This window comes from Zootoca vivipara, chromosome 6 (genome assembly GCF_963506605.1).
Source record: "Zootoca vivipara chromosome 6, rZooViv1.1, whole genome shotgun sequence".
NCBI classification, from domain to species: domain Eukaryota; kingdom Metazoa; phylum Chordata; class Lepidosauria; order Squamata; family Lacertidae; genus Zootoca; species Zootoca vivipara.
In genome coordinates, this window is record NC_083281.1 from 26362913 (window position 1) to 26507091 (window position 144179).

Consider the following 144179-nt stretch of genomic DNA (forward strand, 5'->3'; position numbering starts at 1 on the left):
ATGGGGGGGGGCTCATGAATTATGTATCTTTGGGGACCGAAAAACAACAACCACAGTGATCATCTGTTTGTCATTCCATTAACTTGTCACTTTTCTTTGCTTTTTTTTATCTGAAGGGACTTCGAAGCAAGAGATCTCCTGTAAGTATATCATCTTTTTCATGACTTGCTGCATTTTCCTTTTATTTGCAATATACACAATGCCAGAGATGAGCTGGAAGGTCTAGCATTTAGACCTACTTTCAAGGTCATGCAGTTCTTCCTCTCTCACATCTTTAGGGTTGATGTCTGGCAGCAGGAAGCCTTCTGTACCCCTGGAAGCTCTGGACTCCCTTAAGAGCCTTGGTTATCAACTGTATCCATGTTTAACTCAGCAACACTTTAATAGTAGGATAGAAATGGGGGATCCATGGCTGCCCAGATGTTGTTGGACTCCAAATCCCATCAGCCCTGCCAGCATAGTCAATGGTCAGGGATGATGGGAGCTGTAATCCAACACCATTTGGAGAGCTACTGATTCCCCATCCCTGCAGTAGTGGACCTTCACCCACCAGTCAAAGACCAGGGCTTTAAGGTCACATGGATTTGGTGAACTAAATTTCACTCAGCCACAGATACGGCTGCATTCTGTCATGTTTTTATTTCATGTTTTGCAATGTCTATGTACAGAGGGGTGCATTGCTGCCGCCACAGCCAGCATGTTCTGCAACAGCATCATGAAATTAAGCAATTTTCAATCTACTAATTTTCACTCACTGGTGCAAATCTCTGGCTTATTTCTCCTTTTATGGTCCTAGGGTCCTCCCTAGAGATGGATGGATGTGCAAATGTGGGTTTCCCTCTGTTTTCCATTTAACAACTTTAAATTCACTTCTACTCACTTCTGCTGCAATCTGGGCTGGGCGATGGGAACCTCATGAAAATTCATCAGTGTTTGAGTGTGAATTCTATGAAGGCTTTTGCATTGGTTCAAGAAGTGCAGATTAGGAACTTTCTCATGAAAATGCAACCAATAGTGTATTTCTCCTCCATCCCTAGTCCTGACTTTCTTTGTGGTCTTGAGTACTGACTTGCCCCATGGATTCTAGTTTCCAGTTCATAGCTCACTTCAGTTTTTATGCTCAAAACCCAGGCCTGACTCTTGCCCGGTTCAGTGACTCTGCCCTTTCCCAAGTTGCTTCCCTGATGAATGGACTGTCTCCCTGTTGTTACCTTCCTCTCCTATTAGTTCAAATTGCTCCTCAAAATGCACATTGTCTGTGGAGTGCTTGACACAGCCCCATGGTCCAAATCCCCCATTAACAGAACCTTCATGATACAACAAATTACAATAAATAGCAATGGTTATGCCCATGGTGGTGTAGTTACGTGATGTAAAATACGAGCAATAATCAACTGCATTATTCTACTTTCTAGGTTGCTCCTTACAAAACGGTGAGTGCTGCTGATAATTTTGAATTGTCAATATTACATAATACATAGGATCACCTGGTACTGAGGACAATAGCTTCAGCTATGCATAGGAAACGGAGGTGGTGCTGCAGAAACCTGTTAAAGGGCAGGCAACTGCAAGAAGGAAGCAGCTGGAGGGAATGATTCATGGTTTCAGTTGCCTCTATCCTAAAAGCAGTGCTTTTTATGGGGGGATGCAGAACATTTTGTGAATCTAAGTTTGGCCTCATTGAGGGTCAGCATTTCAATATGAGTAGGAAAATGAGAGTACCCCTAAACATTTTTTAAGGAAAAAAAACACTTGTACAGAGTATAGGAAACAAGCAAGACCTATTTGAGTTTTTAATACCGTATTGCAAAGATGATCTAATAGGCATTACTGAAACCTGGTGGGATGAGACTCATGACTGGAATGTAGAATTTGAGGGTTATATCCTATCCATTGCATGAGCAGAGTTTGTGTAGTCACAATATATCAATGCATGAGCAGCATCTGGTTGAAGACTGCATCCATCCCTCCAAACCAACCTCTACCATCCATGGCGGGTGGGGAAAAATGTATATTTGCTATATTGTATATGTTATCCCTGTAGAAATGCTATAACATACAACACAAATGTACATAGCTGTCACATTCTCCCTTTTTTAAAAGGGAAATTCCCTTATGTTGAATAGGCTTCCACGTGAGAAAAGGGAAAACTTGACAGCTATGCAAATGTAACAGATTTACTTTGATACTTTGGAGGTTTGGGTATTGCTCAGGGCCTTGGAATGGAGTGGAATGAAATGATGGTGGTTCTCCGCCCCTGTTGGTGAGTAATACTGGTGGGCTGAAACCTTTTCTCCAATTTCCCGACATTTTTCTTGCCCTGCAGAAGAGTCTTCAGCCTTACTGATTGAGAATTTTATGGCAAAAGAAAATTAGGAGAAAAATTCAGCACAACACACACTAATGAGTAAGACTGTTTTCTGAAATCTGTTTGTGTGTGAGAGAAAAACCCTTGAACTAAATAGGGCTTATTTCTGAGCAGGCCTGGTTAGGTATATACTTGATTTCTATCCTGTAGCACTGTTTGCATTCCATTGCAGTTTGTCTTGCACCCAAGCAAACAATATTATTCTCACCATAACAAAAATTCAATTACAGCAGTGAATTTTGTTTTTCAGTGGCATCTATTTGGAGAGCTTCTCCTTGTGTGCAGACTGTTACTATGTGAACTTCCTCTTCTTCTTCTTCTTCTTGGCTTTTTGTGGGACCCAAGTGGCGCTGTGGGTTAAACCACTGAGCCTAGGGCTTGCTGATCAGAAGGTCGGCGGTTCGAATCCCTGTGACGGGGTGAGCTCCCGTTGCTTGGTCCCAGCTCCTGCCAACCTAGCAGTTCGAAAGCACGTCAAAAATGCAAGTAGATAAATAGGAACCGCTACAGCGGGAAGGTAAACGGCGTTTCCATGTGCTGCTCTGGTTTGCCAGAAGTGGCTTTGTCATGCTGGCCACATGACCTGGAAGCTATACGCCGGCTCCCTCGGCCAATAATGCGAGATGAGCGCGCAACCCCAGAGTCGGTCACGACTGGACCTAATGGTCAGGGGTCCCTTTACCTTTACCTTAACACACACAAACAGAGAGAGTGAGAGAAATGAAATGTGACTGTGGCTTTAACATCAGGAGTAGTTTGTCCTGGAGCATCATTATAACAGGTGAAGGGTGAGTAGCAATGGCTGCAAAATTCATAGAATCATTGAGTTGGAAGAGACCACAAGGGCCATCCAGTCCAACCCCCTGCCAAGCAGGAAGCACCATCAAGGCATTCTTGACATATGCCTGTCAAGCCTCTGCTTAAAGACCTCAAAAGAAGGAGACTCCACCACACTCCTTGGTAGCAAATTCCACTGCTGAACAGCTCTTACTGTCAGGAAGTTCTTCCTAATGTTTAGGTGGAATCTTCTTTCTTGTAGTTTGAATCCATTGCTCCGTGTCCGCTTCTCTGGAGCAGCAGAAAACAATCTTTCTCCCTCCTCCATATGACATCCTTTCATATATTTGAACATGGCTATCATATCACCCCTTAACCTTCTCTTCTCCAGGCTAAACATACCCAGCTCCCTAAGCCGTTCCTCATAAGGCATTGTTTCCAGGCCTTTGACCATTTTGGTTGCCCTCCTCTGGACATGTTCCAGTTCGTCAGTATCCTTCTTGAACTGTGGTGCCCAGAACTGGACACAATACTCCAGGTGAGGTCTGACCAGAGCAGAATACAGTGGTACTATTACTTCCCTAGATCTAGGTGCTATACTCCTATTGATGCAGCCCGGAATTGCATTGGCTTTTTTAGCTGCTGCATCACACTGCTGACTCATGTCAAGTTTGTGGTCTACCAAGACTCCTAGATCCTTTTCACATGTACTGCTCTCAAGCCAGGTGTCACCCATCCTGTATTTGTGCCTTTCATTTTTTCTGCCCAAGTGTAGTACCTTACATTTCTCCTTGTTAAAATTCATCTCGTTTGCTTTGGCCCAGTCGTCTAATCTGTTAAGGTCATTTTGAAGTGTAATCCTGTCCTCTGGGGTATTAGCCACCACTCCCAATTTGGTGTCGTCTGCAAACCAGTCAAGACTGGTCTGCAGACCAAATTCAGACCAGTCAAGACTGTAGAAATGGCCAGGTCAGTAGGACGTCCTGTCAATGATGCCTTCTAAATATTGAAGAAATTTGACATAAGCGAGACCTATATAGAACAGGCAGCAAGTCCACATTTGCCAGTGAAAAATAACTGAAATATTCACTATATTTATCATGTTTTTGTTCTTAAAACACGATTGACTAACTTATTTCTTTATCTCCTTTAGGGCGTTACTGGCGGAAATGTGAGTATTGGAAATCCTCAATGTAATGCCTTAATGATTCACAACATCCTTCACTGGGGAGGGGGCTTGTTTTTTATTGCAAGATTTTTCTGATTAGTTAATTGAAGTGTCCCTCAATACTGGCTGAGCTGGTCCCTGCCACAATACTGCTGTGTGATTGAAATGGCTAAGGCATGTGTCATTTGCATCGGGGCTGAAGTCCTCGATGGCGGTGGCTGCATCACATGGCGGTCGTCGGAGGTGGTCAGCCCCGTCCAGCCTGCTGCCCTAGGGCGTATCCAGCACGGGGCAGGAGGGGGCAGCTGCCCCCCCAGAAGCAAAAAAAAAAGAGGACGCGGTGAGGGAGAGGAGGGGAGACAGCGCATCACCCTCCTGCTGGAGCTCGCCCGTGCTGCCTCCCCACAGCCTTCGCTCATTCAGCTCATTCTGCTGCTGCTCTTCCTAGAGCAAACACAGAGGGGAGAATGGAGAACTAGAATTGGAAGCGCTGGGGTGTGGATTAAAGCACTGTAAAACACCACACCCACTCTCATGTAACCCTCAGCTCAACAACCTCATAGAATCATAGAGTTGGAAGAGACCACAAGGGCCATCCAGTCCAACCCCCTGCCAAGCAGGAAACACCATCAAAGCATTCTTGACATATGCCCATCACCTCGACCTGAACCCCCCCCCCCAAAGGGGGTAGATCACTGCCAGTTTTTAACTCTGAGTAGATCGTAGTCTCTTGGAAGTTGGCCACCCCTGCTATAAAGAGTCTGCATGTAGCTTCATTGGAAGCGATGGTATGTTGGCTTTGGCAACAGATATTTTTTATGTTATGTATTACGGTTTTTAGTTTCTTTGCTGTCTCACCAATAGAAAAACCTGGGTGGTCACTTTTTATCTTTGGGCAATGCTCAGAACAAAACAGGAAGAAAGCAGATGGTGGACTTTTGGGGAAATTGGAGTCCTTTTACTTCTTCTTCTCCCCTTTAGGAGGAATATAACTTTCCATCTCCCTCTCATAATGAACTTTGTCACTGTTTGCCACGTTGTCACGGTCCGGTCGGCGGGCGGTTGAAGCCCTGGCTGAGGATGTCAGGACCAGAGGCAAGATGGTGGTGTAGAAGCAGGAACAGGTGCAGGACTGAGGGTCCAGCAGCAGGCAGTTGCAGGGTCAAGGAGCCGGGCGGAGGCGAAGGTCCAAGGGTCGAGGATCAAGGCGTCGGCAAGGCAAGGGTCCAGGGAGCAGGGAGCAAGAGGCCAGATGCAACCAGGCAGGGATAGCGTTGCTGTGGCAAAGAGCTGAAGGGAAATGCTGAGCTTTTATCCCTCCCAGCTCCTGCCACCAGGTGCAGTAAGTTATCAAGTGGCCTCACCTGAGTGGCCACTCCTTGCTTCTCCAGCACAAGCTTAGGCAGGCCCCAGTCCTGCAAAGCACTACAGGCCCCAGAGCCTGACTCCTGCCCATACTCCTGACAGTACTCCCCCCCCATAGGGAAATGGGGTTCCACCCCCGGTCATGGCCCAGGCTTATCTGGGAACTTCTGATGGAAGGCCCAAACCTTGGCGGGCGCGTGCACGAAGTCAGCTGGTTCCCAAGATCGCTCCTCCAGCCCATAGCCCACCCAGTCAATTAGGTATTGGAGCTTCCCACGGAGCCACCTCGAGTCCAGGATCTGGGCAACCTCAAACGCTTCATGGCCGTCGACCTGGACCGGTGGTGGTGGTGGGGTAATGTGGCCCGGAAAGTGGTCCGTGTGGCAAGGTTTCAGCAGGGATACGTGGAACACGGGGTGGTTCTTCAGAGAGGGGGGAAGCTCCAACTTGTAGGCGACGGGGTTGACCTGCTGCAGGATGGTGAAAGGTCCCTGGTACTTGTAGTCCAGCTTAGCCGAGGGACGTTTCGTGCGGTGGTGTTCCAAGGACAGCCAGACCTTGTCTCTGACCTGGAACGCAGGCCCTTGCTGTCACCTCCAATCTGCTTGCGCCTTGTAGTCTGCCTTGGCTCTCTCTAGGTGCTGTACCAGGTCGGTTTGTGTCTCCTGGATGTGGGAGACCCGATCATTGGCGGAAGGCACGAGAGAAGCTGCGGGGGTGCAGGGATGACTGCGTGGATGGTACCCAAAGTTGGCGTAGAAAGGGCTCTGCCCTGTGGAGGCATGGCAGGAGTTGCTATAGGCAAACTCAGCCAGTGGAAGTAGGTCCAACCAGTCGTCCTGATGGTAGCTCAGGAAGCAGCGGAGATATTGCTCCAAGACTTGATTAACCCTTTCTATCTGACCGTCTGTCTGAGGGTGGTACGCAGAAGAGAGGCGTCTCTCGATACCCAGCCCCTTGAGGAAGGCTGCCCAGAACCGGGGGCCTCTGTCGGAGATCACTGCGTCCGGCAGCCCATGTAGCCGAAACACATGTTCAAGGAACAAGTGGGCCGTCTGTGGGGCAGTGGGAAGGGTTCGAGTCGGGATGAAATGTGCCATCTTGGTGAGCGAATCCACCACTACCAGAATGACCGAATGTCCTTTGGATGCAGGGAGGTCCACGATGAAGTCCATGGAAAGCGTCGACCATGGCCTGTGGGGGGTGGGTAACGGCTGAAGAAGCCCCAGAGGCCTCTGCTGTGGAACCTTGATCCGGGCACAAGTCTCACAGGACCGTACATACCGTTTAATATCTGCCCAAACCCCTGGCCACCAGAACGCACGAGTCAATAACCGCAGAGTCTTCGCGTATCCCCCATGTCCAGCAGTCCGCGCGTCATGACACTGTTCCAAAACCTGAGTCCGGAGTGGCCCCTCCGGAATGTAGAGCCGACCGCAATGGTACACACACCCATCCCGAACCTCAAGCGGCGCACCACCCCCGGTCCTGAAGGTACTGGGCCGGCATCCAACCAGTCTTTGGTGAACGGGTTCTGACAGCTCGCCAGACGAACCTGCGCCTGAAAGTCCTGCTCCCAGGTTCCGTGGACGAGGACGAGGTTTGGCCACAGCAAACTGTCACGGTCCAGTCGGCGGGCGGTTGAAGCCCTGGCTGAGGACGTCAGGACCAGAGGCAGGATGGTGGTGTAGAAGCAGGAACAGGTGCAGGGCTGAGGGTCCAGCAGCAGGCAGTTGCAGGGTCAAGGAGCTGGGCGGGGGTCGAGGATCAAGGCGTCGGCAAGGCAAGGGTCCAGGGAGCAGGGAGCAAGAGGGCAGATGCAACCAGGCAGGGATAGTGTTGCTGTGGCAAAGAGCTGAAGGGAAATGCTGAGCTTTTATCCCTCCCAGCTCCTGCCACCAGGTGCAGTGAGTTATCAAGTGGCCTCACCTGAGTGGCCACTCCTTGCTTCTCCAGCACAAGCTGAGGCAGGCCCCAGTCCTGCAAAGCACTACAGGCCCCAGAGCCTGACTCCTGCCCATACTCCTGACACATGTCTTCAAACTTGCCCTTTTGTTTTGCTGACATTGTCCGTCATTCAGACGATTGGGTTGCCTTTTGCAGGGCAGAAGAGTCCGGACCTTGGTGTATTCGGCTTGCTAGGCTTATAGGAATCCGGATGTATGAAAGGGGTCGGTCTCGCTGTGGGCAGGATTCCTGTATTGCCAGGGGGGTTGGAATAGATGACCCTGGGGGTCCCTTGCAGTCCAGCTCTACAGAATTTCTGTGAGGGGTTCAAGTGGAAGGAGCGGCTGTAGATAGTTTCTGTGCTTCAGGCTGCTATCCTATACAGGCTTACCTAGGCATAGATTGATTTCTTAAGATGGGTGTGTGAAAATTATTATGGACAAAGTATAATTATGTAGCGCCTGTATTGTAGGCTCAGCTTATAAATATGTGTAAATAAGCAATACATCATAAAGACACCACTGTCTCCACTGTGGAAATATGAACCCTGGGTAAGTGCCTGGGCCCCTGGAATCTCACTGTTGTGGATATTGGGGTGGCATGGAACAATATTAAAACTTGCAGTTTGCCCCCCCCCCCCTCCATTCCCTCAATACTTTTCATAGAATCACAGTACTCCAGGTGAGGTCTGACCAGAGCAGAATACAGTGGTATTATTACTTCCCTTGATCTAGATACTATACTCCTATTAATGCAGCCCAAAATGGGATAAGGCAAAAGATGGGATAAGGCAAAAGCAGGCAACCTTTAATTTATTTCTGTACAGCAGGCTTTGCTAAGCGGATTCCCCTCTGTGTGCTTTGGACTACAACTCCCATCTGCCTCTGGCAGCACAATTGTGGTCCAAAGCACGTGGAAGGTGCCAGGCTGGCGAAGGATGCTGTTCATTCATAATATGAGTGCCCATGTGTGTATGGGACATGCCTTGTCCTTGCTCTTGTGTAACCACAGCTGGTCCTCAGCAGGCTCATTGAGAATGTCCCTTTTTACAGCTGCTTGCCCTGACCTTTCTCTGATCCACTTTATTATTTCCCTGGATTTCTCACCTTTTCGTGTCATTAGACAGGAGTCAGTTTCACCTGGGCTCCGTAGCCCCACCCACGTCCCCACTTTGTGGCACCTCCCCTCCAGTGCCTTGGCCCCGCCCCTTGCCCCTCCCCTCCCATGCCTTGGGCCCCCCTCTGCCCCCCCAGTTTTGATCCTGGGTACGCCCCTGTGCTGCCCCCCGCCCAGCCTGCCGCCTGGGGCGACACCCCCCCACCGCCACCATCTTAATACACCACTGGACATGGCCCTTACCCTTGCAAAAACAAATACGTAAACAAAAGTATTGTTTGAAGGCCTTTTACATTCTACAAAAACAGAAAAACCTGTTAAGTATCTTATTTTTGATCACCTAGTTAGTGAATCCTGGGTCTAAAAAAGGGATCCCCAAACTGCGGCCCTCCAGATGTTTTGACCTACAACTCCCATGATCCCTATCTAACAGGACCAGTGGTCAGGGATGATGGGGATTGTAGTCCAAAACATCTGGAGGGCCGAAGTTTGGGGATGCCTGGTCTAAAAAAAGGTTGAAGATACCTCATCTAGATTATGAATGCCAAGGCAGAACTTTCTCTGTTATGGCCTTTCATGGCACAAAGTACACTAATACTCCTGACAAAGAGATGTTTAAGCAAGATTTTCTATACCCCCACAAAGGTATTAAAGGGCATTAAAACTAAGGAAACACTGCTTAAAAGAAATGTTGATTGTCTAAAAGTTGATTTCCTCCTTTCTATTTCAGGGTGGTGGTTTACTAGGCGTGAGTATTGCATATTACTTTTAAATGGATCCTCATTGTGGGTCAACAGAGGAGGAGAGGCATAGCCATTCTCTGCATACCATGATCAGATTTTTTGTTTTTTTTTTAAAGAGAGTCTGAATTATACATCAGATGTAATCTGCCTGTATGGTCACAGATGGAAGTTTGACATTGGCTTCAAAGTTTTGCATGCAGTTACAGTGATGTCTAGGTTTACACCAGATGAAGTATAAAAAGGGCCACAAAGAATAACAGATTACATCATCTGGGGCTTCTGTAGTTGTCTCTCCAGCAACAGGCTTCCATTTGAAGAGTCCAGGCACTGATGCTTTCTGAATAGTGAAGTGATTCAATGTAGGCAAGACTTATGTAGAAGAGGCAGTAAAGCCCTATTAAAAGGGGCCCCTGACCATCAGGTCCAGTCGTGTCCGACTCTGGGGTTGCGGCGCTCATCTCGCTCTATAGGCCGAGGGAGCCGGCGTTTGTCCACAGACAGCTTCCGGGTCATGTGGCCAGCATGACAAAGCTGCTTCTGGCGAACCAGAGCAGCGCACGGAAACACCGTTTACCTTCCCGCCGGAGCGGTCCCTATTTATCTACTTGCACTTTGATGCACCTTCGAACTGCTAGGTGGGCAGGAGCTGGGACCGAACAACGGGAGCTCACCCTGTTGCAGGGATTCGAACCGCCGACCTTCTGATCAGCAAGCCCTAGACTCTGTGGTTTAACCCACAGTGCCACCTGGGTCCCACAACAAGCCCTATTACTTTGCATAAAAACAAAAAAACTATTATGAATGTTATATTTGGTCACTTAGTTAAGTAGTGTCCCTCAGTTCGTAGATGCTTTTTAATGTAACTGAAGTGATCCACCGAGCCATACTAGGGTTCCATTCAAGTTGAGGGTAATTAATTGCCGTGTGAGTAGTAGAAATCAAGCACTCCAGACAGGCTTTGAAGTGTTAAACTATTCCATAAGTTGTGTCTGAGACCTTATTTAGGACTTCTTGGTGGAAATGTGCGGCCCTCCAGATGTTTTGACCTACAACTCCCATGATCCCTATCTAACAGGACCAGTGGTCAGGGATGATGGGGATTGTAGTCTAAAACATCTGGAGGGCCGAAGTTTGGGGATGCCTGGTCTAAAAAAAGGTTGAAGATACCTGATCTAGATTATGAATGTCAATGCAGCACTTTCTCTGTTATGGCCTTTCATGACACAAAGTACACTAATACTCCATGACAAAGAGATGTTTAAGCAAGATTTTCTATACTCCCACAAAGGTATTAAAGGGCATTAAAACTAAGGAAACACTGCTTAAAAGAAATGTTGATTGTCTAAAAGTTGATTTCCTTCTTTCTATTTCAGGGTGGTTTACTAGGCGTGAGTATTGCATATTACTTTTAAATGGAACCTCATTACTTATCATTGTGGGTCAACAGGGGAGGAGAGGCATAGCCATTCTCTGCATACCATGATCAGACTTCTGGTTGTTTTTAAAGAGAATCTGAATTATACATCAAATTTAATCTGCCTGCATGGTCACAGATGGAAGTTTGACATTGGCTTCAAAGTTTTGCATGCAGTTACAGTGATATCTAGGTTTACACCAGTATAAAAAGGGCCACAAAAAATAACAGATTGCATCATCTGGGGCTTCTGTAGTTGTTTCTCCAGCAACAGGCTTCCATTTGAAGAGTCCAGGCACTGATGCTTTCTAAATAGTGAAGTGATTCAATGTAGCATGACTTATGTAGAAGAGACAGTAAAGCCCTATTACTTTGCATAAAAACAAAAAAAAACTATTATGAATGTTATATTTGGTCACTTAGTTAAGAAGTGTCCCTCAGTTCGTAGATGCTTTTTAATGTAACTGAAGTGATCCACTGAGCCATACTAGGGTTCCATTCAAGTTGAGGGTAATTAATTGCCGTGTGAGTAGTAGAAAGCATGCCTCTCCAAACAGACTTTGAAGTGTTAAACTATTCATAATTTTTTTTCTGAGACCTTATTTAGGGCCTTCTTGTAGGAAATGTGAGTATTGGAAATCCTTTGCAATGCCTTAACGATCCACAGCATCCTTCACTGGGGGAGTTGGCCTTGTCTTTCCTTCAAGATTTTGCCAATCAGATCATTGAAGTGTCCCTTAGTGGAAATATTGATTTCCTCCTTTCTATCTCATAGTAATGGTTTACTAAGTGTGAGCATTTTATATTACTTTTAATTAGAGAGGGAGAAATTGTTAGCATAAATCCTCTGCATGGCACAAATGCTGCATGTGGATGAATGTTTACTTTATAAAACTGCTGTACTTTCCCACACAGGAGCTCAAGCTGTAACCTGATCTCCTGTCATGTGATGTTCTTTGTTCTGTTTCTACTTTCACTTTCTTCTGAACTGGAGAGTGATGGCTGAACACACACTCTCTGAATAAACGTAGATTAGCACCTACGATTGTTTGCTGTCTTCTTTACCGAAGCCAGTGGCAATAGTAAGAATATTGGTGATTTACACCCCAATATTCTAACAGTGGTAGCAGAGGATGGTTGAGCTCTGGTTCTGATCTTCGGACCTCTGAAAAGCGTAAACTGACAAGGAGGCCTCAATCTGCAGCAGCTGATCCAGAGGAATTTCGCCTGCTTGGGAGTCACCGGTTCCTGCCTTCCAGGGGAGGAAGTGCACGGACGTCTGCGTTCCTTATCACTGGAGCAGTGGGTAACCGGGACTGATTTATAGCGGCAATAAAACCTCTAAAGCGGCAGCTTAATTGCAGATGCCTGCCGAAAGCCTAAGTTGCAGCTTCTTTGTACTTTGAAGTCAGAAGCTAGCAGCACGCTTACAGAAGCAAGATGGCTAAGGCTGGGGATTCAGATCAAACACTCAAGAGCCTGTGTCCCCTGTTAAATGACTCAAATTACGCAACGTGGAGTGTTAAAATGGAATGTGTTCTTATCCGGCAAGGACTTATTGAGTTGATTCAGAACGCACCGCCCGTTTTGCCAGGCCAAAGGTGGTTGAATCGCAACGCACAGGCAAGGGCAACAATAGTTCTGCATTTGGACCCATCACAGCTGGTTCATATTCGGAACTTAGACTATGCTTATGATGTTTGGACTCATCTTCGGGACGAGCACCTGAGGTTGCACGCCGGATCAACAACATTATTCTTTCAGAGATTAATTAATTTGCGTCTGAAGGAGGGAGGAGATCTGAGAGCCCATTTGCATCAGATGCGTCAACTACGCCAGGAGCTAGTTGACAGAAACGTCAATTTGGATGACAACATTTATTGCTTTACAGTGCTAAATAGCCTTCCCAAGTCCTATAATGCTATTGCAGCCCAGCTGGGGGCTCAAGACCCTCAGCAAATGACTGCAGCAGGAATTTATGCTTCATTGCTTAATGAGGAGGACAGGACCCGCGCACAGGCAGAGGCCAACGGGGAGCGCTACTCACCCTCACCTGGTGCATCTGCAGAGACTGCACAAGCCCTTAAAACTGTGGTCAGATGCCAGTTATGCAATATTCCTGGGCACACAGCCAAGACATGCAGACGACCCCAGAAGGACTCAGGAAGTCAACAACAGGCTTCTAGGCCTAAGGGGCGAGGCAGCGGCGGTAGCGGCAGCAGCAGCGGCGGCGGCAGCAGCAAGGGCCCTACAGCACGCAAAATGCTTGTAATGCTCACTCAGCTTGATGACCAAGACGACGACGGGTCTTATCTGATCATAGATTCGGGATCTTCGCACCATCTGGTGAACGACAAGAGACTGTTCCAGACTTTCGAGAAGCTGGACTCCATCGTGTCACAGGCAGATGGCAATTCCTTGAAATCCATTGGAAAGGGAACTATTTTTCTGAAATCTCTAAATTTGAGTATCAGTAATGTGTATCTTGTTCCAGAGCTGAAGCAAAACCTTTTCAGTGTTTCTCAAATTGATGAAAAGGGGTTTGAGCTGTGTTTTCACAGGGGCACCTGTGTGATTTCTCACAATGGAGAAGTTCTTTTAAAGGGACACAGAGACAAAGATAACCTTTTCAGGCTGTCTTATGATAAAAGTGATGCATGTTTTACTGTTGTTGATGATTGTTTGACAGGTCCAGAGGAGCCTAAGCAGACACAGAAGCAACCAACCAAGAAAGGCCTAACACGTTGTTTCCAAATTGTTTCTGCAGGTGTATTTGGTCCTATGCCAGAGTCCCTTGGCAAGGCAAAATTTTATCTTCTGATAACTGACCACTTCTCTAAGTATACGTGGTTTTATCCTCTGCAAAAGCCTCAGCAGGCTCTTGTGAAATTTTCTGAATTTCATGCTAAGGTTGAACTGAAACATGGTTGTAAAATTGAATGTTTGTTAACCAATGACATTCCTCTTTTTACTTCACAGGAAGTAAAAGTATTTGATGACAAAGGCATTCACCACAAGTTTGCCAAAACCCAGGCAGCTTGGGACAAAAACTTATGTGTTAAGGTTAACACTGAGTTAGAAGCAGGCATGCAGGCGCAACTGCTGAGTTCAGGATTGTCTGAACAACTGTGGGCTGAAAGCATCTCATTTTTCCTTTACCAGTGGCTCAGACAGGTTCCTAAAGGACAGAAGTGTTCTCCTTATGAGATTCTGTTCCAACATAAGCCTGATGTGAGCAACACTAAGGTTTTTGGAACCAAAATGTGGGTGGCTTCGCTTGAGGGCAAGCCAGTCCAAGGCATTCTATTGGGTTTTGAGGAAGGTCAATACAGAGTTATGTTGTCTTCTTCCAATGAGGTGATTCTTACTCGAGAGGTAGAACACACTCCTACGCCACAAGAAACAAATGTTCTTGATGAATTTCCCATAGGTGCCAATGATTTTGATGATTCCTACACTGACACAAGTGGTAGTGAAGATGAATCATTTGCTGAAGGCTCTACCCCGAGTAGCTCTGACACAGGGGAGACAGTCATACACAAAGGAACTCATGCTGTTTTTAACAGACCTTCATCAGATGATGAAAAAGTGCTAGAAGCACTTGACCCACTGTTTACCATTGGTAAGAGTTCTCCCAAAAGTCCTGAGGGGGAGAATCTCAGTAAACAGGATTTGCACCTCTCACACAGGTCTGAGAGGATTAGAAGAGGACCCAAGAGGTATTCTCAGGAGTTTGCCAACACAGCAATTGCAAATTTAGCTGTGCTTAGAACTCCAAAACAGGCAGCAGTTACACAGGCTAAGCCACAACAACAGGTTGTCAAACGCAACACTGTTTCTGTCAACAGAGCAACTGCTCTGGTCCCCTGGAAGCCAAAGCTGGTCAATCCAGTCTCAAAGAGTTCCACAGCAGGAAAGTCCTACTTTGTTTATGACAACTGTCTGTTCACTTCTCTTAATGATGCTCTCACATTTGTATCTTTTTCCATTTCAGGATTCAGGGGAGATGTTAGCATAAATCCTCTGCATGGCACAAATGCTGCATGTGGATGAATGTTTACTTTATAAAACTGCTGTACTTTCCCACACAGGAGCTCAAGCTGTAACCTGATCTCCTGTCATGTGATGTTCTTTGTTCTGTTTCTACTTTCACTTTCTTCTGAACTGGAGAGTGATGGCTGAACACACACTCTCTGAATAAACGTAGATTAGCACCTACGATTGTTTGCTGTCTTCTTTACCGAAGCCAGTGGCAATAGTAAGAATATTGGTGATTTACACCCCAATATTCTAACAGAAATACCTCCAACCTTTGAAGGTATTTAACACACACAAACAGAGAGAGTGAGAGAAATGAAATGTGATTGTGGCTTTAACATAAGGAGTAGTTTGTCCTGGGGCATCATCATAACAGGTGAAGGGTGAGTAGCAATGGCTGCAAAATTCAGACCAGTCAAGACTGTAGAAGTGCCCAGGTCAGTAGGACGTCCTGTCACTGATGCCTTCTAAATATTGAAGAAATTTGACATGAGCGAGACCTATATAGAACAGGCAGCAAGTCTACATTTGCCAGTGAAAAAGAACAGAAATATTCACTATATTTATCATGTTCATGTTCCTAAAACACTATTGACTAACTTATTTCTTTATATCCTTTAGGGCCTTACTGGCGGAATTGTGAGTATTGGAATTCCTCAATGTAATGCCTTAATGATTCACAACATCCTTCACTGGGGGAGGGGGCTTGTTTTTTATTGCAAGATTTTTCTGATTAGTTCATTGAAGTGTCCCTCAATATTGGCTGAGCTGGTCCCTGCCACAATACTGCTGTGTGATTGAAATGGCTAAGACATGTGTCATTTGCATCGGGGCTTAAGTCCTCGATGGCGGCGGCCGCGTCGCATGGTGGCCGTCAGAGGTGGTCAGTCCCGTCCAGCCTGCTGCCCCCCCGCCCAGCCTGCCACCCAGGGCGACACCCCCCCACCGCCACCATCTTAATACACCACTGGACATGGCCCTTACCCTTGTAAAAACAAATACGTAAACAAAAGTATTGTTTGAAGGCCTTTTACATTCTACAAAAACAGAAAAACCTGTTAAGTATCTTATTTTTGAGTCCTGGGTTAGTGAGTCCTGGGTCTAAAACAGGCATCCCCAAACTGCGGCCCTCCAGATGTTTTGACCTACAACTCCCATGATCCATAGCTAACAGGACCAGTGGTCAGGGATGATGGGGATTGTAGTCCAAAACATCTGGAGGGCCGAAGTTTGGGGATGCCTGGTCTAAAAAAAGGTTGAAGATACCTGATCTAGATTATGAATGCCAACGCAGCACTTTCTCTGTTATGGCCTTTCATGACACAAAGTACACTAATACTCCTGACAAAGAGATGTTTAAGCAAGATTTTCTATACAATGTTTAATTGTTTTATTTCATTTTTTCTGTTGTAAGCAGCCCAGAGTGGCTGGGGAAACCCAGCCAGATGGGTGGGGTATAAATAAATAAATAAATAAATAAATAATAATTCCCACAAAGGTATTAAAGGGCATTAAAACTAAGGAAACACTGCTTAAAAGAGATGTTGATTGTCTAAAAGTTGATTTCCTCCTTTCTATTTCAGGGTGGTTTACTAGGCGTGAGTATTGCATATTACTTTTAAATGGAACCTCATTACTTATCATTGTGGGTCAACAGGGGAGGAGAGGCATAGCCATTCTCTGCATACCATGATCAGACTTCTGGTTGTTTTTAAAGAGAGTCTGAATTATACATCAGATGTAAACTGCCTGCATGGTCACAGATGGAAGTTTGACATTGGCTTCAAAGTTTTGCATGCAGTTACAGCAGGCATCCCCAAACTTCGGCCCTCCAGATGTTTTGGACTACAATTCCCATTTTCCCCGACCACTGGTCCTGTTAGCTAGGGATCATGGGAGTTGTAGGCCAAAACATCTGGAGGGCCGCAGTTTGGGGATGCCTGAGTTACAGTGATGTCTAGGTTTACACCAGATGAAGTATCAAAAGGGCCACAAAGAATAACAGATTACATCATCTGGGGCTTCTGTAGTTGTCTCTCCAGCAACAGGCTTCCATTTGAAGAGTCCAGTCACTGATGCTTTCTAAATAGTGAAGTGATTCAATGTAGCATGACTTATGTAGAAGAGACAGTAAAGCCCTATTACTTTGCATAAAAACAAAAAAACTATTATGGATGTTATATTTGGTCACTTAGTTAAGAAGTGTCCCTCAGTTTGTAGATGCTTTTTAATGTAACTGAAGTGATCCACTGAGTCATACAAGGGATCCATTCACGTCGAGGGTAATTAATTGCTGTGTGAGTAGTAGAAATCAAGCCTCTCCAAACAGACTTTGAAGTGTTAAACTATTAATAAATTTTGTCTGAGACCTTATTTAGGGCCTTCTTGTAGGAAATGTGAGTATTGGAAATCCTTTGCAATGCCTTAACGATCCACAGCATCCTTCACTGGGGGAGTTGGCCTTGTCTTTCCTTCAAGATTTTGCCAATCAGATCATTGAAGTGTCCCTTAGTGGAAATATTGATTTCCTCCTTTCTATCTCATAGTAATGGTTTACTAAGTGTGAGCATTTTATATTACTTTTAATTAGAGAGGGAGAAATACCTTCAATCTTTGAAGGTGTTTAACACACACAAAGAGAGAGATTAAATGTGACTGTGGCTTTAACATAAGGAGTAGTTTGTCCTGGAGCAGCAACTTAACAGGTGAAGGGTGAGTAGCAATGGCTGCAAAATGCAGAGCAGTTGCATTGGTAGAAGTTGAAAAGTTGCTTTGAGAATTGCTGTTCTAATGAAACATGAAGACTCCTTGGCTGCAAAGCTCTGTCATCAGGTCCAACAAGGTTCAACAGCTCTAGGAATTATTTGGTAGGTTTATCAGGCTTCTAAGTTATGCATGATGTTACAGTGAAGCCTAGGTTTACACCCAATAAAGGACCTTGTATACAGCCTACTTTCTCCCTTGCATACTCATAGTAGCAGGGACGTACCCAGGATCAAAACTAGGGGGGTGGGGCAAGCCATGGTTCAGGAGGCTGGCTGCTCCAAGTCAGTTCCCCTTTGGCCTGATGCAGTGGTGAACTTTCCACCTAGGTGGCGGCAGAGCCCCCTTCTTGCAGCGTCCTCCCCGCATTGGCACCCAGGGCCGTCTTAAGCATATCTGGCAATCCCTCCGGCGCCCACCCTTTCCCAGAGTTGTTGACCTTTTTTAAGGGAGCTGACACCATGCTTACACTCAATCTCAGGGTTGTGGTTCCAAGCCCCATGTTGGGCAAAAGATTCCTGCATTGGAGGGGGTTGGAGTAGATGACCCTGGTGGTTCCCTTCCAACTCTGTGAATGGTTCTGTTATTCTGTTGTATCTGAAGGCCTGTTCACAGGGAAGATGGAGCAAACTTGTTTTGTGAGAGATGCTTGTGTTGTGATTCCTGCACTGGAGGGGGTTGGTCTATAGGACCCTTGGGGGTCCCTTCCAACCATCAAGTTCTGTGATACTATGATTAAAATATTCAGCAAAGGTGTGCAGAAGAGAGACAGATACATATTATTTCCATCTGAAAAGTTGGTATTGAGGCAAATGTGAAGAATAACCAACAGAAACAAAACCATGGTGTGTGCATTTTTATAACAAAATAAATCTACATTAGAGTTGCTGTTTTAGTTGCAGGATACACCCCCCTTTGTGGTTTTGAGTGATCTATATCCATACCTTTGAATTGATAAACATGTCTTAAGTTTGCTTCAGAAAATTAAGAATTCACAGCTCCCCAAACCCATTTGGGAAATTTCTTGATATTGATGTTTATGTAATCACGAGGCGCAGTTTAGATACATTCTGGGGGAGGGGGATTTGTTATCCAATTTCTCTATCTTCTTACTTTAGTTTCCCAGGGCTTTGTTTATTTATTCTTAAAGCAATCAAAAACAGCAACTGTTTTTTGCTGTACAAATTTGATAAAAAGATGATCTACATGCAGCACTCTTCTCTGGTGCTCAGTGATGGAGGGGAGAAACACATGTTCACAAGGGGGGGGGGACACTTCTCAGTTAGCTCATAATGTCCCCTGCTGTTCAATTGGGATTGTAAAGGGTATGCCTTAATGAAGGCAGGTGAGAAGGTGAAAAAAAACTAATGAGCGTGTTCCTTCTGCATTGAAAGATCACTTAGGAGCTGCAAGAACTTTTGTGTTAGCAGAATGCACAAATTAGGTCTGAAATCATCACACACACACCCCAAGATCACAAAGGCCTGACACTTGGTGCAGCAGAGTCCCTCTCTCTCCCTCATAACCAATTTTGCACCTTGTGTCTTTTTTCTTTTCTTTTTCCTCAAGGTTTGAATTTATGGTGATCTAGTGAAAAGGGACCCAATTTTATTGTCCCCCTTTTTTTTGCTTAGTGCATAAGGAATGTGGGCTAGTGCATAAGGAATGTTGACTAGCCAGTAGCCTGTGCAGTTTTTAAACTCCTGGAACAGTCCCCAGGGTGAGTCACACCATTTAAGATAGAGCTTAAGATACGTTAAAAAGCAGTTTAATTGGCTTTGGCTACAGTGCAGAAGTTTCTGTTCTTAAAGACGAACTAAGTTTTTATTTTGGTATGAGCTTTCGTGTGCATGCACACTTCTTCAGATGAAGAAATCCCTCTGAAACCCTGGTTGCTAGGCGACGAGAACGATAAGCAATTGACAGGCAATTGACCTGCAGGCTCAGACAATGATAACTATTAAGAGCAATTTAGGTGGCTGGGCAAAAGGACAACAGAGCAGGCAAGATAAAGTCACAATAAAGCTAACTACTGTACTTGCCCCAACGAGCTAGGCTGACCTTCACTGGCCGAAGATGGGGGGGGGGGAAGCTCCACTCCCACAAAGACAACTAAAATAAAGTAAAATAAAACAGCCGTGCAGCCGGGACACGCTTCCCTCAGCCACACACACGCCCCCCAAAGATATGTTATTAATCCCAACAGAGGCAAAGACGGGGAGTGAGGAGTAAGGGGGGAGGAGCCAAGCAGCAGCAGGAAGGGGGAAAATGCTCCCAGATGCAGGAAGGGAAAAACGCTCAGCCACGCTCCCAGATGCACCCCTCCCCACCAAAAGCCTTTGCTAAACTGTAAAGCAGTTAAAAGGCAGAACATGCCCAATTAGGAAGTAATCAGCAAAGAAAAAAGCCTCCTCCGAAACAAGACACACACCCCCCGCAGGTACAAGCCCTGATCCCCTAACGTTACCACTCCCAGGGAGAAGGAACCTATTCCGCTTCTGTGGACAAGCCAGGAAAAGCCGAAAGGGGCGAGCCCAAGGTAGTCACCTGAGTGAAGGAGGACTGGAGGCAATAAGGAAGGATGGTTTAGGGCTGCTGCCAGCTGTTTGAATGCAACTAGCCCCCGCCCCCGAGCCAGCCCTATTGGCTGGGTACAGTAGGCAGGGCGTGGCAGCTGGGACGGCTAAGGCAAGGAGCCGATAGCCCCCTTGCCGACGCAGGGAACCGGCTCCCGCTCACAACTCCTCCCCTTTGAGAGGCTTTGCCGGAGAGACAGCCAGGGAGAGAGCGGGGAGGAGGACGGGGAGCCGCTTTTGCCACACTTATTTTTTGCTTCTGGGGGGGCGTGGCCCCCCTCTAGGGAGGGGCAGCGGCCCCTCCCTGCCACAGGCTGGGTACGCCCTTGCATAGTAGTAGCATGGTTGCAATCCTTGAAGGCACTTAAAACACACACAGTAAGTGTGAGTATTTTATATTACTTTAAATTAGGAAGAGGGAAATATCTTCCATCTTTGAAAGTATTTAACACAGAGAAACAGAGAGAGATTAAATGTGACTGTGGCTTTAACATAAGGTGTAGTTTGTCCAGGAACAGCAACATAACAGGTGAAGGGTGAGTAGCAATGGCTGCAAAATTCAAACCAGTCAAAACTGTAGAAGTTGCCAGGTTAGTAGGACGTTCAGTCAACAATGCCTTCTAAACACTAAAGAAATTTGACATGAGTGAAACCTATATACAACAGGCAGCAAGTCCACATTTGCCAGTGTGAAATAATCAAAATGTTCACTATATTTATCATGTTCTTAAAACATGATGGACTAACTTATTTCGTTATCTTCTTTGGGGCCCTCTTGGCGGAAGTGTGAGTATTGGAGATCCTTCCTTGCTCTTCCACTTCCTTGCTCTTAATCTTGGTGCTTCAGAGACAAATGATCGAAGTGATATGCTATTTGATACATATTTTTGATAGATTGTTAACTGTGCCTATATTATGGATAACAATGAGACAGTTTTCAGTATAATGCGAGCAGATACTGCTGCCTCCAGGAACTGCAGTTTGCAGGACAGCCTGGGGAGACAGAAATCTAGATTTCTAGGGGGAATTGTGGACTCTTCAATTTCACCTTAATGTACTAAGTGCACATCAATGGGAACTCAGGTTTCTTCCCTGTACAGGTAACTCACAACTTTACTTGTGCACATTCAGCTTTACACACTTTGTTGAAAAGTAAATAAATAAGGGGGTGGGCAGCAGTGCCTCAGGTGCAGGCTACTTAAATGGGCATTGGCAGGTACAAGGGAAGCCCACCGTCGGCTCCGCCCCCTGGAACAGCCCAAGTCCCAGCCTGCATCCCCATAACCCTAATGTATGTTGACAGTTGGCTGTAATATAGAGATTTGAACAGAAACAGAAGCAAATAAAATGTGTTTCTCCTGTAATATTTATTTCTATTCACATCCCATTACTGAGTATAACAATCTCATCTTTTCTGTATTTTATTTGAATATATTTGATGATAATATATATGAAAAACTAAAAAGCAAAAAACTAAAAAAACCCACTCTTGTTTCCCTTTGTAAAATTCAGCTTTACTTACTTGGCAAAATGTAAATAAATAAGGGGTGGAGGGGTTGTTGTTTTGGGGGGGGGGGACTTTGGCAACCCCACTTTGGGAGAGTGTTTGGAGGTGGCAGGGAGAATGTGTTTTGACTATACACGATTATAGCTTTATACGTTGTCCATGGAACATAACCCTCATGTATGTTGACAGTTGGCTGTAATATAGAGATTTGAACAGAAACAGAAGCAAATAAAATGTGTTTCTCCTATAATATACTCAGTAATGGGATGTGAATAGAAATAATTAACAATCTGATCTTTTCTGTATTTTCTTTGAATATATTTGATGATAAAATATATGAAAAAAAAACTAAAAACAACAACCCACTATTGTTTCCCTTTGTAAAACAACAACAACAGAGGAAGAAGAGATCTCCAGTAAGTATCGAATCCTCATTGTGACTTTTCAATTGAAATGTTTATTTATTTATTTTGTAACATTTAGTTGTGTGGTAGTTTCCTGCTTGATTCTGGGAATCAGAAACTAACTGAAAAAGCACCTGAATCGGTAGAATCTATTCTGGGCCCAGTCATTATACTGTTCTTTGGGGAGGTGTTTTTGGGGGGCAGTGGGGTCCTGTCCTTTAGGAATTTTTTTATACTGGAACAAATCAATATTTTGAATGGAGGCTGGGAATAAATTCTAGTTATTTCCTGAAAGAGACCTTTCAAATGTTATGTCCCTCTCCTATCCCTTTGTCCCTGTGAGTTGGTTTTGTCTGGTATCCTCTCCTTTGGGAAAATGAGGATCTGAGAAAAACCAGAAGGGACATATTTGACCATCCCCAGTCGGATGGCAACTGTGAAGCACATCTAACTGAAGCACTTGGGATCCAACCTAAAATAGGTGCCTCAGGATGGCTAAGAAGTAATGTAAGAAGAATAGTCATTGAAACCAAGAAAGCATACAAAGCAACACCCCTGCAAACCACCAGCAATGACAGGCATGGGAGAAATATCACTTGTCTAATACTGAAATGTACACTTAAACTTTGTTGGGTTTAGCTGATGCCCAAGAGATGGAACTCTTCCTTGAGTGAGTTCCATAACCTGAGCAGAGCCACCAAAAAGGCCCTATCATCCATGCTCACCATACATACCACAGTGGGTGATGGGTATTCACATTTATTCCTGTGTGCTCCACCCCAAATAAGACCACTCAGTACAGGGCCTGAACTCTTTCTCTCTTGATATGCTTGTGGGGAGAGTTGATCTCCTTGGCATCCTCTTTTTCTTCAGTTCAGAACATTGTTGTAGTGGAAGTGAAAATCCAGAAGGTTTGTTTTTAAGAAAAATTAGGGGAGCAGGATCTGGCTGGCAAATAGTATACCCAAATGAACACCCCAATGATTTTTCTGAAAAAGGTTTTCAGATTTTCCGCATTATACCCCACCTCCACTATTTCCTTCTCTTTGCAATTTGGTCGGCCTCCTCTCCTTTGTTACGGAATTCCTCTGTAAAGAAAAATGACTAATATGGAGGCAGCTGTGAAGCACATGAGACTGAATCAGTTCAGGTCGCTTTTCCTCCCTCTTCCGATGTTTCCTTGATGAAAAGGGGAACCCATATCTGAGGACCTAAATATGTGTTACATGACATTTCAACATGTTAAGCCGTTAAGAGAACATGACAGACTAACAAGTTGAATTTCCTTTTCAATTTAGCTTCTGGGAGAAGCTGTTAAGGTGAGTATTGAGAAATCTTCATGCCCTATGATTTGTAGTGGGAGGGAGAAGGTCTTCTGTTGCTCATAGGATGATCCCACTGAGGGGAAAATTCACTACACTGTAATGTTTTCCATTTGTGAAAGGCAGGCATTATAACTCAATGATGTTTGAATTCCAAACCAAGGAATTATAAAACTTAGGCTCATTAATAACTGATATCATCCTCCTGGTTGGCAACCAGTATAGCAGAATGTCCATGCAATTTCATGAAAATATTTTCAAATTTTTACATGATTTACTTTCTTCTTCCTTTTACAATTTTTTTTACAAATTTTCCAGTATTACTTTGTCTTTGCACATTGAACTGTTTACTGTTTTTTATCTAATCTTCTAACCCTAATGGAAAAGGAGAGTAAATTCCACACCAAATTTATAAGCCTGGTTATTAGAGAGGCCTTCCTTCCATACTGTATGTAGTTTACTATAGAAGGAACCTTTGTTTGGCTGAGTTATCTCTTCTCTTCATAGTAGTGTTCAATCCTTGTGTGGTTAGAGTCAGTCTACATTTCCAGAAATAATATATTGGAAAGTTTGGTACAAAAAAAAACAAGCTTGACCACATTTTTCTTAGAGGTTCTGGTATCTCTTTGGATCTTATTATGCAGTTTCTGAAAATATGGGGAAATGCTCCCTTTTTAATGCTGAGGTCTCCTACTTCAGACACTTCAGTGATGGTTGAGGTGTTAAGTAAAGACTAGATAATAAATTAAATTTTAGGCTGATTTTAAATTGCTTTATTGAAACCCCCCCCCCCCAGTCCTGGGCTCTATTTACATGTCCTTTTGGGGGGCAGCTCATCCCCTTCTCTTCAGAAACTTGTTCTACTGGAGATACAAATCTAGGGTTTTAAATAAAGGTGTTTTTTTAAGGAAAGGTCTGTAAGTAGGAGCTGGCAGGTAACTAGTATAGCTAAACCTCCAGGCAGTTTCATGAAAACACTTTCAAATTTTTCATCTTATGCCCCATCTCCACTAATACTTTATCTTTGCATGTTGGACAGTCAACTCTCCATCTCCTATTCTAACCCTAATGGAAGAGGAGAGTAAATTTCACACCAAATTTATAAGCCTGGTTATTAGAGAGGCCTTCCTTCCATAACTCAGGAAATAAAATTGGCTAAAATGAATGCAGCTGCTCAGCATGTGAGAGTGAATCAGTTTCCTTTGGTTTCCCTGCAAATTCTCATTTTCCTACATGAAGTGGGAAAATCTCTGACTGAGGATAAGACTATGTTGTGTGGCATACTTGTGACTGGATCTCCCACAATGCCATTTGCTAATCAGTCCAATTTGTTGTTCAATTTAGAATCTTGGTGTTTCTGAATTAGTGGATGTGAGTATTGTGGAACTTTTATGTATTTATTGTATGCAATTTTTGTATGCAATACAATAAATTCTTATTGTATGGTCGGCAGTGAAGGTGGGAAAGAGGGAGGGCTTTTGTGCCTCAAAATATAATATCACTGCCAGGGGATAAAATGACGAACAATCTGTTCTCCAGTTCAAAGTAGCTTACTATAGAAGGAACCTTTCTTTGACTGAATTCCTGCTTGAGAATATGAGGGTGAAACTATGTGTTAGGTGGCATACCTGGGACTGGATATTTCACCGTACCATTGGCGGAATTGTATGGAATTACCCAGGAAAGGAGATTGGCTAAAATGAAGACATGCGAGACTGCCTTTAGATCCGTTTGCTTATTTATTGTGATCTTTCCCTCAGGAAAAGATCCTGCCTGAGGATGAAACTATGTGCCATGCACCATTTCAGTGTCTCTATCTCCCACCATGCCATTTTCCACTGTAGGCTTTGAAACATCAAATATCCATATAGCTTCATTTCATGCTATGATATGATCCTCCATATGTGCAAGAACTAGAAAGAGGGGAAAAAACAGGAGGCCCCTGCAAGTCTCCCTTCTTCAATTTCTGTATCCGTAAACTGGACTTTGGCAAGAATACCTTTACATAGAGTTCTGTGTACTCGTGGCTCTTCTGAAAAGACAATTGTCCTCTGTAAAGTAGCACAAATTATAAGGTGTCCAAATAACATGAATGTCTCATAAATTCGATTTACTTTTCTATTTAGAATCTTGATGTGGAAGAAACGTTGAAAGTGAGTATTGTGAAACCTTTGTGTGATTACTATATGGTCTGTAGTAGTAATATGGGAGGAAGGGAGGGAAGGAAGGAGGACTTTCCAAGCAAGGTCATACAAATATTCCCAATTTTTACATGTATGCCCCTTTTCCACTATTACTTTGTCTTTGCAAGTTGGACAGTCTGCTCTCCTTTATCTGCTCTTCTAACCTTAATGAATGGGAGAGTGAACTCCACACCAAATTTATCAGCCTGGCTGTTAGAGAGGGACACTCCTTTCCAGAAGGTATGGAATAATTCAAGAAAGGAAATTGGCAAAAATGAAGGCAACTGTACAACGCATGAGACTGAATCAGTTTCCGTTGGTTTGCCTTTATATTCTGATCTTTGCGACATGAAATGGTAGAATTCCTGCTTGAGAATGAAACTATGTGTTAGGTGACATACCTGGGACTGGATACAGTGGTACATCGACTTACGAATGACTCGAAAACTGATTTTTTTCGACTTACGAATGGGGGTAATGGCCGCACGCTCACGAATGTCTCGATGTCTGAAAGGAAACCACGGCGGTTTTAGAAAATGATTTTTTGAGTTACGGATTTTTAGATAGGTTTGCTTCGACTTACATATTTTTCCGTTTACAATGCATTCTTATGGGAAATCGCGCTTCCAATGGCGTTTTTCAACTCGGAACGGATTAAATTCGTAAGTCAAGGCACCACTGTATTTCACCATACCATTTGCTAATCAGTTTGATTTGCTTTTCTGTTTAGGGTCTTGATGTGAATGCAGCCATGAATGTATTGTGATTCTTGAGTGTGTTCCCTATATGATGTATAGCAGAAAAGTGGAAGGGAGATGGGGAGGAAAGGAAAAGTTATTCTCTGTCACAATATATAACTTCAGCCAGGGAAGAATTCACAGAGCTAAAATGCTTGCCATTTCCAAAGCTATGGATTTATTTTTTAAGCATTCAGATCTAATCTGCTGCCCCTTGCAGGTCTCCTGTCTTACATTTCTGTTTCCTTAAATGCTGGACCTTGGCCAGATATGAATGTCTAGTAAATTCAATTTCCTTTTGTTTTTTAAAAAATAATTTTTATTGAATTTTACATACAGAGAAAAAAGAAAAAAAGAGAAAAAAGAAAAATAAAAAAAATCAAAAAGAAAATACAAAAAACTAAAAACTAAAAATGACAATGCTATCACATCTTATTTCTTCGAACTTCTTCACTTCCCCTTCTTACAGTCCTTATTAATAATTAACTCTTACCACTTCCAAATCTTAACTAGACATCATAGACTTACATCTTATCTCCCATTTCATAACCTTATTCTTAAATAATTCTTATTCATTTTATATAGAAGAGTGAAGGAAAATAGAGAGAGAAAAAAACCCAAAATAAAAATAAAAAGACATAATACATAATCATATTTTCTAATTTCTAATCAAAACATTTCGGACTTCCTCATTTCCCCTTCTTGAGTTCCTTATTAGTCACTAATTATTGCAGTTTCCAAATCTAAGATTACCTTCTTCCTTCCAATTTACAACTTCTTTTGAATCATTTACCCTTCATACTTCTCTTTACCTTTATTACCCAATATTCTCTACCCTTTTACCCAAAAATATTCATAATTATTTTTCAAAATCTTTCCCCCCTTTTTTATTCCCGCCCTCAAAACTAAATCTATCCCTTTTCCTTTGAATCAATGTCTCCAGAGATTTCAGCCAGCTCCTTGATGCATTCCGAGTTCAAACCGTGTTTTATCCACCTAAAAAAATCTTCTCAGTTCCTCCTTACCCCACTTATGCTCTGTCCCAATCTAAATTTTGCTCAACCCTTTCCCTCCCCTGCTGTATTCCCAACATCTTATCTTCAATCTCATTCTCTTTCTGCCCCCCACCTGCTTCCTTCTCCCCCTCTCTCACTGGGGTAACAACCTTTTTGTTTTTCCCCTTTTGGGGGGGCTTTTGGATCGAGTCCCTTCCCTGTTCCACCCCTCCCACCGGTGAAACAGTGATTTCTTCTTCATCCTCTTCTGTCTCAAAAATCAGTCCTGTTGAATCAGCTGTCTTCTCTCCCGTGGTTATTGTGTTTCCTTCAGGATTGCGGTTCTCCTCTATCGTTTCCAGAATTTTCCCTAAAGTCAGATCACAGCATGCGTCTTCTTCTAGTCCTTCCCATAGTCCTTCTTCCTCTTCTTCCTCTTCTTCCTCTCTAAATTTATATGGATCATCTGTATTAAAATTCATTTCTGTTGGATCATCCGTCCTCTCATCCATACTTGTTGCAACACCTTTAGGATTCCAAATCTCCTCAGTCATTTCCAGAATTGTTATCAAAATCAAGTCCCACTGTATGCCATTCCTCTCACAGTCCAGAACCTTCTCTTCCTTCCTGTTGATGCTTTCTGCCTCCATAATTGTGGCAGAGCAGGAAGTGGTATTGTTGTTGTCCTTATTTAATATTTTCCAAATATAAAAAGAATAAAGTCCCATCTGAACTGGATCCAACCTCTATTTCTTTACTTTTTCTTTTGTTATTCAGTCTCCAATTGAACACTGAGTAGCCTTAAAGTCTATTTTTTAAAACTTCCTCTTTTACTTGTCTGCGGCTCTCAGTCTCAGTCTCATTCAAGCAGTTGCATTCCTTTCTATTGTGACATCATAAAGGCGGCTAGCCGATCCTTCCTTTGACCCGACTCCAAGTTCACGGGGGGTTTCCCCTTGTCAAATCACAGTCTTTTGCAGAGATTTATAGACACTTTATCTTTTTCCCTTATTCTGCATCAGGAAAAAGTTCTTAAAAGCAAATTTCTGGGCTTTCCCCAGCTTTACTGCATCGTCCATTACTCAATGGGGGGGGGCTGACTTCCCTTTTAAGCCTCCTCCCAGCGCCAATTGTCCAGTCCAAATCACAAATTTTTAACTTACTTGATCCAATTCTCTTCTTTTTAAGGGAAGAATCCACCGCTTGCAGGCTGTAGGCTTGGAGCTTTGCTTCTTGGAGGTAACGTTGGTGCTCAAAATGGCTCCCGCAATTGCGAATCCGCTGGCTCTCGGGGCTCTTGCGAGCTTACCGGGCAGCAGAGGAGTCGCTCCTGGAGCTCCGCCGAGCTTTTTGCCCCGGGATGCTCTACCCAGGGTTCCACGGGGGTCCGCGTCGCCCCCGCGGAATCCCCCCCTGCAAGCCAGAAACCTCGGAGCTCGAGGTTTCTGTGCCTCTCAGCCAGCGCGGCAGACCACTGCAGTACACTGATGTTAGTTTGCTTGTCTTCCCAAGTGATGTGTAAAAATTTTGGAGACACCGTAGTGATACAGGACGTGAGCCTGAATCAGTTCTGATTGGTTTGCCTGTATATTCTGATCTTTCCTACATGAAAATGAGGAATCCTTGTCAGTGGATGAAATTTGGTCATTCCATGTCAAGTGATCCAACTTTTTTACTTCATGTCTTCCAATTTTGTTAATATTTTGTACACTTGTTGAATGATCCAAAATAAGTTAAAGCTAAAATTTTAATTTTTCATCTCAGTCCGTTTGTGAGTTATGAGGTTTTGAAATTTTGAAAACATGCCAAACTACACAAACACCTTAAAAGTTCAGCCCAGAATTGAGATACATCAAAACTAAAAGAGACAGCATGGTGTAGTGGTTAAGAGTGGCAGTCTCGTAATCTGGAGAACCGGGTTTGCATCTTTGCTCCTCCGCATGCAGCTGCTGGGTGACGTTGGGCTAGTCACACTTCTTTTAAGTCTCTCAGCCCTACTCACCTCACAGAGTGTTTGTTGTGGGGGAGGAAGGGAAAGGAGAATGTTAGGCGCTTTGAGATCCAGTGTAGTGATAAAGCGGGATATCAAATCCAAACTCTTCTAAAAACACTAACAGCTTCAGAACACCATGGGTTTTAAGCATATCATATGTCTTATGATAGGATCTAGGTGGCGCTGTGAGTTAAACCACAAAGCCTAGGGCTTACTGATCAGAAGGTCAGCGGTTCGAATCCCTGCAACGGGGTGAGCTACTGTTGCTCGGTCCCAGCTCCTGGCTACCTAGTAGATAAATAGGTACCGCTACAGTAGGGAGGGAAAAGGCCTTTTCGTGTGCTGCTCTGGTTCACCAGAAGTGGCTTAGTCATGCTGGCCACATGACCTGAAAGCTGTACACCAGCTCCCTCGGCCAATAACGCGAGATGAGCGCCACAACCCCAGAGTCGGTCACGACTGGACCTAAAGGTCAGGGGTCCCTTTACCTTTACCTATGTCTTATGATGTACATATCTTAGAGTTTCAATTTAATTTACAAACTCGAATATTTTAAAAAGTGATTAGAAATTATTATGGTTACAGATTTCCAAAAATGTTTTTATTTAATATTTCTAAGAGCTGCTTGCAATCTTTCATCTTGGGATCTCAATGGGATCACATTAAAAATATATATTTTGTCCGTACATATCCATCTTATCCACCTTATGGGGTTCTATGGAGTTCTATTTAGGATAAATGGGTCTTGAAGTAAAATATAACAGAATAAACAAGAGCTCAAACTACAATAGCAGTTCCTTCAGGCATTTCTTTATCTGTCAGTCACCCAGGGGCATGGCTTACAGCATTTAAGCAGCCACGCGGCCGGGTTGTTCTCCATCTTGGTTCCTGCCTTAGTACATCAACAGGGCTCCCCCTACTGGTAGTTGACCTTTCCTGGACTACCTGCATGGCACTGAGCAGGAGTCAGATATAGTTGGTTCAATTCCAGCGCCTAAACCAATACCCCTCACTTTCTGTAACCAATAAAGTTGTGGACTTTATTAGCCCATTAACCTAAAATACTGGTGTCCATGTGCTTTATTATTCAATAAATGGGGGAGGGCTCGGGACCTTGACATGCAATGCAGCATATGGAAATAAGGGGCAATGCTGCCTATTGGATGTTGAGGTCCTCTCCCTTATACACCTCAGTGATGTATCCTTGAGCTGCTCAGGAAGGACTAACTACATACACACTTCTATATTTCAGGATGTTGTTGGTGCAGTTGTGAGTATTGCTAATACTTTTAAATGAGCAATATTTTGGTTTACAAAGAGAGGGGCATTATTACTATTATTAATATTATTTAACTAGATGATACCCAGTAGCTTCTGTTTCATTTGTGTGTAATCTTTGCTTGTGGTCCTAGTGACATTAGTGCAGTCTGAGTAATAGAAGTACTATGGTTCTCCAAGTGGAAATGGAGAGCAGCAATAGGTTGAGCCTCTGCATAAAGTTGTTAACCCCATTCCCACCCCCTAGTGCTGCATTTCATGTGGGGACCCCAAATGCTCCCCCCTCGGAATAGTGCCTCATTTTCCCCCCAACAAGGCTGGAAGGCAGGGAAAATAGCACTGAGCATGAAATGCAAATCTTACCCCCTAGGGACAAGGGAGGCGCACTTGGGGAAAGGAGTGGTATTTAAGAATCTATTTAACCTTCTGATATATTACATGGCTGAGTTTTTTACCACAAGCCTAGAATGGAAAACGGACAAATGTGCAGAAAATGCAAACATGGTCACCCTAAGACTGGTGCCTCATTATTTGCGTTTTTCTCTTGTATTTACATCTTGTGGCCCACCATGAGATCTTCTGATTAAGGGCAGTATATAACAAATATATAAAAATATATAACCGTAAGGAACATTTTACAGTAGCTATGAGCCTACAAAAGCCTGCTTCAGTGTGGAAATGGTTGCCTTCCTTGGACTTTTTACTCAGAGGAGACCCACTGAAATTAATGGCCCAAGTTAGTCATGTCCATTAATTTCAGTCGGTCTGCTATGAGTAAAATATATATTTCTCAGTGATAAGCAAATCTTTGTGCTGGGTAGCCTCTCTTTCCTTTCAATGAAATTGTCTGTTTGCAAAGTCATTTAGTGACCTGTAGTGACTTACTGAGTACCTTAAGGAAACAGAGAAATAACTTGTGTCTTTTGCTTCTTTTTCAACAACAATCTACCTGACCAGTAAAGAATTGTAAGTATTTCTATGTACATAGTCTATATATGGTTCATCTGTGTCATTAGTAATATCCTGGTGGGACTGAAATACTTCAGGGGGAAGGATTACCTTTCTCTGAGAGCCTCCTATGTGTAAAATATTTTCTGGTCTGTAGAGAAGCTATCATATTAGGGGGTGTTATGGGCACCCTTTCACCGCTGAATATGCTTTGACTCGAATCCACAGTATAACATATATACAAAATGAGATCAAGACCCTACTAATAAAACTTCAGCTCTGTTCAGTAGATAATGTACTCAACTCTGATGATAAGCTGGAGAGTTAAAGTTGGTCCGGTGGTGATACCACTCAGGGCCTGGACCCCTGAGAAATGATGCTCTCCAGATATTGTTGGGTGCTAAGTCCCATCATTGTGGACCATTTGCTATGCTGGCTAAGAAAGATGGGGATTGGGTTCAGGAACATTGGTAGGTTGTCCCTCAAATCCCTTTAGAATAAGATTATCATCACTAGATTAATTTATATGATTTGCTTTATTATTTCCAGGTGTCTTACAGACTGAATATACCTGGACCAGATTGACGACGACTTCTTGCTCCTGCGCATTCCACATTGCCACTCCAAAGCCAATCAAGTGACACTAGAGAATCACTAATCATACGAGTACACTTTAGATAATTTCTGTAACTGATTTTGTTGCCTTTGTAAAAGAGGGCTGGGGGCACTAAAAACTGCCCCACTACCCACCTGGAGGATGGCAATCGCTTTGCAAAAATAAAAGAAAATTGCAATGTCACTGAAATGGTTTGCTTGCTTTTTATTAACAGTCCAACTAAGAAATCATAACATTCATTATTGCTGAAACAAGATCCACTCACATGTCACATGTGTCACCACATATGTTTGCTTTTGTGATACATGAATTCAGTAAATACAGGGCTGATGGCAGCTAGGCAGTGGATCGCTGCAGAGTGACGCATCTTCACTACGAGGTAGTAAAATCGCAGGACTCACCTGTTCAGGAATTTTCTGCAAACCTGTTCAGGAATCAGAGCACACAATGACTTCATCCTGCAGTTCAATTCCCAGGTTGGGAATCTTGTTGGAATAAAGTTATAAACTCAAACCAAAAAGCAGCCGGTAACTGGTGGGGCCCCCCTGCCACCTTAGTCTTCCAAGGCCCAGGAAAAGTGTGCCAGGCTGCTCCCTCCTTCTGCACAGGCCTGCCGCTCTTTAATTTGTGGTGGAAGCAATGCAAGCTGGTCCAAGCTGGAGGTGCATATAAGCAGTTGTTATGGGAATAAGTGGAGAAACTATTGGCCAGAAGGAAAATTAGGGGAGGAGATGGGTGGAACTGGTGGAAGGGGCTGACGCAAACTAAGTTAGGATTATGTGGTTAACTTCCTTTTTGTAGAAACAGCTTCCTTTTCCTGAAATTATGAAAATTTTGTCATATGCCCACTCAACCAAAGCTGCATATCACAGGCCAGGATAAAATCAATTTGAATATGCTGCTCTTCATTCAAATGAGTCCCAAACTGCCTTACAAATAATAAATAACAATAGCATAATAAAACATAAAAGAACATTACAAATACAGCATAAATAATATAAAACAATTAACCAATCATCAATAAAACAATTACAACCTATAAAATGCTATTAAGAAAGCAGCAACTAAAAATATAGGCTAAACATTGCTATTACAGTAAAAGTCATATGATTAACAAATCAATACAGCATTTACAATCTGAAAAACAATATTGACAACAGAAAGCAACTTGAAAAAATAAGCAAAGTACTGTTAAGGTTATACACAGACACTACATGCCTCCATGACTCATAATATTTCACTCTAGACAGTTCATTAAAATACACATAAAACACAGATGCTGTCCATTGTTACGCCAGCTCAGCCAGATGTTGTTCCTGTTGGGGTCCCTGGGCATTAGCCCATGGTGGAGACAATGGGGCTCTGGGCCTACTGCCAATGGTGAGGTGGGCATTGACTTGGTAGCCTGCCCAGGCATTGTTGACAAAGAACTTGTCTCCCTCACTCTTGATAATCAGGAGGTCAATTCCCACTTGAGGAAGTTTGAGACAAGCCTGTCCCTCCTGAGCAGTGAGTCATGGCTGCACTTGGTGTGGAGGCTGACCAGGAGGTCCAGCAGTGCCTCCGAGCTCAGGATGCTCCCGCTACACTGTGTCCTGTCCACCACCAGCTGCCCCAGCTTCTGCAGCCTCACCCTGGCTGACATGTTGGTGGAGGAGGAGGTGGACACTGAGGGGAGCAAGTGGGGCAGCTAGTTGAGTCCACCAGGCAAGAGGGAGAGGCCACGAGAAAGACGTTGAGTGAAGAAGCAGGATCCGGCAGCCCAGATGAGCTTGCAACGATGACTCGGAGCTGCAGCTTGGTCTCAGCATCGAGGCCGTGGCCCACGGAAGGCGTGAAAGTAGAGCGTGTCAGCTGGCAGGGGTGGGCGGAGGAATTGGAGAGTGGAAATGAGCATTTTTGCATCTCCGGGTCCTTGGGGTCCCTTAGCTGTTCCTCCCCAGGCTTCTGCTACTGCTGGTGGTGGTGACAGACTTCATTCTCAGTAATTGATGGAATTAGCAGGATGAGCAAAATGGTCTATAAAACACAGAACGTGATGCTAGGACTCTGCCAAACACTTGCTTGGTGCCCTTACTGTCCTGTAAACGTGCTGAGAAGCCGTACCCAAACAACCGCACCCCTAATCCTTTCCTTGGGAATTGGGGTACAGAAGTTTCATGTAAGCCTTCAGCATTTAGCAGTTTTCCTGTTGTGCTTTGTGTAAGGCATCCCCACACCAACCTTCTAAAAATGAATAAATACCGGTACATGGATACAAATGTTCCAGAAATGTTCTGATTTACAACCAGTTCTTAATTCTGCACGACTCACCCGCAATGGACTGAGTTGCAAAGCAGAGTGCACCAGGCAGCTGCCTTGCATACAGAAGTTCCCAGGGGCTATCCCTGGAACCTCCAGAGATGGCAGGGAGAGACCAATGACTGAATTCCTGAAGAGAAGCTGCCAGTCAGTGTCAACAATATTGAGCTAAAATGTATCAATGGTTTGACTTGATATAGGGCAGCTTCCTGCATTCCTACATGGCTATCCTATCCAGAGGAGAATCAAACTCCTGATTACCTGAATTTGTGTCAAACTCCTGATTGCCTGTTTTTGAGATGATATTATTACATTCCCATTATCCTGTAAATCTTACTTGTAAACCCCATTTAAAAACACTATGGGTTAGAGAGCAATATATTAACTCCTCTCAAGTCTTTCAGCAAACTTACAACAAAACACCAAAATCAGTTTGCAAAGCTTAGAGCAGTGTTTTTCCAATAACAATTCCAAAGTCCAGCTGCTTGAATCTCTCAAGGAGGTGAGCTGCCACTTCCGGTTGCAATGAGCTCTCTGGAGGGCATTATTTCAACTCTCTGGACTCTCTGGACTCCCTATGACAAAGTCAAATTCCAAGTGCAACTCTTTTAATAGCTGTTGATACTTCACAACAGCAGCTTCAACAAAGTATATTCTATTGAATGGCTTTACTTGGGACGTCACCTACCAATGCTTATCTTAATTTTGTTGCCCTTGGCATAAAGGACACACCTTTCAACAAACAACTGAAGCAAGTTACATGCTGATTTTTCTCATACAGTATTGTCTGGTGGACCAGGCTAAGATATAGAACCTCAGGGTCAAATCAGATGAGGCCCTTATCTTGCCTGACCTGCCTCTTCCTCTCCTTCTTCTGACCACATTCCAGCTCTGAAGCTTCCCCTTCCTTCAACTCTTGCCTCTTGGCTGCTACAGTAGCTCACAAATCATTGACCTCTCTCAAGACAGTGACACCCCCCTTCCCAGTGTGAACACTTGTCAGCATCCTGCAAGTTCCTGACACACAGTGACCAGCCTCCCCTGCTGTGCTGTGTGAATTGGGCTGCATCCACACTGTATTTTTAAAACAGTATGATGCCACTATAAACAGTCATGACTTCCTGCAATGAATCCTGTGGGCTGTCATTTGTTAAAGGTGCTAAGAGCCATCAGGAGACCCTTATTCACGTCTCGGAGCTACATTTTCCAGAGCTTCCTGGGAAGGGGGATTGACGGTGAAGCCACTCTGAGAATTGTTGCTTTCTGTGGTGAAGAGGTATTCCATAATAACTGTCAGCATAATGATTGATTTCCGCACGTATTCCTAGACTGTATCAACCCTTCATAAGAGCGGTTTTAATGAAGCTGCCAGCCGAAACCTCCCTGGGAAGAACATTCCACTAACGGGGAGCAACCACAGAAAAGTCCCATCCTGTCCCCAGGATTCTTTGGTGGAAGATTCAGCACCTGCTCTCCGCCCCACACCCCCGGTGCCAGAGCATGAAGCTCCCTCACTGACTGCCACCACTCATAGAAGCTATGGTAGTCAGCTAAGTTCACAGTGTTTACTAGACATGAGCTTGACAAAGGATTGCCCTGTCACAACAGGCTTAGGAACCTTAAAGAAGATTTGCACATTTCCTGCACATGGTCTCATTTCCCTTAAGGGATAGTTAATCAAGGGGCCCTATTGACAATTGCATACCCTGATTCTTGCCTGCATATTTCTAGTTTCCTGACACAGCACAGTTGTCTGCAGTTTTACCTCCACAAGCCTTTCCAACTCTGCAAGAGAATCCTCATTTGTACTTCGAGGGGGGGATATTGTGTGTACGGACCCCGCACTTACCTCACTGCACATACCTGGATAAAGGTCAAGCTGAGCATACTTGGTTGCTGAATAATAATGCATTATTGTTTGCCACCCCGTTGGTTCCTGTCTTTGAGTTCTAGAACACTTTTCCTTTTGATGGTGGTTTCTGATAAGTTATGCTTTCCTCATTGACAAAAAGAGATTGGTCCTCTGGACAATGGAGCTATTACACTGAGCAACCTGGACTGCAATTTCTGGAAAGAGCCATGCCATAAATAGAGCAGCTGAAGGTACCCAAGCCTCACACCAGGGAGTTTACAGACTTCAAGGGAGAAGCCAAGATGACTCCCCGGGTTGTGGTTACCGTTCTCCTCCTCTTTCTCCTTTGCCCACAGGAAAGCACTGCAGTAAGTAGATTTCTGCTTTCTAAGGAGCCATGCAACACCTTTCTGCCACAATGATCTTTCTCTTCAACAATATGACAGAATGTTCTTCCTTCAGCAGTACTTGAGGGCTGTTTTAAGAGAATCCTACTACAACATCAGAAATGTCCATGTGGAGACAGCAGTACCACAACTGGGATTCATATATTGTTGTTTTGTTCTTTGTACAAGGATTCATGCAAATGGTGAAATCACACCACTCTTGCGGTCTCCGCCAGGGCATTCAGCCAACTTTTTGTGACTTTTCATCTGGACTTTCCCCTTTTTACAATAAAGATGTTCTGCAGTTAAGCAACCCTTTTGGCCTGGCTTATTCTCAGAAATATCCTGGCAATATCCCACTTTTCATTGTAAACCCCCACAAGGAATGAACACTATAATGTAGTGCAGCGTTTTAGCCAGTGGACTGAGCTGTGAATTAAGAAGTCCCTGGTGTGAACTGGGGATGTACGAAGGGAGAATTTTTCATTTTATCCTGTCTTCATCACAATTAGCGCAGTTTACATTCTGCTGCAGTTGGGTCTCTGCAAAAATTCTACATCATTCGTATTTTTGCATTCTATTTAACATGATTTAGGAATCAATGGCATAATTATGTCCACACCTTCTATTTTTCTACAAAGGAAACACATTTTTCAATGGGGGGGGGCGCCTCATGAATTATGTATCTTTGTGGACCGAAAAAAACAACCACAGTGATCAGCTGTTTGTCATTCCATTAACTTGTCACTTTTCTTTGCTTTTTTTTGATCTGAAGGGACTTCGAAGCAAGAGATCTCCTGTAAGTATATCATCTTTTTCATGACTTACTGCATTTTCCTTTTATTTGCAATATACACAATGCAAGAGATGAGCTGGAAGGTCTAGCATTTAGACCTACTTTCAAGGTCATGCAATTTTTCCTCTCTCACATCTTTAGGGTTGATGTCTGGCAGGAGGAAGCCTTCTGTACCCCTGGAAGCTCTGGACTTCCTTAAGAGCCTTGGTTATGAACTGTTCTTCTTTAACTCAGCAACACTTGAATAGTAGGATAGAAATGGGGGATCCATGGCTGCCCAGATGTTGTTGGACTCCAAATCCCATCAGCCCTGCCAGCATTGTCAATGGTCATGGATGATGGGAGCTGTAATCCAACACCATTTGGAGAGCTACTGATTCCCCATCCCTGCAGTAGTGGACCTTCACCCACCAGTCAAAGACCAGGGCTTTAAGGTCACATGGATGTGGTGAACTAAATTTCACTCAAAACAAAAAAAATCCTTCAGTAGCACCTTAAAGACCAACTAAGTTTTTATTTTGGTATGAGCTTTCGTCTGCATGCACACTTCTTCAGATACACTTGAAACACTCAGCCACAGATACGGCTGCATTCTGTCATGTTTTTATTTCATGTTTTGCAATGTCTATGTACAGAGGGGTGCATTGCTGCCGCCACAGCCAGCATGTTCTGCAACAGCATCATGAAATTAAGCAATTTTCAGTCTACTAATTTTCACTCACTGGTGTAAATCTCTGGCTTATTTCTCCTATTATAGCCCTATGGTCCTCCCTAAAGATTGATGAATGTGCAAATGTGGGTTTCTCTCTGTTTTCCTTTTAACAACATTAATTTCACTTCTACTCACTTCTGCTGCAATCTAGGCTAGGCGATGGGAATCTCATGAACAGGGCCAGCTCTAAGGCAAGGCTGGGTGGCACAGGGCGTCAGGGGGTACCGCGCGGCTGCGCCCACCAGACAGGCGCGGTGGGATAAGGGGGGGGGCACCGGAGCGATCTTCACACCATGGCGCCTGGGCTCCGATATGCTTAAGATGGCCCTGCTCATGAAAATTCATCAGTGTTTGAGTGTGAATTCTATGAAGGCTTTTGCATTGGTTCAAGAAGTGCAGATTAGGAACTTTCTCATGAAAATGCAAACAATAGTGTATTTCTCCTCCATCCCTAGTCCTGATTTCTTTGTGGTCTTGAGTACTAACTTGCCCCATGGATTCTAGTTTCCAGTTCATAGCTCACTTCAGTTTGATGCTCACAGCCCAGGCCTGACTCTTGCCCGGTTCAGTGACTCTGCCCTTTCCCAAGTTGCTTCCTTGATGGATGGACTGTCTCCCAGTTGTTGCCTTCCTCTCCTATTAGTTCAAATTGCTCCTCAAAATGCACATTGTCTGTGGAGTCCTTGACACAGCCCCATGGTCCAAATCCCCCATTAACAGAACCTTCATGATACGGCAAATTACAGTAAATAGCAATGGTTATGCCCATGGTGGTGTAGTTACGTGATGTAAAATACGAGCAATAATTAACTGCATTATTCTACTTTCTAGGTTTTTCCTGCCAAATTGGTGAGTACTGCTGATAATCTTGCATTGTCAATATTACCTAATACATAGGATCACCTGGTATTGGGGACAACAGCTTCAGCGATGCATAGGAAACAGAGGTGGTGCTGCAGAAACCTGTTAAAGGGCAGGCAACTGCAAGAGTGAAGCAGCTGGAGGGAATGATTCATGGTTTCAGTTGCCTCTATCCTAAAAGCAGTGCTTTTTATGGGGGGATGCAGAACATTTTGTGAATCTAAGTTTGGCCTCATTGAGGGTCAGCATTTCAATATGAGTAGGAAAATGAGAGTACCCCTAAACATTTTTTTAAGGAAAAAAAGCACTTGTACAGAGTATAGGAAACAAGCAAGATCTATTTGAATTTTTAATACCGGATGGCAAAGATGATCTAATAGGCATTACTGAAACCTGGTGGGATGAGACTCATGACTGGAATGTAGAATTTGAGGGTTATATCCTATCCATTGCATGAGCAGAGTTTGTGTAGTCACAATATATAAATGCATGAGCAGCATCTGGTTGAAGACTGCATCCATCCCTCCAAACCAACCTCTACCATCCATGGCGGGTGGGGAAAAATGTATATTTGCTATATTGTATACCGTGTTTCTCACATTTTAAGACACCGTCTTATAACTTTTTTCCCTCAAAAAAACACTGGGTGGCTTATTTTCAGGGAATGTCTTGTTTTTATTACGTCAGGAGCAGTGCCCCTCTTGCTCCCTGGCTCCCTGCGAGGCAGGATTCTTGACTGAAAGAAAAGGACGGGCAACAGCCACCACCAAACTCCGTGAGAGGGAGTCTGAGGGAAGGGAGGTGTGTGCGTCCCTGGCCCAGCCCTCTCTCCCCGGCCCTGGGATGTTCGTGAGGGAGGGAGGGAGGGAGCTCCTCCGAAGGGCTGCTCTCTCTCTCTCTCTCCTCCCAGGTGGGGACTCACTTAATAGCAATCTGCTACACTGGAGCTTCTTAAATTTAAACCAGTACAGTATAATGGAATCTATCTGTGTGATGCAGTACGTATAGCAAATAAGGATCTCTACCAGCCAGCCCAAGACTTAAGAGCGAAAGTTCCAACAATGTAGCACTTTGTAGCACTGATAGCAAAGAGGCTACCGGCTGATAAGAGATACTGTAGAAAACAAGGCAGTTGAGCAGCAATTAAAATGGTAAATGGTAGCAATTGTAGCAATTGAGCCAGCAGGAAAGCGGGGTGAGATAATCTGCTGGTCCTAACTGCTTCTCTTACCCACAAAATGTTAACTTTTAGCAGCTCCTAAACAGCGAGAAGCCACCGGCAGCGATCCCGGTACCAGTAAAAATCCTTAAAGGGGCAGCTCTACAGACAAGCAATAGAAAGAAAAAGAATCCTCACTTTTTAAAAGGTTTTTAAAAGGGGGGAAGGTGGGGGGAAGCGAGAGGTGGGCTGTGTGTGTGTGTGTGTGTGTGTGTGTGTGTGTGAGAGAGAGAGAGAGAGAGAGAGAGAGAGAGAGAGACACGCAGGGGAGAGAGAGAGAGAGAGAGAGAGAGACGCGCACACAGAGTCTCTCCCTAAAGGGGAAGGCAGCGTCTTCAATCGCCCCTCTTTTCTTCCTCCTGTTTCATCTCCTCCCCACCGCAAATGCCACTTTTCTCCTCTTCACTCACACAGCCTAGCTAAAAAAAAAAAAAATCGAACGGGAGGGGAAATCACGAGTCTGCAGCAACCAGCAGCTATGGCTCTTCGGTGCATTTTTACAAGCTTTTAAAAGAAATACGTGTCTTTGGAGCGACAGCAAAATGGGGAGAGATTTTTAGGGGGGGGAGTTTGCTGGCGGGAGGGGGGAAGGGTCTATCACTATGTCTTATTTTCGGGTTATGGCTTATATCGCACAATTGCTTAGAAATCCTGCTATGTCTTATATTATGCCTACGTCTTAAAAAAGGAGAAACACGGTATGTTATCCCTGTGGAAATGCTATAACAGGCATCCCCAAACTTCGGCCCTCCAGATGTTTTGGACTACAACTCCCATCTTCCCAAACCACTGGTCCTGTTACCTAGGGATCATGGGAGTTGTAGGCCAAAACATCTGGAGGGCCGCAGTTTGGGGATGCCTGTGCTATAACATACAACACAAATGTACATAGCTGTCATGTTCTCCCTTTTTTAAAGGGAAATTCCCTTATGCTGAAGAGGCTTCCACGTGAGAAAAGGGAAAACTTGGCAGCTATGCAAATGTAACAGATTTACTTTGATACTTTGGAAGGTTGGGTATTGCTCAGAGTTTTGGAATGGAGTGGAATAAAATGATGGTGGAGGAAATGCTGTTTGATGGATTCTCAGGTTCCCTACTCTGTACACCTTAATTGTTGTTCTCCGCCCCTGTTGGTGAGTAATACTGGTGGGCTGAAACCTTTTCTCCAATTTCCCGACATTCTTCTTCCCTGCAGAAGAGGCTTCTGCCTTACTGATTGAGAATGTTATGGCAAAAGAAAATTAGGAGAAAAATTCAGCACAACACTAATTAGTAAGACTGTTTTCTGAAATCTGTTTGTATGAGAGAAAGCCCCCCTTGAACTAAATAGGGCTTATTTCTGAGCAAGCCTGGTTAGGCATATACTTGATTTCTATCCTGTAGCACTGTTTGCATTCCATTGCAGTTTGTCTTTCACCCAAGCAAACAATATTATTCTCACCATAACAAAAATTCAATTACAGCAGTGAATTTTGTTTTTCAGTGGCATCTATTTGGAGAGCTTCTCCTTGTGTGCAGACTGTTACTATGTGAACTTCCGCTTCTTCTTCTTCTTCTTCTTCTTCTTCTTCTTCTTCTTCTTCTTCTTCTTCTTCTTCTTCTTCTTCTTCTTCTTCTTCTTCTGAAATAACTGTGCACTTTGACATTTCAGGACATGATTATTGCAGCAGTGAGTATTCACATAGTTTTGTTTATATTTTCCTTATTATTTTGCATTGGGAATATAGACTAAATCTCTCAGATCAGGAACACTTTCTGCCTTCTTCTGTATTCATCCAGCAGGGTCCCATGTCCCACAAGTGACCCAGAGAAACAGGGACATCCCATTTTCTATCCCAAGAGAACTGAGGCCATTTTGGTTGCTATGATTTTGCATGATTTCGTGGTGTGATTATCCCCCAAAGGTGTTTTAGCAGGAGGGCTGCAATCTCATGCAGTGTGTCAGGGACTGCACTGAAGAGGAGGAGGAATGGTGGAGATCGACCTGACCCCTTCTCTTCTCCTGTAGCTCTCAGAGAAGTGGAAGGCAGTCTCGAGTTACAGCAGAGCTTTGAGGAAGTTTGGCAAATAGCAGGCAAAGAGCAGAGGTATGAGATGTTAGGAGGAGGAGGAGGAGGAGGAGGAGGAGGAGGAGGAGGAGGAGGAGGGGAAGCAGAGCAGCTAGCTGACATGTCACTGTACAGCATAACTGACCCCTCTTCTCCCAAAATGCGGCATTCGTTACATGTGCAAGAACAAAGGGCACAGAGGCAGTTGATCATGAACGAATGCTGTAGAGGCAGGTGATGTTGCTAAAGGGGGAGGGGGAGAGAAGTATCTCAGTGCGAGCAACGCCATAATTGAGGAATGTCTGGATTCTTTGTCTTTCACCATGAGACTGAAATAAATCATAAGTAAGAACTTTCCTGTTTCCTCCCTGCATCTTGGTGCCATTGGGAGAGGGTGAGAATTCCTAATGCCTGACAGAGTGCCGCAAAATTCATATTTTTTTGGGGGGGGGATCAATATATGAAACTGCGAAATCATGGCAGTCAAAATGGCCATCAGGCTCTTGCAATAAAAACATCAGGAAGATGGCATCCAGAAAGGGGCCATCCTGGATTTGGGCTTCAAGGTGTTGGGTGGTATGGGGCCCTGGTTGCTCAGGGATGAAGGAGACATGGTAGCATATCTCCAGCTGAGCTGAGGATGGGGATTTATGTTGGCACATCACTGCTCAGTCAAGAACATTCTAGTTCACCTATAGAGCTGTTGGATCCCAACCTTGCTTATCCCAGTGGATCTGCCTGTAAGATTGCTCTGATGGTCTGCTAAGAATAAAATGAAATCTCCCTCTTTTATATTGAGTACAGCGGTACCTCGGTTTAAGTACACAATTGGTTCCGGAAGTCTGTACTTAACCTGAAGCGTACTTAACCTGAAGTGAACTTTCCCATTGAAAGTAATGGAAAGTGGATTAATCCGTCCCAGGTGGGTCCGCGGAGTACTCAACCTGAAATGTACTCAACCCGAAGTATGAGTGTAATTGGTTCTGGAATTCCGTACTTAACCTGAAGCGTACTTTACCTGAAGCGAAGTTTCCCATTGAAACTAATGGAAAGTGGATTAATCCATTCCAGACGGGTCCGCAGAGTACTTAAACTGAAAGTACTCAAACCAAAGTGTACTTAAACCGAGGTATGACTGTATCTGTTTTATACTATGTGAAATAAGAAACCAATAAATAACTGTGCATGTTGACATTTCAGGCTAGACTTTTCCATGGTGCTATACGAGTGAGTATTCACATGATTGCATTTACATATTTCCCAAGGAGTGTAACTAATTATTTTGTACTAGCACAATCCATGCCCTGCTATGTATCTAGCCAGTAGGGTACCATACCCCACCATCATCTTGGAAAAACCAGGACATCATATTTTTTTAATGGCAGAGAACTGCGGCCATTTTGGTTGCTATTGTCTTGCATTAATATGTGTCATGATTCCCCCCACCAAAAAAGCAGTTTCGTATCTTGTGTGGCACCCCAAAATTCACATTTTTGGGCACCATGCCCGAGAAAGCACTTTTTTGATAGGGGAAACCATGGTGCGAAATTATGCAAGTTCACAGCAACCAAAATGGCTGACTGCTCTAGTGATAGAAAATGAGAAACTGGCCTTTAGATAGATGGGGTCCCAGATTTTGACTTCAGTTATAGGGTATGGGGTCCTGGGTGTCCCGGGATGAGGGGGATATTTTAGCATATTTCCAGCTGAGCTGAGGATGGAGAGTTAGGTTGGCAGAGCCATGTACTTTCTGGATCAGTGAAGAACCCCTCAATTCACCCCCCCCCCATCCCAGTGGACATTTCAGTAAAAGTGCTTTGCTTGTCTCGCTAACAATGGGCAATTCCCCCCTTTTATAGTGGAAACTATAGTGTTACTTTTTGAAGTTTTTTATTTAAAAAAACACCTTGAAATAACTGTGCACTTTGACATTTCAGGACGTGGCTACTTTGACAGTGAGTATTCACATGGTTTTGTTTATATTTTGCTAAATATTTTGCATTAATCGCTTAGATCAGGAGCATCTTCTGCCCTGCTATGTATTCAGCAATTTCTCGTACCCTGCAAGTGTCCTGGAAAAACTGGAGCATCCCGTTCTTTTTATTTTATTTTATTTTTTCCATTTTTTATTTACTTTACTAGGTTTACATAAGAAAAGCATAAGTTCATTCCATGTATCTTTACAATTTGCCTTCCCTCCCCGCTCCCTTCCCACCCTCCCCCCTGATCGGGCCTTCCTTCTTCATATCTTTAACCATGTACACAGTCTATTCATTTGTTCTTGTATATTCGGGTTGGCTTCTCCTCTTTCTACCCAATTCCTATAAAATGCCCAATTGTTTGTGATTTTTTGACATTTATTTTCCCATCTATCCTCTATTGCTATCTGTGCAAATATTTCTGATTGTACATATTCAAAAACATAATTGTTCCATTTTTCCATATTCCATTTAGCTTTTTCTTTCCATCCTAAAGCAATAACTGCCATTCCAGCTAAAATCATGATCTTATACAACTCTTGATTATTACTTTTTACTTTATTATTTCCCAATATCCCCCAAAATAACAAGTCCCTATTAATTTCTATGCTTATATAGAATAATCCAGACATTACCCTTATGATCCTCTGCCAATATTCCTTAACCATATTGCATTCCCACTACATGTGTGAATAGAATCCTTTTTCGCGAGCGCAATGCCAGCATCCTTTCACTATATACGCCATTTGTGCCGGGGTTCTATACCATTTTAGTAAAAAATTTCTACTTAGTTCCTTATACTTTTCTATTTTGATATTGTTTATATTCTTCATCATTTCTTGTACCGTGTTTGCATGAATCATACCTTCCTGCTCCCATTTGATCTGGATTATCCTTGTTAATCTGTCTTTGTCTCTTATCATCAGTTTATATATCATCCCTGCTATCCCTTTCTCCATTATTTGTCTTTTGTTCAACACCACGCATCTCCAAACTGCGGCCCTCCAGATGTTTTTGCCTACAACTCCCATGATCCCTAGCTAACAGGGCCATTGGTCAGGGCTGATGGGAATTGTAGTCCAAAACATCTGGAGGGCTGAAGTTTGGGGATGCCTGTTCAACACCATATCTATTTTCATTTCTGTCCTCATTGTCTCCTCTGCTCTACCTGTTTTTATTAAATCATAAAGTCCTTCTACTTTCAGCCAATATTGTTTTCCTATTTTTTCTAAAAGATCTTTTTTTGTAATTAAATTCCCTTCTTCATCAAACATATCTTTTAATTTATAGAATCCCTGGTCTTCTAATGTCTTCCACCATCCCAGTTCCCTTAGGCCCTTCTGCATCTATTTTAACGGCATCAACCTTGAATATATTGGCATCCATTTCATGTTCCATTATTTCCATATTCCTAACCCAGTTTTCCTTGGGCCTGTTGTCTTCTTCCAATCCGTGTTGATGTCTCTATTAAATATCCCTTCCCTTCCTATTCCTTCGTTTATTTCATTTTCCAGCTTTATCCATTTAATCCCATCTTTATATCCAATATCTATTAAAAAATTTAATTGGAATGTTTCATAATAAAGTTCTAAGTTTGGAATTCCCCATCCCATCTCTTCTTGTGGTGCGTAATTTACTATGTCTGGCGTTCTCACTCTTTTGCTCCCAAATATCCAATTTTTCAATGCGTTATTCCATGTTTTAAACCATATTTTCCTAATGGGTAATGGAATTACTTGAAATAAGTATAGCAATTTCGGTACTAGAAACATTTTAACCGCTTTTACTCTGCCTAGAATAGATAGATTCTTATTTTTCCATGATTTCATATTCTTCTTAATCTTCCGCCATACTTCTTTGTAATTTACATCCGGGATCCTTGCAATATTTTTAATTATATTCACCCCCAAGTATTTAATTTTTTTCTCTTGATATCCATCCTTGTCATTTTTGCAATTTCCTTCTTCTCCTCTTTATTTACATCCCAAAATAGAATTTCAGACTTCTCCAAATTTACTCCCAATCCCGACTCCTCTTTAAAGTCCTTCAGAATTATCATAAGTTCTCTTATCCCCTCGAGGGGGTTGGTGATTAATAATAAGATATCATCTGCATACATGTTTAACTTAATTTCTTCCTTCCCTTTTATCCTTACTGAATTTTATATCCTGTCTGCCAAATATTCCATCCCCAACACAAATAGTAATGGTGAGAGTGAGCAACCTTGCTTGACTCCTCTTTGTATATTGAATTGATCTGAGAGCCGCTCATTTACTCTAACCACTGCCTTCCCTTCCCTATACAATTCTCGAATTGCTTCCACAAATTTCTCTCCTAATCCTACCTCCCGCATGATATTCCATAGAAATTTTTGACTAATTGTATCGAAGGCCTTGTACACATCCAATTTTAAAGCCACGAGTTTACCTTTGGCCCTGCTTGTCAGCACGTTTAAGACATTTCTTATAGGGTGTTCTATGTGTCTACCCTTGACAAATCCATATTGGTCTTCCTCTCTTGCAGCGTATCTGAGGAGAAGTCCTGTCTCACTATGACCTTTTGTTGCTTGAACTGCAGGTCTGCTTTCTGGCGCAGAGATTTATAGATTTGGTCTCTTAACTTCTCTCTTGTAAATGCCATAATTACATCCCTAGGATGTCCGGAACCTCCTCGTGCTTTAAACAATCGGTGCGCTCTCTCAATCTCATATTGTTCAATTTCAATTCCTTGTTCTTTGAGCCATTCAGACACTGACTTTTCCAGGTCTTTATTCTCAATGTCCTCTGAAATGCCAGAAAACTTCAAATTCCTTCTACGTTGTCTATCATTCATTTGTGAGATTCTTTTTGTCAAGACCTCTATTTTATTTATGTTTGATTCTGCTACCTCTTTTGCATACTCTGCTATTTTCGTAACTTTTTCTACTGTAGCAGTCATTCTTCTCATTTCTGCTTTCAGTTCTTGCATATTAGCATGGACATTTATCTCTGAACGCTGAATCATCTCCCCCAGCTGCTTTATAGATTTAACCATCTTGTTATGTCTTTTCTCAAGTTTTCTTCAACAGACAGATTAATCTCCGTTTTAAGCACTGACTCACCCCTCTTCAGTGTTTGGACTTCAGCCTGGCTCTCGGCAGTTTGACTCTGTTATCAGTTTGCCGTAAATTATTTGTTTTTCAGGCTTTTAATTAGGAAAGTTCCAGGAGCGATATGGGTGAGTGTCTACTCACGCCGACACATGCGCAGTTCTCTCCGCATCCCGTTCTTTTTATTGTAAGAGAATTACAGCCATTTTGGTTGCTGTAATCTCATGTGATTTCACCCTTAAAAAGTGCTTTTGGGGAGCCACAATATCACAAGGCACCCTGAAATTCACATTTTTGGCACTGTGCTCTTGCTATTAAAAAAAAAACCAGGAAGATGGAATCCAGAAATATTGTGTCCTGGATTGTGGCTTCAAGGTGTTGGAGGATATGGAACGATGGCTGTCCATAGATGAAAGAGAGATACAGTCAAACCTTGGTTGTCGAACGTAATCCATTCCGGATGCCTGTTCGGGTTCTGAAATGTTTGACCACCGAGGAGTGGCTTCCGATTTGTTGCAGGAGCTTCCTGCACTCAAGTGGAAGCCGCATCAGATGTTTGGCTTCTGAAAAACGTTTGAAAACCGGAGCATTGACTTCTGATTTTTCAGCGTTCTGGAGCCAAAACATTCCAAAACGGAGGTGTTCGGGAGCTGAGGTTTGACTGTAGTAGCAAAGCTTGGACCGAGCTGAGGATGGGGAGTTACATTGGTGCATCACTGCTCAACCATTAACTTTTTGCCTCAGCTGGATCCTAAGCTTGCTCTTCTCAAGCGATCACACTGTAAAATTGCTGTGTTTGTCTGGATAATAATGGGTGATTTTCTCATTTTATACTGAGGTTCCATTTGTTACAATGTGAAGTAAAAAAAACCAAACAACCAAACATGAAATAACTGTGCACTTTGACATTTCAGCATGCTGCTATTTCAACAGTGAGTATTCACATGGTTTTGTTTATGTTTTCTACATATTTTGCAATGGCAATATAGATTAAGATCTTTTTGATCAGTAGCGCTTTCTGCATTCAGCAAGATACAATACTCGCAAATGCCCTGGATAAATGGAGGAACCCTGTTATTTAATGCAAGAGAACTGCAGCCATTTTGGATGCTGTCATATTTAACAATTTTGCAGCATGATATCCCCCTTTAAAAAGTGCTTCTGGTGGGTGACAATATCACATGGCACCCCCAAATTCACATTTATGGGCACTTTGCCCCCCCCCAATCACTTTTTTGTTTGGAGAGGAACCAAGGTGCAAGATCACGCAAGTTCATGACCAACAAACTGACCTTTGTACTCTGGTGATAAAAAACAAACAGGAAGATGGCACCCAGAAAGATTGTGTCCTGGATTTTGGCTTCAACATGTTGGAGGGCATGGGGTCCTGGCTATCCCAAGATGAAAGAGATATACAGTAGTAGTAGTAGATCTCTGAATGAGCTGAGGATGTTGGTTCAACATTGGCTGAGCTAGATCCTAAGCTTGCTCACCACAGTGGATCTTACTGTAAAATTGCTGTCTGTCTTGATAATAATGGGCAATTTCCCCATTTTATATTGAGGTTCCATTTGTTGCTACGTGAAAGAAAAAAGCAAGCAAACAAGCAAACAAACAAACAAACACTTTGTGCACTTCAACATTTCACATCTTTTCTATTGTGCCAATGGTTTTGCTTATATTTTGCTAATTATTTTTTGCATTGGCTATATCGATTGAGAGTCTCTTAGATCAGGAGTCCCCAAACATTCAAGCCTTATTTTAAAGGCTCCCCACCCCCACCTGCACCCTGCCAGACTGAAAAATCAATATGCAATTTTAATACAGACATGCAGCGGACTGATCGAATGAAGCATGCTAACCACTGGTGACCCACAATAAAACAACCTTTGCTAAACTTTCTGAAAAAAAATATGTTTTTATTTCCTTTTCCTTTTTCTTTTTTAGGCAAAGGAAATAACAATTTGCTTCTGCATTTTTAGCTGGCTGCTGGAACTGGTGGCGCTCCTGTAAGTATTTCTATTTAAGTGACAGCACGGATGGTAATGTATTCAAACATTCAAACCATCTAAGTTTGTTGGTGTTGGTTGGATTTTTGGAAGTGCAGAAAACCAAGTCGGCAAACTGAAACCAAAGTTCCCTAGCTGGTGGAATGGTCTGTATAGCAGCAAAACTTGTTTGTGCAAGTGGATCAGTGTCTCAAGCAATTCACTTGATATTCATCATGTGGTATATTTATCTTTCGCTGAAATGGCTACAGCAAGTAACTTCCTACATAGTAGCATTCATTCATCTCTATATACTTTAGTGGGGAGTATAGCAAATCCCTTAATATTTTCACATCTACCTGATAGTAAGTGGCTTCTCTTGTCCTTCAAGGCATACTGTAGTTTCTGTCTACAGTCTTACCTCAGTTTAAATATGCTTCAGTTTGAGTAGTTTCAGTTTAAGTACTCCACGGACCCATCTGGAATGGATTAATCCACTTTCCATGACTTTCAATGGGAAAGTTCGCTTCAGGTAAAGTACGCTTCAGGTTAAGTACTCCATGGTCCGTCTGGAATGGATTAATCCACTTTCCATTACTATCAGTGGGAAAGTTCACTTCAGGTTAAGTACGCTTCATGTTAAGTACAGACTTCCGGAACCAATTATGTACTTAAACCGAAGTACCATTGTACTCACTAGTATGTATGTCGCTACCTCGGAAGCTAGGATTGTTTCCAGATGACCTATTCATTGAACATCCCCCCTGATTTGTTTGCAGAATGTTACAAAGTTCTCGTCTACTGGTTGAGCTGTTATTCTCTTTTGTTTGTGGAGAGCTGGGGTTTAAGCTACTTCAGCAACAATGTTTGAACAGTCATGAGAGCAATAGTTTCCAAAGGTCCCTCGGAAGCATACCTTCCAAGTTCCGGACTGCAGAATCCGGGACCGGCAGCCATTTGACACCGGAAGTTGTGTCGATGTAACTTCCGGTGTCGCTTTGCCCTTCTATGGGCACCCAAAATGGCTGCCGCCGGCTTCGAAAGTCGCTTGTACGCATGTCAGGAAGTGCACCAACGCAACTTCCGGTGTCGCTCTGCCCATCTATGGGCACCAAAATGGTCGCCGCCAACACCAGAAGCCACGTCTATGCACTTCCGGACATGCGTAGATGCGACTTTTGAAGCTGGCGGCGGCCATTTTTTGTGCCCATAGAAGGGCAAATCAGAAAAAAATGGCCGCCGGCAGGAGAAAATAACGGAGAAAAACAGGAGACGAAGTGATATGGGGGACCACGGGGAAAAGGTAAGTAAAAAAGGGGTTTTCCCGGGGAAAACGGGAGACTTGGCAGCTATGCTCGGAAGAGAGGTTGATTGTTACAGCACTTGGAATTTTAGCTCTGTGAGGGAAATGGGAGTCTCCTAACAACTCTCAGCACCCTTAACATTCTACAAGGTTTCTTTGGGAAAAGCCACAATGTTTAAAGCAGGGGTGCCCAAACTTTTTTCAAAGAGGGCCAGATGTGATAAAGTGGCGTGTGTGAGGGCTGACCAAAGTTGTTGAGCTTTTTTTAGGATTTTACCCCAGGCCCCCAAAACAGACATTGGACATACCTAGTTTAAAGTGTTATGATACTTCTAGACAGCTGTATTGTACCACTTTAAACTGTCGTGGCTTCTGGGAGCTGTAGGTTTTATTTTAAGGTGCTGAGAGTTGAAAGGAGACCCATATTCCCCTCATAGAGCTGCAATTGGCAAAGTGGTTTAACAGTCAACCCCTCTTCCCAGGGAACTGTGGGAATTGTAGTTCTGTGAAGTGTATGTTGATTGGAAGCGTATTTGTTGCAGAAGAGTCCAAGTTCAACTTTTTGCACATCTTGAATTTGATGGCATGCAATTCAATCGCTGCTGCAAACCTGCAATAGTCTAGAAGCCCCTATGAAAAAGACAACACACTCAGACATAACTTTTCTTATTTCACTAAGGTTAAACGGAAGAGAAGATCTGTAAGTATGAGGATTCTCAACTTTTGTTGTTGTTGTTTAGTAGTTTAGTCATGCCCAACTCTTCGTGACCCCATGGACCAGAGCACGCCAGGCATTCCTGTCTTCCACTGCCTCCTGCAGTTTGGTCAGATTCATGTTCCTAGCTTTGAGAACACTATTCAACCATCTCATCCTCTGTCCTCCCCTTCTCCTTGTGCCCTCAATCTTTCCCAACATCAGGGTCTTTTCCAGGGAGTCTTCTCTTCTCATGAGGTGGCCAAATATTGGAGCCTCAGCTTCAGGATCTGTCCTTCCAGTGAGCACTCAGGGCTGATTTCCTTCAGAATGGATAGGTTTGATCTTCTTGCAGTCTATGGGACTCTCAAGAGTCTCCTCCAGCACCATAATTCAAAAGCATCAATTCTTCGGCGATCAGCCTTCTTTATGGTCCATCTCTCACTTCTGTACATCACTACTGGAAAAACCATAGCTTTAACTATACGGACCTTTATCGGCAAGACTTTGTCGACAACATGCATAGGAACCTTAAGGAAGATTTGTACATTTCCTGTACATGGTCTCATTTCCCTTAGGCACTTCAGAAATTCTTAAGGGATAGTTAATCAAGGGGGCCCTATTGACAATTGCTTACCTGCTTCTTGCCTGCATATTTCTAGTTTCCTGACACAGCACAGTTCTCTGCAGTTTTACCTCTACAAGCCTTTCCAACTCTGCAAGAGAATCCTCGATTGTACTACGAAGGGGGGGGGGTGTACGGACCATGCACTTACCTCACTGCACATACCTGGAAGAAGGTCAAGCTGAGCAACTGGCTTAGTTGATGATTTATACTTGGTTGCTGGATAATAATGTATTATTGTTTGCCAACCCGTTGGTCCCTGTCTTTGGGTTCTACAACACCTTTCCTTTTGATGGTGGTTTCTGATAAGTTATGCTTTCCTCATTGACAAAAAGAGATTGGTCCTCTGGACAATGGAGCTATTACACTGAGCAACCTGGACTGCAATTTTGGGAAAGAGCCATGCCATAAATAGAGCAGCTGAAGGTACCCAAGCCTCACACCAGGGAGTTTACAGACTTCCAGGGAGAAGCCAAGATGACTCCCCGGGTTGTGGTTACCGTTCTCCTCCTCTTTCTCCTTTGCCCACAGGAAAGCACTGCAGTAAGTAGATTTCTGCTTTCTAAGGAGCCATGAAACATCTTTCTTCCACATTGATCTTTCTCTTCAACTATATGACAGAATGTGTTTCCTTCAGCAGTACTTGAGGGCTGTTTTAAGAGAATCCTACTACAAAATCAGAAATGTCCATGTGGAGACAGCAGTACCACAACTGGGATTCATATATTGTTGTTTTGCTCTTTATCAGGGATCCACACTAATTGTTTCTGCCAGGGCATTCAACAAACTATTACGTGACTTTTCTCTTTGAATATCAATATAAGGTAGAGACAGTAACAACTGCAAAATTCTTAGTGGTTTTTATTCTATGGTTTTTATGCACAATTGTTGAAAACCACTCTGATTCCCCCCCCCTCAAAAAAGCAATATATGTATGTTGTTTCCAAAATATTAATCAAATAAATAAACTGCCTTTTAAATTAAGGGACACAACAATATCCTGAGTTTTAAATTGCAGTGTGCAGTGGAGTTTGGTGGTTTTATTCGTAGTGTTCTTATGTTTATATACAAATTGCAATGGCTGATGTTTTGATTTTACCTACTTAGTTGTTTGTACATGTTTGTATTTCAACCTCAAATTGCAAAGGCCAGTGGCTGATGCAAATAGATACCTTTCTATCTCTCTTCAGTGTATTTTATATTCATTGCATGCATTGTGTTGGGAGTTTCTATCTTCACACAAAGAAAGAGGAGCTAATACAAATGCTTATGACTGGGTTGAATTAGATTAATGCATACCAAAAAGCAAAATAGTTTAAGGAGACCTATGAAATCAAAATTAGAGAGATTTCTGCTCTATTAAATTATAGAACAAAATGGGATTAACTCAAAAGCTCTCCCTTTATTTAGGTTCCTGGGTTACGTGGTTAGCAACTTGTGGTGAATATTATAAATGTTTTGTGTACTGAGAGATCCATTTCAGTTCCCCAATGCTATTTCAGAAAGCTGTGAATATTCTTGATTTTTTTTCAGTCTCAAGGTGAGACTTCCACATTTTCGCATTGGCAGGAAAGGTGTTCTTAGAATGCAGCATGTTTATGACTTTGATCTGTGTAAACAAGGGATGGTTGCACTGCACAAACTATTGCATAATTCAATCAGATGAGGTGCAACATGGAATCATTTATGCATTCCACTGCTGTCTGTGTTCTTGCATTGAAAACCTGGTGTGCAATCAAGCCTTCTGCAGATAGAACATGAACACTAATTCTGATTTGTCTTCAGAGAATGACTTCTTGCTTTCTGTTTTAGGCAGGTGGCGTTGCTAGATTCCAGGCTACAGGGGTAAGTATTTCATATTATATATCTGTGGAAAGCTCTTCCTCCATTTTCTGCATTCTGTTGTACACTGTTTTGTCTGGGTTTCGCACCAAAACAGCCTTGGACACCTTAACAGATTCCTACTGGGAGAAGGACAGTGACCTTGCTAATTCTTCCAGACCTCTTAGGGGCTTTGAGCAGTATGTGACCTTCCGCACCAGCTGTCTGGGATATGGGGTATTAAGATCTAGTGTTTCTGCTCATACCTGGGTGTCTGTTTCTAGAAAGCAATGCTGGAAAACTACTGTTTGGCCCTGTAGTATATAGGCTGCCACAGTCTTTCATCATGTCTCTCATGTTGACTAACATCTACATGAAACCACTGAACTAGATAATCCAGAGGTTTGGTGGAAGGTAGCATCGGTAGGCTAGTGACACCCAGCTCTGATTCTCCTTTTCATTAGCTTCTGATGAGGCAGTGGAAGTGCTATCGATGAAGCTTGGGTTCAGTAATGGACTGGATGAGGGATTAGAAAATGAAGCTGAATCCCAGCAAGATGAAGCTAATGTTTATGGGTGGTTCATTTGCACAGAGACATGGCTGTGGGGAACCTGGGGGGCTGTTGCCTTCCTCCCCCAGCTCTCTGTAACCAGAAGTGACATGCAACCTAAGGAAGCCAGGTGAGCACTCTGCCTGTGCCACCCTTTTCGCCACTACGGATGCATCAGGATTACAGATGTCCCTCTCACACCAAGAACGCGGCAAGCTGTGCTTAGATTTATTAGTATTTACACAGTAGTTTCAGTCCAAAGTCACAGCTCAATCATCTGCTGAAGACGACGTTGAGCTCACTAAAGGGCAGTTCCTCCGCCAACAGGATATCCTCCATCAGCCACCCCTCCTTCTGTTGGACTGATGCCAAGCCTGGACCCTACTCCTTTGCCGTGTCTGTGGGGACTCGGGGGCAGTTTGTCCATCCCCCTCTGGAGCCCTCTCAGTTCCTCTGAACCTACCTCTGTCTGACCACGCTATCTTGGGAATTCACAGCCTGCATTCCAGGAGGGGAGGGGCTTGCATCACTCTCAGTATGGGAAGGAAGCAAGCCTCTGTTTTCCCCAGCCTGCTACCCCTCCTCTTCGGAGTCCCCGCTGTTGCTCTGGGATGGGACGTTCCTGACAGGATGCCACTGTCTACCAGCTGCTGGGCAGCGATGGCAGGAGAGAGCTTTGGCCTAATGGGTAGAGACGGTTGAACTACAGCTGCCACCATCCCTGACCATTGGCCTTATCGGCTGGGGGGCTGATGGGAATTGGAGAGCACCAGGTTGGGGAAAGTAGGGCTCTCATACCCTCCAACATTCCTCTGATGGAAATTGGGATGCGCCCCTTTGGGTGCTGTGCTTTTGCAGGAGCTAGCTGACTTGCGCAAGAATGCAGCACCACTCCAAGCACCAGTACTGGCTGTAAGCATTGGCTCATCCTCCTCCATGAGTTTGGAGGGGGGGGGGATGAGACATTCCAGGATCAAATCAGAAGCCAGGGTGGCTTCTGTCATTCTTGGAATGCCCTGGGGATATTGGGACATTTGAAGGGTATGGATTATTCCTATATTCTTACATGCTGTGTTAAAGTGAAATGCAGGGTTTGATATGCAAATGTATGGGCTTAGTGTCCGGTGCCAGGCTTTGCATGCCAATGTGAAGAAAGCAAGATTTGCAGCAGATAGAGTTTCAAAATAATAATTATGAATAATAACAATAATAATAATAGACTAACAAATTGCTTTCAACTTTAGGCTACTGGCAGTGGGTGTGGCCTTGCGAATGTGAGTATTGTGAGTCATTTGGATGTTGACTAATTGATCTTGCTTTGTAGATCTAACCTTTTCCTGGTCACCACAGATCAAGTTCTCTACTTTTTTAAATACCCCCCCCCCCCGCCACACACACACACAGCCCTTGAGACCCATAGGTCATTTTAAATGAAAATGTGCTTTTTTATTTTATTTATTAATTGCTTCCCATGAGGCATCTTGAAGCTATTTACAATATAAAAACATATACAAAACAGTTGTGCACGCACATACACAAAACAGCTGCATATATTATTATTTTTTAAAAAAACAACAAATTACATAAATGTAAAAACAGGTTAAAACAACAGCTTTTGGGTTAACTTTGCTGCATTAAATGTACGCTCTCTTGTTGACATCATTTGTAATGTTTCATTCGGAAATATTTAAGCTAATATTTTAGTTTCTGTTAATTTATGCTGCCTTGAATTTTATATCTGGCTTTCTTTGACAATGTTTTATTCTGGATTGTTTATATGATGTTTTAATGCGTTGTAAACCACTTTGAGATTTTTTTCTTTAAAATATCAAGCAGTATATTAATAACATGAATAATAGTAATAATGATAATAGGCATTCTAGTTGTAATGATGTCTCAGATGATGTATATACCCTTTAAAGTTTCTAGAGGAACAAAGGATAAGGCCCATTCATTTTCATACACTTTGAATGTGCTTTGAAGTGCAAACCCTTGGCTTCTCCTGGTCCGGTTGAGAAAGACCCTTGTCTGAAACCCTGGAGAGTTGCAGCCAACCAGTGCGGACATTGCTGATCTAGATGGACCAATGGTGTGGACAAATATATTTTGGTACATTTTGAGAGCCATTGTTGGAATATTTTTTAATTGTAAAAGTAATTGATAACTACAATCCATTCTGGATCGAGTAAGTGTCTCATCAGAATGAGGGGTAGACAGCTTTGTTTGACTTCTGTGCATGTTTTCCATATCTTCATTCAGATATCTGTTCCATCCAGGGTTTTTGGTATGAAAAATCACTTTTAATTATTTTTGTCACAAGCTGTGCATTTCAGGATAGGTGTTATCCCAGGGCAAACGTTTCAACTAGGTTTTACTCAAAGTAGACTCATTGAGATTAATGGACCCAACTTAATAATGTTCATTAATTTCAATGTGTCTGCTGTGAGCAAAACTTAGTGAAATGCTACCCATTTTATCCTACACAAACAATAAGACAAAACCACCACGACAACTCCCTGAAACAAGATGTGATGTGAAGATAACTTAAAACTAATGACTATTCAAAAATATATATAAGTCTCCCGAACTTAAGTAAATAAGAAAGAAATTAAACTTTTTCTAAATGACCTATAAATCAATTCACCTGACGAGATGCTGGCTATATACTCTCATTTCACTGGAAATATCTTTCTCAGAAGGAAAAAGCTTTTTAGTTTGGTTTTTTTATATCTTAATGTTTAAACTAACTCAAACTAGAGTAATGAACTCTACAACAACTCTACAAAGGGTTGAATAAAACAGAGCAGTCGGGGAAATTTTCCCAAAGAAAGCTGAAATTGTTTTAACATAAGGTTAGATAACCTCCAAAGAATATTAATCAACAAAAAAACATTTTCTTGCAAGATTAAACTGCAGGCTGTGCTTAATCTGTGCTCTGTTTTATTCAACCCTTTGTTGAATAAAACCCTCTGAGGAAGATATTTCCAGTGAAACGAGAGTATATAGCCGGCATCTCGTCAGGTGAATTGATTTATAGGTCACTTAGAAAAAGTTTAATTTCTTTCTTATTTACTTAAGTTCGGGAGACTTCTATATATATTTGAATAGTCATTAGTTTTAAGTTATCTTCACATCACATCTCGTTTCAGGGAGTTGTCGCGGTAGTTTTGTGTTATTGTTTGCATATCATTTATTCCCGTGACTGTCTGTTTTGCCGCTTACCCATTTTATCCTAAGCTTTAATGAATTTTTTTTGAAGCTGAGAATAGTATTGCCAAATTTGGAGAAGTGGAAAATCCAAAGTATAGTTACCGTATATTCTGATCAGAGTATTAGTCCAGGTAGTGAGAATCAATTTTGGTTCACTTTAAAAAGTTGACCAAGTGAAATTATCCTGCATAACTGAATGGAATATGCAGATTATGAATTCCTTAAGTCCCTCCTCCAGAATAATGAAAACATAAAAACTGCTGGAGCATAGATCTTAATGTCAAAACCATGGCTTGTGTCAAAGTAATGCTAAGTCTCTGGTTCCATTTTGATTCTGCACAATGCTACCTTCCCCCCCCCCCCTCCTACCAAATTGGTTCAGGTTGGCTTAAATGGAACAGATTTGGGAAGGGTGTGGAGGGAACACAGCGGGAAAAGAGGGGGGAAAGTTCCATTGCACAAGTATAAATCCTTGTGCTAACAGAATAGGAGCATTGGATACCCCTGACAATGCAGTCTTTCCCCTGTCATTTTTTTTTACCAACTTCTACAAAGAGAGTGTTCATGGAGAAAACATTTGAATTTGATATGGTGATGAAAAAATGGTTTCTTACTTTCTGTTTTAGATTATTGGTGTAGCGGCACCTCCCAAAGTGAGTATACCCTATTAATTTTGTGTAGAGTATTTATTTTTATTTACATTAGACTAGGATTTATATACAGTGGTGCCTCGACTTAAAAATTTAATCCGTTCTGAAGGCACCTTCGTAGGTCGAAAAATTCGTAAGTCGAAAAGCGCCATTGGAAATGTGATTTCCCATAGGAATGCACTGGAAACGTAAAAATTTGTAAGTCGAAGCAACCCCATCTAAAAATTCGTAAGTCAAAAAAACCCTATCTAAAACTGCTGCGGTTTCTGTTCGGATGTCGAGTAATTCGTAAGCGTGCGGCCATTTGCTCCATTCATAAGTCGAAAAATTCGGTTGTTGAGTAGTTCGTAAGTCGAGGTACCTCTGTAATGCAAAGCAGTCATGCGAGTGAATGCTTGGCACCTTGTTGATGAAAATTCTAGACATGTCCCGCTTTGTATCTACAAACCACCAAATCTGGAATGGAGACACTGGTTCTGGTGGAGTTAAATGAGCTTTGCTGAAAAGTAATAGGGTATTTGTTTGTTTGTTTGTTTGTTTGCTTGTGTGTCTACAAATGAAACATCAATTAGTGGGGAATTTGTGGCCTTCCAGATATTGATGAGCTTTCAGTCCCATTATCCCTGAGCCATGCTGGTTGCAGCTAGCGGGAATTGTCCAACAACATCTGACAAAGAACAGGTTCCTCATTGGAACTGCTTACGTTGGACTCTGACTTCCATAATCCTGACCATTGGCCTTGCTCATTGGGGATGATGGGACAATGACTGGGACAGGAATTTAAACACCAGGACCTCAAAACTTAGAGAGCTGCTGCAAACAGTACTGGTTTATCTGTATTGGTGATCAGAAAATGTATAAGGCAAGTTCAAAGCTAGCGCGGGAAATGAACTTTCACAAGCTAATACTGGCAACTAGCTGAGTCATACAGTGAGATCTCCTTATAGAACGAGCCTTTGTTCGACTTGGTTGCCTCAGATTTCCTCATGCTAATGATCTTTGTATGTTAAGTTATAATGCTTTCTTTTTCAAGAACTAGGTACTATTTCTAAAACCGCATTGCATCTTGATGAAAATTCAGATGCACTGTTCACCTTAATAAAAAATACAGTATAGGAAATGAAGAAAATTAATGAGAAGTAATCCAATAGGTCCATAATTCAGACTGGAGTAGACTTTCCTACAACTTTGCCAGTGGGTATTGGCAATGATTTTGCATGAGCAACTTCACCCCTCTGTGCTGGATATGGGGATCCCTTTAGTTTACTATGCGACAAGAAAATATATGAACAAGAAATTCTGGTACACTTTGACATTTCGGGGTGGTGGCCTTCCTGCCCCTTCTCCTTTTCCAGTACGTATTCCTAATCATCTTGCATGGTGTCCATTCATGCTGTGAATCCATTTATTGTGTGAGGTAAAGCTATATAAAAGCAAAGTATAATTGTGGCTGTCTACATTTCAGGGAAGAGGCCCTCCTACCCCTCCTGCTTTCCCAGTGAGTGTTCCTAACCAGTTTCCATTGTTTCCATTTATTTTTGGAATCCATTTATCATGTGACGCAGAACTATATAGAAGCGAAAAGTAATTGTGATCTCTACATTTCAGGGTGGGAGCTCTCCTGCTAATCTGCCTGTGTGTATTAATATAGTAATTCTGCCTGAGCAATATTTTAATTTTAAGTTGTTGTAACCCAACATGGGACCTTAGGGCAGGGCGTGCATAATAAATTTAAATAACAACAGAAGCACACACTCAGTGGCTGTGCGTTTTCTGTTTGCCTTTTAAATTTCTGAATCAGAAGTTCCTGGTTGTGGTTTTCCACAGGTAATAAAGACCAAATCATTCTTTCCTTTTGTATTTTTTTTTAAATATTAAAATTTCTCTTTCTTTCTTTTGCATTACACTGGAGGCACCGGAAGTTGCGTCAAAGGACGCACGAGACCTCAGAAAAATTTCCAAAGCTTTGCAAGGCTTCAGACTTCACATCTGAGGCCCCACAAGGCCTCAGATGTGACTTCTGGTGTTTTGTGAGGCACTGGAAGTCACGTCTGAGATCTCACAATGTTGGATGCCAAGCACCTACAACAAAGGTTCTGTGGGTGCTCAGGCCCCAAGGGCCCCCTATAGTTGGCACCAGTTCTAGACGGCTGAGCTGTGAATCAAGAAGGTCCCTGGTGTGAACTAGGGTTGAACAAAGGCAGTAATCTTCATTTTGACCTCTCTTCATCACAATGAGTGGCTATTTCTATTCTGCAGCAATTTGGTCTCTGCAAAGTACTACATTGTTAGTATCTCCGCCTACTATTTAACATAATTCAAGAATCAGTGCTATAGTTATTCCCCCTCCTTCCATTTTACTGCAAAGAAAACACAATTTAAATGGGTGGGTGGGGGACTCAGGAATTATGTATCTTTGTGGACTGAAAAAACAAACACAGTGGACTTCTGCTTGCCATTGTATTAATTTGTCGTGTTGCTCTGCTTTTCCATCTGAAGGGACTTCGAAAAAAGTGATCTCCTGTAAGTATACGATCTTTTTCATGGGTTTCTGCTTTTTAATTTTCGTTGCAATATACACAATGCCAGAGATGCTGCTGGACTCCAGATCCCATCAGCCCTGCCAGCATGGCCAATGGCCAGGGATGATGGGAGTTGTAATCCAACACCAGCTAGAGAGCCAATGATTCCCCATGCCTACAGTAGTGGACCTTCACCCATCAGTCAAAGACCAAGGCTTTGAGGTCACAGGGATGTGATCCACTAAATTCACCCACAGAGTCCTTCTCACTTGGCTGTGTTCTGTCAGAAGCTGGGATAGAATCAATACAGGGATCTGTTATTGTATCTTTTTATTTGTCTGTTGGTCTGTTTCATATCCTCTCCTTCTGTTCTCCTTAAACTGTTGAAAAGTATTCATACAATCTTCTGAATGCTATAAGGCTGTAATTCTATACACAAAGCCCCAATGAACACAATCTTAACACTAATTTTTTGAAAAATGAATCTGTTTTTATTTGATCATTTGTAATGTCAACGTACATATTAGTGCATGGTCACTACAACTTGGCTTTAAGCATTTTTCACTCTTCAAATTTAGTGGTCCAGAGCTCTGACTTATTTCTCATCCCTGGCTGCTCTTTCCAAATCTGAGTGACTTTATCTGGGGGGGGGGGAGCCTTTGCAAAATCATTGCAGAAGATCTTGAGGTCCTCCCCAGGTCCTGATGGTGAAGGTGGCCTTGTTAGATTACGAACCACCTGAAGGAATCTCCTTGTACTGTTTTGCACAGACATAACAGAGCATAGCTGCCAAGTACCACGTATTTCCCAGGAACCCCCCGTTTTTCCTTACTGTTTCCCGGAGGTCTCCCGTTTCAGCTCCTCTCCCGTTAATCTCCCTTATTTTGGTTCCTGTCGGCGGCCATTTTTCTGGTGCCGCTTTGCCCATCTATGGGCACAAGAAAATGGCCCGCGCAGGAAGTTGCATCTACGCATGTCTGGAAGTGCATAGACGCAACTTCCGGTGTCGCTTTGCCCATCTATGGGCACCGAAAATGGCCGGCACCGACACCAGAAGTTGCGTCTACGCACTTCCGGACATGCGTAGACGCGACTTCCGGCGCCGGCCATTTTCTGGTGCCCATAGATGGGCAAAGCGACACCGGAAGTCTGTGTCGGCGATCTGCCGATCCCGGATTTCTCCGCGAGAGACTTGGCAGGTATGCAACAGAGGCAGTGAAGAAAGTCCTCTTCGCCATCAACATTGAGCTCCAACCCGTGTTTGGTCTGATTCAGCATGAGTTGATCACCACCAGTGCTCTAGCACAAAACTCTTCTCTTGGAAAGCCCTTTAGAAATGAGAGCAGAGGAAAGCCCATCTTCTGGAGCTAGTGCAAAGCACACTTCTGAATTTCTGGTCTTATGCTGAGTTCTCTGTGGAACAGTGCTACTGTCTCCTGTATTTATTCTGTTTTCCACTTGCGAACATCGCAAACAGCCTTCAGGGGGCACCAAAGCAATGCTGTAGAACAGAGTATGAGAGACAGGAGTGCCATCAAATTTTAGTGTCACACAGGGTGCTGCTGAAATTTGGGAGCTCAAAGTCGGCCACTGTTTTTGAGGTCAGCCAGTGGCATCATCCCAAACCATTTCAATGTACACCAAAGCATTGACAGGCTGCCCTTTTCCAGAATGAGCATGAGACTTCTGTCAGAGCTTAGTCATTCCCATTCCTATGGCCTCAAAACTGCAAAACTATGAGTTAACCAAAGAGAACTGGCAATCAGCCAAGAAAGCCCTGCCGATCCCATGGGCTTTTGATTCAAGGCTGCTTCAATGCCATCTCTCGGAAGCCGTAGCCTAAAGACTACATTTCATCTTATGACATAAAACATTCTCATGTAAGATCAGCTCCTAGAACCATGTAGTAAATCTCATAGAAGATTAACCCATTAAAGGATGCCGTAAAGGATGTAGTAAATGCAAAATGGACAGAGCAGTTGACGTATAAAGTGAAAAGCTTTCAAGAGTTGTACCAAAAAGAAGGGAGGGCGTGTCTGGGAAAAGTAATTCTGGTTCAAAAAATTATTAGGGATTTAAACAGACTGTTCCACATACCATAATGCATTCATTTGATATTTGGAGGGCCTCTCTTTCCTTTGGATGAAATTCTTGTTTGCTAGTCATTTACTGATCTGCAGTGACTTTCTTAGTGCACTAAAGAAACAGAAAAATAACTTGTGTCTTTTGCTTCTTTTTCAACCATAATCTACCTGAACAATAAAGAATTGTAAGTATTTCTATGTACATAATCTACATATGATTAATCTACGCCATTATGTTGTGAACTGCCCTTCTGAGAAGCCCAAAACAAACATTTCAAGTGAAAATGGAAGCTGACCAGTGTGTGCGAGTCTACACTTTTTAAAGATCTATAACTCCACCTACCTCCTAGCTGCTCCAAGCCATGATTGGTCAACCATGAGGACGAACCAATTTGCATTTTTTGCTTTTTTTCAATCTGTCTCTTGTGTAGAGGCAGTGGGCTTTACGTTTTCCATCAGACTTCTGCCACTGCATGTGCACACATTTGCATGAGGTCTTTCCTAGCTGCCCTAGCCACCCACCCGAATCTTAGAGAACCAGGGGGGTGGGTTAGCACTTATTTGACCTGCACCATCACCAGGGGTGACCCCCAAACCAGATATGGAGACAGCTTGCCATAGTTTTTAGTACCTCCACAGGTGGCGAACACGGCTGTTGTCAAACCAGCATTTGTTCAGGGCTGCCTCAAGTTGCCAGGCGACTTATTGTAAAAACTGCCTGGTGAGTTGCCACTAGGGTCACCCTGAAAGAATTTAGTTGGACAAGGGAGCCATGGACCCAAAAAGGTTGAAAACCTCTGGCCAACACTATCAAAGCAAGGATGGGAAGGCTTTGTCCCACCAGATGTTGTTGGACTGCATTTCTGATCATCCCTGACCCTTGGCCATGTTGGCTGAGGCTGATGAGAGTGGGAGTAGCACAACCTCTGGAGGGTCTCGGGTCCACAATCCTTGAATCAGAGGAAGCTGGCAATCCTACGCATGTTTACTTGGGAGGAAGTCCCACTGTGTTCAATATGGCTTGCTCCCAGGCAAATGTAAACATGCTACAGTATGTGTCTTGTATTCAGTGAGGCCTAAATGTGCTTATCTTCACCTCAATCCCACCAAAGGCCTGCAGAAAACAAACTAGTCTCTGTGGCAAGGTTAGGGAACCTGTTGCCCTCCAGATATTGTTGGATGGTAACTCCCATTGTCTTTGACCTTGCTAGCTAGGGCTGATGGTGACTGGGGTTCAAGAACATTGGCAGTTTCCTCCCCCATGCCTTACTGATTAAGATTTTCAAGGTTGGGGTTAATTTATATTATTTACTGCCAGAAGTAAGGCAGCAGTAACTCACACTTTGCAAGTTGGAGTTATCTCGTTATTAGCAAAAACATGATCTGTACAGAATGGTGAAATGCCATGCCTAATGAGCAAAGCAACTCATTTCTGATAGGTCTCCCCCGCCCCCCTGAAGCAGTTGCTGAGAATAAGGCCCTGCCTCCTCACTGCTGCTTAAGTCCCTTCAGGGTTTTCCCCAAGCAATCTGAGACTGTGCTTGCATGTCTATCTTTGGTCCTTCTGCTTCATGCCTCTTCTGGTTCTAGGAGATGAGCAGGAAGCGGAGCTTGTTGCAGCAGACTCATCTCTGCCTCTTGGCCTCTCTCATCTCACCCTCTTGCTTCAGCTTCCGCCTTTGATTCTGGACTGTGCTCGGCAACAAACTCTTCCAGCTCCCTGAGTCCTTCAGCTTCTGACACCTCTTCTTCACAGTCTTCTCCCTCTTCTCCCTCATTGTCGCACCACTACTCTCTGGACTCTGAGCCTTTTCCCTTTTATGGTTCTCCAGCTGGTTCGTCCCAGCATTCCTCCATGTCTAACTAGTCCATGACATTTACTTTCTTATTTCCAGTTGTATTATGGACTGAACATACCTATGCTCCTGGTCCAGATTGATGAAGACTTCTTGCTCCTGCGCATTCCACATTGCCACTCCAAATCCAATCAAGTGAAACCAGAGACTCACTAATTATACTAGTACTAGTAAATTCTGTACAGTAACTGATTTTTGTGTGTTTGTAATAGATGGTTGAGGGCACTAAAAACTGCCCCACTACCCGCCTGGAGGATGGCACCAGCTTTGCAAAAATAAAAGAAAATTCCAATCACATAGTTTGCTTGTTTATGTTTATGATTATTATTATTAACATTCCAACTAAGAATCCATATAATTCATAACTGCTGAAACAAGATCCACTCAAATGTCATAAGAGTTGGGATTAGGGCTTTATATATATATATATATATATATATATATATATATATATAGCCAGTACTCACCACAATTCAGATCTGGCACCTCTCAGATGGGTGCCATTTTAAGAGAAAGAGGGAGGTGTTCATGGTGAGTTCCGGCACCTCTTTTTTTATATAGAAAAATAGCACTAGTTAGGATCATTGTTTCAGAGCACTGAAGAAGTTGGAATAGTTCAAATAATTAAAGGATGCCTGTTGCTCACTGAGATAAAATGACAGGAGGAACATTCAATCCATTCTGCCCAGATGTTCCCTATTGCAGTAACTAACAAAGAGTGTGAGATCTGAGGGTGCCAATACAGGGGAAAACTGGGAGGAATATTTAACTGGGAGGAATATTTAATTTGGAGTGGAAGCAAAGCAAGCTGGCCCAAGCAAGAAGTGCACATAAACAGTAATTATAGGGATAGGTGGATGAACTAGTAGACAGAAGGAAATCTAGGAGATGTGTGAAGTTCATGGAAGGGGCTGGGCCACCCTTTGGATAGTGTGGATAACTTCCTTGGTGTGAAAGCAGCTTTGTTTCCCCAAAATAAAAATGGAAAGTTTAATATATGCCCACTCAGCCAAAGTTGCATACCACACACCAGAGAAAATCAACACAAAAAGACCACACTTGTTTATTAGCAATAGATGGGGTGACTAGGGCATGAGCTAAATTAGGTTTGCCATGTGTCCTCTTTTCCAGGGCTGAAATTGAGCCAAATTACATTTATTTGCTTTGAAATGCCATCATAGCATCCTCTTTTTTAGCCCTCCAAAATATGGTGACCATAGCTCAATCTATATATATATATAAATGTAAGCTGGCCATGTCCGTTAATATCCACTTTTCACCAAAACTGCTTGACCGATTGCATTCAAATTTTGACACAATGTCGCATGCAAATATGAGAGTAACCCCGTACCATTTTCAAACACAGATGTCACACCTGTGCCAGGTAAAAAAACCCAAACCCCATGTTTCAAAACACACTGCTCAGATGAAAATGCATGCTGGGAAAAGAACCAGGTTATGAACCAGCACCCTCTAGTGGCGGCTCCACTGGTACTGCACCTATAAAACCTTCCCTCTCAACAGCACCTCGGCTCCCGTTTACATACTAGGCTGAAGCCTTTACAGACTAGGCTGAATGGAGGTACTGACTCACCTGGGTGGGGGTTGGGGGGAGGAGGGGACGGGATAGGTCAGGACACGGTGGGACCAGTCACAGGGATGAGCCGGGGGTGGAGGGTGGGGGGAAATCACACGGATGAGTCACAGCAGCGCGTGGCCGGACCAGATAGTAGCCTATAAAATACAATGTGAGATGCCAGGAGTCCATCAAACACTGCCCCCCTGCGTCCAGAAAGCAGGCTGTGAAATGTTGCCAAAACAATTTCATCTGTAATCCTTCCTTTGCCCTTTATATAGTGGGGAATTTGGGGCACAAATATTGCATATAAGCCATTATATAGCAGTTTTCCTACTGCACTTTGTATGAACCATCTGCTCATCAACCTTCTAAGATAAATGTTTCTTTTCCTTCTCTTAAGTTTGATTAAATATGTGTCATACCTATTCTATATATGAATTCTGAGGGTGGTCATCCGACTGACTCAACCAGAGAGGTTGAGATTTTGACAGTTCCATGGGACCAAATGGCCAAGTGTTAAGCCACTTCTTAAATATGTATCTAGTGATGTATGGAAGTGAGAGCTGGACCATAAAGAAGGCTGATCGCCGAAGAATTGATGCTTTTGAATTATGGTGCTGGAGGAGACTCTTGAGAGTCCCATGGACTGCAAGAAGATCAAACCTATCGATTCTGAAGGAAATCAGCCCTGAGTGCTCCCTGGAAGGACAGATCGTGAAGCTGAGGCTCCAATACTTTGGCCACCTCATGAGAAGAGAAGAATCCTTGGAAAAGACCCTGATGTTGGGAAAGATTGAGGGCACTAGGAGATGGGGACGACAGAGGACAAGATGGTTGGACAGTGTTCTCGAAGCTACGAACATGAGTTTGACCAAACTGCGGGAGGCAGTGCAAGACAGGAGTGCCTGGCGTGCTATGGTCCATGGGGTCACGAAGAGTCGGACACGACTAAACGACTAAACAACAACAACAACAAATATGTATCGTTGATGACCATATTGTGCACATCTGTGCAAAACTGACACCCCCACCCCCACCCCACCTGCCACGGAGCCAATAGCAGCTGGAAGAAGGTGCTTACATAACTGGCACTGAGTGAAAGATCCCAGAAGGCTAATTAAAACAGATTAATTAAAACAGGGGCATATATGATACAAGTAGGGTCTCAGTTTGAAGTGGTGCTGTTCAGGATTCCAGTCATTCCATTCTACTCCCTTTCCCTTTCCCCACCACCAAGGGCGTAGCCAGGATCAAAACTAGGGGGGGGCAAGCCATGATCATTCAGGGGCGGGGCCACAAAGTGGGAACGTGGGCGGGGCTACAGGGCCAGCTGGCCTGACGACATCGTGGTGGCGGCAGCGGCGGCAGCGGCCACCTTGTGCTTCTGGGGCTGGCAACGGCGGCGGCTACCCTGCTTGGCTGGAGAGGACGGGAGGGTCGGGCAGGCAAGAGGGGGTGACAGGGTGGGCGAGGGCAAGGCAAGGCACGGCCGCAGTCACGACGGCTCCGAGGCGTTGCTGCATATCAGCATAATATTTCAACCATGTTGTGGGTTCAAGCCCCACCTTAGGAAAAAATTCCTGCATTGCAGGGGGTTGGACTAGATGACCCTTGTGGTCCCTTCCGACTACAATTCTATGATTCTATTGATATATTGCCATAGCATATGCATCATTCTGCTTTCTTGAATTGTCCTACTCCTAGGCATAGCAGCCAACTCCTAGAGGCCTACGTGCCTCCCCCCCCCCAAATACTAGTAAATACCGTATGTGAAAGAGCCATCCCCCCCATGTTGATGGGCTTTCTATGTGGGGCTTATCTGCCCCCCCCATATTTTATTAAGAATGGAAGAGGGAGGGAAGGAAGGAAGAAATAGAGAGAGGGATAACTCATATTTGTGGGTGCTTCTGGGTGACGCTGTGATGCTGGAACTCTGCAGCAAGAGGACGGGAGGGTCGGGCAGGGGAGAGGGGGTGGCAGGGCGGGTGAGGGCGAGGGAAGGCACGGCCGCAGTCACGACAGCTCCGAGGCGTTGCTGCATATCAGCATAATATTTCAACCATGTTGTGGGTTCAAGCCCCACCTTGGGGGAAAATCCTGCATTGCAGGGGGTTGGACTAGATGACCCTTGTGGTCCCTTCCGACTACAATTCTATGATTCCATTGATATATTACCATAGCATATGCATCATTCTGCTTTCTTGAATTGTCCTACTCCTAGGCATAGCAGCCAAATCCTAGAGGCCTAGGTGCCTCCCCCCCCCCAATTACTGGTAAATACCGTATTTGAAAGAGTCACCCCCCCCATTTTGATGGGCTTTCTATGTGGGGCTTATCTGCCCCCCCCCCAGTATTTTATTAAGGATGGAAGAGGGAGGGAAGGAAGGAATAATAGAGAGAGGGATACCTCATATTTGTGGGTGCCTCTGGGTGATGCTGTGAAGCTGGAACTCTGCAGCAAGAGGATGGGAGGGTCGGGCAGGGGAGAGGGGGTGGCAGGGCAGGCGAGGGCGAGGCAAGACAGGGCCGCAGTCTACCAGTAGATCACTGGATGTCTGTGGTAGATCACTGTGGTAGATCACTGCTAGATCACTGGCACCCCTAAAAAAAGCTCACCCAAATTTTTCCTCCTCCCTAAAAAAAGCTGAACTATGACCTGAAGCCCTAAACAAAAATGGGCCTCCCTCCCTCCTAAAAGAAGCTCAACAAGTTTGACCTAAACCCCCCAAAACAGGGCTTCCCTTCCTTAAAAAAACTCAACAGCTTTGACCTGAACCCCCCAAAAGGGGGTAGATCACTCCCAGTTTTTAACTCTGTGAGTAGATCAGAGTCTCTTGGGAGGTGACCACCCCTGATTTACAGTATACAGATGCAGGAGGAGGGGCAGACTGGAACACCAATGCTTTTTATAAACATCACTGTGTCTACCAAAGCTACAGCCCCCCCCTTCTTATTCACTTCCTTTTAGCCTTGCAGGGCCACCTTAGTCAAATTGAATCCTCTGCACCCTCATTAAATCGCCAATAGAACTGTTAATGCGATCCCTGAATGCCCATTAACAACTCCCACTGAATAACAATAGGGTGAATAGGGTGGACCTTGCCTGAAGGGATATTCTGCTCCATTGTCTTAACTGCTTAAGTACTGGTAGCCACTTTGCTTTATTTATTTGATGTGTTTTTGTTACAGCTGTGTTCCCGCCCCCAGCAAGTGGAGAGCTGCTCTTGCTAAAGCAAAGCCCTTTCCACTTCAGTTTTTGGAGGGGCAAAGTATTGGTTATGGTCTGTAAAATACAATAATTTTTTGCTTCTAGGGGGGGGGCAGCTGCCCCCTCCTGCCCCCCCTGTCTACACCCATGCCCACCACCCACCTAAAATGCAGTATGGCCACTGAGCATGCTCAGTCCTCCTATTGGATTAGCGGCTACCTTGGGCGGCTCATTCTGTGTGACATTGAGGGTGCCTTCCCTCAATGTCACCAAGCCCCTATAAATTCAATGCTATGTTCATTGTTCTTTTTCTTGCAGAGAGTGTATTATTGTTTTTAATTGGGTTTTATAAACAAGAATAATATTATACAAATAAGTATTTACCATGTTTTCTCATGTCATTTGTATATCACAAAAATAGCATAATAAATGTGGAAGAATATCTACAACATATGTTTCATTATTAGTGATCAATACATAAATTATTGGTTGATGAATTGGTTTATATCATTAGGAAGAAGAAGAAGAAGAAGAAGAAGAAGAAGAAGAAGAAGAAGAAGAAGAAGAAGAAGAAGAAGAAGAAGAAGAAGAAGAAGGAGGAGGAGGAGGAGGAGGAGGAGGAGGAGGAGGAGGAGGAGGAGGAGGAGGAGGGGGAATACAGTCTCTCTCTCTCTCTCTCTCTCTCTCTCTCTCTCTCTCTCTCTCACACACACACACACACACACACACACACACACACACACAATCACCAAGACCCAATGACTTTCTTTCGTTTGTCAAATAAGGACATTAGGAGTCCTGCTGAATCAGGCCCCAGACCCATCTAGTCCAGCATCCTGTTCTCACAGTGTGTGTGGGGGGGGGGGAGAGAGAGAGAGAGAGAATAAGCTGAAATGGATCTGCAGATTCTCTGGAAGTAACAGTGGAGTGGCAGGCTCCAGCAGCATTTTGTCATAGTATCAAACATGGTGGGGATAAAGTTGAAATTGCCCAATTGTTTTCATCTCTTCTTTGCCCATTATTTTTATTGATTTCCCAAATTATTACAAATCTTGCTGAACTAATTCGATTCAATGTGTCCATGATAAACCCCTGTTGCTGTTCATAATCTCAATTAATCCCTAGATGACACCCCCTGTATTTACTGATACTTTTATCCATCAGCTGCCCCTTTACATCCTTGCATACAACAACCAAATTGACCTTAGTACATATATTTCATAAAAGAAAATGTGGTTTGTTTTTCCAATCTGGTGTTGTTTCCCAGCTTCACATTTCTTGTTCAAAACCAGTCTTTTCCAGTTTAGCTGCAGCTTCTCTGTTCGCTCTGCCCAAGGCCACTTCAGGCATTCCTCCCCAAAGATAACAAAATCACAGGTAGTTCACGAAGGGGGTGCCTTCTGGAAACAGCCGGGCCATTAGAATTCCAGTCTCTTCTCCAACACAGCACACATAACGCATCCATTGTCATTCCAAATCACCTATTTTGTTATGACTGCCTCCGTGCCAAGCTGTGTCACAATCCGCCCCATCTCATCGTGACCTGGTTTTCCTCTGTAGTAACAAAGTAGCTGTGTTCTTATCAGTCTGAAGAGTCATAAATTACAATTCCTGCATTTCTTCCTTAGCGACACTGAACTATGTACCAGAAGATCATAAAACAGATAACAACTCAGTTAGTGCCCCAACAGTCTCACACTTCCCGACACTTGCCCTTTCTTTCCTCCAGACATTAAAATTCCATTTAAGTTCCTTCAGAAATTCCAATTACATGACAACTGATTAAGGACTTAACTACATTGGCAAAGAAAAAATGCTTTATATGCATTGTTTATGCATTCTAACACTGTAACACTGTGACACCAATGTTATTCGTCCAAAAATGGAAAGAAGCGGAAGTCCCAGCAAATGAAGAATGGATGGCAAAACTTACTAGAATAATAAGAAATCAAAACAACAAAAATTTTAATAAAAGAATGGAAATGGTTTATTGACTATTTACATATAAATTGTAAACAGATAAGAACATTGGCAAGATTTTTGTATTAACCTCCAGTTTTATAAGAGTATATATTTAAAGTAGATAAATAAATGAGCAAATTAAGTGAATTTGAATATGCAGAAGATATTAAAAATAAATTTAAGGAACAGCAGAAAGAGGGGGAAGGATTTAAAGTTTTGAAACATTGAAATGATTGTAAAATTAATGAAATGTATAAACCTGAAAAGCATATATATATATATATATATATATATATATATATATATATACCGGTAGAGAGAGAGAGAGAGTGAGTGTTGGCGCTGTGGAGTTCCATTTTTGCTTACCTGATTTCTCATACAAAGTTTGCAACACGTTCTACTGAAATGCTTCTTTGATATGTCTAGATCAAGCCCTAATCATGGCTTCCGTTACATATCTTGTCCAGAGTGTGTCTTTCAGTTTTATTCAATTAGCCAAGTTAAAGACAGAATCTTCCCACTCTTCATGGCGGCTTTCGGAGGCTCGTTCCAGCAAGGGACTCGTACCCAGCATCTCCCTCATTCTGCCTCACAGGGAGGCAGGCAAAGGATCAAACAATGTATGTGGGTCACCTTGGTCTCACCAATTCTTCCGGAAGAAGTCTGGAAGAGATCATGCCTCATCTTCTCCCTCCCCTCTGCCGAACTTCTTCACAACTCCCAGAGGACCTGTAAAGAACATCCACCATTGAAGGTAGGTGTGACAGGAAGCCCAAGTTGCCCGATTGTTTTCAAGAGGAACCTGAAAAATAAGATTCTCAGAAATTTCCTCATGATGCCTTCAACGGAAAAGGTTTAGAAGTGCTCACCCTCCACATTTCCCAACTCCATTGTTTCTATTATTCCTAGGGTGGCCACATGCCCTCCTTTACAGAAGGCAATCCTCTATTGAAGGAGTTGGCAGATGAAAGTCCTTTATTTCAAGCCATGGCTTCCCTCAAATAATCCTGAGAATTGCAGTGTGTTGACAGTGGTGATAGTTGTTGTTGTTTAGTTGTTTAGTTGTGTCCGACTCTTCGTGACCCCATGGACCAGAGCACGCCAGGCACTCCTGTCTAGAAGATTCCTATTTCCCTCAAAGAGCGACATTTTCCAGGAATGACTGGGATGTTACATAGTGTCCAAGGCGCTTCCGAGCCAAGGAATGCAACATGGCAGAGAGATCATTCTTTATTGTCAAAGCTAATGCAGTCATTTCTATGACTCCGAATATCCATGCACACCAGTGCAGCATCTAGGCAGTTGCTCCCAAGTCCATGTTCCATGATGCAGTGATGGGGGGAGGCACTCCCCCTCCACCAGTTTATGCACCTCCTCCCAGCAGGTTGCACACACATAGCTGGAGAATATGCCTAGTGGAAGCTTCCTCTGCTCATCCCTCTTCATTGCCTCCTAGTTCTGGGATACAACAGTGCAGAAGAGGATGACCCTTCACTGGCCTCACCTGCCTTTTCCACCTCTTCCTCTGACCCAACCTGTGCTCCACCCTCCAGCTTCCCCTGCCTTCAACTCTTGCTGCCTGGCTGCTTACAGTAGCCCACAAATCATTGACCTCTCTCAAGTCAGTAACACCCCACTTCCCAGTGTGAAAACTTGTCAGCATCCTGCCAGCCCCTGACACACAGTGACCAGCCTCTCCTGCTGTGCTGTGTGAATTGGGCCATATCCAAAAGGGATGTGGGTGGTGCTGTGATCTAAACCACTGAGCCTCTTGGGCTTGCTGATCAGAAGATTGACAGTTCCAATCTGCGTAACGGGGTGAGCACCAGTGAGAGTAGATAAATAGGTACCGGTACCACTGTGGCAGGAAGGTAAACGATGTTTCCATTTGCTCTGGCTTCCGTCATGGTGTTCCATTGTACCAGAAGTGGTTTTGTCATGCTGGCCACATGACTCGGAAAGCTGTCTGTGGACAAACACTGGCTCCCTCAGCCTGAAAGTGAGATGAGCGCTGCAACCCCATAGTCGCCTTTACTGCATTCAACACTCCAGGGGTCATTTACATTTTACCTTACCTGCATATTTAAAATGGTTTGATGCCACTATAAAAAGTCATTGCTTCCCCCAAAGAATTCTGGGGACTGTGATTTGTTAACGGTGCCAAGAGTCATCAGGAGACCCTTATTTGCAGTTTGAGGGTTCTTACCACCTCTTCCCATCCATGACCCACCTGCCAAGCGACCAAAACCGAAGAACCCAATGATGCAATTCCCACTGTTAATTATTCCTACTTGGCACTACAGTATGAATTAGGCCGAAAAGATAACCCCCACCACTCAGAGAAGCTATGGGAATCAGCTAAATTCAAGCTGTTTACTGGGTGGGATGGCTGATTACCGCAACATGAGCTTGACAAGGGATTGCCCTGTCACGACAGGTTTAGGATTCAGTTCCCACTGTTAACTACAACTATGTGGTACAACAATATGAATTAGACCCCCAAATCACTCCCTGTCACTCACAGTAGAGGTGGAAAAATCCTAGTCTTCCTCAGCTATGACAATCAGATAACTTCCCATTGTGTACTGAGTGGGAGAGCAGATTACCACCTTATGAGTGTGACTCCCTACAGGAGAGAACAGGCTTAGGAACCGGAGAGAGGATTTGCACATTTCCTGCACATGGTCTCATTTCCCTTAGGCACTTCAGAAATTATTAAGGGATAGTTAATCAAGGGGCCCTATTGACAATTGCTTACGCTGCTTATTTCTAGTTTCCTGATGCAGCACAATTGTCTGCAATTTCTCTACAATCCTTTCAAACTCTGCAAGAGAATCCTCGATTGTACTACGAAGGGGGGATGTTGTGTGCATGGACCATGCACTTACCTCAATGCACATACCTGGAAAAGGTCAAGTTGAGCAACTTGGTTCAACAGATGATTAATAATTGGTTGTTGATAAACGATACGTTCATGTTGGACACCCCAGCAACTGCTTCCCATTTGATGGTGGTTTCTGATAAGTTATGCTTTCCTCATTGACAAACAGGGATTGTTCTTCCTGACAATGGAGCTATTACGCTGAGCAACCTGGACTGCAATTTCTGGAAAGGGCCATGCCATAAATAGAGCAGCTGAAGGTACCCAAGCCTCACACCAGAGAGTTTACAGACTTCCAGGGAGAAGCCAAGATGACTCCCCGGGTTGTGGTTACCGTTCTCCTCCTCTTTCTCCTTTGCCCACAGGAAAGCACTGCAGTAAGTAGATTTCTGCTTTCTAAGGAGCCATGCAACATTTTTCTGCAACATCTTTCTCTTAAAGTATATGATAGAATGTGCTTCCTTCAGCAGTAAGTACCTGAGGGCTATTGTAAGAGAATCCTATTACAGTATCGGAAAATATGGGGCCCAACAATATCCTAAGTTTTAACTTGCAATTGACTTTGGCAATTTTCTCTGCTTAGTAATGTTCTCATGTTCATACACAATTTGCAGTAACTGGTGACCAGCAGTGACTGGTATTTTAATTTAGTTTGGAAAGTTTACCTGCTTAGTTTTTTTATATGTTTGTATTTTAAATTCAAATTGCAAAGACCAATGACTGATGAAAATCTCTCTCTCTCTCTTCAGTGTTTAGATGAACATTGTAGTTCATGACATTGTGGTAGAGCCAGTGTGGTATAGTGGTTAAGAGCGGTAGACTCATAATCTGGGGAACCGGGTTCCTGTCTCCGCTCCTCCACATGCAGCTGCTGGGTGACCTTGGGCTAGTCACACTTCTCTGAAGTCTCTCAGCCCCACTCACCTCACAAAGTGTTTGTTGTGGGGGAGGAAGGGAAAGGAGAATGTTAGCCACTTTGAGAATCCTTTGGGTAGTGATAAATTCAAAATCCTCCTCCTCCTCTTCTACTTCTTCTTCTCTCAAAGAAAGAGAAGCTAATACAAATGCTTATGACTGGTGTGAATTAGATTAAGGCATACTAAAAACCAAGGTGGTATGAGAAGAATATAAAATTAAGATTAGAGAGATTTCTGCCCTCCTATTACATAAGGACAAGTCAGTCTCTCTCTTTGTCTAGGATCCTGTGTTAGGTAGGTAAGTATTGTAAATGCTCTGTGCACTGAGAGATTCATTTCAATTCCCCAATGCAATTTCAGAATGCTGTGAATATCCTTTATTTTTTTCATTCTCATCCACATTTTTGCCTTTGCAGGAACAGGATTCTAAGAATGCAGCAAGTTTGTGACTTTTATATGATCTGCATAAACAAAGGATGGTTGCACTGCACAAGTTATTAGTACCATTGCCTACTATTTAACATACTTTACATAGCTGCCAAGTTATCCCCCTTTTTAAGGGAAATTCCCTTATGCTGAATAGGCTTCCTCGTGAGAAAAGGGAAAACTTGGCAGCTATGCATAGTTTATGAATCAATGATTAGTAATTAGTAATTATTTCCACACCTTCCATTTCACTGCTAATAAATGGACTTGCAGGGAGGGAGTGTGGACTCAAGAATTACATATCTTCGTGAACTGAAAAAACCAACCATAGCAGCCTTCTGCTTGCCATTGTACTAACTTGTCATGTTGCTTTACTTTTTCACCTGAAGGGACTTCGAAAAAAGAGATTAGTAAGTATATGATCTTTTTCTTTTTCTTTCTTTTTTAATTTTTTTATTTTTAAAATAAACTTTATTGAGATTCAAATTAAAATAAACACACACATAAACACATACACACACTTGAAATAATAATGAAAACATACAAAATCATATATAATAAGAAATAAAATATTAACAATTTCTTTCTTTCTTTCTTTTCTTTCCTTTTTTTTTACTTTCTTTTTTCTGCCTTGCTTTTACTCGTAATTCTTTTAGGGTTACGAGTATTATGATTTGAGTTGGATTTAAGTTGAATGTATGAATTTAATTTTCAAGTTTCATTTTTACAAGTATATGATCTTTTTCATGGGTTTCTGCATTTTCTTTTGCTTTGCAATATACACAATGCCAGAGATGCTGTTGGACTCCAGATCCCATCAGCCCTGCCAGCATGGCCAATGGCCAGGGATGATGGGAGTTGTAATCCAACACCACCTGGAGACCCACTGATTCCCCATCCCCCCAGTAGTGTACCGTCACCCATCAAAGACAAAGTATTTAAGGTTGCAGGGATGTGGTCCACTAAATTTCATTCACCCACAGAGCCCTTTTCACTTGGCTGTGTTCTGTCAGAAGCTGGGATAGAATCAGTTCAGGAATCTCCCTTAGTATCTTTTTATTTGTTAGCTGGTCTGTCCGATATTCTCTTTTTCTGTTCTCCTAAAACTGTTGGAAAGTATTCATATGATCTTCTGAATGCTATAAGGCTGTAATCCTATACACAAAGTCCCAGTGAACACATTGCCAATCTTAATTCTAATGAATCTGCTTTTATTTGATCATTTGTAATGTCAACGTATATATTAGTGCATGGTCACCACAACTGGCCTTTAAGCATTCTTCATTCTTCAAATTTAGTGGTCCAGAGCTCTGACTTATTTCTCTTCCCTGCCTCCCAGATTGTCCTTTATTCTGCACTAGAGATAGATGTACAGATTTTGGCTCCCCTGAGTATTCCAATATTAAAATATTTCTACTCACTTCTATGGCACTCTGAGGTATTGGGTCGGAGGTCAGGGGCTGCTCATGAAAAAATTATCAGCATTTAGCCTGAATATTTATAAATCAACACTTTTTGTTCACTTTTGACTAATGCAAACCCTTTTGCAAGGAATTTCCATCAATATAATATATTGTTGTATGTTGTTTTGAGTAATATATGCATTTTTATCCTCCCTTTACCCTAAATATATGTATATTTGTAGACATTTTTGGTTGGAGAATTGTGTTATAAAATTCAGGCAAAGAGCAAAATTGAAAGGATAGCTGTGTGAAGGTTTTTGCATTGGTTCAAGAAGTGCAAATGAAGAACTTTCTCTTGACAATGCACACGACATGGAATTTCTCCTTCATCCCTGGTCCTGACTTATTTTGTGGTCTCCATCTTTTGCTGACATGTGCTGAGAACCTTGATGATATGGATAACCACAGTAAATAGCTGTAAATATCCGTTTATTCCCTTCCTGGCATATATTATGTGATGCAAAAATGAGAGCAAGAATTAACTGCAAATTTGTACTTTCTAGGTCGGTCCTGGAAAATTAGTGAGTATTGCTGATTATATTTCATTGCCAATATTACAGACAAAATGGGAACAGCTGGTACTGAGGATAGTAGCGTCAATGATACATAGGAAACTTCAATGGTGTCAGGAGCTGGAGTCAAGCATAGGTCAGCAATTTAAAAAACAACAACATGGTGTCAGGGAAGTTGACTCTTTTTTAAATTGCTGTTTTATTGATTTTCCAAATTAATACAAATCAAAACAAATAATCATAATTTAATACATTTTTTAAAAAAGAACCAGGTTTGCCGCTTCTGTTGCAAACATATGTCCATCTCTTTCTGTTGTCTGCCCAAAAATATTGAGGGAGCTGAAGCCCCTTCTGCCCCATATATTTGATGCTGTTGCAACTCACTCATTAGCCTTATGGCTCAACTGGAGATCCACTGGATCCTAACCTTGGTCATACTGGTGGATCTCTCTGTTGGTCTTGAAATAAATATTGAGTAACCACATTATACTACATGAAATAAGAAACCCAGAAATAATTTGTAGTGGCAAAATGCATATTCTGCCTTGCTTTATATTCAGCCAGTAGGGTTCCATATGCTGCAAGCGTCCCACAAAAAAAAAGGGACATCCAGTTTTCTATTGTGAGAGAACTGTGGCCATTTCGGTTGCTCTGATATCATGCAATTTAATAGTGCAATTTCCTCCTGGATAAGGTGCTTTTTGCAGGGCCACAAGGTTGTGTGTCACCCCCAAAATGTGTGGTGTTTTGGTGCCATAGTCGAAGAAAGAACCTTTGGGGGAGGAAATCCATGGCGTGAAATTGCAATTGATCATGACCACCAAAATGGCTGCCATACTCTCCCAATAAAAACAGGTAGATGGAGTCTTGAAAGATAGTGTCCTGGATTTTGGCTCCAAGTTTGGAGGTTATGGGGTCTTGGCTGTCCCAGGATGAGGGATATATGGTAGCAAAGCTTCGGCTGAGTTGAGGATGGAGAGTTACATTGGCACAGCAGCACTGCTCAGCCATGAACTTTCTGGCTCAACTGAAGATCTGCTGGAGCTTATTGATTCTCATACTGGTGGGTCATACTATAAGATTGCTCTCTGGGTCTGGCTAATAATGCTCAATAGATACGGAGCACCCATTTTTCAGAACATGAACACACCCAGAAATAATTGTGTACTTTGACATATTAGGGTGAAAGCATTGTGTTGGCCAGGTCATGACCTTCCTGGCTCAGCTGGTGATCTGCAGGATCTTAACCTTTCGCATCCCAGTGGACTTTACTGTAAGATGGCTCTCTGAGTGTGGATAATAATGGGCAATGGATATTGAGCACCCACTTTATAGTATATGAAATAAGAAACCTATAAATAATTGTGTTCTTTGGTATATTAGGTTGGAAGCATTCCTGTTCTGTCGGTGAGTATTCACATAATTTCGTTTATATATTAACCAATGAGTGTAACTGATTATTTTGTAGTGGCACAATGCATATTCTGTCTTGCTATGTATCCAACCATTAGGGTCCCATACGCTGCAAGTGTCCCTCAAAAACAGGGACATCCAGTATTCTATTGTGAGAGAACCACGGCCATTTTGGTTGCTGTGGTATCATGCAATTTAATAGTGCAATTGCCTCCTGAATATGGTGTTTTTTGCATTGCCACAAAATTGTGTGTCGCCTCCAAAATGTGTGATTTTTTGGTGCCCTACAACAAAGAAAGAATTTTTTTGGGGGGGGTGGGTGGGAAACTCGGGCATGAAATTGCAATTGATCACGACCACCATACTGCCAAACTCTCCCAATAAAAACAGGAAGATGGAGTCTTGAAAGATAGTGTCCTGGATTTTGGCTTCTAGTTTGGAGGTTATGGAGTCTTGGCTTTCCCAGGATGAGAGAGATATGGTAGCAAATCTTCGGCTGAGCTGAGAAGGGGCAGTTACATTGGCACAGCATCACTACTCAGCCATGAACTTTCTGGCTCAGCTGGAAATCTCCTGGAACTTAACCTTTCTCATAGAACGGTAGTGGATCTTTCCATAGGATTGCTAATAATGGTTGATGGATATGGAGTATTCATTTTATACTCTACAAGTGTACCAGAAAAAGTGGGACATCTTGTTCTTTGGTGTGAGAGAACAGCGGCCTTATTGGTTGCTCTGCTTCTCTGGGAAGTTGCAATGTGATCTCCCCATCCCCGACTACACACTCTTTTCAGCTCCGCGATCTTATGTGCTGCCCCAAAATATGTGTTTTGGGCACTGTGCCCCCCCCCAAGACCTTTAAGGGGGAGACCACAGTGTGAAATAGCACAACTCATAGAAACCAAAATGGCCTCTGTGCTCTTGTTATAAAAAACAGGAAAAGGGCATCCAGAAAGGAAGCACCCCCAATTTTGGCTACAATTTGTTTGATGGTATGGTGTCCTGGCTGACCTGAGATGAGGAGATCTGGAGCAGATTTCCTGAGGATTGGGAGTTACATTGGCACTGCATTGCTCAGCCATGAACTTTCTGACTAAGTTAGTTATCTGCTTGACAATAACCTAATAGTTATGTGTTGCAAAATAAATATTCTGCCTTGCTTTGTATTCAGCCAGTAGGGTCCCATATGCTGCAAGTGTCCCACAAAAACAGGGACATCTAGTTTTCTGTTGTGAGAGAAATGCGACCATTTTGGTTGCTGTGTGGTGTTTTGGTGCCATACTCGAAGAAAGAACCTTTGGGGGAGGAAATCCATGGCGTGAAATTGCGATTGATCACAACCACCAAAATGGCTGCCATACTCTCCCAATAAAAACAGGAAGATGGAGTCTTGAAAGATAGTGTCCTGGATTTTGGCTCCAAGTTTGGAGGTTATTGGGTCTTGGCTGTCCCAGGATGAGGGAGATATGGTAGCAAAGCTTCGGCTGAGTTGAGGATGGAGAGTTACATGGCACAGCAGCACTGCTCAGCCATGAGTTTTCTGGCTCAACTGAAGATCTGCTGGAGCTTAATCATTCTCATACTGGTGGGTCTTACTATAAGATTGCTCTCTGGGTCTGGCTAATAATGGCCCATAGATACGGAGCACCCATTTTTCAGAACATGAAGTAAGAAACCCAGAAATAATTGTGTACTTTGACATATTAGGGTGGAAGCATTGTGTTGGCCAGGTCATGACCTTCCTGGCTCAGCTGGGGATCTGCTGGATCTCGTATTCCAGTGGACTTTACTGTAAGATGGCTCTCTGAGTGTGGATAATAATGGGCAATGGATATTGAGCACCCACTTTATAGTATATGAAGTAAGAAACCTATAAATAATTGTGTTCTTTGATATATTAGGGTGGAAGCATTCCTGTTCTGTCGGTGAGTATTCACATAATTTCGTTTATATATTAACCAATGAGTGTAACTGATTATTTTGTAGTGGCACAATGCATATTCTGCCTTGCTTTGTATTCAACCATTAGGGTCCCATACGCTGCAAGTGTCCCTCAAAAACAGGGACATCCAGTTTTCTATTGTGAGACAACCGCAACCATTTTGGTTGCTGTGGTATCATGCAATTTAATAGTGCAATTGCCTCCTGAATATGGTGTTTTTTGCATTGCCACAAAATTGTGTGTCGCCTCCAAAATGTGTGATTTTTTTGGTGCCCTACAACAAAGAAAGAATTTTTTTGGGGGGGTGGGAAACTCTGGCATGAAATTGCAATTGATCACGACCACCATACTGCCAAACTCTCCCAATAAAAACAGGAAGATGGAGTCTTGAAAGATAGTGTCCTGGATTTTGGCTTCTAGTTTGGAGGTTATGGAGTCTTGGCTTTCCCATGATGAGAGAGACATGGTAGCAAATCTTTGGCTGAGCTGAGAAGGGGCAGTTACATTGGCACAGCATCACTACTCAGCCATGAACTTTCTGGCTCAGCTGGAAATCTCCTGGAACTTAACCTTTCTCATAGAATGGAAGTGGATCTTTCCATAGGATTGCTAATAATGGTTGATGGATATGGAGTATTCATTTTATACTCTACAAGTGTACCAGAAAAAGTGGGACATCTTGTTCTTTGGTGTGAGAGAACAGCGGCCTTATTGGTTGCTCTGCTTCTCTGGGAAGTTGCAATGTGATCTCCCCATCCCCGACTACACACTCTTTTCAGCTCCGCGATCTTATGTGCTGCCCCAAAATATGTGTTTTGGGCACTGTGCCCCCCCAAGACCTTTAAGGGGGAGACCACAGTGTGAAATAGCACAACTCATAGAAACCAAAATGGCCTCTGTGCTCTTGTTATAAAAAACAGGAAAAGGGCATCCAGAAAGGAAGCACCCCCAATTTTGGCTACAATTTGTTTGATGGTATGGTGTCCTGGCTGACCTGAGATGAGGAGATCTGGAGCAGATTTCCTGAGGATTGGGAGTTACATTGGCACTGCATTGCTCAGCCATGAACTTTCTGACTAAGTTAGTTATCTGCTTGACAATAACCTAATAGTTATGTGTTGCAAAATAAATATTCTGCCTTGCTTTGTATTCAGCCAGTAGGGTCCCATATGCTGCAAGTGTCCCACAAAAACAGGGACATCTAGTTTTCTGTTGTGAGAGAAATGCGACCATTTTGGTTGCTGTGTGGTGTTTTGGTGCCATACTCGAAGAAAGAACCTTTGGGGGAGGAAATCCATGGCGTGAAATTGCGATTGATCACAACCACCAAAATGGCTGCCATACTCTCCCAATAAAAACAGGAAGATGGAGTCTTGAAAGATAGTGTCCTGGATTTTGGCTCCAAGTTTGGAGGTTATTGGGTCTTGGCTGTCCCAGGATGAGGGAGATATGGTAGCAAAGCTTCGGCTGAGTTGAGGATGGAGAGTTACATGGCACAGCAGCACTGCTCAGCCATGAGTTTTCTGGCTCAACTGAAGATCTGCTGGAGCTTAATCATTCTCATACTGGTGGGTCTTACTATAAGATTGCTCTCTGGGTCTGGCTAATAATGGCCCATAGATACGGAGCACCCATTTTTCAGAACATGAAGTAAGAAACCCAGAAATAATTGTGTACTTTGACATATTAGGGTGGAAGCATTGTGTTGGCCAGGTCATGACCTTCCTGGCTCAGCTGGGGATCTGCTGGATCTCGTATTCCAGTGGACTTTACTGTAAGATGGCTCTCTGAGTGTGGATAATAATGGGCAATGGATATTGAGCACCCACTTTATAGTATATGAAGTAAGAAACCTATAAATAATTGTGTTCTTTGATATATTAGGGTGGAAGCATTCCTGTTCTGTCGGTGAGTATTCACATAATTTCGTTTATATATTAACCAATGAGTGTAACTGATTATTTTGTAGTGGCACAATGCATATTCTGCCTTGCTTTGTATTCAACCATTAGGGTCCCATACGCTGCAAGTGTCCCTCAAAAACAGGGACATCCAGTTTTCTATTGTGAGACAACCGCAACCATTTTGGTTGCTGTGGTATCATGCAATTTAATAGTGCAATTGCCTCCTGAATATGGTGTTTTTTGCATTGCCACAAAATTGTGTGTCGCCTCCAAAATGTGTGATTTTTTTGGTGCCCTACAACAAAGAAAGAATTTTTTTGGGGGGGTGGGAAACTCTGGCATGAAATTGCAATTGATCACGACCACCATACTGCCAAACTCTCCCAATAAAAACAGGAAGATGGAGTCTTGAAAGATAGTGTCCTGGATTTTGGCTTCTAGTTTGGAGGTTATGGAGTCTTGGCTTTCCCATGATGAGAGAGACATGGTAGCAAATCTTTGGCTGAGCTGAGAAGGGGCAGTTACATTGGCACAGCATCACTACTCAGCCATGAACTTTCTGGCTCAGCTGGAAATCTCCTGGAACTTAACCTTTCTCATAGAATGGAAGTGGATCTTTCCATAGGATTGCTAATAATGGTTGATGGATATGGAGTATTCATTTTATACTCTACAAGTGTACCAGAAAAAGTGGGACATCTTGTTCTTTGGTGTGAGAGAACAGCGGCCTTATTGGTTGCTCTGCTTCTCTGGGAAGTTGCAATGTGATCTCCCCATCCCCGACTACACACTCTTTTCAGCTCCGCGATCTTATGTGCTGCCCCAAAATATGTGTTTTGGGCACTGTGCCCCCCCCAAGACCTTTAAGGGGGAGACCACAGTGTGAAATAGCACAACTCATAGAAACCAAAATGGCCTCTGTGCTCTTGTTATAAAAAACAGGAAAAGGGCATCCAGAAAGGAAGCACCCCCAATTTTGGCTACAATTTGTTTGATGGTATGGTGTCCTGGCTGACCTGAGATGAGGAGATCTGGAGCAGATTTCCTGAGGATTGGGAGTTACATTGGCACTGCATTGCTCAGCCATGAACTTTCTGACTAAGTTAGTTATCTGCTTGACAATAACCTAATAGTTATGTGTTGCAAAATAAATATTCTGCCTTGCTTTGTATTCAGCCAGTAGGGTCCCATATGCTGCAAGTGTCCCACAAAAACAGGGACATCTAGTTTTCTGTTGTGAGAGAAATGCGACCATTTTGGTTGCTGTGTGGTGTTTTGGTGCCATACTCGAAGAAAGAACCTTTGGGGGAGGAAATCCATGGCGTGAAATTGCGATTGATCACAACCACCAAAATGGCTGCCATACTCTCCCAATAAAAACAGGAAGATGGAGTCTTGAAAGATAGTGTCCTGGATTTTGGCTCCAAGTTTGGAGGTTATTGGGTCTTGGCTGTCCCAGGATGAGGGAGATATGGTAGCAAAGCTTCGGCTGAGTTGAGGATGGAGAGTTACATGGCACAGCAGCACTGCTCAGCCATGAGTTTTCTGGCTCAACTGAAGATCTGCTGGAGCTTAATCATTCTCATACTGGTGGGTCTTACTATAAGATTGCTCTCTGGGTCTGGCTAATAATGGCCCATAGATACGGAGCACCCATTTTTCAGAACATGAAGTAAGAAACCCAGAAATAATTGTGTACTTTGACATATTAGGGTGGAAGCATTGTGTTGGCCAGGTCATGACCTTCCTGGCTCAGCTGGGGATCTGCTGGATCTCGTATTCCAGTGGACTTTACTGTAAGATGGCTCTCTGAGTGTGGATAATAATGGGCAATGGATATTGAGCACCCACTTTATAGTATATGAAGTAAGAAACCTATAAATAATTGTGTTCTTTGATATATTAGGGTGGAAGCATTCCTGTTCTGTCGGTGAGTATTCACATAATTTCGTTTATATATTAACCAATGAGTGTAACTGATTATTTTGTAGTGGCACAATGCATATTCTGCCTTGCTTTGTATTCAACCATTAGGGTCCCATACGCTGCAAGTGTCCCTCAAAAACAGGGACATCCAGTTTTCTATTGTGAGACAACCGCAACCATTTTGGTTGCTGTGGTATCATGCAATTTAATAGTGCAATTGCCTCCTGAATATGGTGTTTTTTGCATTGCCACAAAATTGTGTGTCGCCTCCAAAATGTGTGATTTTTTTGGTGCCCTACAACAAAGAAAGAATTTTTTGGGGGGGGTGGGAAACTCTGGCATGAAATTGCAATTGATCACGACCACCATACTGCCAAACTCTCCCAATAAAAACAGGAAGATGGAGTCTTGAAAGATAGTGTCCTGGATTTTGGCTTCTAGTTTGGAGGTTATGGAGTCTTGGCTTTCCCATGATGAGAGAGACATGGTAGCAAATCTTTGGCTGAGCTGAGAAGGGGCAGTTACATTGGCACAGCATCACTACTCAGCCATGAACTTTCTGGCTCAGCTGGAAATCTCCTGGAACTTAACCTTTCTCATAGAATGGAAGTGGATCTTTCCATAGGATTGCTAATAATGGTCGATGGATATGGAGTATTCATTTTATACTCTGCAAGTGTACCAGAAAAAGTGGGACATCTTGTTCTTTGGTGTGAGAGAACAGTGGCCTTATTGGTTGCTCTGCTTCTCTGGGAAGTCGCAATGTGATCTCCCCATCCCCGACTACACACTCTTTTCAGCTCCGCGATCTTATGTGCTGCTCCAAAATATGTGTTTTGGGCACTGTGCCCCCCCCAAAAGACCTTTAAGGGGGAGACCACAGTGTGAAAAAACAGGAAATGGGCATCCAGAAAGGAAGCACCCCCAATTTTGGCTACAATTTGTTTGATGGTATGGTGTCCTGGCTGACCTGAGATGAGGAGATCTGGAGCAGATTTCCTGAGGATTGGGAGTTACATTGGCACTGCATTGCTCAGCCATGAACTTTCTGACTAAGCTAGTTATCTGCTTGACACTAACCTAATAGTTATGTGTTGCAAAATAAATATTCTGCCTTGCTTTGTATTCAGCCAGTAGGGTCCCGTATGCTGCAAGTGTCTCACAAAAACAGGGACATCTAGTTTTCTGTTGTGAGAGAAATGCGACCATTTTGGTTGCTGTGTGGTGTTTTGGTGCCATACTCGAAGAAAGAACCTTTGGGGGAGGAAATCCATGGGGTGAAATTGCAATTGATCATGACCACCAAAATGGCTGCCATACTCTCCCAATATAAACAGGAAGGTGGAGTCTTGAAAGATAGTGTCCTGGATTTTGGCTCCAAGTTTGGAGGTTATGGGGTCTTGGCTGTCCCAGGATGAGGGAGATATGGTCGCAAAGCTTTGGCTGAGCTGAGGATGGAGAGTTACATTGGCACAGCAGCACTGCTCAGCCATGAACTTTCTGGCTCAACTGAAGATCTACTGGAGCTTAATCATTCTCATACTGTTGGGTCTTACTATAAGATTGCTCTCTGGGTCTGGCTAATAATGCTCAATAGATACGGAGCACCCATTTTTCAGAACATGAACACACCCAGAAATAATTGTGTACTTTGACATATTAGGGTGGAAGCATTGTGTTGGCCAGGTCATGACCTTCCTGGCTCAGCTGGTGATCTGCTGGATCTTAACCTTTCGCATCCCAGTGGACTTTACTGTAAGATGGCTCTCTGAGTGTGGTTAATAATGGGCAATGGATATTGAGCACCCACTTTATTGTGTATGAAGTAAGAAACCTATAAATAATTGTGTTCTTTGATATATTAGGGTGGAAGCATTCCTGGTGTTCTGTCGGTGAGTATTCACATCATTTCGTTTATATATTAACCAATGAGTGTAACTGATTATTTTGTAGTGGCACAATGCATATTCTGCCTTGCTTTGTATTCAACCATTAGGGTCCCATACGCTGCAAGTGTCCCTCAAAAACAGGGACATCCAGTTTTCTATTGTGAGACAACCGTGACCATTTTGGTTGCTGTTATATCATGCAATTTAAAAGTGCAATTTCCTCCTGAATAAAGTGTTTTTTTGCATTGCCACAAGATTGTGTGTTGCCTCCAAAATGTGTGATTTTTTGGTGCCCCACAACAAAGAAAGAATTTTTTGGGGGGGTGGGGGTGGGAAACTATGGCATGAAATTGCAATTGATCACGACCACCATACTCATACTCTCCCAATAAAAACAGGAAGATGGAGTCTTGAAAGATAGTGTCCTGGATTTTGACTTTTAGTTTGGAGGTTATGGAGTCTTGGCTTTGCCAGGATGAGAGAGACATGGTAGCAAATCTTTAGCTGAGCTGAGAAGGGGCAGTTACATTGGCACATATTAGGGTGGAAGCATTGTGTTGGCCAGGTCATGACCTTCCTGGCTCAGCTGGGGATCTGCTGGATCTTAACCTTTCACATCCCAGTGGACTTTACTGTAAGATGGCTCTCTGGGTGTGGATAATAATGGGGAATGGATATTGAGCACCCACTTTATAGTATATGAAGTAAGAAACCTATAAATAATTGTGTTCTTTGATATATTAGGGTGGAAGCATTCCTGGTCTGCCGGTGAGTATTCACATAATTTCACTGTTGAAATTAACTTAATGTTGCCAGTGTTTTCAGCTGTATACAATTATTTCTCATATATTCAATAAATGTTTCCCAATCTTCTTTAAACATATGTTCTTCTTGTTCTCTTATTCTAGATGTTAAGTCTGCAATTTGTGCATATTCTGTCAACTTAAGATCCTATTCTTCTTTGGTTGGGACCCTGCTCATTTTCCATTTCTGGGCTAACAAAACACGGGCTACAGTAGTAGCATACATAAATAACCTTTTTTGACACCTGGAAATTTCAGTCTGAATTATCCCCAACAGAAATATTTTTTTTTAATTCACTGAAAATGTAAGTTTGTTGAAAAGCACGGATCGTGCAGACCAACAGCCCCGACAGGGCAAAGCCCCTGTGAGGGGAAGGGGATTGGGGGGGGGGCAAATCAGGGAAAATAATTCAAACCAAAAGCTGGAGGAATGGGAATAAGGAGAAAAGAAGCAATATCACCAAATGCAGTAAAGGTCTCTCCACTGCACACAAGACAGGTCTTCTCTGTTCCGGTGCACGAGTGAAAAGAGAAAGCTCTACGACACATGCATGGGCTTAAATAGGTCCCTTCAACCATTCGCCTTCTTTCCCATTGGCCAAATTGAACCCAGCAACGAGGGACCACTAATCAGGTGTTGTGGCTATCCAAACGACCCCACCCATAACCTTAGGGTTCGGTCACGTTGATCTCACCGGAACACGTGCCCTCTGTGAGGAGGACACGATTTACCCTTTTACAAGTCCACCACATATCAAAGAATGTTATGTCCACCTCTTTGCATCTCCAGCACTTATTTGATTCAGTCTTATACATCTCAGCAATCCTACTCGGATTTAAATACCATCATTTTTAAGTAGTTCTCATTCCAAGAAGAACATGCTGCAAACTTCAAGTCACTTTTCCAGAGTTTTCCCCAGAGGTTAAGATCTATATTGTGTCCTATATCTATTGGCCAGTGTGTCACTGAGGCTTTAACAAGCTCGCCTTTTGTTTCCCAGTCTAATAACAGATTATATATTTTAGACAATAGTTTCTCTTTGTTTTGTAGAAGTTCTTTTTCGAATTGTGAGCTTTGGTGCCTTGATTCTCAGAGTATCTTTGTGGACTGGAAAAAACAAACAGGCTACATTATTAGTGTCTCTGCCTACTATTTTACAGAATTTACGAATCAATGCTATAGTTATTTCCACACCTTTCATTTCACTGCAAAGAAAACACAATTTAAATGGGTGGATGGGTGGACTCAGGAATTATGTATCTGTGTGGACTGGAAAAAACCAACCACAGTGGCCTTCAGTTTGCCATTGTATTAACTTCTCATGTTGCTTTGTTTTCCATCTGAAGGGAATTGGAAAAAAGTGATCTCTTGTAAGTATATGACCTTTTTCATGGGTTTCTGCATTTTCTTTTTCTTTGCAATATACTGGTACACAATGCCAGAGATGCTGTAGGACTCCAGATGCTGTAGGACTCCAGATCCCATCAGCCCTGCCAGCATGGCCAATGGCCAGGGATGATGGGAGTTGTAATCTCACACCGCCTGGAGAGCTACTGATTCCCCATCCCTGCAGTAGTGGACCTTCACCTATCAGTCAAAGATGAAGTATTTAAGGTAGCAGGGGTGTGGTCCACTAAATTTCATTCACCCACAGAGCCCTTTTCACTTGGCTGTGTTCTGTCAGAAGCTGGGATAGAATCAGTTAAGAAAAATCCCTTTGTATCTTTTTATTTGTTAGCTGGTCTGTCTGATATTCTCTTTTTCTGTTCTCCTAAAACTGTTGGAAAGTATTCATATGATCTTCTGAATGCTATAAGGCTGTAATCCTATACAAAAGCTCCAGTGAACAGACGGCCAATCTCAATTCTAACTAAAATAATAATAATAATAATAATAATAATAATAATAATAATAATAATAATATGAAGATGGCTTTATGGGATCATTTGCAATGCCAGAGTACAGATTGGTGCATCTGCCACCATGGGCAGCATGTTCTGCAACAGTATCCTTAAATTAAGTAATTTTCACTCTTCAGAATTAGTTGACCTGGCTTATTTCTCATCCATGGCTCCTGGATGGTCCTTTGATTCTTACTATACTGTCAATTCACTTCTGCAGCATTCTGGGGTGGGGGGACCTCTTGAAAATTCACCAGCATTTTAGCATGAATATCTACTGAATTAACACTTTTTTGTACACTTTTGACTAATGCAAACACTTTTGCAAAGAATTTCCACCAAAATAATACATTGTTGCATGTTGTTTTCCAAAATATATGGGGTTTCCCCCCCTTCCACACTTTTGTAGACATTTTTGGTTGGAGATTGGTACAGTGGTACCTCGGTTTATGAACACAATTGGTTCCGGAAGTCTGTTCATAAACTGAAGCGTTCATAAACTGAAGCGAACTTTCCCATTGAAAGTAATGGAAAGTGGATTAATCTGTTCCAGACAGGTCCGCGGAGTACTCAACCTGAAGTGTACTTAACCCGAAGCATGGGTGTAATTGGTTCCAGAAGTCTGTTCATAAACTGAAGCGAACTTCCCCATTGAAAGTAATGGAAAGTGAATTAATCCATTCCAGATGGGTCCGCGGCGTTCGTAAACCGAAAATTCATAAACCGAGGTATTCATAAACCGAGGTTCCACTGGATTATACAAGTAAGGCCTAGTGCAAAATTGAAAGGATAGCAGTGTAAACGATTTTGCATTGGTTCAGGAAGTGCAAATTAGGAACTTTCTCATTGCAATGCAAACAATAGGGAATTTCTCCTCCATCCCTGGTCCTGAATTACTTTGTATTCTTAACTACTGGTTTGCCCCACAGATCCTAATTCCATGTTCCTGGATTTCTTCAGTCTGATGCCCACAGTCCAGGCCTCACATTTCCCCACTTCAGTATCCCCCGCTTCCCTGATATATGTCCTGTCTCCCTGGTGTTGCCTTACTCTCCTATTTGTTCAAATTGCTCCTCAAAGTACACATTGTCTATGGAGCCTTTGACACAACTACATGGCCTTAATCCTCCAAGGAAACTGTCTTAAGAGCATGCAGATCAACAGTATGCACCTATTTGCCCTACGCAGGTGGTGCTGTGGTTAAACCAGAGAGCCTAGGGCTTGCTGATCAGAAGGTCGGCGGTTCGAATCCCTGCAACAGGGTGAGCTCCCGTTGTTCAGTCCCAGCTCCTGCCCACCTAGCAGTTCGAAAGCACATCAAAGTGCAAGTAGATAAATAGGGACCGCTCTGGCGGGAAGGTAAACGGCATTTCCGTGTGCTGCTCTGGTTCGCCAGAAGCGGCTTAGTCATGCTGGCCACATGACCTGAAAGCTGCACGCCGGCTCCCTCAGCCAATAATGCAAGATGAGCGCGCAACCCCAGAATCGGTCATGACTGGACCTAATGGTCAGGGGTCCCTTTACCTTTACCTTTACCACTCCAATTACTTACCCCTCTATCTTCCTTTGTTACCTCCCCTCTTGTGAAATTTTATACTGTAAGCTCATTGGTTCAGAGACTTTCTTCTTCTTATGCGGAATTGTCCTGAGAACCATGATGATTAATAGTAATGGTTGTTCAGTCTGTGCCCATACTGCCGATTCTGAGCTCTTGATACAATAAAAACGGACCGAAATATTGCTATGGCTAACCAAGCAGATTGAGGCCCCTACACAGACACCCAATAAGCTATTAAACACATAATTGTTGGAGGCCAGGTATTTCCTCATGATCACAATATTCTTCTATCTATTTCCAATACAATGTGGAGAACTGAATTTAAGATTGGAAAGATGAAAATGCTGAATAATTTTCTTGAGGGTTTTTTGGGGGGTGGGGGTGGGGTGGGAAGGTGGGAGGAGATGAGAAACCAAGACCGATTCATTCCTACCAAGTAGTAAGCCCCAATGAACTCATGTTCATGATAACTGGGGAACCTGTGGCCCCCATTCCTGGCCATTGATCCTGTAACATGAGGCTGATGACAGCTGGAATTTAACAACTTCTCCAGGGCCATAGAATCTTTATCCTTAATGTATAGGATTGTACTTATGGAATTTGAGGACTCGTAAAAGCTTTTAACTTTAGATCAGGGACAGAGAACATATGGCCCTTACCTCACTGGGGATGTTTATGTGACTAATTATTTACGTTCTTCTTTCCAGGCGCCTTAATAATATGGTACACTGAAGATCTCTGCCACATTGACAAAGGCTCCCTACTCTCCTGTATCCTGCACTGCCTGCCCTAAGCCAATCAGACAAAAACAGAATCACAAAACCATGCTAATCCACTCGGGATAATCACTATAACATGAACTGATTTACTTGTCTTTGTAACAGACAATATGAACTTACCCTAATTAATACCCTGATGCATGAAAAAAACTTAATAAATAAATAAATCTCAAATACGCAAAAATTGTTTTTTTGTTTTGTTTTGTTTTAATGACTAGACCCAGGTGGCGCTGTGGTTAAACCACTGAGCCTAGGGCTTGCTGATCAGAAGGTCGGCGGTTCGAATCCCTGTGACGGGGTGAGCTCCTGTTGCTTGGTCCCAGCTCCTGCCAACCTAGCAGTTCGAAAGCACGTCAAAATGCAAGTAGATAAATAGGAACCGCTACAGCGGGAAGGTAAACGGCGTTTCCATGTGCTGCTCTGGTTTGCCAGAAGCGGCTTTGTCATGCTGGCCACATGACCTGGAAGCTATACGCCGGCTCCCTCGGCCAATAATGCGAGATGAGCGCGCAACCCCAGAGTCGGTCACGACTGGACCTAATGGTCAGGGGTCCCTTTACCTTTACCTTTAAGCTAGGCATTACGTTTTCGTCACAACTGGTGCAAAGTCAGTAGCATCTGCAAATTTATTGCATCTCTTCAATTTAGAAAGATGTTGAACAGCAATGGGCCCAGGACCAAACCCTGCAGCACCCCACTTGTCACTTTTTCCAGGTCAAACAAATGACAAATTCACCTAACAGTTACCTCGTCAAGCCCACATTTTACCAGCTTCTCTGCTAGAATATCATAGGGGATTCGTCAAAAGCCTTACTGAAATCAAGATACACTACTTTCACAGCATTCCCCTGATCCACCAAGCTTGTCATCCAGGTCCTCCACAAGCAATCTGCATCTCTGTTGCAGTGCCTGGCTTTGCTTGGCCTTCTCCATACCTCTTCTAGTTCTGGGAGAGAGCAGGAAGTCACAGCAGGAGGGGGAGAAACCGTGGCTTATTCAGCAGCCTGTCTGATCTCTGCCACTTGGCCCCCTCTTCTCCAGCCCCTGCTTCTAACTCTGATTCTGTACTACTCTCTGCCACAGACTCTTCTTGCTCCATAGCTGTCAAGTTTTCCCTTTTCTCTCGAGGAAGCCTATTCAGCATTAGAGAATTTCCCTTTAAAAAAGGGAGAACTTGACAGCTATGCTTCTTGCTCACCAAACCCTATTACCAGCTAAACCCTATGTACCAGCTTCTGATACATCCTCATTGCATTCTGCTTCCTCTCCTCCCTCTGACCGCTCAGATCCCTGGCGCTAAACTGTTTTCCCCTGGGGCTTCCTCAGCTGATGCCTCCCACCAGTCCTCTGCATCCAGCCAATTCATGACAATGAAATACTATGAGGGTTTTTTCACATATCAAGAAACATAACAGTTTTTATGAAATAAAATAAATATGAAGTATCAGGATTGGGGGTGTAAACTACGGATCACCAATCTCTTGCAGCACATTTGAAAACTAGAGAAACTGTTGTGAGCACCTCCCACACCACACCACCTATTCAAATCAAATCAAATCATAGCCACACCACCTACTATTATATTAGCTACAATAGAATGCTTCTTTCATTCCTAAGTTTTGTGCAGGAACTTACTTAATTCACATTTTCTGAAACAAGACATCCTTTGAAATACACACCTCCCAGAATTTTGTAACGCAGCTTTTCAGTGAAAAGAGATAGGGAACATATTAGCCAAGAGTGTTTTCTTCCTCTCAAGAACAATTATGCCAGTAGAATGGGGTCAGATGGGGCAAAAAAGAATATAAGGGATATAAAATATGGCCCTTTGCTTGTTCAGAAGGCACATCTATTTCTTGAGCCATTTGGATAGTAATGAAAGGGCCAACCTCAAAACTGGAACGGAGAGTCAGGAGAGACTAGAGCTAGGAATCCAATGAAATACATGAAATAACAATAAAGGATCAGAGCTGACCAGGCCACCAGGCTGAAGTACCTGCTTCAGCTGTCAAATTCTGGGTGCCTCTAGAGGCCAAACAATTATTGGAACCAGGGGTGGTGACTTCAGTCTTCCTATGCTACTTATTCAGCATGAACAACTTGAGGAAAGGTACGGTGTAAATGTTAGGCGTGTGCGCTACCTAGAAGAGGCAACTTGTATCTATAGAGTTTGATTTAAAAACAAAGGCAAAACAAACCATTTTCATTTTCTGCCAAAACTGGGTGCCATTTGCAAGTGTGGCCACTTCTTTTGCAGAATGATAGCTGCAGAGATTCTCACAAAAGAAAAATCATTACTATTTTGGACTGGGTACAATAGGAACAATAGGGGAAGGGGTGGTTGTGGTTGTGGGAAAAGGAGCATGGTTACCGAAGAAATACCGAGGGTGGGGAGGAACAGCAGAGCCGAAAAGAGTACACTTAGGTGCTACAGACATAGAAGTAAGTAGTTCGTAGGCTGCCAGGCCCCAAACTGTCATTACTGTCTGTAAGGATTCATAGAAACATGGATTCATAGAATTGTAGAATTGGAAGCCCAACCCTGTGCAATGCAGAAATCTCAACTGAAGGGGATGTTTTGCAGTGATGCAACATACCTCACCATACAGAAAATTGAGGGGAGGGGGAATGGGAGAAGGTAATGGAAAATGTCTTATCACACTGCTGCCATTTCCAAATATTGACATTAGATTCTATCTACAAAAGGAAGAAAAGGCATTAATCTTTCTCTGGCTGATGGACATATAACACCCCACCCTGTAAATAAGGCACGTCCCACCCCCAAGAGACTGCGATCTACTCCAACTATATAAAAAACTGGCAGTGATCTATCCATTGGATTGACCAGAGTTGTTGAGCTTTTTGGGGGGAGGATGGCAAAAGAGAGACAAGTGGGGAACTGATTTGTCTGATCTCTCTCTCTCTCTTCCTTTTCTGCCTGCAAAAAGCTGCTACCAACTAGCAGAGCACAAACAACAAAGGAAATGGGCCAATTGTGGCTTGTAAGTAAGGTTTGGGCATAATTCTTTATGTTCAGATATGTAATATTTTTGCAGATAGCAGGACCTGTCTGCATAAGAGACCCTTACATGAATGTTCTGGGATGGACCACTGCCCATGACAGGAATTGCCCTAAAAAAACAGGATTGTATCCCTTACCATAGGATTAGCATCATCGTCTTCATCATCACCACCAGCTCCACCAAGCATAGGAGCAAGTGCCTACAAAGGAGAGAAAAACACCATCCTCTATAATGTGCACGTTCAAGGCTTACATTCCTTAGATGACACTTTTTGTTATCAGCTGAGGAAACCTTTCTTGCCACCAAGATTTCATACCAAAAGACCTTGGATGCTCAAAAGCAGGCATCCCCAAACTGTGGCCCTCCAGATGTTTTGGCCTATAACTCCCATGATGCCTAACTAACAGGACCAGTGGTTTGGGAAGATGGGAATTGTAGTCCAAAAAATCTGGAGGGCCGAAGTTTGGGGATGCCTGCTCAAAAGTGTCCTGGAGGAGGGAGATGCATGGAAGTCAGGTGCTTAAAGGTTTTGCAGGTAGCAAACCACTTTTAGTGCTTGTAAGAATTTAGCTTGTGTCAGAGAGACTCTCTTGGGGCGATGCTTTTTACCTCCCAAGAAGGACATCTACCATGTTGTAGGATGAAATTCTGACTTCCCAAAATAATAGTACAGAAGAAAATGGAGACGGTAATAGAAATGCTCTTACTATTAGTTTACTAGCACCACCATTTCTAAGCATCTTCTGCAAAGGAAAGGAAAAAGAAAGATTTTTTTTATCTTCTCTTGCCTGATACACATTTGGCATCCCCACTACTCAATTTTAGACATACTATGCAACAGTTGCTGTCTTTCCTGGTGTAGGAAATTGATGTCTCTTGTCGTGATATGGAGCAGTCCAGCCAATCTGGGCTTCCTTTAGTTGCTGCTTTTCTGGTTTTTCTTTGTAGAGTCACACAATCATAGAATTGTTTAATTTCTACAATTGGTAAATGAAGCACTTAATGTTTTTTTCAAAATAATTTTTATTCATTTTATAAAAAGACATAAAAAAGGAACAAAAATAAAATAAAAACATCTTAATATATAACAACATATCCTTAATCCTTACATAATTCCATAAAACAACTGAAAATTTAACCTACATCCTAGATAAATTCCGAAAAGCCTATAGCTACTTCTATTGGCATTACAAGTTAATGACCTTGTTTCAGATTGGGGTTTAACGTATTGAATTTTGAACTTTTGCAAATATTAAATATTGAAATTGTAAAGGTAGTAATATCTAAGCAACTTGCTGAACTCTATAGGACAGGCCCGTGCAAAGCTTGTCTAAAGCCTGGGGCGGGAGTCCTTGGTTGTCTGGGAGGCACAAGGTGTTATTGGCATGACAGCGTAAGTCTGGCAGGCCTAGGGCAAGTGTACCAGGCTGCCCCACTGTATAAGCCTGCTTGTAGACCAGGCATAGGCAATCTTCGACCCTCCAGATGTTTTGGACTACAATTCAGATCATCCCTGACCACTGGTCCTCTTAGCTAGGGATTATGGGAGTTGTAGGCCAAAACATCCATACTCAGAAATGTAGGCATTATCCATACCACAAAGAAGTTCTGGCACATCCCTCATTGCACATAGTTAGAAAAAGTCAAGTTGGGCCATTTTAACACCCAAGTTAGGAAGAATAATGCAGCCTATTCTTTGTTGCCAAGTTGGCCCCTGGTGTTTGGAACCAACCACTACTTTCCATGTGATGATAGACTTTTCCTTATTAACAAAATTCATAGGTTCCCTTGACAATAGAGGTATTGCATTTGGTCAACCAGGCTTGAAAATTGAGGACAGAATTATAGTATAAATACAGCAGGTAAAACTGCTCATTCTTCACCTCAGTGACTTCACTCCTGAAAGACACCAACACAAAGCCAAGATGCATCTCCAAGTTGTGACCATTGCTCTTCTTGTCTTTCTCTTTTGTCCAGATGGGAGCATCTCGGTAAGTCTGCTTTTGCACTTAAGGGAGCCATGTAGAATATTTCAATACTGCTTAGCTAGATATTCCGTGAGCTGCAGGTGCATGTTTTTGTAGGGTATAAATGCTCCTTGAGGCAAGATCGTATGAAAACTCTCTGTGTTTAGGGGCTATTCTTCACATGGGATCTAAAACCTAACAATTAAACTTAAGGGATCAATTTAATTGTAAATGTTTTCCAGTTGGATAAAAATAAGGGAAATTCACTCCCTTTTAGGATTCTATAGTATGGAAAAATAGAAGGTGCTGACATAGAAACTATTGCTTCCCAAATCCAAATGATAACAATGGAAGCACAAGCCTGTTTTGTTTTGTTTTGTTTTGTTTACTAGGAAGTAAGTCCCATTAAGTTTAAGAGGACATATTATCATGTAGTATGCATGGGATTGCATCCATAGTGACAAAATGTGTTTTTCCCACATAAGGAACTTTATTCAGATAAGTTTAGTCTCCAAGTCTAGTGTTTCATACTTCTTTGCGCTAACAAAATAGACAAACTGAATTCATATAGCAAAATGTTTCAGTCTTCCCAAAAGCAGAAGCTGAAATGTTCTGCATATATGAATTCAACATCTCTGCTTTGTTTGGTGTGCATATTCACACACATGAGCTGGGAAAAACTCCTGTTTGAAACCCTTGAGAGCTGCGACCAGGCAGTGTAGAAAATACTGAGATGTATGGGGCAGTGATATGGCTCAGTATAAGACAGCTTCCTATGATCCCATGACTCTAAGACTCTAAGATCAGTCTCATTGACTTGGCCTTGAAAATGAATAGGTTGGTTTCTAGGCACACAGCTTTCTTGGTGGTGGAACTTCCTCCCAACAGAACGTTTTTTGGCTTTCTGAGTCCAGATCTTTAAGTGAGCCCCAGAGATCTCCCCATTTTGCAATGCCTTTAAGTGAACTGTTGCTGGCTTCGATCTTTTTTATATATTGCAGCTGCTTCTAATAATTTCTTATATGGATTTGCTGTATTCTTTGTTTAAAAAAATAAAAAATAATTTTGTCCCAGAAACCCAACCAGACCAGCTAAGCCACCACTTGAATCAGCTTTTGTTGAAGGGGTGGAGGGGGGCTGATGGTATTTTATTTGTCTTAAGAGGCTTGCAGACCAATCAATCTAATTGCTGGATTTGTTTTTAAACTTAGGTTCCTCAGCTTGCTGGTGTAAGTATTACAAATCTTTTGTGCATTGAGAGAACTGATTGACTAAAAAGAAATCTGCTTTAGCTAAAAATGGATGTCATTTTCATGTTTCCAGTGGATAAATAAAAGGGTTTCCAAGATTCCTGCAAGCTTGGGAACATCTGGATCAGGCATCCCCAAACTGCGGCCCTCCAGATGTTTTGGCCTACAACTCCCATGATGCCTAGCTAACAGGACCAGTGGTCAGGGATGATGGGAATGGTTGTCTAAAACATCTGGAGGGGTGAAGTTTGGGGATGCCTGATCTGGATGCTGGCTAGGATCCATGTTGGCTTCAACACACACCATCTAATTTCCCAAAGTAGTTTTCAGGTTTAATAAAGTGATTAAAATAAAAAATAAAATAAAAAATGAGAATTTGCATACGGGCCTATAAATGGATATCGGCAGTTTTAAAATGTTCAACAGTAAGGATGAGGGGCCATGCTGAGAGGTGATCAAGCATTTGACTTTCAGGATCATAAGAACAGAAAAAAGCTCTCCTAGATGAGGCCAGCATTATGGTCTCATAGTGGCCAACCACATCCATATAGGAACCCTGCAAGCCAAACCTAAGATATAGTGTGGTGGAGGTGACTTGTAAATCTTCTCTGTATTGTCTGAATGGTCTGCAGTTTTTTCCCATGAGGGGCCCTGGTTTTGCACATTAGTTTTTAGAAAAACCACGCAGAAGTGACAGACGAGAGCCACAGAGAAGTACTCAGGCTCTGCTCACAGAAAGGGTGGTGCAAGATTTTGAAAATTCGTTCATTGAAGCGTCCCTCAATATTGGCTGATTAGATCTCTGCCACAATACTGCTGTGTAGTTGAAATGGTTAAACTCGTTAAAGCACCTTTGCTGCAAGACATGGCCCTAATACTTACAAAAACAAATACTTTACACAAAGTATAAGAAGCTTTGATTTGATTTTGGAATTTTTAAGTATCTTTTAAAGCCTGGGCAAATTTTAAGGACTGTAATGGGACGTTTAGGATTGACCTGGCTGTGGTCATTAGTGTCAGTAGCAAACACAATGCTGAAGACGCAGGGAGGTTGACTGTTCTTCTTGGCCGTACCCTTATGCCTTTTCTGCTGGGGCCACTTTCACTGAGACTACAGTGTAGGGAAAAGAACCACTGTTTTCCCCTGAATACCATGGTTGTAGTACTTGAAGGTATTTAAAACACATATTTGATTCAGATGATATAGGGCATTGCAACCATTTTCCTGTTATGGCCTTTTACTAAAAGAGTTACGGGAACACTCCTGAGAAGGAGATGTTTATGCCAGAAGTGTGCCCGATTTTCTATTCTCCCACAAGGCTATTAAAGGTTGTTAACTAATGATAAATTGTTTAAAAGAGATGTTGATTGAAGCAAAATCATTTTCCTCTTTTCTGTTTCAGCTTGATGATTTACTAGACGTAAGTATTGCACATCACTATTAACTGGAATATCATTTTTAAAAAATTGAAACAACAATATTGAGCAATCAAATCAACTGCATGTCATAATTGCTCAAAACTGTTACCTCTCGTTTCTGTCAACCACAATCTGTCTTTTAGGATCAGGAAGCCTTGCAGAGGCCACAGGCAAGAGTGGCATGAGTTAGATAAGGGATGGTGCATCAAGGAGGATGGGGCCACTGACAATATCAGAGGGGGGAACGAGCCAATATTTATTGCGTGGACAGGCAGAGTCCCCCAACCCCAGGTGACCCCTGAGTGGAATAATAACTCAAGACAACTTGCTATGGGATTAAAATTGGCCACAACCTTATTAAGATTCAGATGTAGCGAGACCTTGGCTCAGGCATTGGGCGTTTATCCCTCCCAATCCCCAGCCGGGGATCTGGGAGACTTCAGGGTTATTCAGAATGTGCGAGGATTCTACTCATGTAAAAACATGCTGATTCCCGGACCATCCGCAGGCCGATTTTAGAAGGCAGTTGGGCTGCATCCGGCCCCCGGGCCTTAGTTTGGGAACCCCTGAATTAGACACTGTCATATAGAATTGTAGGTATGAAACGCCACCTAGTGGAACAGGCAAACAGCTTTGTAGCCTGAAACTAATAAGGCAGACACCATTCTGATTGGCTGAAGGAATACTGCAAAGAGGTGGGAAGGGGCTGAGCTTTGCTATATGAGAAAGGTATATAACACCCTCCACAACACTTCTGGGGTGTGCAGATAGAGAAGCTTTTATTCTGCTGCACCTTATTGTTTGTCTGCCCCTTCATGGATCAATGCCTTGTCGTGGCGAAGGGGCTTGAATAACTCAGAGAAGCTATGAGCTATGCCATGCAGGGCCACCCAAGATGGACAGGTCATAGTGGAGAGTTTTGACTAAACGTGATCCACCTGGAGAAGGAACTGGCAAGCCACTCCAGTATCCCTGCCAAGAAAACTCCATGGACAAAGACAACAGGCATATAAAAGTTATGACGCTGGAAGATGAGCCCCTCAGGTCGGAAGGCGTCCAACATGCTACTGAGGAAGAGCGGAGGACAAGTACAAGTAGATTCAGAGCTGATGAAGCGGCTGGGCCAAAGCTGAAAGGACGCTCAGTTGCGGATATGCCTGGAAGCGAAAGGAAAGTCTGATGCTGTAAAGAAAAATATTGCATAGGAACCTGGAATGTAAGAACCATGAATGGAGGTAAGCTGGATGTGGTCAAAAATGAGATGACAAGAATAAATATCGACATCCTGGGCATCAGTGAACTAAAATGGAAGGGAATGGGCGAATTCAGCTCGGGTGACTATCATATCTACTACTGTGGGCAAGAATCCTGTAGAAGAAATGGAGTGGCCCTCATAGTCAACAAAAGAGTGGCAAAAGCTGTATGGGATGCAATCTCAAAAATGACAGAATGATCTTGATACGAATCCAAGGCAGACCTTTTAACATCACAGTAATCCAAGTTTATGCACCAACTACCGGTGCTGAAGAAAGTGAAATTGACCAATTCTATGAAGACCTACAACACCTTCTAGAAAAGACACCAAAGAAGGATGTTCTTCTCATTACAGGGGATTGGAATGCTAAAGTAGGGAATCAAGAGATGAAAGGAACAACTGGCAAGTTTGGCCTTGGAGTTCAGAATGAAGCAGGGCAAAGGCTAATAGAGTTCTGTCAAGAGAACAAGCTGGTCATCACAAACACTCTCTTCCAACAACACAAGAGATGACTCTACACATGGATATCACCAAATGGGCAGCATCGAAATCAGATTGATTATATTCTCTGCAGCCAAAGATGGAGAAGCTCTATACAGTCAGCAAAAACAAGACCTGGAGCTGACTGTAACTCAGATCATCAGCTTCTTACAGCAAAATTCCAGCTTAAACTGAAGAAAGTAGGAAAAACCACTGGGCCAGTAAGATACAATCTGAATCAAATCCCTTATGAATACACAGTGGAAGTGAGGAACAGGTTTAAGGATTTAGATTGGTGGGCAGAGTGCCTGAAGAACTATGGGTGGAGGCTTGTAACATTATACAGGAGGCAGCAACGAAAACCATCCCAAGGAAAAGGAAATGCAAGAAAGCAAAATGGCTGTCCAATGAGGCCTTACAAATAGCGGAGGAGAGGAGGCAAGCAAAATGCAAGGGAGATAGGGAAAGATACAGGAAACTGAATGCAGATTTCCAAAAAACAGCAAGGAGAGACAAGAGGGTCTTCTTAAATGAGCAATGCAAAGAAATAGAGGAAAACAATAGAATGGGGAAAACCAGAGATCTGTTCAAGAAAATTGGAGATATGAAAGGAACATTTCGTACAAAGATTTCCATAATAAAGGACAAAAGTGGTAAGGACCTAACAGAAGCAGGAGGTGGCAAGAATACACAGAGGAATTATACCAGAAAGATATGGAGGTCTCATACACCCAGGTAGTGTGGTTGCTGACCTTGAGCCAGACATCTTGGAGAGTGAAGTCAAATGGGCCTTAGAAAGCACTGCTAATAACAAGGCCAGTGGAAGCGATGATATTCCAGCTGAACTATTTAAAATTTTAAAAGATGATGCTGTTAAGGTGCTACACCCAATATGCCAGCAAGTTTGGAAAACTCAGCAATGGCCAGAGGATTGGAGAAGATCAGTCTACATCCCAATTCCAAAGAAGGGCAGTGCCAAAGAATGCTCCAACTACCGCACAATTGCACTCATTTCACACGCTAGCAAGGTTATGCTTAAAATTCTACAAGGCAGGCTTAGGCAGTATGTGGATCGAAAACTCCCAGAAGTGCAAGCTGGATTTCGAAGGGGCAGAGGAACCAGAGACCAAATAGCAAACATGCGCTGGATTATGGAGAAAGCTAGAGAGTTCCAGAAAAGCGTCTACTTCTGCTTCATTGACTATGCAAAAGCCTTTGACTGTGTCGACCACAGCAAACTATGGCAAGTTCTTAAAGAAATGGGAGTGCCTGATCACCTCATCTGTCTCCTGAGAAATCTCTATGTGGGACAAGAAGCTACAGTTAGAACTGGATATGGAACAACTGATTGGTTCAAAATTGGGAAAGGAGCACGACAAGGTTGTATATTGTCTCCCTGCTTATTTAACTTATATGCAGAATTCATCATGCGAAAGGCTGGACTAGATGAGTCCCAAGACGGAATTAAGATTGCCGGAAGAAATATCAACAACCTCAGATATGCAGTTGACACAACCTTGAAGGCAGAAAGTGAGGAGGAATTAAAGAACCTTTTAATGAGGGTGAAAGAGGAGAGCGCAAAATATGGTCTGAAGCTCAACATCAAAAAAACCAAGATCATGGCCACTGGTCCCATCACCTCCTGGCAAATAGAAGGGGAAGAAATGGAGGCAGCGAGAGATTTTACTTTCTTGGGCTCCTTGATCACTGCAGATGGTGACAGCAGTCACGAAATTAAAAGACGCCTGCTTCTTGGGAGAAAAGCAATGACAAACCTAGACAGCATCTTAAAAAGCAGAGACATCACCTTGCCGACAAAGGTCCGTATAGTTAAAGCTATGGTTTTCCCAGTAGTGATGTATGGAAGTGAGAGCTGGACCAAAAAGAAGGCTGATTGCCGAAGAATTGATGCTTTTGAATTATGGTGCTGGAGGAGACTCTTGAGAGTCCCATGGACTGCAAGAAGATCAAACCTATCCATTCTTAAGGAAATCAGCCCTGAGTGCTCCCTGGAAGGATAGATTGTGAAGCTGAGGCTCCAATACTTTGGCCACCTCATGAGAAGAGAAGAATCCTTGGAAAAGACCCTGATGTTGGGAAAGATTGAGGGCACTAGGAGAAGGGGACGACAGAGGACAAGATGGTTGGACAGTGTTCTCGAAGCTACGAACATGAGTTTGACCAAACTGCGGGAGGCAGTGCAAGACAGGAGTGCCTGGTGTGCTATGGTCCATGGGGTCACGAAGAGTCGGTCACGACTAAACGACTAAACAACAACAACAAATTGTTTTTCTGACAATCAATAAAAATATCCTTTTCTAGGAAGCTGCCTGAAGTTTTCTTCTGGTTATTTCTGGGAGCCTGGTTATTTGTGTAACATGACAACCTTTTGGCCTATGGCCAATGCCTCCCCTCAAGACACCTTTAGCGGGGAACCGTGGTATCACTGCTGCAAAGGGGGCATGGGACATAGCTCCACCCCCCCCCATTTAGGAAGATAGACTAAAGGGTTATACAAAAGCAAAAACAACAACAACCCTGTTAGGTATCTTATTTTTGATCACCTGTGAAGGTCTTTGGAAGCTTTCCACAAAGAAATACCTCTGCTCACAGGGAGGTATCTTTCAAAGGTCTTTATTATATACATATGTACAGATTGCAGTCATTCATCATGCGTCTGATCCATCGCTCATGGATTCTGGCAGTGCTGGCTTCCTGCTCTCATGCCAGCAGAGTAATTTGGGCAGCCCCACCCTCCTCCTTTGCTCACGCCTTTTCAGACCCCATCATTCCTGAGCAGAGGGAATGTTTGGCCCCTCACCTTCAGTCCCAGAACTACTGAAGTGCTGCTGACCCTCTGTCCTTGCATGAGAGACGCCTTCCACCTCTGAGCCTACTTCCTTTAACCATTGCTTCCTGACTCTCCCCTTTCTTCCTTGTCACTGACTGGGGCCTCATCCTCCCCTAGGTCTGACCCTTCCCTCTTCCCCAGACTGCTCTCTGGCAGCTCCTCTGGCAGCTCCATGACACCTAGTTAGTGAGTCCTGGGTCTAAAAAAGGTTGAAGATACCTGATGTAGGTTATGAATGCCAATGCAGCACTTTCTCTGTTATGGCCTTTCATGACACAAAGTACACTAATACTCCTGACAAAGAGATGTTTATGCCAGAAGTGTGCCTGATTTCTATATTCCCACAAAGGTATTAAAGGGTATTGAGGGAAACATTGCTTTAAAAAGATGTTGATTGTCTAAAAATTGATTTCCTCCTTTTTATTTCAGGGTGGTGGTATACTAGATGTGAGTATTGCATATTACTTTTAAATGGAACATCATTAATTATCGTTGTAGTTCAACAGGGGAGGAGAGGCATAGCCATTCTCTGCATACCATGATCAGACTTTTTGTTGTTTTTAAAGAGAGTCTGAATTATACATCAAATGTAATCTGCCTCTATGGTCACAGATGGAAGTTTGACATTGGCTTCAAAATCTTGCATGCAGTTACACTGATGTCTAGGTTTAAACCAGATGAAGTATCAAAAGGGCCACAAAGAATTGCATCATCCATGGCTTCTGTAGTTGTCTCCCCAACAACAAGCACTTTATTTCTTTCCCATACCTCATACAATGCTCTTCTGAACACATGCCTTGTAAAACTTTTATGTACTTTTACTTTCTCATACCAGAGGTAAGCATGCTAATCAAATCTGTTGTCGTGTCCTTCTAAATCCAGCAAGTCCGTATTTTCCAATGTTATCCATTCTCTTAGCCAACAGAGACAAGATGCTTCGTAGTATAATTTTATATCTGGCACAGAGAATCCACCTCTTTCTTTCTTTTTCTACTAATAGCTTGAATTTAATCCTTGGTTTCTTCCCCTGCCAGATGAATCTTGAAATAATTTTCTGCCATTCTCTGAATTGTCCTGTCCCCTTGATTATCGGAATTGTTTGAAATAAGAATAACATCTTGGGTAACACATTCATTTTAATTGCCATAATTCTTCCATAAAACGACAACTTCAGTCTATTCCATGTCTCAAGATCGTTCTTCACCTCTTTCCACATAGTAATAATAATAATAATATTTTTTTATTTGTACCCCACCCATCTGGCTGAGGCTCCCCAGCCACTCTGGGCGGCTCCCAATCGAATATCAAAACAATACAGCAGTAGCACAATTACAAAAGTCACAAACAATACATAAACCACATCAAAAAATACACAACCAAATGGAAAACAATTTCCACATAAATCCACATCTAAAACTAAGAATACAGCCTTAATACAGTTTAAAATAACATGGGGTAAAAAATAACAAGAATTTAAACAAAAAACAAAACAAAATGGAGCTCTCTCTGCCCAGCAGCAGCGGCGGCAACAGTCCTTTATAGAGCCCATCAGGCCCTGCCCTGGGCCAGGTGGTGAGTGGCAGGACTGGGGCCTTCAGGCACTGAGCAGGGGAGTCCTCCTGGCTGGTAGCAGCAGCAGCAGCAGTTCTTATAGGCCTCAGGCCCCGCCCTAGGTTCATAATTGTCATTAAACAAGTTTATATTCTTCGCTGTCAACCATATTCCTAAATATTTTGGTTTCTTTACTGCCACCATTCCACATTTTCGCTGTAATTCTTCTTTATCCTCTGTCTGCATATTTTTGACCACCATTTTTGTTTTCAATATATTTAGTTTAAATCCCGACAAGCATCCAAATTCATCAATTTCCTCCAATGCTTCCGCAACAGTTTCCTCTGGGTTTTCTAATGTCAAAACCAAATCATCTGCAAAGGCCTGCAATTTAAATTCTTTAGCACCTACTTTTATACCTCTAATCTCTGATTTTTCTCTCAATCTATTTATAAGTACCTCCAGGACCGTGATGAACAATAGTGGTGATAACGGACAGCCTTGCCTAGGACCTTTTGTTATATCAAAATAATCTGTTAACACGTTATTCACAATCAATTTTGCTTTTTGCTCAGAATATATTGCTTCAATTCCATTCATGAATGATCCCCCTACTCTCATCATTTCCAAACTCTTCTTCAAAAACTACCAGGAAATGTTGTCAAAAGCCTTTTCTGCATCAATAAACATCAGTACCGCAGGTTTATCAATCCTGGTCTCCAGATACTCTATTATATCAATAATATGTCTCACATTATCTTTTAACTGTCGGCCAGGAAGGAATTCTGCTTGATCTTTATGTATTATCTCATTCAGAATACCTTTCACTCGGTTTGCCAATATGTTAGCAAAAAGCTTATAATCATTATTCAATAACGATATCGGTCTATAATTCTTGACATCTAACCCATCTGTATTTTGTTTTGGAATCAATGTTATGTATGCTTCTTTCCATGTGCTTGGGATCTTCCCTCCTTTTAAAATATTATTCATCACTTCTACAAGTACTGGTGTTAGTTGCCCGCTCAAAGTCTTGTAATACTTAGCTGAAAGCCCATCCGATCCTGGGGCCTTTCCTTGTTTCATTTGTTTTATGGCATTTTGTACTTCCTGTGTTGTGACTAATGCATTTAGCTTCTTCCTTTTATTCTCCGGAATCTGATTCAATTTATTTTTCTCTAGATAACTCTTCATTCTTTCCAAATCTTCCTTTTCTTTACTATACAGACTTTTATAAAATTTCTGAAAGGCTTTCCTTATTTCCTTTGGATCCTCCGTCAATTCTCCATTTATGTTGATTTCATTAATTGCATTTTGATTTTGACGTTTCCTCAATTGCCATGCCAACAATCTTCCTGTTTTATTCGCTGATTCAAAATTCTTTTGTCTCATTTGTTTTATTTTCCACTCTATCTCCTGATTCACCAACATTGAAAATTGAGATTGTAACATTTAAATAATATTCTTTATCTGTGAATCCTCTGGTCTCTCTATTAATTTCTTCTCATTCTCCATAGGATGTTTCAGGATCTCCTTCTTTTTTTCCTTTCTTTTTCTTCAGGAAGCTATTTTTTTGTATTAGGAAGCCTCTCATCACAGCCTTGCTTGCATCCCACACCACGTCCAATCCAACTTCTTTATTCAGATTCCATTGGAAATAATCTTTCACAATTTCCTTCACCTTCTCTACTACTTTTTCATCATTAAGCAGGTCTTCATTCATCCTCCATCTAAAGGAATTTTGCTCTTTCCCTCTCAATTCCATGGATATCGAATTGTGATCTGACAATGTGCGTGGTAAAATCTCATTTCTTACTACCCTGGGTACTAGTTCCTTGGAGATCCACATATAGTCGATTCTTCCAGAGCTTTGATTTGGCTCTGAAAAGAACGTAAATTGTTTCGTCGTTGGATGTTTTAATCTCCATATGTCCATAGAGCCAGGTTTTCCACTAAATCAAAGAACGTTTTGGGTAGTTTCCCATCATTCTTCCTCTTCTTCGTTCTATCCAATTCTGGAATTGCCACGCCATTGAAATCTCCTATTAAAATCAATTTTTGATCCATAATTTCTGCCAATCTTTCCTCTAGATTCTTGTAAAAATCAGCCTTGTTCTCATTTGGTACATAAATTCCAACCACAATTAATTTTTCTCCTTGTGATGTTAGCTGTACAACAATGACTCTTCCTTCATCTTCTTTTGAGCTCAATTTCGGATCAAATTTCTCTTTTATATACAACACAAATCCCCTCTTCTTACTCTCATCCGAGGATATAAATTTTCTGCCTAATCCTTTATTGATTAAAACATGTCTATGGTTTTTTTTTTCCACATTCATTTCTTGCAAACATAACACATCTAATTTCTGCTTTTTCAAAATGTGCTCAATCTTATTTCTTTTGCCCTTATCGTTAAGTCCTTTTACATTCCAAGAAAGCACTTTAATTGCCATTGTTCTGGTTCTGACTGTAAGGAACTTGTCTAACTTTGATTAGGTTTCTTCTTATCAATATCTTCTTCTTTTTCTCCTCGTCCTCCTTCCTCTCCTTCCCCTTCCTCATCTTCCCCCTCTTCTTCTCCTTCTCCCTGTTTTTGTTTTTCCTCTTCTTCTTCCTCCTCATCCTTTCTCTTCTTCCTCTCTCTTCTTAGTTTTGGGTAACTTCCGCCAGCAGCTCCTGCCAATTCTTCAAAAGTCTGTTCTGGTGTTCCTAAGTACTTCTCATATTTTCTTAGGAATTTTCCTACGTCTTCCTTACTTGTTAAGATGAATTTCTTCTCTTTATAAAAAAACAAGACCCCTTCGGGGTATTCCCATCTGTGTTGAATTCCATTCTTCCTCAGCAACGCTACCAGACCTTTATATCCCTCCCTTTTATGTAGGAACCTGCCCAGAATCTCTTTAAAGTCAATTATTCGTCTTCCATCAATGATTAATTTGTTAGCATAACTTTGTCTCATGATTTCATTTCTCAGACCCATTGAATTGAATATTACCAAACAGTCTCCTGGAGCCTTTCTTGCCTTGGCTTTTTCTGATCTTACTTTAATCCTGAAAGCATTTACTATGGAGTGACTCACTTCCTCTTCTGTCATTTCCAACCACTTCGCCAATTCTTTAATTATTTATGACTTAATATCTTCATTTGGCTCCTCCCTTATACCTCTCAATTTCAGATTCATCTGCTTTTGCCTCATCTCCAACATAGCCATATTACCCCACATTTGCTCTTGCGCTTTGTCCAAATCCGATATTTTCTCTTTAACTTGATCTGTATCTTTCTTTGCTCACGCACCTCCTTCTGTGTTTTCTTCATTGTATCCTCTATTGTTTTATATTTTTCTGTCAAATCTTTTATTTTGGTTGTGAGTTCACCCACTGCTCCTTCAATCTTCTTATCAATTGTCTCTTGCACCTCCCCCAGCTTCTTCTCCATATGCTGTTCATTCTGTTTAAATTCTTCTTTTATTTTCTGCCATAAGGCCTCCAGGTCCTTGACATCTTCCTGTTTTGATCCTCTCATGTCTGCAGGTGTTCCTAGTCCAACTGTTTTCCCCCTCTCCTTTCCAGCCATTTTTCAAACTTTTATTATTATTTTTACTTGTAGTGACTTTCGTCCGCCACAGGAGGGAGCTCTCCCCTGTAAATAAAGAATTTCAACACCCTGTAATTCCAGGCCGGCCCCTAGATGGAGTTCTAATGACCAAACAATATAAAACAAACCGTCTCTATTTCTCCCACTAGGTGGCGCCGAACCCGTACTCCCCTCCCTCAATGCCTCTACAGTCTTAAGTCTCAATAAACAACAATTGTCTCTTTCCACCAGTCTTTAATATTTCAATCTTCAGCCACTTGGTTGGCCTAATTCCAATGCGGAAAACCTGCAAACCTGCAAAAAAGAAGCCAAGTCCCGCAACTCTTCAGTCACTTTGACCTAATCCACATATGAAGAAAAAGCAGGGGGAAACCCAGCTGCCAAGGCAACAAAGTTCTGTTTCAGCCACTTGCTGGCTCAATCCAACAGGCTTCCTCCCAATCTCGAAACGAAGAGGATAGAGAAGAGGGCAACTCAAAGTATTTAAAAAAACCCACACGTACAGCCTCCAGTCTTTCTCTCCCCCAGAGTATTTGTTGCAGTGCTCCCAGTCCTCCCTTCCCCCTCTCGTTAATTTCTGCTGTGTAGTCAGCAGATCCTTTTTAGGGCTAGAGTTTCAGACTTTTAAAGTTCTCCAGTTTAGCTGCCGGTCCTCCACCCAGGGAAGAAACAAAGTATTCTCACACACTCTGACAAATAGTTTTCCTCCACAAAAATAATTTGCCTTGTTACAAAGTAACCAAGGACTTTTGGCACAACTCACTCAGCAGGCACTTTCACTTTTCTCCGCTTCTTCCTGCGATTTCAGTCCTGCATCCAGTTTTCTATTGTGAGAGAACTGCTGCCATTTTGGTTGCTCTGATATCATGCAATTTAATAGTACCTGGATAAGGTGCTTTTTGCAGGGCAACAAGGTTGGGTGCCACTGCCAAAATGGCTGAGCTGAGGATGGGGAGTTGCATTGGCAAAGCAGCACTGCTCAACCATGAACTTTCTGGCTCAACTGAAGATCTGCTGGAGCCTAATCATTCTCATACTGGTGGATCTTACTATAAGATTGCTCTATGGGTCTGACTAATAATGGGCAATAGATACTGAGCACCCATTTTTAGTACATGAAGTTAGACACCCAGAAATAATTGTGTACTTTGATATATTAGGGTGGAAGCATTGTGTTGGCCAGGCCACGACCTTTCTGGCTCAGTTGGAGATCTGCTGGATCCTAACCTTTCTCATCCCAATGGACCATGCAGTAAGAGTGCTCTGGTTGTCTTGCTAACAGTGGACGAATTCTCCCCATTTTATTGAGAATCCATTTGATACTATGTTTAGTAAAACAACCAAGCAAACAAGAAATAACTGTACACTTGACATTTCAGTCTGCAGGCGTTATTCCTCCTTTGGCGGTGAGTATTCTCCTGATTTGTTTATATCTTTCCCAAAAAGTTTAACTTTGTATTGGCAAAATACATCTTCTGCCCTGCCATGTATTCAGCCAGCAGGGCCCTGACTGAACTAAGAGGAGGGAGATATGGCAGCATATCTTCAGCTGAGCTGAGAACAAGGAGTTACACTTAAATAACACTGCTCAGCCATGAACTTCCTGGCTCAGCTGGAAATCTGCTGGATCTTAACCTTTCGCATCCCAGTGGACCTTACTGTAAGATGGCTCTCTGGGTGTGGATAATAATGGGCAATGGATATTAAGCACCGACTTTATAGTATATGAAATAAGAAACCTATAAATAATTGTGTTATTTGATATATTAGGGTGGAAGCAGTCCTGTGTACCGGTGAGTATTCACATGATTTCATTTATATATTTCCCAATGAGTGTAACTGATTATTTCGTAGTGGCACAATGCATATTCTGCCTTGCTTTGTATTCAGCCAGTAGGATCCCATACGCTGCAAGTGTCCCTCAAAAACAGGGACATCTATTTTTCTATTGTGAGACAACCACGAAAGTCTTGGCTTTCCCAGGATGAGAGAGACATGGTAGCAAAGATTCGGCTGAGCTGAGGAGGGAGAGTTACATTGGCACAGCATCACTACTGAGCCATGAACTTTCTGGCTAAGCTGGAAATCTCCTGGAACTTAACCTTTCTCATAGAACGCTAGTAGATCTTTCCATAGGATTGCTAATAATTGTTGATGGATGTGGAGTTTTCATTTTATACTCTGCAAGTGTACCAGAAAAAGTGGGACATCTTGTTCTTTGGTGTGAGAGAACAGCGGCCTTATTGGTTGCTCTGCTTCTCTGAGAATTCGCAATGTGATCTCCCCATCCCCGACTACACACTCTTTTCAGGTCCGCGATCTTATGTGCTGCCCCAAAATATGTGTTTTGGGCACTGTGCCCCCCCCAAAGACCTTTAAGTGGGAGACCACAGTGTGAAATAGCACAACTCATAGAAACCAAAATGACTGCCGTGCTCTTGTTATAAAAAACAGGAAAAGGGCATCCAGAAAGAAAGCACCCCCAATTTTGGCTACAATATGTTTCATGGTATGGTGTCCTGGCTGACATGAGATGAGGAGATATGGAGCAGATTTCCTGAGGATTGGGAGTTACGTTGGCACTGCATTGCTCAGCCATGAACTTTTTGACTCAGCTAGTTATTTGTTTGACACTAACCTTCCTCATATTGGTGGACCTTACTGTAAGAATAGTCTCTTGGTCTTGCTACTATTGGCCAATAGGTATGGAGTGTTCAATTTATACTTCATGAAGAAAGAAACCCAGAAATAATTGTGTACTTTGATATATTAGGGTGTCATCCTGGGGAGTATGCACATGATTTCATTTATATATTTCCCGATAAGTGTAACTGATAGTTATGTGTTGCAAAATAAATATTCTGCCTTGCTTTGTATTCAGCCAGTAGGGTCCCGTATGCTGCAAGTATCCCACAAATACAGGAACGTCTAGTTTTCTGTTGTGAGAGAACTGCGGCCATTTTGGTTGCTGTGTGGTGTTTTGGTGCCATACTCAAAGAAAGAACCTTTGGGGGAGGAAATCCATGGCATGAAATTGCGATTGACCATGACCACCAAAATGGCTGCCATACTCTCCCAATAAAAACAGGAAGATGGAGTCTTGAAAGATAGTGTTCTGGATTTTGGCTCCAAGTTTGGAGGTTATGGGGTCTTGGCTGTCCCAGGATGAGAGAGATATGGTTGCAAAGCTTCGGCTGAGCTGAGGATGGGGAGTTACAATGCCACAGCAGCACTACTCAGCCATGTACTTTGTAGATCAGCTGGAGATCTGCTGTAGCCTAACCATTCTCATACTGGTGGATCTTACTAGAAGATTGCTCTCTGGGTCTGGCTAATAATGGGCAATAGATATTGAGCACCCATTTTAAGTACCTGAAGTAAGACACCCAGATATAATTGTGTACTTTGACATATTAGGGTGGAATCATTGTGTTGGCCAGGCTTTCTTGCTCAGTTGGAGATCTGCTGGATCCTAACCTTTCCCATCCCAACGGACCTTGCAGTAAGAGTGCTTTGGTTGTCTTGCTAACAGTGGGCAAATTCTCCCTTTTTTATTGAGAACCCACTTGATACTATGTTTAGTAAAAACAACAAGCAAACAAGAAATAACTGAGTGAGAGCCAGCGTGGTGTGGTGGTTAAGAGCGGTAGACTCGTAATCTGGGGAACCGGGTTCACTTCTCCGCTCTTCCACATGCAACTGCTGGGTGACCTAGGACTAGTCACACTTCTCTGAAGTCTCTCAGCCCCACTCACCTCACAGTGTTGTGGGGGAGGAAAGGAAAGGAGAATGTTAGCCGCTTTGAGACTCCTTCGGGTAGTGATAAAGCAGGATATCAAATCCAAACTGTTCTTCTTCTGTACACTTTGACATTTCAGCCTGGAGGCGCTCTTTCCTTACTGGTGAGTATTCTCATGATTTTGCTTATATCTTTCCCAAACAGTGGTAAAATACATCTTCTGCCCTCCCCTGTATTCAGCCAGCAATGCCCTGGTACCACTGTATATGCTTTAAGGTAGGGAGGGGGGAATCAAGCACCTGCTGCTTTTTTGACTGATTAATGGGGCCAGGTTGGTCTTCCCCCTGCCTTGACTTTCTTCCTGGCATGCAGAGGCTTCAGCCTCTCAGTAGCCTCAGTACCCTTCTGTTACTAATTTCCAGAAGACAACTAAAAAAGCTTGTACCCTATGTGGGGATTCATGCTGCAGAGAGTCGTAGTGGGAGGGGAAACAAATCAGGGAAAATAATTCAAACCAAAAGCTGGAGGAATAGGAATAAGGAGAAAAGAAGCAATATCACCGAATGCAGTAAAGGTCTCTCCGCTGCACACAAGACAGGTGTTCTCTGTTCCGGTGCACGAGCGAAAAGAGAAAGCTCTACGACACGTGCATGGGCTTAAATAGGTCCCTTGAATCATTTGCCTTCTTTCCCATTGGCCAAATTGAACCCAGCAACGAGCGATCACCAATCGGGCGTTGAGGCTATCCGAACGACCCCACCCACAGCTTTAGGGTTCAGTCACATTGATCTCACCGCAACACGTGCCCTCTGTGAGGAGGACACGATTTACCCTTTTGCAAGTCCACCACATATCAAAGAATGTTATGTCCACCTCTTTGCATCTCCAGCACTTATTTGATTCAGTCTTATACATCTCAGCAATCCTACTCGGATTTAAATACCATCATTTTTAAGTAGTTCTCATTCCAAGAAGAACATGCTGCAAACTTCAAGTCACTTTTCCAGAGTTTTCCCCAGAGTTTAAGATCTATATCGTGTCCTATATCTATTGGCCAGTGTGTCACTGAGGCTTTAACAAGCTCGCCTTTTGTTTCCCAGTCTAATAACAGATTATATATTTTAGACAATAGTTTCTCTTTGTTTTGTAGAAGTTCTTTTTCGGATTGTGAGCTTTGGTGCCTTGATTCTCAGAGTATCTTTGTGGACTGGGAAAAACAAACAGGCTACACTATTAGTGTCTCTGCCTACTATTTAACATAATTTACGAATCAATGCTATAGTTATTTCCCCACCTTTCATTCCACTGCAAAGAAAACACAATTTAAATGGGTGGATGGGTGGACTCAGGAATTACGTATCTGTGTGGACTGGGGGGGGGGGAAACCAACCACAGTGGCCTTCAGTTTGCCATTGTATTAACTTCCCATGTTGCTTTGTTTTCCATCTGAAGGGACTTGGAAAAAAATAGATCTGTAAGTATATTATTTTTTTCATTTGTTTCTGCATTTTCTTTTTCTGTGCAATGTACACAGTGCCAGTGGTCAGGGATCATGGGATTTGTAGTTCCAAAACATTTGGAGAGCCAAGGTTGCCTATGCCTGACCTACAGAGCCCTTTTCACTTGGCTGTGTTCTGTCAGAAGCTGGGATAGAATCGATTCAGGAATCTACCTTTGTATCTTTTTATTTGTTATGAAGATGCTTTCCTTGGATCATTTGCAATGCCAGCGTATAGATTGTTTCATCTGCCACCATGGGCAGCATGTTCTGCAACAGCATCCTTAAATCAAGTAATTTTCACTCTTCAGAAATAGTTGACCTGGCTTATTTCTCATCCATCCCTCCTGGATGGTCCTTTGACCCTTACTATACTGTCAATTCACTTCTGCAGCATTGTGGGATGGGGGGACCTCTTGAAAATTCACCAGCATTTTAGCATGAATATCTACTGAATTAACACTTTTTTGTACACTTCTGACTAATGCAAACACTTTTGCAAATAATTTAAACCAAAATAATACATTGTTGCATGTTTTCCCCCAAAATATATAAGGTTCCCCACCTCCACACTTTTGTAGACATTTTTGGTTGGAGATCGGTATTATTTTGCACTAGTAAGGCCTAGTGCAAAATTGAAAGGATAGCAGTGTAAACGATTTTGCATTGGTTCAGGAAGTGCAAATTAGGAACTTTCTTGTTGCAATGCAAACAATAGGGAATTTCTCCTCCATCCCTGGTCCTGAATTACTTTGTATTCTTAACTACTGGTTTGCCCCACAGATCCTAATTCCATGTTCCTGGATTTCTTCAGTCTGGTGCCCACAGTCCAGCCCTCACATTTCCCCACTTCAGTATCCCCCGCTTCCCTGATATATGTCCTGTCTCCCTGGTGTTGCCTTACTCTCCTATTTGTTCAAATTGCTCCTCAAAGTACACATTGTCTATGGAGCCTTTGACACAACTACATGGCCTTAATCCTCCAAGGAAACTGTCTTAAGAGCATGCAGATCAACAGTATGCACCTATTTGCCCTACGCAGGTGGTGCTGTGGTTAAACCACAGAGCCTAGGGCTTGCTGATCAGAAGGTCGGCGGTTCGAATCCCTGCAACAGGGTGAGCTCCCGTTGTTCAGTCCCAGCTCCTGCCCAACTAGCAGTTCGAAAGCACATCAAAGTGCAAGTAGATAAATAGGGACCGCTCTGGCGGGAAGGTAAACGGCATTTCCGTGTGCTGCTCTGGTTCGCCAGAAGCGGCTTAGTCATGCTGGCCACATGACCTGAAAGCTGTACGCCGGCTCCCTCAGCCAATAATGCAAGATGAGCGCGCAACCCCAGAATCGGTCATGACTGGACCTAATGGTCAGGGGTCCCTTTACCTTTACCTTTACCACTCCAATTACTAAGCCCTCTATCTTCCTTTGTTGCCTCCCCTCTTGTGAAATTTTATATTGTAAGCTCATTGGTTCAGAGACTTTTTTCTTCTTATGCGGAATGGTCCTGAGAACCATGATGATATGGATATCAAAGTTAATAGTAATGGTTGTTCAGTCTGTGCCCATACTGCCGATTCTGAGCTCTTGATACAATAAAAACTGACCAAAATATTGCAATGGCTAACCAAGCAGATTGAGGCCCCTACACAGACACCCAATAAGCCATTAAATAGATAATTGTTGGAGGTCAGGTATTTCCTCATGATCACAATATTCTTCTATCTATTTCCAATACAATGTGGAGAACTGAATTTAAGATTGGAAAGATGAAAATGCTGAATAATTTTCTTGAGGGTTTTTTGGGGGGTGGGGGTGGGGTGGGAAGGTGGGAGGAGATGAAAAACCAAGACCGATTCATTCCTACCAAGAAGTAAGCCCCAATGAACTCATGTTCATGTTTAGCTGGGGAACCTGTGGCCATTGATCGTGTAACATGAGGCTGATGACAGTTGGAATTTGACAACTTCTCCAGGGCCATAGAATCTTTATCCTTAATGTATAGGATTGTACTTATGGAATTTGAGGACTCCTAAAAGCTTTTAACTTTAGATCAGAGACAGAGAACATATGGCCCTTACCTCACTGGGGATGTTTATGTGACTAATTATTTACGTTCTTCTTTCCAGGCGCCTTAATAATATGGTACACTGAAGATCTCTGCCACATTGACAAAGGCTCCCTACTCTCCTGTATCCTACACTGCCTGCCCTAAGCCAATCAGACAAAAACGGAATCACAAAACCAGGCTAATCCAATCGGGATAATAACTATAACATGAACTGATTTACTTATCTTTGTAACAGACAATATGAAGTACCCTAATTAATACCCTGATGCATGGCAAAAACTAAAAAAAAATTAAAAAAAATCTCAAATACGCAAAAATTGTTGTTTTTTGTTTGTTTTAATGACTAGTCTAAGCTAGGCATTAAGTTTTCGTCACGACTGGTGCAAGGTCAGTAGCATCTGCAAATTTATTGCATCTCTTCAATTTAGAAAGATGCTGAACAACAATGGGCCCAGGACCGAACCCTGCAGCACCCCACTTGTCACTTTTTTCCAGGTCAAACAAATGACAATTTCACCTAACAGTTACCTCGTCAAGCCCACATTTTACCAGCTTCTCTGCTAGAATATCATAGGGGATTCGTCAAAAGCCTTACTGAAATCAAGATACACTACTTTCACAGCATTCCCCTGATCCACCAAACTTGTCATCCAGGTCCTACACAAGCAATCTGCATCTCTGTTGCAGTGCCTGGCTTTGCTTGGCCTTCTCCATACCTCTTCTAGTTCTGGGAGAGAGCAGGAAGTCACAGCAGGAGGGGGAGACACCCTGGCTTATTCAGCAGCCTGTCTGATCTCTGCCACTTGGCCCCCTCTTCTCCAGCCTCTGCTTCTAACTGTGATTCTGTACTACTCTCTGCCACAGACTCTTCTTGCTCCATAGCTGTCAAGTTTTCCCTTTTCTCTCGAGGAAGCCTATTCAGCATTAGAGAATTTCCCTTTAAAAAAGGGAGAACTTGACAGCTATGCTTCTTGCTCACCAAACCCTATTACCAGCTAAACCCTATGTACCAGCTTCTGATACATCCTCATTGCATTCTGCTTCCTCTCCTCCCTCTGACCGCTCAGATCCCTGGCGCTAAACTGTTTTCCCCTGGGGCTTCCTCAGCTGATGCCTCCCACCAGTCCTCTGCATCCAGCCAATTCATGACAATGAACTACTATGAGGGTTTTTTCACATATCAAGAAACATAACAGTTTTTATGAAATAAAATTAATATGAAGTATCAGGATTGGGTGTCCAATCTCTTGCAGCACATTTGAAAACTAGAGAAACTGTTGTGAGCACCTCCCACACCACACCACGTATTCAAATCAAATCAAATCAAACTTTATTTGTATGGCCGACGGGCCATAGCCACACCACCTAATATATTAGCTACAATAGAATGCTTCTTTCATTCCTAAGTTTTGTGCAGGAACTTACTTAATTCACATTATCTGAAACAAGACATCCTTTGAAATACACACCTCTCAGAATTTTGCAACGCAGCTTTTCAGTGAAAAGAGATTGGGAACATATTAGCCAAGAGTGTTTTCTTCCTCTCAAGAACAATTATGCCAGTAGAATAGGGTCAGATGAGGCACAAAAAGAATATAAGGGATATAAAATTTGGCCCTTTGCTTGTTCAGAAGTCACATCTGTTTCTTGAGCCATTTGGATAGTAATGAAAGGGCCAACCTCAAACTGGAATGGAGAGTCAGGAGAGACTAGAGCTAGGAATCCAATGAAATACATGAAATAACAATAAAGGATCAGGCTGACCAGACCACCGGGCTGAAGTACCTGCTTCAGCTGTCAAATTCTGGGTTCCTCTAGAGGCCAAACAATTATTGGAACCAGGGGTGGTGACTTCAGTCTTCCTATGCTATTTATTCAGCATGAGCAACTTGAGGAAAGGTAGGGTGTAAATGTTAGGCGTGTGCGCTACCTAGAAATGGCAACTTGTATCTATAGATTTTGGGAAGAAGCCTGGTGTGTTTCAGAGCCATTCTGTGTCTTTCCTATATGATTAGGCTCTCAAGAATGAAATAAGGTTTGTTAAAAAAACAAGTCTGTTTTCTCCTCATTCACTATAATGGGGGATCTAACAATAGCTTATTTTTATTTTTCACATAAGTAGATGAAATTTGCAGGCATCTAGTGTACTTTAAGACAGCTGACCTGTACACAGATACATCCAATGGTTTTCCCTGCAGGGCATCTTTAAAGTTTGATTTAAAAACAAAGGCAAAACAAACCATTTTCATTTTCTGCCAAAACTGGGTGCCATTTGCAAGCGTGGCCACTTCATTTGCAGAATGATAGCTGCAGAGATTCTCACAAAAGAAAAATCATTACTATTTTGGACTGGGTACAATAGGAACAATAGGGCAAGGGGTGGTTTTGTGGGAAAAGGAGCATGGTTACCCAAGAAATACCAAGGGTGGGGAGGAACAGCAGAGCCAAAAAGAGTGTACTTAAGGTGCTACGGGCATGGAAGTAAGTAGTTCGTAGGCTGCCAGGCCCCAAACTGTCATTACTGTCTGTAAGGATTCATAGAAACATGGATTCATAGAATTGTAGAATTGGAAGCCCAACCCTGTGCAATGCAGAAATCTCAACTGAAGGGCATGTTTTGCAGTGGTGCAACATGCCTCAGCATACAGAAAATTGAGGGGGGGGGAATGGGAGAAGGTAATGGAAAATGTCTTATCACACTGCTGCCATTTCCAAATATTGACATTAGATTCTATCTAGAAAAGGAAGAAAAGCTGGCTGATGGACATATAACACCCCACCCTCTAAATAAGGCACGTCCCACCCCCAAGAGACTGCGATCTAACTCAACTATATAAAAAACTGGCAGTGATCTATCCATTGGATTGACCAGAGTTGTTGAGCTTTTTGGGGGGAGGATGGCAAAAGAGAGACAAGTGGGGAACAGATTTGTCTGATCTCTCTCCCTCTTCCTTTTCCGCCTGCAAAAAGCTGCTACCAACTAGCAGAGCACAAACAACAAAGGAAATGGGCCAATTGTGGCTTGTAAGTAAGGTTTGGGCATAATTTTTTATGTTCAGATATGTAATATTTTTGCAGAACAATCAAGCTGATAGCAGGACCTGTCTGCATAAGAGACCCTTACATGAATGTTCTGGGATGGACCACTGCCCATGACAGGAATTGCCCTAAAAAAACAGGATTGTATCCCTTACCATAGGATTAGCACCATCTTCTTCATCACCACCACCAGCTCCACCAAGCATAGGAGCAAGTGGCTACAAAGGAGAGAAAAACACCATCCTCTATAATGTGCATGTTCAAGGCTTACATTCCTTAGATGACACTATTTGTTATCAGCTGAAGAAACCTTTCTTGCCACCAAGATTTCATACCAAAAGACCTTGGATGCTCAAAAGCAGGCATCCCCAAACTGTGGCCCTCCAGATGTTTTGGCCTACAGCTCCCATGATCCCTAGCTAACAGGACCAGTGGTTTGGGAAGATGGGAATTGTAGTCCGAAAAATCTGGAGGGCTGAAGTTTGGGGATGCCTGCTCAAAAGTGTCCTGGAGGAGGGACATGCATGGAAGTCAGGTGCTTAAAGGTTTTGCAGGTAGCAAACCACTTTTAGTGCTTGTAAAAATTTAGCTTGTGTCAGAGACTCTCTTGGGGCGATGCTTTTTACCTCCCAAGAAGAACAACTACCATGTTGTGAAGGGAAAGAATTGCCAATTGTATTATTGAGCCAAGTCTGATCCTATAGTTCAGTGTTTCTCAACCTTCTTTTGGCCACAGCACACTTGTTCCGTGAAAAAAATCACAAGGCACACCACCTCCATAAGACATACCTCCATGCCCTGTAGAGCGAGACCACCGAGCGCCCCAGCCAGCCAGAGGGGCCTGGAACCGACTGCTGTTGCTGCTGCTGTAGCAGCAGGGAGCGCGCGGAGCGCCCTGCAGCGCCTGGCCTCTTCTTTTTGGGGGGGGGCTGCCCGAGGCCTGCCGTCTCGGTGCCTGGAACCGGTGGCTGCAGAGCGGAGCGGCCCGAAACGGCGAGCGCTCGGAGCGCCCTGCAGCGCCTGGCCTCTTTTCTTTTCTTTTTTGCTGCCCAAGGCCGGCGGCTGCAGAGCGGAGCGCTCCGAAACAGTGAGCGCTCGGAGCGCCCTGCAGCGCCTGGCCTCTTTTCTTGTCTTTTTTGCTGCCCAAGGCCAGCGGCTGCAGAGCGGAGTGCTCCAAAGTGCCGAGCGCCCTGCAGCGCCTGGCCTCTTCTTCTTCTTTTTTTTTGGGGGGGGGGGGCTGCCCAAGGCCGGCGGCTGCAGAGCAGAGCGCTCCAAAGTGCCGAGTGCTTGGAGCGCCCTGCAGCGCCTGGCCTCTTCTCTCTCTTTTTTTTTGGGGGGGGCTGCCCAAGGCCGGCGGCACGTGACAAGGCAGCAAGTCGCCCTTCTCGCCACGGCACACCAGCCAGCCTCTCGCGGCACACTAGTGTACCGCGGAACAGCGGTTGAGAAACGCTGCTATAGTTTGCATTGTCTGCATTGTATAATTCTGAGTGTATGGCTCAGCCCCCCCATATTCCCCTTTGCTTCTATGCCTCTATGTGTCAAAGGTTGTGTGCCTCTGTGCTATCAAGGCTAAGAGCTGACTTTGTCTGGAACACAGGAAAAAAGGCTTTATCAGCAGAGGAGCCTGACGCTGAGAGTTGCTAGTTTGACTGACGCATAGTCTTCTGAAGGCCTTGTTGAGTCAGAATGTGCTTGCGCACAAGAAGAACAGGATACGGATTTCCCTAATATGGACTTGCAATTTGCGTGCACACACTTACAGAGGAGGGGGGGGAGAAGAGCAGAAAGGAGTGGATAAAAGCCTCATGTAAAAGTGTCTTTTTACTCTTGTCATCATTAAAACTTTCTCTGAAACTGAACCCCCGGTGTCGTTTTGACCATCTTTTGTCCTTGCCTGGGCGCAACTTAAAGGACCCTTACTAGCTGATAAGGCTACATTTGTAGGATGAAATTCTGACTTCCCAAAATAATAGTACAGAAGAAAATGGAGACGGTAATAGAAATGCTCTTACTATTAGTTTACTAGCACCACAATTTCTAAGCACCTTCTGCAAAGGAAAGGAAAAGAAAGATTTTTTTATCTTCTCTTGGCTGATACACATTTGGCATCCCCACTACTCAATTTTAGACATACTGTGCAACAGTTGCTGTCTTCCCCAGGGTAAGAAATTGATATCTCTTGTCGTGATATGGAGCAGTCCAGCCAATCTGGGCTTCCTTTAGTTGCTGCTTTTCTGGTTTTTCTTTGTAGAGTCACAAAATCATAGAGTTGCTTAATTTCTACAATTGGTAAATGAAGCACTTAATGTTTTTTTCTAAATAATATTTATTCATTTTATAAAAAGACATAAAAAAGAAACAAAAATAAAATAAAAACATCTTAATATATAACAACATATCTTTAATCCTTACATAATTCCATTAAAAAAATGAAAATTTAAACTACATCCTAGATAAATTCCGAAAAGCCTATAGCTACTTCTATTGGCATTACAAGTTCACGACCTTGTTTCAGATTGGGGTTTAACGTATTGAATTTTGAACTTTTGCAAATAGTAAATATTGAAATTGTAAAGGTAGTAATATCTAAGCAACTTGCTGAACTCTACAGGACAGGCCCATGCAAAGCTTGTCTAAAGCCTTGGTTGTCTGGGAGGCACAAGGTGTTATTGGCCTGACAGCGTAAGTCTGGTAGGCCCAGGGCAAGTGTACCAGGCTGCCCCACTGTATAGGCCTGCATGTAGACCAGGCATAGGCAATCTTCGACCCTCCAGAGGTTTTGGACTACAATTCCCATCATCCCTGACCGCTGGTCCTCTTAGCTAGGGATCATGGGAGTTGTAGGCCAAAAATCTGGAGGGTCGAAGGTTGCCTATGCCTGTTGTAAACCATCTTATTCTTTGAATTTTCTTAAGAATTGCCACCTGAGAAATTCATTCCATCTTCATAAGGGTCTCCTCAATTATACTCGGAAATGTAGGCATTATCCATGCCACAAAGAAATTCTGGCACATCCCTCATTGCACATAGTTAGAAAAGGTCAAGTTGGGCCCTTTTAACACCCAAGTTAGGAAGAATAATGCAGCCTATACTTTGTTGCCAAGTTGGCCCCTGGTGTTTGGAACCAAGCACTACTTTCCATGTGATGATAGTTATGATGAGTTGACCTTTCCTTATTGACAAAATTCATAAGTTCCCTTGACAATAGAGGTATTACATTTGGTCAACCAGGCTTGAAAATTGAGGACAGAATTATAGTATAAATACAGCAGGTAAAACTGCTCATTCTTCACCTCGGTGACTTCACTCCTGAAAGACACCAACGCAAAGCCAAGATGCATCTCCAAGTTGTGACCACTGCTCTTCTTGTCTTTCTCTTTTGTCCAGATGGGAGCATCTCGGTAAGTCTGTTTTTGCACTTAAGGGAGCCATGTAGAATATTTCAATACTGCTTAGCTAGATATTCAGTGAGCTGCAGGTGCATGTTTTTGTAGGATATAAATGCTCCTTGAGGCAAGATCGTATGAAAACTCTCTGTTTTTAGGGGCTATTCTACAAATAGGATCTAAAATCCTACAATTAAACTTAAGGGATCAATTTAATTTCACAAATACAGGATGGGAGACACCTGGCTTGAGAGCAGTACATGTGAAAAGGATCTAGGAGTCTTGGTAGACCACAAACTTGACATGAGTCAGCAGTGTGATGCAGCAGCTAAAAAAGCCAATGCAATTCTGGGCTGCATCAATAGGAGTATAGCATCTAGATCAAGGGAAGTAATAGTACCACTGTATTCTGCTCTGGTCAGACCTCACCTGGAGTACTGTGTCCAGTTCTGGGCACCGCAGTTCAAGAAGGATACTGACAAGCTAGAACGTGTCCAGAAGAGGGCAACCAAAATGGTCAAAGGCCTGGAAACGATGCCTTATGAGGAACGGCTTAGGGAACTGGGTATGCTTAGCCTGGAGAAGAGAAGGTTAAGGGGTGATATGATAGCCATGTTCAAATATATAAAAGGATGTCATATAGAGGAGGGAGAAAGGTTGTTTTCTCCTGCTCCAGAGAAGCGGACATGGAGCAATGGATTCAAACTACAAGAAAGAACATTCCACCTAAACATTAGGAAGAACTTCCTGACTGTAAGAGCTGTTCGGCAGTGGAATTTGCTACCAAGGAGTGTGGTGGAGTCTCCTTCTTTGGAGGTCTTTAAGCAGAGGCTTGACAGGCATATGTCAAGAATGCTTTGATGGTGTTTCCTGCTTGGCAGGGGGTTGGACTGGATGGCCCTTGTGGTCTCTTCCAACTCTATGATTCTATGATTCTAATTGTAAATGTTTTCCAGTTGGATAAAAATGAGGGAAATTCACTCCCTTTTAGGAGTCTACAGTATGGAAAAATAGAAGGAGCTGACATAGAAACTATAGCTTCCCACATCCAAATGATAACAATTGAAGCACAAGCCTGTTTTGTTTTGTTTACTAGGAAGTAAGTCCCATTAAGTTTAAGATGATGGGATTGCGTGCATAGTGACAAAATGTGCTTTTTCCCACATAAGGAACTTTATTCAGATAAGTTTAGTCTCCAAGTCTAGTGTTTCATCCTTTGTGCTAACAAAATAGAGAAACTGAATTCATATAGCAAAATGTTTCAAGCTTCCCAAAGGCAGAAACTGAAATGTTCTGCATATATGAATTCAACATCTCTGTTTTGTTTGGTGCACATACTCACACACATGAGCTGAGAAAAACTCCTGTTTGAAACCCTGGAGAGCTGCGACCAGTCAGTGTAGACCAGGCACCCCCAAACTGCAGCCCTCCAGATGTTTTGGCCTACAACTCCCATGATCCCTAGCTAACAGGACCAGTGGTCAGGGATGATGGGAATTGTAGTCCAAAACATCTGGAGGACCAAAGTTTGGGGATGCCTAGTGTAGACAATACTGAGATGTATGGGGCAGTGATAAGGCTTTGCTTCCTATGATCCCATGGTTCTAAGATCAGTCTCAGAGGCCTTCTCATTGGCTTGATCTTGAGAATGAATAGGTTGGTGGGTTCTAGGCACACAGCTCTCTTGGTGGTGGAACTTCCTCCCAATAGAACTTTTTTTGGCTTTCTGAGTCCAGATCTTTAAGTGAGCCCCAGAGATCTCTCCATTTTGCAATGCCTTTAAGTGAACTGTTGCTGGCTTCGGTTTTTATATATATATTGCAGCTGCTTCTAATGATTTCTTATATGGATTTCCTATATTCTTTGTTTAAAAAAATAATTTTGTCCCAGAAACCCAACCAGACCAGCTAAGCCACCACTTGAATCAGCTTTTGTTGAAGGGGTGGAGGGGGGCTGATGGTATTTTATTTGTCTTAAGAGGCTTGCAGACCAATCAATCTAATTGCTGGTTTTGTTTTTAAACTTAGGCTCCCCAGCTTGATGGTGTAAGTATTAAAATCTTTTGTGCATTGAGAGAACTGAATGACTAAAAAAGAAATCCCCTTTATGTTATTTTCATGTTTCCAATGGATAAATAAAAGGGTTTCCAAGATTCCTGCATGCTTGGGAACATCTGGATCAGGCACCCCCAAACTGCAGCCCTCCAGATGTTTTGGCCTACAACTCCCATGATCCCTAGCTAAGAGGACCAGTGGTCAGGGATGATGGGAATGGTAGTCTAAAACATCTGGAGGGCTGAAGTTTGGGGATGCCTGATATGGATGCTGGCTAGGATCCATGTTGGCTTCAACACACACCATCTAATTTCCAAAAGTAGTTTTCAGGTCTAATAAAGTGATTAAAATAAAAAATAAAATAAAAAATGAGAATTTGCATACGGGCCTATAAATGGATATCTGCAGTTTTAAAATGTTCAACAGTAAGGATGAGGGGCCATACCGAGAGGTGATAAAGCATTTGACTTTCAGGATCATAAGGATCATAAGAACACAAAAGGAGCTCTGCTGGATGAGGCCAGAATTATGGTCTCATAGTGGCGAACCAGATCCATATAGGAACCCTGCAAGCCAAACCTAAGATATAGTGTGGTGGAGGTGACTTGCAAATCTTCTCTGTATTGTCTGAATGGTCTGCAGTTTCTTCCCATGAGGGGCCCTGGTTTTGCACATTAGTTTTTAGAAAAGCCACGCAGAAGTGACAGACGAGAGCCACAGAGAAGTACTCAGGCTCTGCTCACAGAAAGGGTGGTGCAAGATTTTGAAAATTCGTTCATTGAAGTCTCCCTCAGTATTGGCTGATTAGATCTCTGCCACAATACTGCTGTGTAGTTGAAATGGTTAAACTCGTTAAAGCACCTTTGCTGCAAGACATGGCCCTAATACTTACAAAAACAAATACTTTACACAAAGTATAAGAAGTTTTGATTTTTAAGTATATTTTTGATAGGTCTGAGATTTAAAGTGTGGGCAAATTTTAAGGACTGTAATGGGACGTTTAGGATTGACCTGGCTGTGGTCATTAGTGTCAGTAGCAAACAGAATGCTGAAGACGCAGGGAAGTTGACTGTTCTTCTTGGCCTTTTCTGCTGGGGCCACTTTCACTGAGACTACAGTGTAGGGGAAAGAACAACTGTTTTCCCCTGAATACCATGGTTGTAGTACTTGAAGGTATTTAAAACACATATTTGATTTAGATGATATAGGGCATTGCAACCATTTTCCTGTTATGGCCTTTTACTAAAAGAGTTACGGGGACACTCCTGAGAAGGAGATGTTCATGCCAGAAGTGTGCCCGATTTTCTATTCTCCCACAAGGCTATTAAAGGTTGTTAACTAATGATGAATTGTTTAAAAGAGATGTTGATTGAAGCAAAATCATTTTCCTCTTTTCTGTTTCAGCTTGTTGGTTTACTAGACGTAAGTATTGCACATCACTTTTAACTGGAATATCATTTTAAAAAAATTGAAACAACAATATTGAGCAATCAAATCAACTGCATGTCATAATTGCTCAAAACTGTTACCTCTCGTTTCCGTCAACCACAATCTGTCTTTTAGGATCAGGAAGCCTTGCAGAGGCCACAGGCAAGAGTGGCATGAGTTAGATAAGGGATTGTGCATCAAGGAGGATGGGGCCACTGACAGTATCAGAGGGGGGAACGAGCCAATATGTATTGCGTGAACAGGCGGAGTCCCCCAACCCCAGGCGACCCCTGAGTGGAAAAATAACTCAAGACAACTTGCCATGGGATTAAAATTGGCCACAACGTTATTAAAATTCAGATTTAGGGAGACCTTGGCTCAGGCATTGGGCGTGTATCCCTCCCAGTCCCCAGCCGGGGATCTGGGAGACTTCAGGGTTATCCAGAATGTGCGGGGATTGAGTTGGCTCTGGAGAACATATGTTTAAGCAGAGAGCCCCCCCCCCCCGGTTCGCCGCCGCTGGAGGGGAGAGCAATGACTGAGGTGCTGGACCAGAACAATCCTAGCCATGCTGAGGCAGGACAGATACGAGGCTCTTGACCAAAGTCTGGAAAACTCCATTTTAGCTATGCAGCCTTCATTTTAGTAGAATGCAATGTTTAGAACATCTATGCCGCTCAAGCATGCAAGTTTCAGTTACACCCAAGCCTCGCTGATGGATTCTGGCACTGCCGGCCAGAGTAGTTTGGACAGCCCCACCTCCTTTGCTCACGCCTTTTCAGACCCCATCATTCCTGAGCAGAGGGAATGGGTGGCCCCTCCCCTTCAGTCCCAGAACTACTGAAGCAGTGCTGACCCTCTCTCCTTGCATGAGAGACGCCTTCCACCTCCAATCCTACTTCCTTTAACCCCCTGCTTCCTGATTCTCCCCTTTCTTCCCTGTCACTGACTGGGGCTTCCCCCCCCCCCCAGGTTCCGACCCTTCCCTCTTCCCCAGGCTGCTCTCTGGCAGCTCCTCTGACAGCTCTGTGACATCCACCCCCCTCTCTAAGCCCTCTTCCCCTTCGGAGGTTCGCATGCTGCTCTGTGAGGGCTGGAAACTTAGGAAATCATCACCATCACCATCATCATCATCATCATCATCATCATCATCAGAGGACTCGAAGACCTCCTCAAGTGCGGGCCTGCTGCTCTGTGAAGGTGGGAAAGCTATGAAACCCCCGTCCTCATCATCTGTAGACTTGAAGACCTCTCTAAAATCCCAATGGAGGGGTTTGGGCTTATGCGGAAACAGTGTGTGAAATTCTTCCTGGAGATAGGTTCTTGTACCCTCTCTGCAGGTATCCAAGAGTTTTCTGTTGTCGATGCCTCTTCTCAGGCAACCAGATATTGCAGCCTGTTTCCTTGCCATTTAGAATCCAGAATCTCCCCTATTTCATTCTCCTGTTCCTTCTCCGCCACAGTTGGGGGTGGGGGACCCTCACCTGATACCTTTGTGCCTCATGGTAAGATGACAACAAAGACCTATGAAATATGGGGTGCAGCTTCATGTTTGCTGGCAGCCTAAGTCTAAAAGACTTCTTTGATCACCTCTGTGACTTCAAACGGTCCAAATTTCCTCTGCTCCAGCTTTTTACATTTACCCCAGATTGGCAAGCCCTTTGAAGAGAGCCATACCTTTCTCCTACCTGGATCTTTTCACCTTCCCACCTATGCACATCTGCTGCCTTCTTGTATGCGTCTTTCGCCCTTTCTAAGTTCTCCTTCAACATCTGGTGCAGAAACTGCATTTCCTCCACAATCTCCTCTGCTGCTGGCACTGACCACGCCTCCCCCTATTTGGGAAAGACTTAGGGTGACACCCGTAGTTTGCCATGAAGGGAGACACCCCAGTGGACGGGTGCACTGAATTAATGTATGCAAACTCGGCTAGCCCTAGCTTCTGAACCCAGTCGTTCTGTTGGTGGTTCACATAACAGCGTAAATCCTGCTGCAGTATGGCATTGGCCCTCTCTGCCTGCTCATTGGTATGAGGGTGTCGGGCGGAAGTGAAGTAAACTTCAACTTGCAGGAGTTCCATTAGCTTCCTCCAGAAACGGGATGTAAACTGGCTGCCTCAATCAATCAAGACCCTCGAAGGCATCCCATGCAGTCTGAAAATATGGTCTATAAACAGCCTGGCTGTTTCTTCTGCTGGTGGCAACTTGGCACATGCCACGAAGTGGGCCATTTAGGTCAGCAAGTCTACGATCACTAACACCACTGTCTTTCTGTTTGACACGGGTAGATCCGTGATGAAGTCTAGGGAGACGGCCTCCCATGGCTTGCTGGGGATGGGCAAAGGCTCCAACAAGCCAGCAGGTGCTGCTCTTTGCCATTTTGCCCTTTGGCACACTCCACACCCTTTCACATACTGTTCCACATCTTCTCTAATCTTGGGCCACCAAAACTCCTTGGTTACTAGGTACATGGTCTTATTCCTTCCAAAATGCCTGGCAGTGGGGTTGTCATGGTGCTGCTTAAGGATCTTGGCCTGCGATTCTTCCCCCGGCACATATAACACCCCCTTATGGTACAGCAACCCTTCCTTATCTTCAACCCCCTTTTCCTTTTCCCCACCCCTGCGTATGCTCAGTTTCTTTCTGTCGAATTCATCTGCCCCTGGCAATGTTCACAGTTCCCGGTCTCTTACCAGAGTGGCAGCGCATCCCCATTGTTCTGTTATAAACACTTCCCTGGCAGCCGGTGGTCCCTGCTCACCCATGTACTCTGGTTTCCTAGACAGCACATCTGCCCTCACGTTTTGCGCTCCAGGGATGTACTCTAGCTTGAAATTGAAATCCGCAAAGAACTCTGCCCACCTGATCTGCCTCTGGTTCAAATGCCTAGCTGTTCGCCAATATTCCAGATTCTTGTGGTCGGTACAAACCAAGATCTGCTCTTTGGCCCCTACTAAAAAGTGCTGCTGTTTTTTAAACACAGGAAAAAAAATGCCAAGAGTTTGCGATCCCATATCGTGTAGTTTTGCTCGGACTTATTGAGCTTCCTGGAAAAGAAAGTGCCAGGTCTCTAATTTCCCGCCTTATCCTGCTGCAATAAAACAGCTCGAATCGCCCTATCTGAAGCATCCCTCTCAATCCTCAGAGGCTTTCGTGGGTCTATGTGTATCAGCTGCTCTTCTGAGGCAAAGGCCCTCTTCAACCTTTCAAAAGCTGCTTATGCCTCTGAGGTCCAACAAAAAAAACCCTTTCCCCTTAAACAATCTGTTATGGGTGCGGTTAATTGGGAATAATTCTTGATAAACTTCCTTTAAAAATTACTGAAACCAATGAATCTCTGAACATCCCTCTTGTTTTTCAGTTGCTGCCAATCCAGCACGCTTTGGACCTTCCCTTTGTCCATGGGAGATCCATTGTCCGGAAAGGCAGTAACCCAAAAACTCCACCTCTCTGACATGAAACTGACATTTTTCTAACTTCACATACAATTGGTGCTCCCTCAGCCTCTCTAGCACCTCCTTGACGTGCCTAACATGTTCCGTTTCTGTCCCTAAAAAAATAAGGATATCATCAAGGAAACATACACAGTTCTTGTACAACACTCCCCCCAGCACGTGATGCATAAAGGCTTATTGAGCACACCGCGCTTGTAAACCGAATGGCATCACCAGAAATTCAAAGGAACTCAAGAGGGTATACATGGTGGTCTTCCATTCATCCCCCTCCCTGATCCTGATCAAATTGTAAGCCCCCCCCCATAAATACAGTTTGGTGAATATCTCCCCCACCCTCACCCTCTCCAACAAGTCATCAGTTCTGGGTAAGGGGTATGCTACCAGTACAGTAAGGGAATTTAAGAACCTATAGTCCACCACCAGGTGGCGCTGGTCAGCTTGTTTCTTATCCATGAAGCATTTTGGGGATCCCCCCCCGCCTTGGATTCACGGATGAAACCCCTTCGCAGGTTTCTCTCTATGAACTCCCTTAGAGCCTGCATCTCCACCTCAGACATTCGGTACAGCTTTCCCGGGGGCAATTTAGCCCCAGGGAGTAGGTATATCTTGCAGTCATAAGGCCGGTGGGGGGTAAATTTTTGGCTTCCTTTTCACTGAACACGTCTCCGGTAGGCGGCATATTGGCGTGGGACCTCTGCCAGTCCCTGGGTCGCCTTTGTCTCTACTGCCTCTGCCCCCTAACCCCACCCCCTTGCCCCCCCCAGACAATGCTCCATGCAATGTGCTGAAGTGAAAGTGAGCGATCTTTGGTGCCAGTCTATGGATGGGTCTTGTTTGGCCAACCAGCTCATGCCGAGTACTACGGGGTGCCCTGCCAACTTAGTCACATGGAATGCCAGTGTCTTGACGTGCCGTGATACTCTCATCCTCATAGGCGGGGTCTGGTGCGATACCTCCCCACCCACTAGAGTCCAAGCTCTGTCGTTTTCCTGTGCCTGTCCATCGCCTTCTCTGGGTTCCCTCACTGCAGCTCCAGGCAGCGACTCCAACTTTTTCCTCCGTGGGCATTCCTTCACGAAGTGGTCCAGATTATTGCAGAGGAAACACTTCCTGGCCTCCTTCCGGCCATTATCGCCTCCCTTCTTCTGTGCATCAACATTTTAAATCCTTTTCACACTCAGCCTGTTGATCTGCATTGGCTCCTCACCCTCCTCCCTGGGCATTCTGTCAAACCGGGTTTCTGGAATGTCAAGAATACAGCTTTCCTGCCCTCCTCTTCCCAGTGCTTCCTGGTCTACGATTGTTCTATTCTCCAAGCGCAACCCGATTTCAATCAGTGCGTCAAAAGAACTGGGTTCCGGTTCTCTAGCTAATTGATCCTACACCCCAGCATTCAATCCTTGACGAAATAGGGCCTCCACAGGGGGTGAGTTCATCTCCCACCCAAGCTTGTGCACTAACATCGAAAATTGTGTCCAGAAATTTAACAGTTAAGAAAGTAAATATGGAAAAGAGGCGGGCCACGTATGAGGAAATCTTGACGAAAACTGAAAAAGGATGGAGTTTAAAACCTTTTGAGGACATTAAAGGAGTGTTAACAGGATGGATAGAATACCATCAAATAAATGATGTGCTTAAAGAAGATAGAAAAATAGGTTTTGAGGATAAAAGATCCAAATTTCAAATAGAAGTGCTAGAAGGCAAAACAAAGCTTTTGGCAAAGATGTATGATCTGTTGTTGGAGTGGTATACAAAAGATGAGTTGACAAAAGAAGTGATGATTAAATGGGCAAAAGATTTGGGGCATAATATTGAATATGATGCGTGGTTGAAATTATGGAATCAAACTTTAAGATTTACAGCATGTACTGCCTTGAAAGAAAATGTATATAAGATGATGTACAGATGGTATTTAACTCCAGTTAAGTTAGCTAAAATGTATAGAATGGGTGATAAAAGTTGCTGGAAATGTAAAGAGAAAGATGGTGAATTTTATCATATGTGGTGGACATGCGAAAAAGTTAAAAGATTTTGGGAAAGTTTATATAATGAATTGAAAAAGATGTTTAGATATACCTTTCCAAAAAAACCAGAAGCATTTTTGTTAGGAATAATAGGAGGAGAGATTAGAAAAGAAGATCAAACACTGTTTATGTATGCAACAACCGCGGCTAGGACTTTGTTAGCCCAAAAATGGAAATTACAGGAATTACCTACAATTGTGGAGTGGCAGATAAAAATGATGGACTATGCTGAACATGCTAGATTGACATGCAAGATTCGTGACCAGGGGGAGACAAGGTTTCAAAAGGACTGGAGTAAATATGTGGACTATATGGAGAAAAACTGTAGATCATTAAAAACTCTCGCAGGACTAAAATAAACCTTACGAATTGACCAATATGTTAAAAAAGGAACTGCAAAAAAAAGGAATTAACAAGAAACCCGCATGAAGGGAGGGGGGGAAGTCATAGCTCGGCGGAGCAAGGTAAAAGATGTGAATATAAGATTTTGTATAAAAGATTGGTTTTGTCAATTTGTTGAATTTGGAAAATTGGAATAAAATGTATTTAAAAAAAAAGAAAAAAAAAGAAAATTGTGTCCAGAAATCTCTTACTGTCTTGCCCCCTTGCCTTAAGCTCGAAAGCTCTTGGGATGTCACCTTTTCTTGCACTGAGCTCTGAAAGAAGCCATCCATAAGATCCAGGAAAATGTCTCAAAGCAGTATGTTCCTTAGCCATCAGGGGAAGCACCAACTCTCTGCCCTCCCCCTCCAGATGTGCAATGATAAAAGACACTTTCTCTTCATCTGACTTAAATTCACTCTGCTGTACTCTCAAGGCCTGTTATCTCAGTCTGGAAACCATGGTATTCCTGGTTATTCCCGGAAAATTTTATTATATACATATGTACAGATTGCCGTCATTCATCATGCGTCTGATCCATCGCTCATGGATTCTGGCAGTGCCGGCTTCCTGCTCTTATGCCAGCAGAGTAATTTGGGCAGCCTCACCCTCCTCCTTTGCTCACGCCTTTTCAGACCCCGTCTTTCCTGAGCAGAGGGAATGTTTGGCCCCTCACCTTCAGTCCCAGAACTACTGAAGTGCTGCTGACCCTCTGTCCTTGCATGAGAGACGCCTTCCACCTCTGAGCCTACTTCCTTTAACCATTGCTTCCTGATTCTCCCCTTTCTTCCTTGTCACTGACTGGGGCCTCATCCTCCCCTAGGTCTGACCCTTCCCTCTTCCCCAGATTGCTCTCTGGCAGCTCCTCTGGCAGCTCCATGACACCTAGTTAGTGAGTCCTGCGTCTAAAAAAGGTTGAAGATACCTGATGTAGGTTATGAATGCCAATGCAGCACTTTCTCTGTTATGGCCTTTCATGGCAAAAACTACAGTAATACTTCTGAGAAAGAGATGTTTATTCCAGAAGTGTGCCTGATTTCTATATAACCACAAAGGTATTAAAGGGCATTGAGGGAAACATTGCTTTAAAAATATGTTGTTTGTCTAAAAATTGATTTCCTCCTTTTTATTTCAGGGTGGTGGTATACTAGATGTGAGTATTGCATATTACTTTTAAATGGAACATCATTAATTATCGTTGTAGTTCAACAGGGGAGGAGAGGCATAGCCATTCTCTGCATACCATGATCAGACTTCTTGTTGTTTTTAAAGAGAGTCTGAATTATACATCAAATGTAATCTGCCTGTATGGTCACAGATGGAAGTTTGACATTGGTTTCAAAGTTTTGCATGCAGTTACAGTGATGCCTAGGTTTACACCAGATGAAGTATAAAACGGGCCACAAAGAATTGCATCATCCGTGGCTTCTGTAGTAGTCTCCTGAGCAACAGGCCAGCATTTGAAGAGTTGGACGTCCAGGCAATGATGCTGTCTAAATAGTGAAGAGATTCAATGCAGCCAAGACATATGTAGAACAGACAGTAAAACCCTATTGTTTTGCATAAAAATAAAAAAGTATTATGTATGCATTTTTTGGTCACGTAGTTAAGAAGGGTCCCTCGGTTCCTAGATGCTTTTTAATGTGACTGAAGAGATATACCGAGGCATACTAGGGTTCAATTCAAGTAGAGGGTAATTAATTGCAGTGTGAATAGTAGAAATCTAGCCTCTCCAGACAGACTTTGATGTGTTCAACTATTCATAAGTTGTGTCAGAGACCACACCTTAAACCTGACCCTGTACTCCACCGGGAGCCAGTGCAGCTGGTAAAGCACTGGATGAATGTGATCTCGCAGTGAGGACCCCGTAAGGAGTCTCACCGCAGCATTCTGCACCCGCTGGAGTTTCTGGGTCAGTTTCAATGGCAGCCCCGCATAGAGCGAGTTACAATAATCAAGCCTAGAGGTGACCATTGCATGGATCACTGTGGCCAGGTCAGGCTGAGAAAGGTAGGGGACCAACTGCTTAATGCGGCAGAGATGGAAAAATGCCACCTTGGCTGTGGTTGCAACCTGCGCCTCCATGGAAAGGGAGGCATCCAAGGTTACACCCAAGCTCTTGACAGAAGGGGCTGACACTAATTGAGTTTTTTTTCGAGCAGATGCACCACTGCTTCCTTCAACTCCTCTGGGAAAGTAGCTGAACTGAGGGACAAGTTGATAATCTCAACCAGGGTGCCCCGTACCTCGTCTGGACACGCTCTAATCAGCCAGGACGGGCAGGGGTCAAGGGAGCAAGTGGTGGGCCTCCCAGGCTGGAGGAATCTGTCTACATCAGCGGGGAGTATTCCGTCAAAGTGGTTGAAGACAGTCGAGGGGCCTCCAGTTCCGCTATTGTATCCAAATTGGCAGAAAGGTCACGGCGGAGTGTCAAGACTTTCTCCACAAAAAAGCTCGCAAATGCCTCACAGCTATGGGTGGAATTTGTACTTAAATTTGACTGATCCTGTAGGGTTGTTAAAGACCTGATTATTCTAAAAAGTTGTGCTGGGCGAGAGCTAGCGGATGCGATGGAAGCTGAGAAGTAAGACTTCTTTACGGCTTTCACCGCCATCTTGTAGGTTTTCATAAGTGACATATAAGATGTTCTTGAGGCTCCGTCGTGAGTATGCCGCCATACTCGCTCGAGCTGTCTGAGGTCCCGCTTCATTTTCCAAAGTTCCTCGGTGAACCACGGGGCCCGGTTTTGGCAGGGTTGCAGAGGGTGCTTAGGTACGATCTCAACAATGGCTGCCAAGCGCCGGTTATTCCAGTTCTCGACCAGCTCATTTAATGAGCCGCCGGGGGGAGCAGGGTCCCGTAAGGCTTGACGGAATCTATAAGGATCCATCAGCCTTCATGGGCGGGCCCAAATCGGCTCACCACCCAAGCACCCAAGCGGGACAGGGGCGGTAGGTGTAGTTTGTCCTGGAGCAGCAACATAACAGGTGAAGGGTGAGTAGCAATGGCTGCAAATTGCAAAGCAGTCCCAATGGCTGCAATCCTTAAAGGCAATTAAAACACACTCACCAAACACAAACACACAAAGATAGATGAAATGTGCCTGTTGATTTAACATAAGGAGTAGGTTGCCCTGGACTAGCATCCTCATGGGAAAGATCAATAGCAATCACTGCATCATCTGGGGCTTCTGTTGAAGAGTTTCACATCCAGGCAATGATGCTGTATAAATAGTGAAGAGATTCAATGTAGGCGAGACATATGTAGAACAGGCAGAAAAGCCCTTTGCATAAAACAAAAACTTTGCATAAAGACAAGAAACTATTATGTATGTTATATTTGGTCACTTTCTTAAGAAGTGTCCTTCAGTTCCTAGATGATTTTTAATGTAACTGAAGTGATCCGCTGAGCCATACTAGGGTTCCATTCAGGTCGAGGGTAATTTATTGCAGTGTGAGTTGTAGAAATCTAGCCTCTCCAGACAGACTTTGATGTGTTCAACTATTCATAAGTTGCATCAGAGACCTTATTTAGGGCCTTCTTGGTGGAAATGTGAGTGGCTTTAACGTAAGGAGTAGGTTGATCTGGACTTGCATCTTAAGAGGGGAAAGATCAATTGCAATGGGTGCAAAATTCAAACCAGTCAAAACGGTAGAAGTTGCCAGGTCAGTAGGACATCCAGTCAATCATGCCTTCTAAACATTGAAGAAATTTGACATGAGCGAAACCTATATACAACAGGCAGCAAGTCCACATCTGCCAGTGTGAAATAATCAAAATGTTCACTATATTTTACATGTTCCTAAAACATGATGGGCTAACTTATTTCTTTATCTTCTTTAGCGCCTACTTGGTGGAAATGTGAGTATTGGAAATCCTCTATGTAATGCCTTAACGACCCACAACATCCTTCACTGGGGGAGTTGGCCTTGTCTTTCCTGCAAGATTTTGCCAGTCAGGTCATTGAAGTGTCCCTTAGTGGAAATATGGATTTCCTGCTTTCTATCTCATAGTAATGGTTTACTAAGTGAGAGTATTTTATATTACTTTAAATTAGAGAAAGGGAAATACCTTCAATCTTTGAAGGTATTTAACACACACAAACAGAGAAAAATTAAATATGACTGTGGCTTTAACATAAGGAGTAGTTTGTCCTGGAGCAGCAACATAACAGGTGAAGGGTGAGTAGCAATGGCTGCCAAATCCAAAGCAGTCCCAATGGTAGAAGTTGCGAAGTTGCTTTGAGAAATTCTGTTCTAATGAAACAGCAAGACTCCTTGGCTGCAAAGCTCTGTCATCAGGTCCAACAAGATTCAACAGCTCTAGGATATTAGGCTTCAACATTCTGCATGGTGTTACGGTGATGCCTAGGTTTACACTAGATAAAAGGACCTTGTATAGAGCCTATTTTCTCCCCTGCATACTCATAGCAGTACCATGGCTGCAATCCTTAAGGGCGGTTAAAACTTGCCTGCCCGCCCCCAAACACAGAGAGGTAGATGAAATGTACCTGTGGATTTAACATAAGGAGTAGGTTGGCCTGGGTTAGCATCCTAAGAGGGGAAAGATCAATACCGTGTTTCCCCTTTTTTAAGACACCGTCTTATAACTTTTTTTCCTCAAAAAAACACACGGTGGCTTATTTTCAGGGGGTGTCTTTTTTTTTTAAGTGCTGGTACAACTGGGTCCCACTGGCTCAGGACACTCGGTGCTCTCTTCCGCGCACATTATAAACACCACACTCTAGCCTACTGTGCTATCCAGGTTTTACTGTCAACCAGGCTGGCAGCAGCTCTCCAGAATTTCAAACTTGGGGGTACCTGGGGGTTAAACCTGGGATCCTTCTGCTCCCCGGGCTCTCTCACGCCGGCCGAGGAATGAGGAGGGAGGCCGTGACCCGTCCCGCTCTGAGATGCTTGTGAGGGAAGCGCGAGGGGGACGAGGCTTGGGCCCATGCCCCTGGCGCGCGCGCGCGGCTGAATGACGAGCCGAAGCGGAACCTTTTCTCTGGGGGGGGGGGGAGACGCGCGCGCGCAAACACACACACACACACATACACACTGAGAGAGAGACACGCACAGGGAGAGAAAGAGACGCGCGCGCACACACACACACACACACACAGAGACGCACGGGGGAGAGAAAGAAAGAGACGCGCGCGCACACACACACACACACACACACACAGACGCACGGGGGAGAGAGAGAAAGAGACGCGCGCACACACACACACACACAGAGACGCACGGGGGAGAGAGAGAAAGAGACGCGCGCACACACACACACACACAGAGAGAGACGCACGGGGGAGAGAAAGAAAGAGACGCGCGCACACACACACACACACACACAGAGACGCACGGGGGAGAGAGAGAAAGAGACGCGCGCACACACACACACACACAGAGACGCACGGGGGAGAGAAAGAAAGAGACGCGCGCGCACACACACACACACACACAGAGACGCACGGGGGAGAGAGAGAAAGAGACGCGCGCACACACACACACACACAGAGACGCACGGGGGAGAGAGAGAAAGAGACGCGCGCACACACACACACACACAGAGACGCACGGGGGGAAGAGAGAGAAAGAGACGCGCGCACACACACACAGAGAGAGACGGACGCACGGGGAGAGAAAGAAAGAGACGCGCACAAACACACACACAGAGAGACGCACGGGGGGGAGAGAGAGAGACGCGCGCGCGCACACACACACACAGACGGACGCACAGGAAGAGAAAGAAAGAGACGCGCGCACACAGAGAGAGAGACGCACGGGGGAGAGAGAGAAAGAGACGCGCGCACACGCACACAGAGAGAGAGACGGACGCACAGGGAGAGAAAGAAAGAGACGCGCGCACACACAGAGAGCGTGCGGCTGCAGCACACACAGAGAGCGTGCGGCTGCAGCGCTCACGAAGCAGCGCTGCACTTAGGGGAAGATGGCCAGGGAGGGGGGCTGCGGGGTCAAGGCAACGCGTGAAAGGGAGGGATGGCGAGGAAGAAGTGGGGAGTGAAGTGATCGGGGCTTTAACATGCCCGCACGCGCAAAAGGGAGGCTCGGAATGTGGAGATCGGTTCTGGCTGCTTCTCTTAAAGTGCCGCAAGTAACGAGCCTCTCTCTCTTTCCTCCTGCCGCTCGTGCCCTTGGTGCTTCGTGCGGCGCTGCTTCACGCTTTGTCAGCGCTGCAGCCGCCACCGCTTCTGGGCACCCACCCGACCCCGCAGGCTTCCTCCTCCTGCCGCGGCCGGCATTGCAGGAGCTGGGTCCTGCTGGCTGGTGCTCCGTGCGGCACTGCTGCACGCTTTATTGGCACTAAAGCAGCCACCGCCGCTTCCGGGCACTGACCCGACCCGGCAGGCTTCCTCCTCCTGTCGCGGCCGGCATGCTGGGTCCTGCTAGCTGGTGCGGAAGTATGGCTTATTTTCGGGGTATGTCTTATAGCTCTCAAATGGTTAAAAACCCTGCCATGGCTTACTTTCTGACTACGTATTAAAAAAGGGGAAACACGGTAGCAATGGGTGCAAAATTCAAACCAGTCAAAACTGTAGAAGTTGCCAGGTCAGTAGGACACCCAGTGAATGATGCCTTCTAAACATTGAAGAAATTTGACATGGGCGAGACCTATATAGAACAGGCAGCAAGTCCACATCTGCCAGTGTGAAATAATCAAAATGTTCACTATATTTAACATGTTCCTAAAACATGATGGGCTAACTTATTTCTTTATCTTCTTTAGGGCCTTACTGGTGGAACTGTGAGTATCGGAAATCCTCTTAGTGGAAATATGGATTTCCTGCTTTCTATCTCATAGTAATGGTCTACTAAGTGTGGAGTATTTTATATTACTTTTAATTAGAGAGAGGGAAATACCTTTAATCTTTGAAGGTATTTAACACATATAAACAGAGAGAGTGAGAGAGATTAAATGTGCCTGTGGCTTTAACACAAGGAGTAGGTTGCCCTGGACTAGCATCCTAGGAGGGGAAAGATCAATAGCAATGGGTGCAAAATTCAAACCAGTCAAAACTGTGGAAGTTGCTAGATCAGTAGGACGCCCAGTCAATGATGCCTTCTAAGCACTGAAGAAATCTGAAATAAGCGAGCACAGGCAGCAAGTCCACATTTGCCAGTTAAAAAGAACCGAAATATTCACTATATTTATCATATTCATGTTCCTAAAACACGATTGATTGATTGACTAACTTATTTCTTTATCTTCTTTAGGGCCTACTTGGTGGAAATGTGAGTATTGGAAATCCTATGCAATGCCTTAACAATCCACAACATCCTTCACTGGGGGAGTTGGCCTTGTCTTTCCTGCAAGATTTTGCCAGTCAGATCATTGAAGTGTCCCTTAGTGGAAATATTGATTTCCTCCTTTCTATCTCATAGTAATGGTTTACTAAGTGTGAGCCTTTTATATTACTTTTAATTAGGGAGAGGGAAATATCTCCAATCTTTGAAAGTATTTAACACAGAGAAACAGAGAGAGATTAAATGTGACTCTTGGTGGAAGTGTGAGTATTGGAAATCCCTCCTTGCTCTTCCACTTCCTTGCTCTTAATCTTGGATCTTAAAACATGAAGGACTAACTTTTTTATTTATCTTCTTTAGGGCGCTCAAGGCGGAAGTGTGAGTATTGGAAATCCTCTATGTCATGCCTTAATGATCCACAACATCCTTCACTGGGGGAGGGGCTTCTGTTTCCTGCAAGATTTTGCTGATTAGTTCATTGAAGTGTCCCTCAATATTGGCTGAGCTGGTCCCTGCCACAATACTGCTGTGTGATTTGAATGGCTAAGGCATCCTGGCTGCATGACATGGCCCTTATCCTTGTAAAAACAAATACATAAACAAAAGAATTGTGTGAAGGCATATTACATTATACAAAAAAACAAAAAAAACAAAAACAAAAACCTGTCAGGTATCTTACTTTTGATAACCTAGTTAGTGAGTCCTGGGTCTAAAAAAAAGGTTGAAGATACCTGATGTAGATTATGAATGCCAATGCAGCACTTTAAAAGAGGTGTTGATTGTCTAAAAATTGATTTCCTCCTTTCTATTTCAGCGTGGTGCTTTAGCAGATGTGAGTATTGCATATTACTTTTAAATGGAACATTATTAATTATCATTGGGGGTCAACATATGTAGAACCTCCCCCCCCTTCCCTGTCCTGACATGCACAATACTGCTGCCATTTGGAGGAAGCCTCTTCTCTGCCTTCCCCTCATTCACATCTGCTGGGTTTGGAGAAGGGACATGGGGAATGGGGACCACTTTCACTGGGCCTACAGTGTGTGGGGAAGAACAGCTCTTCTTCCCCGCAATCCCTGAATGTAGTTGAAACACATGCACACAGACACATAAACAGAGATATATTAAATGTTTCTTTGGCTTTAACAAAAGGAGAAATTTTGGCCTGCAGTTGCATCTGTTGGTCTCAGGAGCTTCGTTCCCCTAGATACAGTCGTGTTGGGAAGCTCTTCATTTTAGAAGCATGAAAATGCGGTTCAGGACTCTAATCTTTGCAACTACTCTAATAAAGGAAATATATAATATTTTATATATTAATTGTGGTTGTACAGTCATAAAGTATGCTTGTGGAGGTATGGAGATATGGAGGTCTCGTACACCCCAGGTAGTGTGGTTGCTGACCTTGAGCCAGACATCTTGGAGAGTGAAGTCAAATGGGCCTCAGAAAGCACTGCTAATAACAAGGCCAGTGGAAGTGATGATATTCCAGCTGAACTATTTAAAATTTTAAAAGATGATGCTGTTAAGGTGCTACACCCAATATGCCAGCAAGTTTGGAAAACTCAGCAATGGCCAGAGGATTGGAGAAGATCAGTCTACATCCCAATCCCAAAGAAGGGCAGCGCCAAAGAATGCTCCAACTACTGCACAATTGCCCTCATTTCACACGCTAGCAAGGTTATGCTTAAAATTCTACAAGGCAGGCTTAGGCAGTATGTGGACCGAGAACTCCCAGAAGTGCAAGCTGGATTTCGAAAGGGCAGAGGAACCAGAGACCAAATAGCAAACATGTGCTGGATTATGGAGAAAGCTAGAGAGTTCCAGAAAGACATATACTTCTGCTTCATCAACTATGCAAAAGCCTTTGACTGTGTCAACCACAGCAAACTATGGCAAGTTCTTAAAGAAATGGGAGTGCCTGATCACCTCATCTGTCTCCTGAGAAATCTCTATGTGGGACAAGAAGCTACAGTTAGAACTGGATATGGAACAACTGATTGGTTCAAAATTGGGAAAGGAGTACGACAAGGTTGTATATTGTCTCCCTGCTTATTTAACTTATATGCAGAATTCATCATACGAAAGGCTGGACTAGATGAATCCCAAGCCGGAATTAAGATTGCCGGAAGAAATATCAGCAACCTCAGATATGCAGATGACACAACCTTGATGGCAGAAAGTGAGGAGGAATGGTTTGAAGCTCAACATCAAAAAAACCAAGATCATGGCCACTGGTCCCATCACCTCCTGGCAAATAGAAGGGGAAGAAATGGAGGCAGTGAGAGATTTTACTTTCTTGGGCTCCTTGATCACTGCAGATGGTGACAGCAGTCACGAAATTAAAAGACGCCTGCTTTTTGCGGAAAAAGCAATGACAAACCTAGACAGCATCTTAAAAAGCAGAGACATCACCTTGCGGACAAAGGTCCGTATAGTTAACGCTATGGTTTTCCCAGTACTGTTGTATGGAAGTGAGAGCTGGACCATAAAGAAGGCTGATCGCCGAAGAATTGATGCTTTTGAATTATGGTGCTGGAGGAGACTCTTGAGAGTCCCATGGACTGCAAAATGATCAAACTTATCCATTCTTAAGGAAATCAGCCCTGAGTGCTCACTGGAAGGACAGATCGTGAAGCTGAGGCTCCAATACTTTGGCCACCTCATGAGAAGAGAAGACTCCCTGGAAAAGACCCTGATGTTGGGAAAGATTGAGGGCACTAGGAGAAGGGGACGACAGAGGACGAGACAGTGTTCTCGAAGCTACCAACATGAGTTTGACCAAACTGTGGAAGGCAGCGGAAGACAGGAGTGCCTGGCGTGCTATGGTCCATGGGTCACGAAGAGTTGGACATGACTAAATGACTAAACAACAACAATTTCCTAGAGGTGTCCCACACAAGTGGCTATTGTGCACAACTATTCACAAATGCTCCCAGGAGCTATGTTCCCCTTAATTCTGGCGAGCCATAGATTTGCGTGCGGAGACCTTTTAACAAGCCCCAGAAATAAATTCAGACAAGACTCAAATTTTTGGTTTGGTTTTTGGCAGAATTTAGGCCACAACTTTATTGATTACAAATCAAGTGAGTGGTTGCATAGGCTCTGGTTCGACTAGCTACCTGCAGCCCTGCAGGCAGAGCTGACTCTGGGCACCAACCATAAGTTAGCCTTGGGTGAACACCTAGGACCGTGGCAAGCAGGAGCCCTGCTCGACCTCCACCCAGATGAGCACTGGACTCAGGATCAGGGCACAGGGAGACCAACTATGAGTCCGTGGATTCCTTATTAAAGGAATACCACACATAGGAATGTCAAGGCATCCTGCCACCCCTATCAACCGGAACCAGAGCCTATCCTCCACATGAGCACACACGTTCTCTGCCAACAACTCACTCTTGTAACCAATCCCTTAACCCCACTGACATGGAAGTCATCCATAAATCATTCCCAGCTACAGACAGATGAACCCCATCATGCCTGTACAGGGATGCATTGTGTGCGGTACTGCCTGGATGACAGATAATCCTCCCGCCCAAGGACAAAACCTTCTTGGCCAGTGCGCTCTGGATGCGCCTTCTGGCCCGCTCAGTGGCAGCTGGGCAATGACTTCCTCTCCATTTGTGTTGTGGCAGAAGTTGCGGCCATAATAGTTTCAGTCCAGGAAAAGCTGCATGCAACTCATCCAAGTCCTCATGCACAAGCACAAGTCGGAAGCTTCCGGCAGGTTGTTCTCACCCAGCTGGAGCACCATTGCCATAGGCGTGCCCTTCTCGGACACCTTCACCCACAACGTTGGGATAAGCTCCTCCCAAACTATTCCTCGTCTGGATATCCAGGACAGCCACACATGACCAGGAAGCCCAAGCCTCCGTCTGAATCCAGACTCTGCCGTCCTCTTGCTGGCCCAGTGGACAATGCTGTGCCCAACAATCCAGATTTGCATGGGAGGCGGACCTAGGAATGAACAGAAAACAATTAGGAACCACACCTCAGCGCTGTTTCCGGACGTAACCCTTGTACGCTTCAGATTTCCAACGGCCCAAGTCCTTAATCCTGTCCAGAGACAGACCCAAATGTGCAGTGGTAGTAGCTGCCCCAATGCAAAAGGAATGACGGATTGAAATTGATTCCATGCAACTCAACCAGACAGAGCTCCAGGACTCTCATGCCCCAGCCCTGCTCCCACGGTGGTGTCGACCTCCTTCCGAATCTGAGCGACTTGCAAAAAACTTTGCAAAATTGTTGCCGGAGATCTTGGAGTCTTTACAAGGCTCCTATGGTAAAGGTGTTTCCGTTAAATTGCAAACCACCTGAAAGAGTCTCCTGCTACTATTTTCTGCAGATGCAATAGAGGCGGTGAAGAAAGTCTTCTTCGCCATCACCACTTGTAGGCTCGACACTGAGCTCTAGCCCGTTTCTGGTCCGATTCAGAGTGAGTTTTCCGCCACCGGCGCTCTAGCCATTTCAGCAATTGTTTCATCACCCTCAGCTCTGGGGGAAACCATGGGGCTGTCCAGGCTCCATGCAATTGGAGAGGGTGCTTTGGAGCCAGACAGTCAATAGCCCTGGTTAACTCCATATTTCAA